Source organism: Amphibalanus amphitrite, unplaced genomic scaffold (assembly GCF_019059575.1).
Source record: "Amphibalanus amphitrite isolate SeventyFive unplaced genomic scaffold, NRLGWU_Aamphi_draft 000000F_arrow, whole genome shotgun sequence".
NCBI classification, from domain to species: domain Eukaryota; kingdom Metazoa; phylum Arthropoda; class Thecostraca; order Balanomorpha; family Balanidae; genus Amphibalanus; species Amphibalanus amphitrite.
Window position 1 is genome coordinate 3,473,996 of NW_024881498.1, and position 144,179 is coordinate 3,618,174.

Sequence of the window (144,179 nt, forward strand, 5' to 3'; positions counted from 1 at the left end):
GTGAAGTCATCAGTCGGGGGATTGCCGGAATCGGCGACTGTCGGCCGCGCCGCCGGCAGACAGTAATCCCGCATTGATCAGCTTACACCGGCCGACAAAATAGAAGCCACACGCGCGTGTTTTGAGTGCGTTGATTTATATGCCGCCGGTAATCGGATGATACGGAGTCGGCGTGCCGATCGGGGCCGGACGCCGGTGCGGCACACGCGGCGGCGCGGCGCTGTGGATCGCGGCCGGACTGCAGCCGGGCCCGCGCCGGCGCTGTTCACACCGATCGTACATTAGCGCGGGCCGCGCCGGTGGACGGCTCTGACGAGCCGCCGCAGCCGCGTGCATGTTCACACGGCGGCAAAGGAGGCACCGCCGCCGGCCGGCGCGCTCCCAAAGATGGCCGCGGAGGGTTCTGTCCGGTGTCGGCCGTGTTTGGGTTATCGGAGCTCTGTCCGCCGCCGCCGAGACACACAGAGAGCGGTCAGCCGACACACAGACAGCGGGCCGACACACAGAGCGGGCCGACACAGACCGCGCCGACACAGAGAGCGGGCCGACACAGACCGCGCCGACACACAGACCGACACAGACAGAGCGGGCCGGCACACAGAACGGCCCGCCGACACTGGCACAGAGGCCGGTACGGAAAGAGAGCCGGCGGTACCAGACAGTCGCCAGACAGACCAAAGCAACCGAACCGCGCCGAATCGGTGGTTGAGCGCACTGCGCCCGATATGTGCTTCTGTGCGAGGTAATGCCGCTTAGGTGGTGAAGTGGCTGCCTGTTACGGGATGAACAGCCGAGACCTGTTTAGGGCCGATTTGCATAGACTGCGCGACGCCTTCAACACTCTAAGTATGTAGATTTATATGTATAGGGAGACAAATGTCAAATTTCAGGGAGCACACGACACCACGCCACGCCATGACAAGACTCTGGATGCTGACTTAAAGTCACATCCAGGAGCCTAGCAGGTGATACAAAGAAAAAAAAAAACCCTCCGCAACTATTTTTCAGTTACCTTTGTTAGAATATGTATCTGCCTACTTTGGGTATGAAGGCAAAAAAGCAGTGTTCGAAGTGACATTCGAACATCAAATTCGAAATCTATGGCCTAAATGGACCATAAAACATGGACCGACGCATGATACAATATTTCCGTGACCTGTGATGACCTGACCCTGACCTGAAAATCAAAGTACAAGTTTGGTACCCTCAGGGTATCTAAAGCATCTGTTCACGAGTGTGTAAAAAAAAAATGAGCCTGATCTGACTTGTAAGACGGCGGGCAGAGCCCAAAATGTGAACAAGCCAGAATGCTAATAATTTTTACCTTGACCTGACCTGTGACATCATTGGTGAGGTCAATGAAATTAGGTTTCGTTCAACAGTTTTTCCGAGGCTAGCAGACGCCGTTTCAATTTTGACGATCGGCCCAGTAGTTTCGGAGTTAGAAGGGGGGCTATGAAGAGCCCTCCCCCAGTAGGGCGCGTTATACGCAGACCCCAGTGGGGCGCAGGTTAAGAGTACCTACTTAGGTGCCTATTTTTAAAAGCATAGGTGGCGGAACGAGGAGGGCATCGGGGCACCGTGTCCCCCGACCCCCTTTGATTTGGGAATTTTAACATTAGCCTTATGGGCGTTGCATGGAAAGAATGGGACCAAAAGTCGGCAGTGCCCCCCCCCTTAATTGAAGGTGTTGTGCTCCGCCGCTACTGTTTAAAAGGATTTTCACTTTTTAATCTTTTCGTCTGTTAGGAATTAAGATTTTTAGAGATGACAGGCACCTTTCTTATGAAATATTTTTTTTTTGCTGTACTTTCAAAATTGTAGGCATGACACCTCTTCTTGCAACACCTTTTTCGAATATGGCAAAGCATGACGTTAATTTGACGTCATTTGTGGCTTGTGGCGAACTTTTCATAACCTCTAGAAAATTGTCTCAAAGTGTAAAATTAATACCCGAAAAGGCCCTGAAAATTTGGTCAAGATATGTGCAATATACTTCAAGAGATATCGACAGGAAACAGAGGGCCGCTACGGGCGCAGGTTAAAAGCTGTAGTGTACATGTACAGCCCTCTGCAAACTGCGTGGTAGGTATTCTTTTTTCGACAAAAACGAGAATAATGCGAATACTATGCTATCGGTCATTTGCAAATCGTAACAGGAAGACACGCGAGACTCCGCACCTTAGATTGGCATCATCACCGCATTCATTTTCCTTCTAGCTCAGCAACAAGATCCAAAAGTTTATATTTGCCCCCAAAACAAACTTCTGCATTTTGTTGCCACACAAGGCGTGTACTTTGTTTAGTGATACACCTAATCGAAGGAGTGGAGCATGGGGCATCTATTTGCAGTGAGTTCTGACCGACTGATAGCATAGCCTCTGAGTTATTACCGGTTTTGTCGAAAAAAGAATACCTACCACGCAGTCTGCTGAGGGCTGTACATGGTACCAGCTGAATGTGTTTGGTGTGACGATATCGGTCACAGGTCAGCCTGCAGAGTCCAGACACAGCCGGGACGTGTGGTGTCGCGTGTTAGCGCCGGTGGCCGCGCCTCATGTTCGACCCATGTTTAAATTGTGAGTGGGTGTGCTGGCTCGAAAAATGATCTCGCCCGCATGCAAGCCTAAATCTATTTTCTAGCCGACAACATGTTTTCGCTCTTCAGTCAAGCCGGCGGCTGTTGCATAAATAGGCCGCATCCGGCGGCAAGTCTCATATTTCGCCGTCGGCTGATGCGCGCTAAATTTGGCGGTACCGAGGGCCGCCTTTCACCATCGCTCTCAACAGCCAATTGGCCGGAAGATATCCTAAATTCGTCCTTATCGGCGGCTCAGCCGCGCCCGGCCGCCAGCTCAGCCGTGAGCGGCGCCGTGCTACGGCCTATCCGGCGCCGCGACGCCGCGTCCAACAAGTTTGTGGCCTCTTTATGCTGCCTCTGTCGCTGTTATGGTAACTAAGTCATTTTTATCTGAATGGCAACGCTGGGCGCGCTACAGAATTGCATATTCGCCGCCGCCGGGGCCGAGCGCCGCCCCTGGATGATCCGGAAAAATAAGTGCCTGTGATGCCGGGCCATCGCCATGGTAACGCCCGATAAGACAAGATGGCGGAGATTGAGGCTGCGGGCGGCGGCGGGTGGCGCGGCGGTGCGCGCCGCTCTCGTCTCGGATCGATACGGAGCTGCGCCACAATAACAGCTCTCACAAAGAGCGCGGCGCTTCAGAGCGCGCCGGGCCGGCCGAGGCGGCTTCTCAGCTCCATAGCTGCCGCGGGCACGGGTGCCGCTCAGACGGGCTCAGACGGCCTCAATAGTCGACTGCCTCGGCGGCGCATTGTTGACGCAGCCATAGGACGCGGCTCGGTGCTCGAAAAATGCCGCCTGGAGATGGTTTGGGCTGCAGTTGCTGAGAACGGAACTTGGCCCAAGGAGCGGATCATTCCGTACCTATTTCATGCCTACGGCAAAGGGAGCGATCCGAAACTGAAGCTGGAACTTGACACATGTTTCCCAGTGAGCCTCTAGTCCATAATTCGGCTCAATCTTCGATGAACATACTTCAGTCAGATGAGTCGCCGTAATTTAATCCATCCAAGGTGGTGTCTTTACAGAACTTTTGTTTATAATCCACAATATATCAGATTTAATTGTAGGTATGCTAGCTCAAAATACACAGGTAGCTTATTCCTTGCCCGTATTGGTATTTTGCCACTGTCTAGGTGCTGTCTAGTGTCTATCATACCTACATATAGGGGGAGGGGGTCCGTTAGACACTTCTTTCCCGACTGCCGTTTAGATCTTGATCGAGCTAGGTACAGTTTCGCGGAAAAACGAGCTTGTTGCCCCGTGACGAGAATACGCCGATGATTACCAATCTTAAGGTCCAAGGTCATTGGATGACCTTTCAGGTCAGGTCAGCGACCCACAAGTCGGGAAACTTTGACCTGCTAGAACTTTGTAAGGTGAAGGAATGTTTTTTTTTCGTGGTGCTGATCACGAGTTTCATGTTATTTTGAGTACAGATGATGTCTTAATACATTTAAGGAAGGTCGGGGCAGGCCAGGTCAACCAGTAGGCGTCCTGCAGGCTATCCATGTGATAGCTTCGTACCATGTTACGAAGGCACCAAAACTACTTCGTAAATGTTCAAACGAGTGCTAAATTTAAGATCAGTTCCAAATACTACCCTGGAAAATGTAAAAATCGAAACATCGTACCAATGTCATCAAAGATCAATGACCCTGACCTGACCCTCACCTAACTTCGACACTAGTGGTGTCAATTTCAGAAAACCTTTGTCCAAAGTCCGTCCAATGTCCAATGCTTACGTCGACTGTCCGTCCAAAAATGTCCAAGCCAGCCATTTGTCCAAAGATGTCCGACACCTACGCAATAGTTAACACTCAACACTGTTATTTGATTTGCTTTTCATGTACCGTTACCAGCTCAAAAGTGCTAATCATATGGAAAGCTGAGCTTTCTTATAGCCAATCAATGTTAAACACGATTACTTTTCAAAAATGTTGAGGTGTAGCAAGCGATTGTCCAAAGTTGTCCAAAGTCTGCTGCCACTGTCCAACCGAATTCCGAATTGGACATTGGACAAAATCGGAATTCCGAAGATTCAAGTTCCGATTGACACCACTATTCGACACCCTCCATAATACATGGGACCAACACCATTTCACACTTGTTTGAACGTTTACAATCACAAAAAGACTGCAAACGCGCGGCTAATGCGAGCCGACATACGCCGAATCGCGATTCCGTCCAAGCATGGTCTCGATAAATATGCCACAGGTCAAAGGTTATTTGGTTCAGGGTCATGAAATTTTCAGGATAGGTGTAGAATTGCTCAAATTGAGGGTACTGAGACTTTCGACACGATCGACGGCTTTTTGCGCAGCCGACCTGCCCTATAAGTGCCAGGCTTACACCTGTACTCTTATTAGACCTCAACTCAGCTTTAGCCTCTACTCCACCTCTATTTATATTTGACACCACTGGCGGATCCAGGGGGGGGGGGCACCGGGGCCATGGCCCCCCCAAAAGCCTGTAAGGGGGGGGCCAACATATCTTTTGGCCCCCCCCCAAAACGCTTGGAGAAAAATTAATGTGAGAAGGTTGCGTAGTAGATACCTACTAGAATCAGCAGCGTGATTCAATAGCGTAGAGAAAGTCAAGGGCGAGGGAACTACTTTCAGACTGGGGGAGCACACCATAATAGAGATCAAGCTAGGGTCCCCCAAATCTAGTTTTCCCACCGGTTTTAGGCCACTTATTTTTCATCCCTTGGCTTTTTCAACAAAAAAAAAAGAAGAAAACAGTTGCAAAAAAGGACGGTATTCCGTCTGAAAGTTGTGGGGGCACCACCCCCACTGGCGGATCCAGGGGGGCCACCGGGGCCATGGCCCCCCAAAAGCCTGAAAGAGGGGGCCAACATATCTTTTGGCCCCCCAAAACGCTTGAAGAAAAATTAATGTGAGAAGGTTGCGTAGTAGATACCTACTAGAATCCGCAGCGTGATTCAATAGCTTAGAGAAAGTCAGGGGCGCGGAAACTACTTTCAGACTGGGGGAGCACACCATAATAGAGATCAACCTATAGGGTCCCCCCAAAGCTAGTTTTCTCACCGGTTTTCGGCCACTTATTTTTCATCCCTTGGCTTTTTCAACAAAAAAAGAAAACAGTTGCAAAAAAGGACGGTATTCCGTCTGAAAGTTGTGGGGGCACCGCCCCCACTGGCGGATCTGCAGGGGGGCCACCGGGGCCATGGCCCCCCAAAAGCCTGAACGAGGGGGCCAACATATCTTTTGGCCCCCAAAACGCTTGAAGAAAAATTAATGTGAGAAGGTTGCGTAGTAGATACTTGCTAGATCAGCAGGGTGATTCAACAGCGTAGAGAAACTCAGGGGCGCGGGAACTACTTTTAGAGGGGGGGGGGGGCACACCATAGAGATCAACCTAGGATCCCCCAAATATAGTTTTTTCATCGGTTTTAGGCCACTTATCTTTAATCTCTTGGCTTTTTCAACAAAAAAGAAAACATTTGCAAAAAAAGAGCGGTATTCCGTCTGAAAGTTGTGGGGGGCACCGCCCCCACGGCCCCAGAGTTGGGGGGGGGGGGGGCATGCTGCCACCACTGCCCCCTCCCCCAGGTTCCCGCGCCTATGGAGAAACTACCGGGTTTACTAGCTTCCTTCATAAAGTGTCGTCATGTCTTATCGTCACCCGAGAAGGTCTTATTGCATAAATACCGATTGAGCTGACAAGTTACCAAACTTGCTGTGGCAGCCTGACCTGACATGACCCGGCAATTTTTCATTCACGGAATATGCGCAATAAATTTTTTAGGAACACTCACTGAGTTTTCGTTGAAAAAAAAAACTTGTTTTGTTTCGTAATTGTACAAGAAGCATATGAGGGACCTTTTTGTCCCTTCATGCGAAACGGTATAAGACTTATTTCGGTCACAGCTCAGGGCAATCTCTAAGGGGTCAGTCGGGTCACTTATTTCTTAAAAGGGTCCTTACGGCATCCAAGGACCAATTCCGGCTTTTGAGTGCACCACATCAGCATTTGATGCTACGAGTTACGACAGATGTCGAAATCTGAATATATGTTACAGGCCGTATGAAAATTCGGTCCGTTTGCAAACGGCCTGGCCCAGTCAGACCATATGAAACAGCCTGAAAACACCGGCCGTTTGCAAACCATGACCTGAAATATCAGACCGTTTGAAAACGGCCTAGTTAGTTTCGGCCTAGCGGATCCAGGGGGGCCACGGGGTCATGCCCCCCAAGCCTGGAAGAGGGGCAACATATATTTTGGTCCCCAAAAACACTTAAGAAAAATGAATGTGAGAAGGTAGCGTAGTAGGTAGAGAGAAAATACCGTATCATTAAAAATCTGTGAGCTTGGCTTGATAAAAGTGTTGGTCTTGTCTTCACCCAAGAAGTTCTTATTGCATACTTTAACTCTCGATCGACGAGTGAAGTTATCGTGTAAGTTATCATGAAGCCGATCGCGACGAAACTTTAGTACCCTCATGTTGACAAAGTCTGAAAATTTCATGACCCTGACCCAAGTGAACTTTGACTTGTGGCCTATATCTCGAGACTATCCGTGCGTTCGGAGAGCATGGAATATTTCACCGTCCCCGGGAATATTCCCCGTGCCGCGTTCGGAGGCGTATCTCTCTGAACGGCCAATCTCCGGGAATATTCCGCGCGCATGGAATATTCAACGGATTCCACGTGGAATGTGCCTCTCCGAACGCACCATATGTTTGGCCATGTTGGAGGCCATGTTTGGCCGGAATCGCGATTCGGCGTATGTCGGCTCACATTATCCGCGCTTTTACAGGATGTGATGTTGCTCCCATGCATTAGGGTGGATGCCAATGTCACCTTACGGTCAAGTCAGGTCATTGACCTTTGATGACCTCGGTGCACTTTTCCGAGTTTAGCATGTTTCTAGGATAGTTTCGTTTAGCCGATTTTGAATTTAGCATTTTGCAACCATTTGAATATTTACGAAGTAGTTTTGATGCCTTCGTATCATGTAACGTAGCTGCCAGTGGTAGTGGACACCTGCTATACGGACGCCCATAAGTACCCCTACTGGTTGACCTGACCTTACCTGCCCCGACATGGCCTAAACGCATGAAGACATAATCTATGATCCAAACTATCATGAAATTTGTGATCAGCACCAAAACAAATCTATTACAGCCTTACTTTAGGAGGTTCTGACAGGTCCTGATTTTCCCGTCTTTTGGGTCTGTGACCTGACCTGGGCGGTGTTTCACGGCACGCTGCCAGCCGCTGCCAGCGCTGATGGCACTTTTGGTTTCAATGGAGACATCAACAAGCCTATACTATACCCACAACACCACCGAAGGTTGACCTTAGCTCGCGGAATGCGCTGGCAGCGGCTGTCGGCACGACCGTGAAACACCGCCCTGGAAGGTCAACCAATGACCAAGGACCTTAAAATCGGGTATCATCGGCTTCGTCTCGTCACTCACGGGCAACACGCCTGTTTTTTCCGCGAGCTCTAGCTTAATCAGGGGTCGAACGGCAGGGGGTCCAACCGACACCTCCCAGCCCGCGAAAGCTGCGCCAAGCACCGACCCGGAGCGGGCTAACTGGTCGACAAAAGCAATTTGAAGTGTTTTCAAAGTAATATTTAGGCTCGGGTTGGGTGGGCTACCATTTCTATATTTTTTATTTTTAGTTTAAAAAATTATCGTTTCAGGGCTGTGACGAAAAAATAAGTGGCCTAAATCCGATGAGAAAACAGGATTTGGGGGTACCCTAGGTTTGGTTACTTGCAGGAGTTGGCCCCCCCCCAAAACGCAAGTCTGGATCCGCCAGTGTTTGACACACATCCTAAGTTCTAAGGAAAATCGTATTCTATTAGAGAATCCACCTAATATGTAGTTATGTCAATTACTGATAATTTGGATACCGATACCGATAATTAGTTTTTCTTAAAAGAAATGCAACATTTCTTGGAGCGGAAATCAGGGCAAACGAACACGCTATCGTTTGGCATATATAAATATCAAATACGTTTTTAGTTGCCCATAGTGTGACGTCAGAATCGCAAACAAAGACAATATGGCTCAAATCACCTCATTTTCCCCTTTTATGTACATAATGCTCCTCCGATTTGACGGATGACAGCCATAGCAATGTCCAAGTCTTCCAAAAACACTGGATTTATATTGTAATAAGGTGCCTATAGGTCATCCCCAGCTTATTTACTTGTTTATTTATGTATTAACCAGTAGGTAGGTATCGTCGACGGCTGATGAAATTTTCATGGAGAGACGAAGCCAAAGCATAACATCAGCTTCATTCTTGAGCCATCAGTTATCAATGCGATTGTTATCTATGTCCTCAGTCTTTGATTTACGTAGCTGTGGTCTGCCGTGTATGAGGTTAGTGTTAACTAACTGTTAAGCGATATACCTATAGGTAGCCTCGAGATGCGCCCTGTCACACCAAATCACCAAAAACTGTTAAATTGAGGCCTTAATACCTAGAGATTATGCTAACACTGGTTTAAATGCATGGTTGAGAATAGATGCCAATCGGCGATGGACATTGGCCGCCAGGCAGCAGCTCCCGGCACCAGCTGTGCCGGAGCCGGCCGGCCGGCACTCCCCTCCTCTCGCGGGAATGTCTCGCGCTATCAGTGGCCGGCCGGCGACCGAAGACCGATGGTCAATCGGCCACCCTTCCCGCCCGAGAAGAATCGAACACAAGCGCTCGGCTCATCATATCTGACCCGGCATCCGCTCCGGACGGCCGTCGCTGACGGCGGCCCGACGATCCATCTGGGATCGACCGACGCGCGCCCGGCTGACCGCCGCCGCCGCCGACGGCGAGGGGGCCGGCCGGCCGCGTCCCCGCGCTCTGATGACGCCGATGACGGGCGCCGCACGCTCCGGCGCGCGCCGGCAGACGGGCCACATCGCCGGCCGCCGATGAGGTGCACTGACGCCGAACTAAGCGGCATTAACACGTCGCCGGCGGGGCGGCGGCAGTCGGGGCCGGCCCCTGTTGTGTCGCACGCCGAGGGGCCGTGCGCGCCGCGCCGCTCCTAATGGTGGGGTGCCGACCGGCCCGGCCCGAGTCGAACACCACCGGTCGAAGATGAGCCGCGAGTCGTGTACTGCGGCCGCTGATTAGCTCTCCTTTGATCACATCCGCCGTGCAGCGCCAAACCGAGGCGGGTCGCCTGAGCAAGAGCTTTACGATCTCGGCGTTTCCGACAGCCTATTTGGCATGATCGTGCATGCGCTGATTTTTATGGCTGAAAAGTATGCTAGACGACAAGCAGATCTGTACGATAAACTTAACAGAAGCGAGCTAATTAAAAATTGTTAGACATTTGGGGATCACGGTGCCTGTTTTTCATACTCAAGTCATGAACCGGAGCATCTGCAAAGTTTCTCTCCTGTACATAAGTTTACAACGGCAGTGCCAAAGACAGACGGGCTTATAGCGCATCAGTCTTGCAGACACACTTGATAACGATTGTTCTTTTTTCAACAAATAAGCCGCGCTGTCAGCATATGAGCGAATCAGGTTCGTCGGTTTCTTTCAGAGTTGACGCTCATCGGCCGGCTGAGGGATTAGGAAACTTGCAGAGCCTGAAGAAGAATACGCTAGGACGTGGCAGATTTGCGATAAGGAGAAATACAGGGAGCTCCACACTTCATTACTGCCCGGCCAGCTCTCTGGCCAGACGGCCCTGCGCCGGCCGTCGCCCTTATCTGCCGCACAGAATAGGTATATCTAATGGGCTGCGCGTCGCTGTTCGGAACTGGTGCACACAATTGAATGTCGGCGGCCACTGTCGGCGCTGATGAGTGGCCTGGCCCGGACGGCCGCGCAATGCGGCCCGTCTAATTGGACAGAGGGCACGCGACACGTTCAGAGCCGGTCCAAGTGGCTCCAGATTGCGAGCGAGCGGAGGCCGACACGACGGCGGCACGCCGCTCCGGCGACAGACCAGCTCAGAGTAGCTCGAGATGGGCCGCTCAAAGCAGACATGCCTGGATCAGTTCATTTGGTTCTTGCGTGGTCAGTGAGGACTGGGAATGTAGCACAATTATGATCACTTAACGACCATGATATCGTAAAAATGACGTCATTCCTATAAATACATAGTATGTCTTTCCAGTATATTTCTCTTCGCGATTTTGAATTTTATTCTTTAATAGGAAAAGTTTATCTATTTTGATAGATTAGTTATACAGCGCATTGAGCCGATTTCGCTGCCATTGTAATGGTGGGATTGCATTGTGCGACTCATCCGCCCAATGCAATTTGATTCCGTTATCTATAATTCGCCTGGTTCCGTTGACAATTATTCCAATCTATGCTTGTAGAATTGGCCCCCAACAAACCGGCCTCGATGCATCAGCCGCGCGCGTTTGATGGCCCATTTTGGGATAGCTATCTCTCAGCACGTGTGTTGGCCCTCTGTTGTAGCCCTGCGGGATGTCGCATCTCTCCGTGGCCCGATTCGCTCTGCCCCCTGGTCCCGGCCCCCTCCCCGGGGCCGTATCCATCTCCATAGGCGCCTCTCGCCGGCCGCGTGCCGCCGCTGCCCATTAATAGCGCCCTAACTGGCCGGATCCCCAGCTAATATTCCCCGGTGGCAATTCTAATTTCCCCAAACGCCGGCCGGTCTGGCATTTTATCGGCTGGCTGTTTGGGGCCGATTTCTGGCCGGCGGCCGGGGCCGCTCCCGGCGCGCCGCTCCGATAGGGCGGCCGCCGCGCGGCGCCGTGTTGACGCCAGATAAAGAGCGGCCATTCACGGCGGATTAGCTGCGATTGTGCGGCACGCGGCCGGCGCTCTGCGCGCGTGCCGCCGCCAGTTATCGTTTTCGACGCGCCGCCGGCGCTGCCGAGGAGGCCGGAAGGCAGCTTCGGCGGCGCTGCGGTCGGCGCGCCTGCAAATTGAAATGGTAATACTCGCCGCCAGAAATCCATTTTAAAACGGAACGCCGGGGGAAATTTGATGAAATTTCCGCTTGTGGGCGGGTCGACTGGGGAGCGGAACACTGCGGAATTACTGCACATCGCCACCCATTTCCGGCGTCGGATCATGGCCTTATGGAAGGTTCCGCAGCGTGTCAAATGTCGTTGTGGGTGATAGTTATGCGCTGTCACCGAATATGACTCGGAAATTAGGACGACCTTATAAAATTTCTGTAACCATCTGTTTCATCCCGTTGATAACAAGAGAGCGGCTAAATCAGTGTATCTTGTTTGAAAATACGTCTCGAAAAGAACCGACAACCCAACCTGAAAGGGCCGGGATGAAATAACTGATAAGTTCGTAGCAGCAGATTCCAATATGTCCCAAGTTGCAATGTCGATGTAATTATTCTTTCGGGTGGGTACCTTGCAATACTTTTATGTACCGCATAGCGCATAACATAGCGTTTTACCTTAGACAAGATTCTGTGCTTAATGCTGCCTTTACTTATGTCATTCATGAAAAATGAGAATGGCTAACCTGAACTGCTATTCACTGAAATGAGGGCTTGCCCCGAGCGTTAGCACGCTGACCAAAGGTCTTGTTATTAGTCATTGTTCGTGTATCGGTCCACCTGTGTGGCTACCATCAGCAGGTATACACTATACAGTTTCACTGATCCTTATCTGGAGATGAGCCAAAAACATGCCCGCCGTATTTGGAGTTGACAGTGCACGATTCAATTGCTCACTGTCAGCACGATTGTCTGATAGGTGTCATGCAAGAACGGCGAGCTTGCATATTTGTTTAGCTGCAGTGCGGTGTAAATTGTTCATTTTTCGCCATCTGGCTGAAAATGCGCCGACAACAGCTCGGCGATGCGGCGGAACACGGGTCGCGCTGTCACTTTATCGCTATTTCGGCCCGCTATCGGCCGATGGTGCACATGTCTCGCCTGTACTGGTGCCAGAACAAACGCCACTTGACACGCTCGCGCGCTGATCGTTATTTAGCGAAACGGTCCAACCGGTGTGTTTCAGTAAACACGAAGAATGAAGATGGAGTCGATTGTGGCCACTGTTCGGCTTGCGCACATATCCAGTGCCGTGTCCGGGATGGGATTTTTCCCCTGTAAATGATTACAGGGGTAAACCTTGACATATTGAAAGGATTTTCAAACGCTCGTTACGTGCTACATTTGAACAGGAAACCAAGCTTTCCGCGTATTGGGATTTTAGCCCTGTCTCGATACATCAGGGATTTTATCACATGATATAGTAACATGGCTACTGACGGGCTTTAATGTTATCCCACGACACAAAGAACATAAGTCATCGTACTTTAACGCATATCTAGGTAGCTGATACCTAAGCCTCCAATTATTTTAATAACATTGCGTGTCAGTGGAGTGCGAAGGCTGGCACACGCGCCCTTCACCGACCGACACGGCACCTAAGTGTGCTCTTTCACTCCGGCTATTGAAGGCAGTGACGGACGCAGATTGCATCCAATGCACGTGCCGCTCATCGCACGTGCGTCGGCGCCGTCGGTTTGAGCTGCGGGTGTTGAGTGGTGAGGGCCGCAGACGGAGGTTCTGAGGATATCGGACAGCGGACGGAGCCGTATGGATGGCGCGCGACGGCGGACGGAACCGTGTGGATGGCGCTCGACAGTAGAAGGAGCCGTGTGGACGGGACATGGAGACGGAGGCCGCTAGAACGAGTCGTGGGGTCCGGCGGCTGCGTGGGTCGTGGGGTGTGCGGTTCTGGAACCGATGTCTAAGGAGTTTGTAAGTACGTTTGTTTAACAAACGCAAGGCATATTTATTCGGGGTTTTGTCAACTTCCAATGCAAAGACGTGAATGATTTCTGCTTCATGTTAAAAAAATTTGCCACCACCAGTGATGACTGAGATCCCACGTGCAGCAGAGTAAGACGCACGCCGTTCGGACGCGGCCAGGTGCCGCTCCAGCGTGCCGCCCGACCATCTGCCGTCGGGCGGTGGCTTTATGCCCCAGCAGCTCCGCCGCCTGATTTGCATTTAATTCGCCCGGCGCGAGTCCGGTCTGGGAGTGACCATGAGGCAGTCCGCGGCAACATGGCTGCTGCCTGCTCAGAGCTCAGAGCTCGGGCTGCCGCCCGCCCGTCCGTCCGTCCGCCCGGCTGTCCAGCGGCGGGCGGGCGGACCCGGCCGGCGGGCGGGGGTCCGCCGTCAGGCCAAGCGCTGATCTGCGATGGGCGCGATACAGTGCCGGCCTGGTCACGCGCTGTTGGCCAGTTTGGCACTCTGCAGTCGGCGATGGTGCCAGATACGCCAACTTCAGAGCAGCAGCTGGCGGGGCGGCGCGCCGCGCTTCCATGAACCACGGCCGAGTTACGGCGCTCGGCCGGCCGGCCGGCCGGTGATGACCGACCGGCACAGTGAGGCTGCTCCCGAGCGGGCGGCAGGCTTATCGCAGCGTAATGTAATCAGCCGCTGCAGCCCGGCACACCCGGGACAGAGACGGGACACACCCGGGACAGAGACGAGGCACCGCAGGACACGGGTCACTGCAGATCATAGGGCACTGCGGGACATGGTAGAGTCATTGCAGGTCAAGGGATCAATGCAGGCTACCCTGAGACTGCAAGTGAGGGAGATCACATTTTGGATGCTATATAGTGTAATGTTATTTCGCCCATAGAACACCTTATGCACGACGTGTTTATCAAGACACTAATCTAGGGGCTACGGTAGCCGTTTAGGCCGAAATAGCCTCCTTCCCTCTAAATTTTATGGCACCTATGAAACTTTTCTTACCAGTTACGAGTAGGACTCTTGAATAGTTAACAAATTCATGCATCCTTCTGTAATCGGGCCACGATGGCGATCCCTTACTCATCTTGGGGACCCCTTACTCATCCCGGCGGCTGGCAGCCCCCTGTGCTCATCCGGTCGGCGGCGGGGCGGCTCCATTATAGAGCTCGGAGATCGCGCGGTAAGCGTCCCCTCGGGACACACCTTATCGGCGCCATCGCGCCAGTCGCTCAGAAATTCGATTACGGCGCGCAGGGAGCGCGGGCCGACTGAATCTGACTGGGAGTCCTCAGACTGAGACTGCGGCAGCCGACGAGCCGAGGAGCGACCGTTAGGAGCGCTCCCGATACCAACACAGCACAGGCACTGCAGGTTTTACGTGCTTATTTCACTTTGTTCTTAGTTTTGTTTCCTTTGCATCGTTTCTAATTTGCTAATGGCGTCAGCGTCCTATGTTTGCTTTGTGTCCTAACTTCTAGTTCAAACAGGCAGGGATAAATACGGTCACTGGGCATCACTGAAGCAATGATATGTTGTAAATTGTGACCTTGTCCTAATTTGTAAAGCATCAATGCTTATGCTTTTACCTGTGAGTGCTTTATTGATGCTAGTTTGTGAATACCCATTTGTGTGTTTTTCACTGCAAACATTTCATTGTGGGAAAATCGAAAGCGTATTAAAAAGGCCGGGGCCAAAGATCGACAGTCAACACCTATCACCAGTAACGCATAATTGGCAGGCAAGATAGCTTTTTCATCGATTCCTCTAGCCGTTTTCACGACAGGCTATCCGGCGAATGCACCTAATTTGACCAAATCTGCACCTAATCTTTTTTACAGCAAATATCTTCATTTTATTTATTTATTTCAGTGTTTTAATCGATGATGCTCTCTGATAATATGACAAAGGAGGCAAATAAGAAATTAGTGCAACCCTAGCTGATAGCTTCTAAGAGAAACAAGCCGTTTTCACGATGGACTATTCGGCGAATGCACCCGATTTGACCAAATCTGCACCTAATTTCTTTTACAGCAAATATCTTCATTTCATGAATTTGTTTCAGTGTTTTAATAGATGATGCTCTCTGATAATATGACAAAGCAGGCATATAAGCAATTAGTGCAACCCTAGCTGATAGCTGCTAAAAGACACACTGAACCTGATTTGACCAAATTTGCACCTGATCTGTACCAGATGTGCACCAAATGTGTACCAGATGGCCGTCGTGAAAACGGCTACACTGAACCTAATTTGACCAAAGCTGCACCTAATCTGCACCAAATGTGCACCAAATGTGTACCAGATGGCCGTCGTGAAAACGGCTTCTGTCACCACGAGGCGGCCATCACATGGTTCACAGAATGTTTGTCCGTGCTACTGTCGTATGCTGAGCCGCAGTCTCCGGGCCGATCGGTGCTAGGCGGCACAGCCTACCAGTCCAGGTACTGACGCCGGGTCTCCCCGATAATTCTGCGGGGAACTGTGAACTCAACAGTGTTCGTTCCCGTTCCAATGCACAACATACATCGAGTGGTCCGCTGCAACCCTTGAGGTTTCAAAAATCACTTTTGCATGAAATTAATGAAACTATGTAATGAGCAAACCCCCTCCCAACACCGGGATTGCGCTGCTTACAACACTGATTACAGCCATTCATCCATCCCGTGTTCCTCTTCGTCGCTCTTTTTTCATGTGCATGCAAGAAACCAACAAAATGTTTGCAAGTGCTGCTCATTTCCTTGGTGAATTATATCATTTCAAATGTAAAGCTGTTGTCAATTCACAATGAACAAACAGCTCTTGGACAACGCGAACTTGAATTATCGGCCTTCACTTTATTTGTCGGAATGCAAAATAATAAGCCATGCTTTCCATATATCCAATCTCTTCATTCCTAATATTGCCCTGTATAATATCTATATTTATGATATAATAAATAGTTATATAATAAAATATTGCCTTTTCCACTGTGCAGCCTCAGAGCTAGGAAAGATATCTGACATCAGGATTATGCGACCATTGTACTTAGCTCTTTGCGACGAAAAAGGTCTTACAATTTTTAGCGTCATGTAGATGCAGAGCAATGACGCAAATCCGGCCTTCCAGTTGCCTTGGGCTGGCCGCGTGATTCTTTGGTCGTGATCTTGACAAAGCCGCACATTCTAAGTCCGTCCATCTATGACCTTCTGTCTGTCTGTCTGTCTGTCTGTCTGTCTGTCTGTCTGTCTGTCTGTCTGTCTGTCTGTCTGTCTGTCTGTCTGTCTGTTTGTGAATGTACGTGTGCAGGAGGCGAGTTGAGGTTGCAGCGTTTTACCAAACTCCCAGCATCAATAACTTCTATACACATACATATTGCTCTCATCATAACAGCTATCAACTACTGCATGTATGCCACCAGCCAGCCACCATGCGTGCTATCATCTGGACTCCATCCGTGCAGCTACCAGTTACCACTCATCACAGTCCACCCGTCACAGCTCACCTGTCACAATTTGTGTGGCTACCATCCGTCACAGTCCACCCGTCACAGTCTGTGTGGCTAGTTGGCTACCACCTGTCACAGTATGTGTGGCTACCAACCGTCACAGTCCACCCGTCACAGTCCGTCCGTCTCAGTCCATCCGTCACAGTCTGTGTGGCTACCAACCGTCACAGTCTGTACGCCCCCATCCGTCACAGTCCATCCGTCTCAGTCCGTCACAGTTTGTGCGCTGGCCGCTCCGCCGCGCCGGTGTCCGTCGCGTGACCCCGGCGGAGCTGATGGTCCCAGATCTCACGGAGACGGCGCGCCCGAGTCGCGTGCACCCGCACCGGGCCGATAGTGTCCCGGTGGCGACTCATCGCGCCACTGCCTGCCGCCGCCCCGCACCGCCAATTAAGGCCACCGGGCACAGCGGCGCATTGTGGCGCGGCGGCGGCAGAGGCAGCGCGCCGAGACGGTGGCGCGCGCCGCGTGACTGATGCCCCGGGGCGATAGGACAGGCGCCGGCGGTGACACCACAGCTGGGCCGGGCTCGGGTGGCCGCGCCTCTGATGGCCACGGGATACGCGCGGCTCCTCTGTCTGCCCGTGACCCGTGTCAACGGGTCTGCGGGGGGGCACGAGGGTCTTCTGTCTGTCCGTGGCCTGTGTCACCCGGTCTGAGGGTGCGGGGGGGGGGGGGGCGGAGATAATTGAGGTAAGGTGCAATGTTGTTCATGTGGCTAACACTAGCTGTCTCAGCCGCGCACCGACCTATACATCTCAGTCAAATCTGTGATTATACTAAGCGTTATGAGGAACATCATGACACACAGTTTCATTACTTGGCCTTGTCCTCAAAATAAGTGTACAAAGTTTTTATCGGAAGTCTTTTAAATTTTAAAATTAACAAGAATAACACTGTGTTTTAATGTCATTGTTTGACCCAGGTAAGTACATTAAATGATGTTTTCATGGCTTTCAACAGGGTAATATATAAAAATTGCTATTCTGTATATTTCGGCATATTTTGCTATACCTTTTACAACAGGAAAGAGTTACATTTCAAAAACTCTTTCCTGTAAAAAAAAACTCTTGAAATGTAACTCTTTCCTGTAGTAAAAGGCACCTATAGCAGAATATGCCGAAATATACAGAATATAGCAATTTTTATATATTACCCAGTTGAAAGCCGCGAAAACATCATTTAAGAATAACACTGATATATTTCGAGCACTGCTCTTCGTCAGTCTTACAAGGTAAAAATTTGAGGATAAGGTCAAGTAATGAAACAGTCAAATCTGCGGGAATCTCACTATGATAAACATTCAACGTTCATTAACCATGATAAGGAGATGCCTATTTAGTCATCTTTTTTTGTTACAACGAAAGACAGCACGACTCAATAGAAAATTATTTCAGCTGCACATGTATGCAGTCGTTGGCTATGTGTGCTATGACTTGCGACCGTGACTGCCTTAACTATCCGTAAATGCATTTGCATTAGTTCATTCATACCGAGAAGACGCGCGCTTTGCGTCACGCTGCTCGTTGCGTCACACTGATCCGTCCCGCTCGCTGGATGGTATGTCATGCATAACTGGCAGATGTCATTATCCCTAAAATTACTCGGTATTTGTTCTTATGATAGAATAATCCCATCTCTACCGTGTAATTCCACAAAACTGTCTTAGTATCTTGTGTGACATTGTCGTACGAAATACAGCTATAACTACCATAATAAGGCGGGCTACCGTTTTTATAACGACTTAAAATGGTAGTCTTTTACTTGGGATGGACATTTTAGGTCTATTGCGCCTCATACTGCTCAGCGTGCAGCCTATTGTCAATAATCGAGGTCATTAACTATCTGATGTGTTCCAGGTATTTCTGTTCCCTGAGAAATGCTGCTGAACTGCAGATGATACGATTAATTACACCTACACCCGGGTAAAGGAGCGCCCAACATGATCCACGTGTCAGTTCGGAGTCGGACAAAGCTGCCAGCCACGTGAGGGCTGAGATTCCATCCACTGGGGAGCCGCCGGGTCTGCGTCACGGATGCCGGATCCACAGTGGGGTCAGACGCCGCTTCACACCGTGAAGCCAGTCTCAGCTCTCGATAGATCCGGGACGCTCCTCGCCGCAGTTCTCATGTTTAAAACCATCATTCATAGTGAGATGATTTCCACTTAAGTCGCGGTATTTATAAATCCATACCAGCAGTAGCCGCGCGGAGCATATAATCTAGTTAAAAGTACTGACGGTCATCACGTACTTCGTGAGCATAGTTTCAGACAACGAAATACAGCACAAAAGCCACAACTGAAGCTATTTTCACGGTTTGAAACCGACCTAGGATATCATCAAAAGTCAATGTTATCTCGCAAAAATAAGATTTTACGGTAGGTATAGGGAACAATTCAAGAAAGATTGATTCTGAAAAAGCTAAGATTCATAAAAGCGATTATAAAACAGCAATTTTCGTCTTCTGATAACTGATAAAAGTCACCAAAATTGTGTCGATTTTTTATCGTTAATCTAAACAATTTGTCTTCGATTGACATCGTTCTCACCACATGCATGACACATTTATCAGACCAGACAGATGTTAAACAGGCAGACAGACATGCAGAGAAAGAGGGAGAGAGGGAGAGAGAGAGAGGGGAGAGATAGAAACAGACAGACAGACAGACAGACAGACAGACAGACAGACAGACAGACAGACAGACAGACAGACAGACAGACAGACGGACGGACGGACGGACGGACGGACAGCCGGACAGACAGACGGTAGCACAGACACAGACTGAACCAAACCATGTAGCGGGCCGGAGGCAGGCCGGCAGCTGAGCCGTCTAGTGGCGCCTGCCGCGAGCAGAGACGGACAGATCGGGGCGATACGGCAGCGCGGGACCACGGCGGCAGCGCGGGGAGCCGGGTCGGTCGGCAGCACGGAGTCAGCCGGGTCGGGCGGCAGCACGAATAAAACCGAGACCAGCCGCTGCCACACGGCTGACCCGCGCAGGGAACATGGCCCAGTTCATATAGAAAAGCCTGTTGGCTAGTGTCACTTTGCCAAAATGCCACTTACTCAAAGAGACACTTTTGGGAACGTTGGTGCAGGTGTATAAGGGTGGCTATAGTGAACCCATCTGTCGGGTCCCCCTTTCCAGTAAATGTCCCTTAGCAGCAAAGGGGCTCTTGTCTTTATGAGCTGGACCCTGGGTCTGACTGAGCCGCTGATATGTTCAGAGAAAACAATGGGCAATCACAAATGGAACATGGTAAATTTGGTGTTTAGTGAGATGGGTTGGAGGGAAGCTTATGTGATAAAATGAAAAATGTGGAGGTAAAACAGCGTCGTGAGTGATAAATAATGACGGTTACCTTCCAATAAATGTGAGGCACCGATCAATTAATCGACGAGGATCCATAACTTTAAAAATAAATATCTAGAGGACTTCTTTCAGTTTTGTCAGAACAAATATCAGTCATATCGAATTAGCATTCTGGAGGCGCGCTTTGAATGATGATTTTTTTTTTGTTGGTGCTGCCTTTTTCAGATGAGGTCTCGCTAATGAGACAGAAGCGGTAGTGGATCGGCATTCGGGGCCGATTTGGGAGCAGTGTCGGATCTCTCTGATAAAGGGACACTGCTGACCGGCCGCTGACGGTGGACAAATGGCCAGCGTTAGTCAACACGGCCCATGCACATAATGAGGGGCAAAACGAACGGGAAAATAGGGAAATAAGGGAACCGTGCTGAAATAAGCGACAAAGACTGAAGTCAGGTAGGTGTGAAATTCATGTCTATTGCCTTATTTCATCCTTCGCTTAGATATAACTTTTCAGCTTTTTAAAAAATTTGTTCGCTGCATTGCTGTGCTATGTAGGTATCAGCAAGTATAATTCAATTTAAAAATACCTACATGCATTTCTTTAGAGGTGAAGCTCATTTGCATGGTAAAAGTAAAGGATGCTTCCCTAGTAGATAGTCAGTGTTTATTTGTGTCACCTTTCTACAGGAAATGAGATGCGGTATTCTAAGTCATAACTCACAGCTGTATAGCCTACAGACTCTGATTTCTATAGGGACCTAATCTAATATCATGCATGGAAACAGCTAAAACATCAAAATTATCGAAAGAAAATGTTCGTTATATCAAAATATGAGAATTACTTCACCGCGGCTGCCGTCGGAGCGGGCGGCCGAATGGGCCGAATATGTTTGCCGTACCCCGCTCCAGTGCGGCCTTTGTCCGCTGACAGTTCTCGAGTGGCCGCGCTACCGCCGAACGCAAATATTTTCATTGGGAAGCTCCTCGGCCTAATAACCCCACTTAGGTGGCGCGGCGAGCTGACGGGCGGCCGTTTTATTTGTCGGCGCCGCAGGAATTTCTCCGGTCATTTCCCCGGGTGTTGTCCCGGAGGATGCACGCTTTTATCGTAATGGCGCGATAGGGCTGATAGTGTCAGTCAGCAGCGGCGCTCGGGGCCTCTGCGCTCGGCCGGCCGGCGACCATCGGCACTGCCTGCTCAGCGCTCACCTTCTCACATCGAGCACCTCCCGCTCACAGACGGCACTGGCGCTCTCACCTCCCCGGCACTGACGGCACTGGCGCTCTCACCTCCAATATAAAATAATGTCATAATGGTTCCCTGTGCAGTGTCGAATGCTCGTTGTGTAATGCGTATGATACTGAGGTGTTTAAAAGCTGGGAAATGGTGGGAACCTGAGAAACGCTATTCTTTGGTTTAAACATCTGCCTTCTAAGCGTTCTTATTCGCTTTGAGCCAAACTACTTTACATACATTTGGGAGAAACTATCGCATGTGCAATGCACGCTAGTTACTTTCAGGGCTCAGCAATGCGCTCAACTATTGAAAGCAGATGCCTGCACCTAGCCGTAAAGGCCGCGGTGAATGAAGATAGGCATGCTGCGACGAACCGCCGTATGGGCAATGGGTGTTGAGTAGCAAACGACTCCTGTTGATTCACTCGCTGATGAAGCCCACGGAGTCCGAGCCTGTCACGCCTGGCAGTGCCTGTCGTATATCGGTGTCTGATCAGGTGGTGTCTTCGGTCCCGGTCCGTCTTCCTGAGCCTCCGTCCTGTACGGGCGCCGCCGCGGGGAAAAATATCCCCACCCCCGGCAGCGCGCCACCGCGGGGGAAAAATACCCCCACGCCCGGCAGGGCGCCGCCGCGGGGAAAATACCCCCACCCCCCGTAGCGCGCCGCCGCGGGGAAAAGTACCCCCACCCTTGGCAGCGCGCCGCCGCGGGGGAAAAGTACCCCCACTCCCGGCAGCGCGCCGCCGCGGGGGAAACTACCCCCACCGCCGGCAGCGCGTCCTCCCGGGCTATTTTACCGCGGCACTGAGCCGGCACGGGAGGAGTGACCAACGTGCTGGGGCGTGACACTGAGACCGTCACGGAAAGAGAGAAAAGACAATGATATAGAACACATACCCATGAAAGCCCTCGGAAGCCAATTTAATGTTATCTGTATCAATATTTAATATTGTAAATATTGTACAACTATGATGATAATAATTCATCACAGCAAAATGCGATCTAGCTTCGTAGTTTTATAAGATATAAAGATGCATGGTCGTCATGGGTTTACCTTTCCAGATTACCTTTCCAATTCAAGACTTTCACCCTTCGAAATGTTGTAGAACTTAAGGAAAACATGTACATGTATTAGCACAAAGCATGCACAAAACGTGTCTGCTACTAAATTTTGAAAACATGGGTCAGCGCGATATGTTACAATGCTGCTGATGATTAATCTAAGCGTGTTTAGCTTCCTACCATGTGAGTTTCAACTTTGTTCGGTCTTATCGTTACCTGGTAGCCCGGCTGCTACTATTGTGTCCTATACCTTTTGGTATTTTCCCATGAGTGCAGCGCAATTAACCATGTTCTACCGACAGGCCAATCTGGGAGAGACAGAACAGCGAGAACTGCCTTTCTTCGCAGACGAATGTTTCTGTTTCGTGTACTGGGAAGTGTGCAGTGTGACAATGACGTTATCTGCCATCCGAGGCGGAGGAAACATGAAATAGTGGCGTAACTACCGTGCGAGCTACTTGTGCTGCGGCGCCAGCCACTAATTGTGCTCGTATCACGTTCCATCGCACCACGCTCGGGGAAGTGCACCGACAAGGAAGCAGCGCTAGATATCTCGGCCGGTGTGTGATTAATGATGTTTGAGCTGCCTGCAATTTCAGCGACATCATGTTTTCCCGATAAAGATGTATCTGTACATTCATCAAATACTCAAATGTTACTGCTGTCTGTTCACCACTAAGAACGCTATACTTATTGCTCATATAGCCATTTTTCAATTTTCTCTTACAATAAAAATGCGTTCGGGTATTAGTTTCGCGAAAGGGATCAGCAGGTGTTGCCCGTTGAGAGTTTTTGCATTGCTACTCACGACACCTCACCCTATCGATTACCGAAGCATTCAAAGTCTACATAGTCCGGTCAAAGAGCGGAGGTATATGCATACTGATAATCAATCTATTTTAACCAACGACTCTGTCCAATGGACCAGTGCTAGATAATCCAGTAAGTCAATGAATAAGCTAAACCTCTGTTTTATGATGCGTGTTTCTGACTTCTGCAGTGCGCGTTTTCTGCAATTGGTTATGTCTGTTTTTGATATGTGAGCGTGAGCGGTCACATATCAAGTGAGCGGGTCCGCAGCCTACTACCAGAGACCGTTGCTATGTTATCTGTGATATTTTTGCCCGCCGGTGCCCATTTTCACGAATCACGAGTAGAGCCGTGATTGCAGCTGAATGCTGCCCGGCGGACCCGTGAAGTCACAGCCGTGCTGTGACAGCCCCCTGTCACAGCCGTCCTGTCACAGCCGTGCTGTGCTGTCACAGCCGTGCTGTCACAGCCAGCAGCAGCCTTGTGTTTTCACAGCTGCTGTCACAGCCTTGTCGTGTTTTCACAGCCATGCAGTCACAGTTGAACTGTCACAGTCGTACTCAATTATAGCCGTATTGTCACAGGTCCGTGCAGTCACAGTCACAGCCATAGTACTGTCACAGTCACAGCCCGCAGCCGTGCACTCGGGCGCGCCGCTGGACACCGGTCGGCTGACCGCAGCTCAGCGTCACCGGTGTGATTTATCGTCCGAGGCTCCGGCCTCGTCATGAACGAGTGTTTACAAAAACCACCACTCGAGTGGTCGGAAGAAGGATGCTTTCCCACAGCCGTTGCTAAGTCGACATGGAGACTACAATTTCTGCAGAAACGTATCTTTAGGCTTTCCAAGTGTTAACAGAGAACATACTATATCTTCTGTTCTCCATCTGGATCCAGTTGCCAAAAGTCTCCACCTGAGAACCCTGAGAACGGGACGGGTTCTCGTCTGACCACGACTCGAACAGTTCTATTCTGGTACTTAACGCCACTCTGTGGGTTGGATGCGTATCTGCGGTCGAGTTAGCCCTGTGCCATGTTCCGCCTACCACATGGGGCAGCAAGTTCACTTTCATGCTCTGTCACTCGGTCGCAGTTTTTTTGTGGCTGTCACTAGTTTGTCACGTAGCCATGCTAGCAATATGAGCATTGATCAAGCCTGCCTGCTGCGGACAATACTGCCAAGCGACTTCAGAGACGCTACCTGCACAGGCGACTTCAGAGAAGCTACCGGGCGATTGTAGACGCTAATCGGAGAAATGAGACTGTAACGGACGATTGACGCCACCGGACCAAGCCAAGTCCCATGCCCAAACCAAGTCAAATTCTATCCTAAACCATTTTAAAAAGTGATGAAAAAGGTAAAAATAGTGGGGAAATCGACTTTATACCGAATTTAGAACATTTGAAGACGTTAAATCGTAAAGACATTGAAGACATTGAAGCTTGTAAGCATGAAACCAGTAAAATATAACCCTCGCCGGACCTATTGGTTTTCTACATACGCGCCGGCCGAGGGGGGGGGGGGGGCGGGTACGACCCCCCCTCGCCGTTTCGCCCCTGGTGGAGCTAGCGCGTCGCGGAAAAAACGAGCGTGTGCGCCGTTACGAGACGCAGAGATTGGTACCCGATTTTAAGGTCCTAGGTCAACCGGTGACCTCTGAGGTCAGGTCAAGTGCCCCAGGGTACGGTTCAGTTTTTGGTGAATAACTTCGCAAAAAACGGCCGCAGAGCGCCGATTTTGGCAGCATCGTGTTCGTCTCGCTCAGGCGCGTCGAATGATATACTTTTTGTCCGGGTCAGGTCAACTTGGGGTGTTGACCTCAGGTCAAGGTCAGGTCAGCACCCCCAGGTCACGAAGTTGGTCGAAAGGGGTCATGTCGCATATCATTCGATTCGGCAGGTCTTCCTGAGTCCATTGGTGGCTTTCTCGACTCGCTAGCTCAATTTGATCGGGAGTTATTGACAAGAAACTAATATGACCTTGATGACGTCATAAATGACGTCACGCAAGGTCAACATTGCAAAAGTGACGCATCTAACCTTGCAAGGAGTGCATCAAATCACGATTCTGTGTGCTTGAGATAGTTGGAGACCGTTCCCGGCGCCAGAATAGCAGTTTGAATTTTTCCCCATTGACTTATAATGGTGAGGTCACGAAAATGACCTGACCTCATATGACCTTTAGGAAAAATCCGAGATATACAAGTTGTGAGACTCATAATGGATACTAGATCCTGCAAGTTTCATTTCCCTGTGACATCTCCTCTGGCAGTGAGGGCGTTGCGAAGTTGCGACATCTGAAGACCGTGCAGAGGTTCACTTATGACGTCATAGGTCAGTGACCTGACCTGACCCAAAAATGCGGTTGGTGTCAAAAGATGCGGCTTGGATCAAAGGTCAGGTATGCCAAGTTTCAGCTCTCTATCGCCAGCGTGTTCGGAGCTATCGCGAAAAAACCCTATGGGGGGGGGGGGGCGGCACCCGCCCCCCCCCCCTCGGCAGGCGAGGGATAAATGTTTGATTTGAATACAATATGCCACATAAGATGTAGACCCCTTGCACTAAGATACCGACCTGAGTAGATTAATACTTTACCTAAGTTTGTACTAAGTAACTATAGAGGGGTACTGCTGAGAACTTATTATTCAGAGCAGGTTTGTTCTCATGAATGTGCAAAGATTCCAGCAGCCGTAGGTCAGCCTCTATACTACTTCTGGCAATGATAGTAAAATCTTTGCCAGAAGTAGCCGTTCTGCCGCTCTGGTGTTGTCTACAAATATTGTTGCTCCTCGTGTGGGGAGGCGTACATCGGTTCCACCCATGTCCGACTTAAAACCAGAGTAGCGCAACACCTTGGGGTTTCTGACCGAACTGGAGAAATGGCTTTAACTCCCAGACAGTCTTCTATACGCGATCACAAACAGACCTGTGATTCACCTGTAACCATCGCTGATTTTACCTAAGTTGTGTTACACCTGATATGCCCTCGGAAATGATTTTTTTCTGCCATAACTATCTACCGAGCAACAATAGGATGCGGTAAAAAGATGATCCAAGATAGTTAACCGCGATAGTGCCTATGTAAGCCTTCTACCTAGGCAATATGCCTTGACGTGGGACATACGACTTCCTAAGTAGGCTTCAGTTTGGCAAATATTTTGAAATACAGATCAATAGGCTTCTGTGTTGCTTTGATAGGTACGGGGACCCGCAGTTGCTACTGTACACTGTACAGCGACCCTGAGTAAATTGTCCCAGCACGCTCACAGGGAACAGCGATAAGCTGTCAGAGGGCACGCACAGAAAACCTCAGCTGCTCTTGTACAGGGACCGGGAATCGATATCAATGTTATCGGTTGTTACTGGACAGGGCAGACGGCTAGAGTTTGGGTTCGTGTACAGTAGCAACTGCGGTTCACCGTACCTATTCATAAATTGAAACTACGATACCGATTGATATTTTTGCTCCGCATTCCTCACGTGGACTCTTCATCTACCAATTGATTCATATTCAGATTCAGTATATTTTGAAAGGATCCACGACCCACGTAAAACGAGGCTTTTCGCTTTTACGTCTATCGACATGGGCGCGGGAACTACTTTCAGGCTGGGGGGGGGGGGGGGCGGGGGGCACACCTGATACTTCCCGGAACCTAGTTTACCCCGAAATGTAGTTCTATCACCGGTTTTAGGCCGCTTATTTTTCACCCCTTGTTTTTTCAACGAAAATAGCGAAACGAAAACAGTTGCAAAGAAGTGAGATATTCCGTCTCACCTGAGTCAATGAACTATCCTTTCGGTAACCTGAAATAAAGGCTTACCTAACTCTTCCACAAGAGCTGTCAAGCCAGGTAAGGAGGCAGATTTGATTTTATTAAAATGTTTTCTTCAATTCAGTTTTCCTTTGTGACCCACAATCAGTAATCTTATAGGGAGGACAAGCTGCCCCGACGGTTCCTCACCCTATAAAAAGTTGTGGGGGTGTCGCCCCCACGGCCCCAGGCCCCACTGCCCCCCTCCCCCTATCGATAAAACAATATGACTAAAATTACACAAATGATCACCTCACGCGCCACACATTAGCACACACAATCTCGCTGTGTGTCTTCTCATGTTCTACGTGATCTCGTCTCCCCGTGTCTCTCCGTGCCTCCTCGTGTCTCCCGTGTCTCCCGTGTCTCCTCGTGTCTCCCTTGTCTCCCGTGTCTCCTCGTCTCTCCGTGTCTCCTCGTGTCTCCCCATGATGTCTCCTCCAATGCCTGGCGCTCCCGCGACTGGGGAGAGGAGCCATCCGTCCACTGATCGACCTCCTCTCAGACCGCCGCCGCCGCCGCCAGCCTGCTTTACATATCGAGCTGCGCATCTTGATTCCGCGTCATAGTTTCGCTATCTCAATAAAATGGTCCGATCGCCAGCCGGCGGAGGGGTTGGGGGAGGGGTGGGGTGGGGGGTTAGAGCGGCCGGGGAGGGAGGGCTCTGGACGGACGGGCCGGCGCGGCCGACGGACGGCCGGTGCTCGGTGCTCGCAGAGGGCGGCACCGGCGCCCTCCGCCACACCCCACCCGTAAATACAGCCTCCCCCATCAGCCATATTCCTCTTGCTGCGCGCATTAGTACACCGGACCTGATCCCGTGCTCCGTATTGACTGGCCAGATAAACGCCACATGATTGGCGCATTTATAAAATACCAGCCAATCAAGTTGGCTTATCGCGCGATTGCCGCGCTGTGATTGGCTGGCGGCCGGCCGGCGGCGCCGGGCCCAGTCGGGATGGTGTGATAAGGCTGATAGTTGCAGTCAGCCGGCTTCGCTGGCCGATATCGCGCTTCTGTCGGGGCGATAAGGAGCGACAAAAAGAGGACGGACGGCGCACATCGCCCGGCGGCCCTCCAGATTCGCAGCCAAAAGGTGAGATTTGGTGGCCGTGAATCAGCCGGCGGGGCGGAGGGGTGACCGCGGCCACTCGGCGGCCGTCCTGGGCCACCGGCTCGCCACGCTGGATCGGAGTTCAGCTCGGCGTCGGCCGCGGTCCGTGTGTGTGTTAGGGGGTCCGGCGCCCGTCGGGATCTGTTATCGACGCTGCGTTAACGTGTGACGAAGGAATGGCTGACCTTCCGATGGCCCGCCACTGGTTTTCGATATCGGACGCTGGACTGGCTTTTTGTGAGTGTGTCATCCAGTCGATAGGATCGGCATCCGCCCAGCTGTGGCTCGTTTGGCTGCCGGCACGCTGTTCGGGCGCTCAGGGCTCCGAGCTCCGATGAGACCGTGTGATTCGGTGGTCAAAAGGCTGGATCTATGAGTAGCACATCGTCGCGGCGACTGACGGGTATCCAAGGGCTGGTACCGCAATGTGTGAAGGCTGGACACCACAGTCGAAAGGCTGGACACCGCAGTGTCCAAAGGCTATAGGGCTGTTAAGTGATGACGTCACGGTTCCAACAGCTGACTGCGCTAATGTTGTAGAGATAGGCCAAACGATTCATAACTAAAATGCAAGAATTTGGGGACGTTTACCGATGTTATGTCATGTTTCATTAATGGAAATGGTATTAAGTTGTCATTTTGGTCGACTTGAATGCATTTATATTCATTGATTTGCACAAAAAACATGATTTTTTTGCAAGGCTGCTAAATTAAAAAAACTTGTGCGATTTTGGCGCAGAATAGACATTGCGCCATTACGTTTATAACACGGGCACCAATGGGCAAATGTACTAGCTGTGAATAGGTAGTGAATTGGAGTGGGTTATTAATTAGATGTACTTTGTTTCTCAGACCTCAGGTCAGCTATCGCAAGACGCACGCTTGTTTTAAGCTTTGAGCATCGAGATGGTGAATTGCTGTGTCCCAGGCTGTACGAACCGGTCAGGGGACAAAAACAAATATGCGTTCTACAGGTTTCCCAGCAACAAACTGATCCGTCAACGCTACATTCGTGCGATAAGGTTAGTAAGAATTTTGAGAATCAGCATATTTTACACCTCAAGCTTTCATAAATCCCATCATATATCTTTTCCATAAATCATGCAAGGGAAATATGGCATCTTACCTTTTAATAAAAACATCAAATTATTGTTAGCTATTACTATAAAAGCTATAAAAGTGTATATAATGTCAGATAATGATAAATATTTATTTTTGGCATCATTACGGAATGATTCACAAGGTTAACTGGGAGCCTTGATCGTCAATCACTTGTGCATGGTGCGTACTCCATAAATAGCAGTAACAGTAGTCATAGCACAAATATATTTACCAAGTCTGTTGTATGTTTTGGATATGAACATTGAAACATTTACATTTTGTAACATTCAAATTGAAAATTATTTATAAACTGGCAAGCTTCATTTCAGAAACAATCGCACGAACCCGTTTTTGTGGATATTTTCTACTTGAAGGGCTTGTAACTTGCGTCATCCTAATCATGCATGCCTAATCTAAATCATCATGTAATCCCTTTTTTCTGTTGCAGGAGGGAGAACTTCACCCCTACCGAACACACAAGGATCTGTTCGTGGCACTTCCCTAATGGCAAAAAAGCAGGTCCAGTGAGGTTTCCATGGAATGAAGGGAAGCGGATCAACTTGCCTGATGATACCAGACCCCATCACTCTTCTCCTGGAAACAGAAGACAAGATGCAGCTGTGGAAATGGAAGATGCTGTCCTTGGACCACCTGTGCATAGTGAGGCCATGTTGTCTGCCGAGAACGAGCTTCTCAAACAGCATATCAAACGACTTGAAACTGCAGCAGCTTATCAGCAGCAGAGGTTCTGCTACAACCAGATTAGCCATAGCGAACAGCTAGTAACTTACTATACTAGTTTGAGCAGAGCAATGTTTGAAACCCTAGTCACATATGTGAGCATGTGTGATTTTACATACCACACCTTCAAGGTCACAACGATGACATTAGAGGACCAAATTCTCCTGGTGTTGATGAAGCTGCGACACAACTTTGGGCACACAGATCTAAGCGTGAGATTTAACAAGAGTGTAGCCACCGTTACAAATGTCTTCAGGACATTTGTGTCCATCTTCGCTGAGGCTCTGTTCAAGCCTATTTTTGGGAAGGGTATGCCTAGTAGAGAAAAGAATTCTCAATCTATGCCAGCATCGTTCAGGAAGTTCAGGCACTGCAGGACGACACTTGATTGCACAGAAATTAGGATTCAGCGACCTGATAGCTGTGAGGGCCGCTCAAGCACCTACAGTGCTTACAAAGCTGCCAACACCTTCAAGGTCATGGTTGGGGTGGCACCCAATGGCACTGTGAACTTTGTCAGTGACGTTTACGGCGGCAATGCCTCTGACAAGCACATCGTGGAGACTAGCGGCCTGTTGGAGCAGCTAACCACAGGCGACCTCATCCTGGCCGACAAAGGTTTTCCTATCAAGGACATTGTACCTGATGGCGTCACCGTCAACACACCTGCGTATCTATTTCAGCCTCAGTTCACCAAGCAAGAGGTGATGCACAACAGGGAAGTTGCCGAAGCCCGCGTGCACGTTGAGCGCGCGATTCAGCGGCTGAAGTATTACACCATTTTAGATGGCATACCCCACCAGTATAGGAATATGATAGACAATATAGTTCGTGTCTGTGCCTTCCTCACCACCGCCCAGAGCCCTATCATAAGCCACGAGAAACTTAGCAACATGTCCTCTTAAGCCGGGTAGCAAACTGCGCGTTATTAGTGGTGTCACCCTGTTAGATCAAACGTTTGCGTAGTTATCAATTGAAGTAAGTCAATAGCATTGTCTGTGTTTTTCTCACCAACGCCCGGAGTACTATCGCGGGAAACTGTGCATTTTGTCCTAAACTGGTTTGCGAACTGTTTGATATGTTAATGTCTTCACTGTCTGGTGAAACACTTCTTGAGTTATAGCTGTCATGGAAGTATGATAATCTGGAAATTGTTTCAGCTGTGCGCTGTGGTACGCGACATTTACTTATCAATAAAACTGTCCACAAACATGTATGTTTATTATTTGCATTATTTACACACAGTTTGACGTTTGAAAGTGAAACACGACAACCAGCCTGGCGCGCACCTGTACAGTGACACACATTTACTTACGCACCTGTACATTACACACAGTTTGACGTTTGAAAGTGAAACACGACAACCAGCCTGGCGCGCACCTGTACAGTGACACACATTACATCACAGTGGCAAATCTCATATCGCCCAGCAGGCATGAGCCCTGCGGGTTAAGCGGACCCGATGATGCTCGGCACCATGTGGACCCTATAGAACTGTTTTAGGAGTTCTAGGTTTACAGTCCATGAAACGCTTCTGGTGATGGTAACGATGTGTAAGTCACGAGTCGTCCAGACAACAAAGTCACACTTGGTGAAGCCACTTAACCACATCTGGCCCTGTACCTGGTGGAAGTAATCGTGATCTTCTTTAAGATTCAGGTTTTCGTCCAAGAAAAACTTTCCATCTGCTTGCACGGCTTCCTGGATCGTTCGACACCTGTGTGTCCACGGACACTTCACCTCTAGGAGTGTATCCCCCACTACACCATCTGGAGAGGCCCCAAGCATACCATCTTCAGTGAGAAAAATCCCATTCTCTTCCACCTTTTTTCCAGTGCGATTTTCATACGCTCGCTTTGCAGCTGCTTCGTGGGTTCGTCCCCATTTTACAGCTGCACTGCCGGATGGGTCATAGCCACCAAGGAGCCTTTTGAATAGTGACTTTGGGTATCTTCCTCTGGCAATTGCCTTCAAGACGAGGCCGAAGTTGCTCGATGTCAGCCTTCCCTTTCTAGCAACAAACCACTTGGGGTTTTTGACCTGACCACTGGTCACCCTCTGCACCTCTGCAATCTCTTCCTTTGAAAGAGACAGCATTGCTAAAAGGAAATGGGACTTGTCAGCTGATGCATGAAACTCAGCACTAGTTACGATGCTGTCGATGTTTGGTACCTTCTCTTCTGGGGAAGGCTGAGACTCTGGAGCCAACAGCCATGCCAGCCCACATGGCTGCTCCCTCACCTGATCATACAGCCATGCCAGTTGGTCCTCTTTGACAGAGCTCACCAGCAAAGAACTGTCTTCCTGGGGGAACATCTCCTTTGCTTTCAACATTGTCGCGTTGCTGGATCCTCGGTTCAATTGACACTGCCGATCAGTCTGCGACCAGTTCTTCTGTGCATACAGAAGGATGGCAGCCATGTGGGAGCACCGATGCTGACCATTTGGGCATGTGCAGCTTCCATCCACTGGCTTCTTGTTCTCGACAGTGACCTGAAACACAGAATAACAACAATTTACACCTTTGCAGCAGGTAATCAGCAAGCCTTATTCAGATTTTTATTAAATACCTGCATGATATTTTTCTAACACATTAGTTCAAACCATATTCAATTAATATCAAAGTGGACGTTTCACTCAAGTGAAATGTTTATCATGAAAATAAGTTCACAAAAATGAGCACAATTGATTGCAGCTGTTTATATTCATAGAACCTTCCAAATATGCATTATAATCATAGTTGATATTACAAAACATGAATGTTTTGGACAATGACTTGATGTTAGATTTTAGAAAAAAGGGATTGCTTTTTTAAAGTATATGCTGTATATCTGGGGATGCTTTAATAAAAGTAAACAAAAATAACTGAATTGAAAGCAAATTTCTTTGAGTGATCTTGAATGAAGTGAGACTGAAGATTAGATACATCGCCTAAACCAAATTGCCATCTCCATTTCAACTTATAAACCCTCCTATCCATTTAATTCCACTAAATGTCCATGGTTGCACAGGATGCCACACAAGTCTGCCGCACACTTGCTAAGTAGATCAATTGATCTATCATTTTACTATACACTTAAATTTAAAACCAAGCTAACATCAACTACACTCCGGGCTGGAGGAGGTCAGGTCCTCCACAAACAATACCAAGTGGCCTCGGTACTGGTAGGGCAGACATAGCACGAGCTGCCATGTGAGATATCATAGGTTGAAGGTGGTAGGTTCAAGGTTGTAGGTTGTAGGAAGTAGATTGTAGGTCAGGTTACGTATCTTTGGTTAGGTGTTTTGATTTGGTTAGCAAAATGCATTCTGGGGCATATGGCAGCTCGTGCTACGTCTGCTACCGTGGCATCTCAATTTTCCTATTCAGCTTTTGCTAAGGTAAAATAATGCAAGATGCCTGTCACATGGGGATAATATAAAGAACTATGGAGTATGTAGTCTCGAACGAAAATATATAATGAAATGTTTCTTTTATTACCTCTGGTCATGTTCACTCAATACTTTTGCCACATTCACCTCATTCTCAATTGCAATTGCAATTTTGTTCCCACATTCATGCCACGATTTCATGAAGGCAGATTTCATAAAGTACTTGAAATGCCTATCACAAGCATGAAGAAATACTCACTTGAACATCATAGGTCCTTTTCTTCATGCTGGCCTCAACAGAAGCCACAATGTATTTGCCATCCTGCAGGGCAATGGATCGGATTTTGCCACCATCCAATGCTCTTTCACCCTTCTCAATCACACTGGACATAGTTTGAAAAAAATCACCTATGGCTGCAACACTAACGAAGGCCATGATAGCTCATACCATGCCCAAACACGTCAAACGCAGCCTGCAGCCCAGAAACGTGCAAATGTCCGTAACGTAATATTGTTTTCACGTGGTTTTCACCAAATGTCACATATGCGCCACAAATGCTAACACTATTGTGAATTTAGTAGCCTCACATTTCTTTGGGCTTTTTCAGCCAAATTTCGATGAAACTTGAAGCAAATCAATTTCAGAAATGTTAATCATCCATCTAAGTTTCCAAAGAAATTCCAAATCAGGGTCGGACAATTTTTGAATCGCCACAATACACCTTTCTAGATAATCCCCTATCTCTACAGCATTAGCGCAGTCAGCTGTTGGAACCGTGACGTCACACTTAACAGCCCTATAGATAGGACAGAGCCGCGGCGACTGGCCAATGAGCGGCTCGGCTCATATCTCCGGATACGACTAACTGGCAGATGGTGCGAATATTTATCAGATATTTTCATGGACAGCCATTGCCCACTAGTAATGTCAGTTTCAACGTCATTGATACCATAATCAGACCGATTACTAAGTAAGGATATGCAGGCACTATGTAGAAATCCCAAAATCATTTTTGAAACTGGCTAGAATGGAAAATTTATTTCATACAAAAAAGTTTTTATTACACTTAATCAAGAAAGTATCGAAAATGTTTTATTTGAAATGCCTACCAAAATATATAGAAAAGTTGATTTTGGTTCAGTATTGGTTTCAGTATGTCAAAATGTGGGCATTCTATTGGCATCTCTAATGTCGTCTGTGATGTAATCTCTCTAATGTCGTCTCTAATTTGACAATGATGGTCGATGTTATAGCTACTTGAACTGATAAAAGTTTCATCATGATTGACGGTTAGGTATGGATCTGATGTGCATTTTGCATTATAGCGAAACTGAAACAAGAAACCAGAACTGTGAATTTCACCTGATCCGGCGTGAAAAATATATCCTTGATCTACGAGCTCATAAGTATAGATTCTGACGATAGGTACACCAAACATATGGATCAATGATCCGAGTGGATCCCACATGCACAACATTTGAAACCATGTTTCCATGTGCTTCTACGTCAGATAAGTGCCACAAAACTATGGCTTTTGACGTGCAATCACACAAAATTACTGCACAGAACTTTTGTGAGTTGTAACGAGTTGATCTTTACGATTTCTGTGTTAACAAAAAATAAAAGAGGATCTGTGCTCTCACTGGATCTCAAGTAAAAAATAAGACTAAGATACATAATGCCAATTCATCTCTCGATAAATTAGCAATCTGGATCTATGATCCCGTTAGATCTGAGATCAAGACCCTTGGGATCAGATCTCAGCTCCATTTTCTTGGATCCATGCACATGTCTGGTAATGACACAATGCTGTTCGATACGATACCGTATTTTCACCCTTGCCCTCTAGGTTTCAGCCATGCTGTTGTGACCATTGACCACTGCAGGGCCGATGTTTCGGACTCGGATTCGCTCGCTGCTGACGGCATATGGTTTTCACCGTTCAATGTATCGCGTATCCCCGACAGCTGTATATGATGTTCCACATATGTAGCCTCCGCATTTGCAAGTAACCTGATCGGATTTTGATGGATCATATGGGATTATGTGCGGACTGACGGTACAAATGACAGGTTCGCAGATATCGGTATAGCGCTGAGCATATTGTGACATTCATTTACTGATACGCAGATCGCAGATATTACAGTACACACAGACAATCAGGTAACAAACAGAAAGTGAAAATGTGATAGTTGAGGGAATTTTATTAATTCTATCTTTCACATTCACCAGTGCATGTACTGCTCAACGCTCAGCAACATTTGCATACGTATTTAGCTGTGATCTCAGGAATGCGTGCAGAACGACAACCATCCGCCTTTCAGAAAGATGCATACAGATTACAGCTGTCAAAATTCATATCAAACATTTTTAGTCGGGAGAAACTGAGGTGAAAAATAAAAGAATCTGGCTTTACTGAGTTACCTTGTTCACTGGTTTAGTAAACAAGGCATGCTTCAATAAAGCCGAAATATTTTGCTTTTGATAATGTTTCACCTCCGTGTAGCCCGATGCTAAACAAGAAACATTACTCTTTACCTGATGAAAATATTAATAGTTACGCTTAGTCGATATCTGATAATCCTTGTCATAAAACGTAATTTTCCCTCCGAAAAGGTTAGTTTGGTGTTCATCGGATATGTAAAATGAGCCTTTTAGGTATAAATTTTGTAAAACGTGTTGGTTCTGCATTGTTCTGCGTCTGTGCATTGACTCGGTTCGGTTGTCATATTGTCTTTGTTATAAAAAAAGTCAGTCAACACCTTAGCTGGTCGACGCCATTGATGCTCCATTTGCGCCATTAAAAGTAACATCAAAACATTGTTTGATTTTGTTTTAGTTTTTATTGTCCACATGTTGATGTTCTGCTAAAAAGTAAATAATTTTGCATCATGATACGAAAACGATACGGGCAATAAGAAAGCTACCCAATAAGAAAGCAGCAAATATGCGAGAAGCCTACAAAAGTGGTTCTACCACCGCGTTGAACTCGGTGAAATGTGGAATATGTTCCTAAGCAAAGCTAACAGAAGACCTTTCTAATACTGTGAACCTAAATAGATGCGCTGCCATGGGTGTCCGAATGCAGCGCCCCTAGCGGCGTCTGAAAAATATTTTAGTGCCCCATTTTTGTCAGTTTTTAACCTCCTTTTCCTTGACGAAATGTTCAGTCAACACTGAAGTGACCTTTTTGCGGACAAGAAGGGAAATGTTCCGAGTATTTGCATGGGTCACCATGGGTGTCCCACATGTATGCATGTAACTAGACCCATCTGACATTAAAGAGCATGCTTCTAAGTCCGTGGCTAGAAATATTGCTTGTGGTCGCCCTGCCGTGCTTGTCGTATGCTTATGTGAAGACTGAGGGTGAAGAAAGGGCCTACCTATATCTTGCTTAGTTATGTAGGTTGATCACCATCAGCTAAAATTTCAATAGTCGATTAGAATGAAGCATTTCTGCTGGTTTTATTAAAAAAAACGACGGTTTCTACGATTCATGAAGCTGCATTTGCTCGGAGTGATATTTTTTTTTTTGTTCTTATATTATATACTGTCAAACTCAAATTTACTGCACTTCCAGAGAGTAAATTTGACGAGGATAAGTTTAGACTGCGCCCAGTATCTACTGACGTCCTGCCACTATTCATTGACGCAATCCATGTGTCAGCTTTATAAATATACATTTCCGAAGACGCAATGGCTTGCCGTAAAAGCGGAGCATTGTTCCAATGATCTCAGTCATGTATCGAATTGGTACAATCACGCAACAGTTGCACCAAGCTGCCAGACTCAAATTAGTTATGCACTTTTTTGTATCAAGCATACTGCTTTGCAATATCATTTTTGCGCGTAAATGTCACTGTTAAAAGTGAACCGACCTTACCAGTTTGCTTGCTAGTGTGCACAAACACATTGTAGGTACTTGAAATTCAGTGGCCTGCGTCACGTCTCATGTAACTCAATGGAGCACATTTATAGGTGACGTGGACTCATGAAAGAGGAAATAAACACACCTGCGAGTTAAACTTGGATGAAAATGGAACCGTACGTATAAAACGTCTCTTACCAACGCTGCATAACACGACCCATCATCGGGTTTACCGTCGAGGACAGCTGTGTCTGAGAGCTCACCTGCTCAGCAGGTCAGTGCTCCCAAGTCCATCTCCTAACCACTATATCAGTAGAAATGTCGACTTAATTCACCGTTTGTGCTGACACACCTTTGCCGGTTAGATGCATTCATGCATTCATCTATCTCGATGACCGGACATCAGTAGATGCTGGGTACAGCGGCCGGCAGATGGTTAACACGGGCTTCTGTGCTACGCCCGGCCGGGTGCGGCGGGCGAGACTCAGCTGTTCCGGACGGGGACAGCGTCTCCTCAGTCGGCCGCAATCAGGTGCGCTGTCGGCAGGCACTCACCACACCTGGACCCAATCTTATAACTGCCGTGGAATGGATATAGCAGCAACGGCCTGAAGTTCAGCCGCAGAAAATGGCTGGTAAATACAAAATGTCTTTTAATGCATTTCAGTACATTGTACACCCACTGACCTCAGGGATCACCTCGTTGACTCGGATACGCTTTTACCAACACTGGTATCACAGTAAATGCTACCAAATGCTGTGGACAGAATAGCTATAGCATGTCCACGATTGGGCTCTGTCTTATATTTTTGCCGGACACTTAAAAGGAATATACTTCTTTTCTAGAATTAGTTGTTGCTGCAGTTTTATAAGTCTTTATGAATTGATCAGAAAAGAAAGCCTAATGCATCTTTATGAGATTAATTTTTCAAAATACTTTTTATAGGAAAAACTAAGCTCCATCTTTGGCAAAGGCGTGTTTGCAGTGGAAGCTGCAATAGCGCCTTGGCAAATCATATTACTTAGCTCCGACCAACTGCATGCTGATTGGCTGAAAACTGGCCGCTGCCACAGGTGGCTGCATTCCTGGCATTCTTACGTAAAGGAAATATTTCTACGTAAAGGCCGTCCCACACTGGATCTCGCATACGGGTTGCGAGGCTGCGGGTTACGCGTTTGCGTGTATCATACTTTTTCATGGAGTGAGAACACCATTCTCTTATAGGTAGGTAGGTACTCACTCCATGAACGCTGCAAAGCCGATACACCTTCAGAAAATTACGTATTATCTCATTCGAACCAACAACCGACACCAACAAAACACATCAAGCTCACAGCCCTTGCAGCGAGGAAAACCGAAAGTTGACTTAGTCAACTTTTGGAATGTGACGCGAGGAAGCTCTCAAGTCAAAACTAGCAGACTCGCTCGCTAGATGGCAGTGCGAGTCACTCAACGTAGAGAGTAGGGTAGGGTGGGGTAATTTGAACATGTGCAGTGGGGCAATTTGAACATAGTGTGAATAACAGAAAATTACGGAAAATCCATAAGTGGCATGACAATAAGACCAATGAGAGAAATTATCGTAACTAAAAGGGCTATCATATGAACGGGGTTTTAAGTTTCAGGGAATGAAGATGTTGACGCACAGTGTAAAAAATCAATTTCGCAAGGAAAAACGCCTAACAACACGTCATTGCAACTTCATTGCAGCGCAAAATCTTGCATTGCTAGCGCCTAATACGCAACGGCTTTTGTTATATAATGACCTAATCAGCGCCGTCAATCCAAGAAATTTGCTTTTGAACCCTGTTTTTTAAAATGGCAAAATAACTTTTAGCGTGGGGTAATTTGAACATAGTGTGAGAATTTGAATGAAGACAGGGATAGCTCCGAAAAAAACAACGCTCCCAGTTTTTTTTTGCCAATATTTTCGACCCAAGGCAGTAGCAGATAAGTGATGCCAGTTTTAGAAAATTTACGTCTAATATCCGTCTAATGTCCGGTATTTTTGTTGATTTTCCGTCCAAAAATGTTAAAGTCAACTATTTGTCCAAATATGTCCGAAAATTATGCAGCTATCAACACTCAAAACCGTCATTTATATTGCTTATCATGTAATTTTACCAGCCGAAAAGTGTTCATTATATTGAGATCTTAACCCGCGCCCCGTTGGGCTCTGCCGAGCAACGCGCCCGGTTGGGGGGGGCATTTTGGCCCCCCCCCCCCTAAGATCTCGAGAACCACGCAACATAGCGACAAGCGGTAAACGGCGTTGGATAGCCCCAACGGGGAACTACCTTGTGACCCAATTTTATTGACCTAGGTCAAACCGATGACGTCACAGGTCAGGTCAAAGGTCTAATTTTCACCGTTTACAGGCACTTCAAGAAATGCGTTGTAAAATCGAGTAAAATGCATTTCATTGAAAATCATCGATGGGGAAATGTTCTTCAAACACATATTTTGCTATTTGAGGTCACTGATACCAGGTCAGGTCACAGAGGGGGCATTCCACGATAGATCGTACCAGGCCCGTCACCCTCATCTCTCAGATTTGAATGAAAATTGGTACAAGGGGTAATCATAGGCTCCAAAAACACCTGCCAAAATATCAGACTTCTCAGATGAAAACTTTTTGAGTTACATTGCATAATATTTTCTAAACTTCAGATTGTAAGGGTGAGTTTGATGAGCAAAAAAACAAAAAAAAACAGCTTTGAACTAGCGATGAATCAAAGATTAATTCAGTATTTTTAAAATTGGAAAGAAAAGCTTTACATATTGAAAAAATTCGTAGTATTTTTTTGAATTGTCTATAATGGCCCTTGGGACCAAAATTTTTGCCATTTTTATTTCTTCAAAATAAACCTCAGGTCCTTTAAAATCGACATGCAAAAAATTAGAAAGGTGTTCTTTCTATAAGTTCCTCATTTTAATGCATACAAAATGGGTTTCCGGGGGGTTGGTACGACCCCAGCTCGCCGTTTCGCCTCTAATGGAGCTAGAACCTTGCGGAAAAAACGAGCATGTGCACCGTTACAAGATGCATCGAATGATACCACATTTTAAGGTCTCGGGTTCATTGGTGACCCCTGAGGTCATTTCAAGTGACCCAAATTACGGGTCCGGTTTTTGATAGATAACTTCGCAACAAATGGTCGCAGAGCCGCGATTTTAGCATCTTTGTGTTTGCCTAGCTCCGGCGCGTCGAATAGTATACTGTTTGTTCTGGTGAGGTCAGCTTAAGTCCCTGACCTCTGGTCAGCACACTGCCGTGTATTTGGCTCCGCGCCCCGACCGGGCGGCCCAGCCGGCAGCCAGCCCCCGGGCATCACGTGATCGGCCGAGTCCGCGGCAAAGCCAACCAGCGCGGCGCTGGACAAACAGCGCCGCTACAGAGATGGTTAACAGTCGGGTCAGGCCACGAAGCTGGGTGAATGAGATCATATTGCACATCATTCGATTCGCAAGGTCTTCCCGAGTCCATTGGTAGCTTTCCCGTCTCTCTAGCTCAATTTGATCGGGAGTTATTGATGAAAAACTCTTATGACCCTAGTGACGTACGAATGACGTCACGCAAGGTCAACAATGCAAAAGTGAGGCAAAAATAACTTCAATTGAACTTTCAGTAACCAGTGATGTCACTAGGCAGCTTTACCACACCATTTGTAAGCTCTCTTCCGAAATCACAATTCGAGACCATTACGGTGACGCAAAATAAGTACATTTATAGAAAGAACACCTTCCTAATTTTTTGCATACTACTCAAAAATGATTCAAAAATGTTTTTAAGTAAATAAAAATTCAAAAAAATTTGGTCCCAAAGGCATAAAAATGCAAATGAAAGGAAACTCGAGGTGTTATACATCAAAAATAGTATATATTTCAAAATTTTAAAAATGCATATTATTCTTTGTTTCAATGCAAGTTCAACGCCGTATAGCATTTGGCATTTGGATTATCCGTCTTAGAGTTACAGCCCGCCAAACTTGGGGCTGCAACGCAAGATCCAAAACATGTTATACACTATAACTCAAAAACCACTCATCTGATAAGCCTGAAATTGTTACAGGAGGATTCAGAGCCCCTGATTACCCCTTAGACCAATTATCGTTAAAATCCGAGAGATGAGGGTGTCAAATTGGAAAAAAGTGGTACGATCTATCGTGGAATGCCCCAGAGGTCAGGTCACGGGGGGTCACAATATGAAAGTGTCGTGTGATACATGTTTTATGGTCCATTTTACATGACAAATGCGATTATATGGGTCAGGCAGCCTTTGGGGCCAGCTTAGATCACGTTTTGGTCAAGGTCAGGTCAAGGTCAGGTCAAGGTCAGGTCAAATTAGGTCCAATTTCAAAGTTAATATTTTTGCATAAGATGGGTATCGAATCGATGCAGCTCGTCACGGGGAGTTCAATGGTGGTCTTTGTTTTGCCGTACGTGGTCTAGAATTGCTAAAAATTGAGTTCAGAAATTTGACGTCATCATTTTTGAACAGTTTTTTTCGCTATAACTTGGCCAAAAAACGAGATATCGATCTGAAATTTGGTATGTGTATAGAAGAGCGCTAGGACTACCACATATATTCCGGTTTTTTCGAAATTCGGAAAATTTTTGGATTTTTTTCAAAGTTTTTCTAAAAAATCAATTTTTTGATTTTTTTTTGGTCAAAAACCAAAAATTTTGAAAATCCGAGATAGCAGTTTTGTAGCGCCGCTTTTTGTCTACTAGACTACATAAAGAACTTTGAAATTGCTTGATAACTGTAGATTTGGTGAGCGTTTCAAGATTGCATGTTTTTTGCTCATTTTTGCTCGAACATGACCTCAGTTTGACCTCAATAACTCCTGACCTAAGGTGACCTAAGACTTGAAATTTGGTGTGAAGGTGTCAAATTGATGCCCGGGAAGGTACTGAAAATTTGGCGGCGCTGCGCGCCGCCGTTTTCTTGCTATTCAGGAAAAACCACAAGGGGGGCCAAAATGGCCCCCCCCCAACGGGGCGAGGGTTAACAAGCTTCCCATTCGCCAATCAATGCTAGATTACTTTATAAAAAGCGCTGAAGTGTAGCAAGCCATCGTCCAATATTGTCCAGTCTGCTACGTCTTTGTCCAAACAATTCCGAATCGGACATTGGACAAAATCAGAACTCCAAATGTCCAGGTTTCGATTGGCACCACTTTAACAGATGTAGTACGGTTGGGAGAGTTTTTATCGAGCAAAAAAGATAGACGTTCTGTTAATTGAAGAGGGGCGAATTCTGTCAACTGACCGGTGTGCAGCGTGCAATTGATACTCTGCAACTGTTATTTTTGCTGTTGTGTTGATTTTTCAAGTGAAGGTATGTTTAGAATTGTTCTGCCTATTTGTTTATGGGTCAAACAACATCGGTGCTGGCGAGACTATCGTTTTTATGACAGGTAAAGGCAGTATGTTCAAATTACCCCACGGTTGGGCAATTTGAACACACCGTGACTTGGTGGAGAAGTGAGGCTATGCTATTCAAGGTATGCTCGGCTCGTCCAAAAATGAGGCTTGCATGGTGAAAGCAAGTGACACTTGCGCTACTGAAGCAGTTTTTCTTCATCCAGGGTTGAACTGGAATTTGGTACAACGGAGAAGACGTAAAAATATGTTCAAATTACCCCACACTACCCTATTCTTTAACCAGCGCGCCGCTGGGGGAGGGGCTATTCATTGCCCCCTCTCGTTTCTCTGCAATAACTTCTAAGCTGCAAGACATATCGACGCAAAACTTTCAGTACCTTCGGCTGCATCAATTCGACACCTTGTGTCAAAATATGATCTTTTTAGCTACCATAAATCTGCCGGAAATAACGTCAGATAGACGTCATGTTCGGCCGATTTCGACGCAAAACATTGAACTGTGGCAATCGCTCTCAAGCGCTGAGTTTTAAGCTAGATCCGATTTCTTTACATTAGAAGACTTAGAATACACTGTGCTATCAAACTGCTATCTCGATTTTTTTTTGATTTTTTAAATATTTGAAAATTTTGAAAACTCTGTAGGTAGGGTAGACCGGGGCAAGTCGCCCCGCCGAGGTAAAACGCCTCGCCGATGTTTCTCGGAACTGGCAAGGTTCTGGAGAAACATCATCTCTTCTATAAAACGTGCACTATATGATCATTATATGAGCAGACTGGAAAGAAATTGTGATGACTCTTTAGGGAGATATAGCAAAAAATATGTTTTGGGAGTGATTTTTATGTTTTGTCGTCAGCTTATGCATCATGGCGTTCTTTTATGGTCCACATCAAGTTAACGACTTTTATGTATTTTGAACAACTTTATCTAACGCTTATAATGCCGGGTTGGTTCGTGTTAAATTATGCCTTGCTGGAGTGCAAGGCGTTGTTCTCTGACCGAACTACGTGATGGGGTAAAACACCCCAGTAGGTCGCGGGGCAAAACGCCCCATGGGGCGTTTTACCTCATGTGTTGTTCGGACTACCCACTTCCTAATGCTCGGTAGCTGGCTAACAGTAAGTTTCTATGCATTGATATGTACTTTTCTCAGCAACTGGATGGCAACGGATGTATTTTGTTAACATTTCCATTGCAATAATTTATTATTTGGCCTTATGAGGCAGGTGAAAAACCTGCTCATACAATAGTGTCATAGCTGAACACCTGATAGGATGGAAGGAGCTAACTTCAGTGCCGTGCTTCCCAAGGTCTAATAGACCTCTCATATAAGATTTAAGTCAACTAGCATGTTTAATCTTTAAACTAGAGTACGGGCTTCTTGCCCCAGGCCGTGGGGCGTTTTGCCCTGGGGTTGGGGCAAAATGCCCCATTTGCAGTTGCTTCACAAAGCACTTCCTAGCTAGGAGTCCGATCATAAGTGAATGAATTTGAGAGGTGGAATTTAAAGTAAAATGTCCAAAGCACGCATTGAGCACAAATTTGGCCTTCCAGGTGATGTGGGACAAAAGTTATGTAGCAAAATAAAGCCCCAGGCTACCCTATATTACATTTTAAAAATTAGGTATATACTTATTTTTTTCCAAACGTTTTTGACAAAAAAAAAACGGAATATATGTGAAGAACACATGCTCATGATATATTGTAGCAAGTTTAGCTCGGATATCTTCAAAAATGGCCAAGTTACACGCATTATAGTAAAAATTTCACAGTTATAAATTTTTCAAATCAATTTTTCAGTACTTATTTGACATCGTACACCAATTTAGATTTGCCTATGGTGATTGTCGGGCCGTAAAAGCTCCTGATTTTGCTAGTTTTACCAGAAGCTACATACACCTTTTTATTTAGCTCGAATGTTTGAACGGACGTATTTACAGAGCCGGAGCCCACGCTAAGTGCAGAGCAAATTGCGTATACCCCGACCCTTACCGTCCGATCGCGGCATTCCAGATAACGAGAGAATTTAGATGCCAAAGTTTAACCCTCGCCTGCACAGGCCATTTTGAGTCCTTCGACGGCACAGGGGGGGGGGGGTTGGTACGACCCTCCTTGCGTTTGGCCCCTGATGGAGCTAGAGCTTCGCGAAAAAAAAACGAGCGTGCTGCCCGTCACAAGAGGGAGCCAATAATACCCAATTTTAACCCTATTCCTGGCGGGGGGCCTCAGGAGCCCCCCCTGAGGTTTTTTGGTTATTTCTCCCAAACGCGTTGAGCTAGGAAGCTCAAATTTTCTGACTTTTCCTAAAAGGCTTCTACGCAACATGTCTGAAAATTTTGAGTTGATCTGACCTCAGGTCAGGTCACCAGAGGCGGTTTGGTGACCCTACCTCAGAAAAGTTTGCAATCACGCCAGAGCTAGAGTTTTTGACCGATCAATTTCTTCTCTTCAGGCTTTAGTTAGGGTACCAGTATGTGCAATTTGTATATCTCGGAATTTTGATATCGGTGACCTAAGGTCAGGTCAGTTTCGCGACCTCCCCATTATAAGTCAATGGGGGAAAAATCAACTCCCTGTTTTTACCACTAAAACGGGTCGGAATGGCCCCATATACCATACATGACTTCATATACGATCAACCTTCACTACCTTGAGGTCTGTTTTGCTGTTGGGCAGCTGTGAGGTCATGTGACGTCATCAAAGGTCACCAAAGGTTTTTGGCCAATAACTCCGTACAGGAACAAGATACAGACGCGTGGATGGTCTCATTGTGTTCAGCTCGTCAAGACGCATCGAATGATATACATGATGACCTCGAGGTCACGTGACCTGAGGTCAACCTTTGACCTTGACCTTTCGAGGTCAACATATATATCATTCGATGCGGATTGACGAGAGGATCACGATGATGCCCTTAGTTTGTTCCTATCTTGACTAATTCGAAAGTTATTCGAGAAAAACTCTCTCCATATCTAGCGCCGCCATTTTGACTTTTTCGACCCCTGTGACGTCATCTTTGACCTGACCTGAAAATGACCTTAGTAAAAATTGTAGACCTTGTCCATGCGTATCCGATGCCGTTTACCGCTTGTCGCTATCTTGCTTCGTTCTCGAGATCTCAGGGGGGGGCCGAATCGGCCCCCCCCGCCAGTTTCTTGTCCCGGCGGAGCCCGCCAGGAATAGGGTTAAGGTCCTAGGTCATCGGTTGACCTTCCAGGTCAGGTCAATGACCGAAAAATCGGGAATATCGGGACCTGTTGGAAAGTCGTAAAACGTGGCTGCTATGGGATTTTCCGGGGTGCTGATCACGAATATCGTGTTAGTTTTGATCACAGATGATGTCGTTAAGCGTTTAGACCAGGTCGGGTCAGGTCAGGTCAGGTCAGGTCAACCGGTAGGGGTCGTGACGGGTATTCGTAATACCTGTCATCCGCCTCTGAGAGCTTCGTAACATGTTACGAAGGCACCAAAACTACTTCGTAAATATTCAAATGGTTGCTAAATTCGATTTCAGCTAAAAAACGAGCCTGAAAACATATAAAACTCGAAAAAGTGAACCGAGGTCACCAAAGGTCAATGACCTGACCTGACCTTCAGGTGACCTTGACACCCACCCTAATGCATGGGAGCAACATCAAATCACATGTTTGAACGTTTGAAACCACGAAAAGCTTGCAAACGCGCGGCTAATGCAAGCCGACATACACCGATTCACGATTCCGGCCAAACATGGTCCCGGAAAAGAGGTCACAGGTCAAAGGTCATTTGGGTCAGGGTCATGACATTTTCAGGGTAGGTGTAAAATTGATCAATGCGAGAGTACTGAAAGTTTCGTTGCAATCGGTCGCGCGAGTTATTCGCGAAAAACCTTAGGGGGCGGGGTGCATCAACCCCCCCCCCCCTGTGCCGGCGAGGGTTAACGTGCCCTTCAAAGCCGGACACGGTCTGTCCCACTCAACTGACTTCAAATGGCTGCGGCTGCTCCCACCAACCGTAGACCATACCCGTCAACAGTCTCAAATATCGAGCGCCGGAGTGACTCGAACCCGGGCTCTCACTACGCTCTACCAACTGAGCCACGGGGCAGGCAAAAAACTGCTGATTCAGTTCAAAATCACATGTTAAAGTGACCATCCCACCTCGCCATTAGTTTTGAGTTGAGATAGCCAAAGAGGGGTCCCTGGCTTGCACTTACCGGTTGGAGCACTCAACATCGAGAAATGCCTCAAATCGAAAATATCTAATTTCAAAGTTGCAGCACTTGGATTCAGAGGGGCTAATGCATTTGAATGCCCCCTTTGAATGTGTGACGTCAGCGTAGATCTAACGATTTTAAATCTTTTACTAAAACGTTTGTTAGCACGCGGTGGTATATGCTGCTTTGCGCGCAACAAGTGCTGCACTTTCATCCGCCAAACTATGGCTTCCAAATAGCGTGCTAGGAACAGCGGAGATCCCAAGAAGTAAACAAAAGTAAAAGTCTAATATCTTAAAAATCGGTAAAGTATTTTTCAGTGAAATTTGGTAGAAATTCATTTTCGCTCTTTCTGAACCGAGCGACATCACTTTCGCCCCAGTTCATTTACTTTTTTGAAAGTAGTAGAGTCCCTTTAATTGTTACATTTTATTTGATACAGCACAGAACCCTCAAATCATGTTAATAATTAGATTCCCAATGGTAGCCAATGGCTTGTTGATCCTCGTCTTGTCCGCCACTATGACATTTTGTTCACAATATTGGTACAAAAATCAGGTTAATACGTGTGCCCTATTGTTATAGACATATTTTGGCGTCTTTACTCGTATAAATGTTTTCACTAAATGCCTTCAGGTCCTCGGCTAACATGTTAACTTCTGGGGCAAATGCCCCAGTAGAGTCGAGGAATGCCCCAGTAGTGGTCAGGCTTTGCCCAACCTCCACAAAATGAGAATATATCCGTATTAACGTACATTCCTTCATTCGGGAGCGGTTGAATACGTTTGTGGCAAGAAATCAGGGGCGGTGGAAGAGGGAGTGCACAGTGTGCAGCTGCCCCCTTAATTTCCATCCAAATACATAGGCGTGCATTGGCAAACATATCTTTTTGCACCCCATAATCCATCTTCGTTCGAAAGAGCGTAAAAAATAATGACGAAATTACTTCGGCAACTTGTTTGGTCAGGTCAAAGGTCAGGTCGTGGTGATGGCCAAATTTCGCCGATTTTCAGGTCGAATATCGACAGTTTACAAGATGCCGACGCATAACTCGGGAACCAATTAGAGCTACAGCACCGCGAAAAAGCGCATTTGATAGCCATATTAGCATGCTTTCTGGTTATTTCTCTTGGATTTGACCTAACGTCAACGGTTTTGCCTGCAAGGGGCAAAAACTACCAAAATAGACGATTTTTTTCGGGAACAGTTCTTCTGCAATAACTTTTGACTCATGCCTTGCCTTGCATGAGCTTTCTTTTACTGACATCGTGTTCCTCTCGTCAAGACGCATCAAATTAACTACAATTTGACCTTGAAGGTCAACTTGAAAATTCGACCACAGGTCAAGGTCATGATCTGACCGGAAATTGTCATGTTGCATATTAGTCGATCTGCATCGTCGAGCTAAACAAAAACTAAGGCATTTTCATCGCTCTAGCATGCCTCTTTCAAAAGTTATTCGCGAAAAACTGTTAGATACCATTCGTGAACTGAGATGACCTGAGATGAGATGGGGCATAAACAAGGGTCACGGGTGCTATTTTCATGTTCAGTGTGTCAAAGTCACGTACAGTGCTTAGAATGACTATCGTCCAAAAGAGGTGGTTTTGAATTTTCTCCCATTGACTTATAATAGAGGTCGCAAAATTGAGCTGACCTTAGGGCACCGATATGAAAATTCCGAGATAAAAATTGTGTACATGCTGTTGCCCTTATCTTATCAATCGCTGAAAGTTTCAAAGCGATCGGTCACTCGGTGTAGCTACGGCATACATTGAAACATTTTATGAGGTGAGGTCACTTGAAGTGACCTGGTGACCTGATCTTGAATGACCTTGGTCTGAAATTTTTGCAACACGTGTAGAATTGATGGATGATGGAGCGCCGCCGTTTTTTGAGATATCCGCGAAAACTGCAGGAAAAACCGCTGGTGTTCAACCCCCCCCCCCAGCAGGGCGCTAACACACTTTGACGATTTGCCCCAGTAGTCAAAATTCCTTAGCCGAGGCCCTGCCTTACACACTACACACCAGGTTTGCATTTTCTTTTAAGATAATTATACAAAAGGTATGAAATCCTGCCGTGGCTCCGTGGGCACAGCAGCAGCAAAGTTTCCACTTAATAAACACCAGCCGGCTTTTGTGATCAGCGGCATAAGACTGGAGATAATCCGCAGCGATAGCTCTGACCACCTCGCGGATTGTAAATGGCAGCGATTCGCTGCAGGTGGCGCCGCCGGCACACGTATTATCCCCGCTTAGCTGGAAACCGTCCCAAAGCATCTTGTCGTTTGTCTAGGTATATTTTTATTTACTTAAAGTCGACCACATGCAGAAGACAAACCGATCATCTGGCTAGGACAAGGCAGGCCACCGAGTAAGACGCGGCAAAACGGATGTATGAAATACCTTTGCTTACTAAGAAATTCACTGGAGAGCGTTTCTGCCAAGTGTCAAGTCTAGACATAAGTGCTTGCAGATCCAATTTATAATACCAACGCTACATTGTACCTACTGGTGAATATAATATGTAATTGAAATATGAAGGCGTCGTCAAGGCTAGCAAAGCCGTTATCTAGCCAGCGCCGCGGCGCGGGCTGATCGTAACAGGTAATGGAGACTGGGGAGGTTTGGGCTCCTTTTTGCCCTAACTCTTACCTGAAGCTATTAACGGCTTACGAGTGGTGGCCACATTTTATAATTGGAGTGCTTTAGTCATTTTTCGAAAAGTTACGTCACAAGTCGGCCCAGCGAAGGTTATCAGCATCGCCCAATAATATGAGCACCTGTTCCATGATTTAACACTCACCTTATCTATTAGTTTTCTACATATACGAGTACATCCCGCCCGAGGCGGGCGGAGAGGGGGAGGGGTACGAATGCCCTCGCCATTTCGCCCCTAATTGAGCTAGAGCCATGCGGAGCGCCGCTACGAGACACGCGACTGGTACCTACCTGATTTTAGGGTCTCAGGTCAGCCGGTGACCTCTGAGGTCAGGTCAAGCACCCAACGTACGGATTCAGTTGTTGGCGGTGAATGATTTAATCAAAAATGGACGCAGAGCCGGGATTTCGGTATCACCATGCTCTACATGATCAGGGCGCAGGACAATAAACTTTTGGTTTCGGTTACGTCAACTTACGGTGTTGAACTCGGGTCAAGATCAGGTCAGAGCCACTCAGGTCACAAAGCTGGTCGAAGGATAACATATTGCATAGCATTCGATTCGGCAGGCTTTCATGAGCCATATTTCCCCACTGACTTATAATGGTGAGGCCACGTGACCAGCCTGACCTCAGGTGACCCTTAGGAGTAATTTGAAATTTTCAAGTTGGTAGACCTCTGGAGGATACTAAGTTTCTGGAGATCCTGTAAGTTTCATCTTCCTGGTCATCTCCCATCTTATTTCTCCCATCATGGTCATCAAGTTTCATCTCCCAAGGTCAGTGTCAGGACAGGTCAGGTCAGGTCACTAAAGGCCATCATAAGCGAAATATTGTATGGGCATATGTAAAACATGTTTTATCCGGCTCATTCTACTCGTACATACGATGAGGATACTTTATTAGTGGCCTGGAGTAGAGTTCGACGAATTTTAGCCGAGGTCAGGTCATTTTCAGATCCATCAAAAACGAATTTCTGGTCCATGGGAATAAAGAGGCGTGTAGCTCGTGCACTTTTTGATCGCAAATTAACCCTCGCTGACCGAGGAGGGAGGGAGTGCCACCCTATAACGGGTTGTCCTGATTGCTCGGAACCCGCCGGTGATAGGGAGCTGAAAGTTGGCACAGTTACCTAATCTTTAATTCAAGACGAATGTTTTGACAAAAACCTCATCCTCAGGTCAGGTTAGGTCAGGAGAAGCTTGCTCAGAGAGATAAAACTGACAGGACTTAGTGACCGCCTAGGCCTCATTTGTATATCTCAGATTTTTCTAAGGGTCATCTGAGGTCAGATCGGTATCGTGAATCCACCCTTCTAAGTCAATTGGGGAACATGCCTGCAGTAGCGGCGGAACACCTTCAATTAAGGGGGGGGGGCACTGCCGACTTTTGGTCCCATTCTTTCCATGCGACGCCCATAGGGCTAATGTTAAGATGCCAAAATCAAAGGACAGCGCGGTGCCCCGGTGCCCTCCCCGTTCCGCCCCGCCTATGGTATGCATGCCTGCAATGGTCTAAGACTACTTCGAGCAGCAATCGTAATTTCCGACACTCTCTGCAAGATCCGATGTTTAACTTTTGCATTGTTGACCTTACTTGAGAACAGGTGTATAACTCCGAGGGTTATGATAGGTATAAAGCTCCGAAGGTAAGCCAACAAGGCACCAACGGACTTGGGTCGACCTGTCAATTCGAATGATATGCGATATGACCTTTTCCGACAAACTTTGTGACATAAGAGGCTGACCTTGACCTGACCTGACCTTGACCTGAGGCACGCTAAGCTGCTAGCACTTAAACAAAAAACATTCGACGCTCCTAAGCTTGGTGAACACGACGATGCCTGACTCGCAGCTCTGAAACCACCTTTGGCGAAGTTATTCAGCGAAAACCAAATCCCTATTTTTGGGTACAAGACCGCACATCAGAGGTCACCGGTTGACTTCTGGATTTAATATCGGTCCCTGTGTCTCATAACGGCGTAAACGCTCGGTTTTCTGCGAGTCTCTAGCTCAACTGGGGTGAGAAGACAAGATGAGAGGGGGGGAGGTGATGTCACCAGCTGGGCGTATGTAGAAAGGCGATAGGTCTGGCGATGTTGGATGGCGATCAGGAGTGCTCGTGTTTAATACCTAAACACGAGCATACCTGATCGTCTTATTCGTTAGCGCTGTTTTAATGCCTAAATGTTTTTGAAAGAACACATGCATATGAAAATAACTCCCGGTTTCTGATGAAATTGTCGTTCCTCGTGGTATGAAACGAAGCGACGGAACTGATGAGGCAGCGCGCAGCAAACATTGGATGGCTCCACTTTTATGGCGAGCACCAGCACATGCAAGGCTGCCGCTTACCCAGCCACAAATCAACATTCCTGCCAAACTCAGCAGGGACAAACCGAGTTGTCTTTTTGCTCCTCAGCATGCAACCAAACGTGTTTGAAATGAAGAGATAGATGCCAGAACCTCGTTATGACATGGCATTGCATGTTTCAATTCACGTTTGTATGCGACGCTCATGCAATTGCTCTTTTTTGATTTATGTATAACGTCTGGCAATGGCTGCCTGTACTAAATCCAGCACATATGGATGTTTCAGCACTGCTTAATTATTTAGTTGCATTAACTATGAGCCGAATTCTTGCCACACATAGCGATCCTTTTGCACACATCCCTGCCAGAGAAGGTGAGGGGTAGTGCAATCTCCCTTACTGGTCGGTCATTATTACGAGCGAGCGAGCGCAGCGAGCGAAGCGAAGTCTTTTCAATATAACGAAAAAATCTCAGTATGAGCGGCCCGGCCTGGCCCAACGCTTTTGAGAGGCTTATATCTCAGCAACCGCTGGACCGATTGGCCTGCGGTCTTTTTTTTTGCTGGGAGTGGGTAGCTCCATCCCTTTTACCCCGTAATTGACTACTTTTGATACACCTCAGTGACCGTCGTGGCACGTGCCACGTGAAAAGTTAAGAGTGTTCAAGCTGTTTTGCAAAAGTAGTGATTTTGAGAGGCTCATATCTCAGCAGCCGCTTGGGCGATTGTCTTGCGGTAATTTTTTTTTGGACGCCATTTAATTGCGTCCCAGAAAAGCTATTTCTGGCACCTAAAAGCTGACTCGCCCCAAAATTGGTCCTCAGCACCTATTTGGTGGATACCAGCACCAATCATGGAAAATGACCTTAATTAGCTGTTTCTGGCACCTATTCATCGGTACGCCTTACTCTTTTTTCTGAATCTGGCACCTAAATGCTGAGCGTAGCACCAATCTAGTAGAAAAATGAACTACTGGCTGGTAGAATCATGTTGTTCTGGTATAATGACCCCTGGAGTCTAGCCTAAAGGTTGCCAGTGCAGCTACACTCTAAGACAGCCCGGTAGTGATCTCAGCATTGTAGGTATATGACGTTTAAGTAAGCAAATAATATTGATTTGTTTAAAAACACAATGTCATTTAAATATTTAAAAGTATTTATTTGTAATGCTTAAAGGGAAACATTTGTGTGTGTAATTGTCTCCATTTTGACCATTAAAACGGGTATTGTATTTTTTTTACGTCATCAAATAGCTCCAAAAAAGAAATGTAATGTTTTCATTCCGTTCAAGGCCGCTGAAGAAACGCGGGATCTTGCGTGGGACATTATCCGTTGTTTGCCGCGCAGAGTTCAAGTTGTGCCGTGGTTGTGCCTTTTTCATCCGTTTCTTACTTATGTCATATGTGTGCATGAAGCTTTGATTTTGTTTTTGGTTATTGTGTGGCCGGTCAGTCAAACGCCCCTGTAGAAACCGGATGCTGCGTTTGATCGAGATGGAGTCAGACGATGATTGCAGAAAGCTAATAATATTGAAAAGAGGGCCGGTTGCGTGGCATGTCTGTTCAGAGTTGAGATTTTGCTTTACTCCAGTTTATGACCTGAGAGCCTGGCTGGAAGTGACGGATCCAAACTTTTCACGTTAATGGCTGAGGGTGCAATAATCTCTAGTCTCTACATAGCGGGCTGGTATAGGAGCGTCTTGCTATGCTGCACCATAGCTGGCTAGTGATTCTCTTTTGGCTAGAAATGGCATTAGCCATTAACCATTATCTCCACTGGCGAAAATGGCACTTGACATCACCGAATGCAACGTTCATGTTGTTAGGATACATAAAATCAGGAAGATTACGCGAATTAGGTAGGCAAACGTGGAATAAAATAGGTGCTGGATGTTTTGGTTTTGGTGCTGAATCAGCAAACAGCAAATACGGAGTTCAACTAGACGATCTGGCAGCTTTAGGCTGTGTGGAAGCAATTAGGTGCCAGATTCAGATATTAGGGTCGAATAAGCATTTGGGGGCTGATCGGCAATTAGGTGCCAGAAACAGCTTTTTAGGGACCAGAAACAAATATTCCCCATTTTTTTTAGGGTAGCTGCATCCCTTCCAGCTAAAGTCGGATACTCTTGATCTATGTGAGTGACCCCCACTGCACGTGCAAAATGCAAAAAGAAGAGGTGCCAAATTTGTTCCCATTTCAATAACTCGGTAATTACTGGGGCGATTTCGCTGAAACTTGGCATACAGCTAGGCACCCACCAGGCAATGCATTCCCATGTGTAGCGGTTAGGGTACTACTGCACGTGCTCAAGTCCCAAAAGTGCAAATAGGTGGCAAAATCTGCAAATTTTAGCTATTTTTTCAACTGCTCCACGGCCCTGTTTTTCAACCACTTTTGACGCAACAACTGCCGATTGATGCAGGATGAATCAGAAAGGGATATACATCACAAAAATGAGCATTTCGATAAATCATAGGCGGATACAGGTGATCGAATTTGGGAGGCACAAGAAATACATAATTAATCGGGTGTTTTGCTGGTGCTGTCACCGAAACGGGTTGGCAATGTTTTATTATGTTACAAAAAATGTGTGATAGAATGACTAAAATTAGATTGGATATTCATAGGCGGCGTCAGGACACCGAAGTTGGGAGGTGAGATCCACCTCCCTTTCTTTTTCCTGGAACCGCGTATGATCCATCCCTTGTTCACTTGTGAACTTATAATACCTACCTACAAATAATGTTGATATGCCTACAGAATGAATTTTTTTTTTTTATAAATTTAGCTCGAATGTTTGAATGGACGGATTGACAGAGCCGGAGCCCACACTAAGCAGAGCTTGTTGCGTGGACCCCGACCCCTACCGTCCGATCGCGCAATTCCGGGTAACGGGAGAATTTAGATGCCAAAGTTTAACGTGCCCTTCAAAGCCAGACACGGCCTGTCCCACTCAACTGACTTCAACTGGCTGCGGCTGCTCCCACCAACCGCAGACCATCCCCGTCAGGAGTCTCAAATATCGAGCGCCGGAGCGTCTCGAACCCGGGCTCTCATTACCGGGAGTCCGATGCTCTACCAACTGAGCTACGGGACAGGCTAAATGAATAACTACAGTCATAAATCATAATGCATCAGCATCGTGATCTTCACCCAAATGAATCGCTTCACGAATAGGACCTCCCAATTTCCCATGCCATGGAAGCGCCCCTGATAAAGGTATCAGTTTGAAATTTTTAGGGAATATGCTCCCAGTTTAGATATAAGAAAAGTCAGAAAATGTCAGCTTCCTAGCTCCAGCCGTTTTGAAGATATTCCTGGAAAAACCTGAGGAGTGGATGAAAACAACCCCCTGCCACTAAGGGTTCATAAGCTATTTTTCAGGAAGGAGTCTTGGTAAGTATAGGCCATGCATTAGCGCTGAGCTAACATGCATTCATGCCAAACGACAATCAATACACAATCTTTAAGCTTTTAGTTGCACTTCCACCACATAGGAGTACAGAATAAGAGTTATTTTCTTATTTTGCCACCCTGGTTACTTCTACTTACAAGAACAAACAATAGAAGTGTAACAAAAATGGACAGCAGGAACTGCTAGGTGGTCCGTCTTGACCCCTCGTTATTTCCTGTCGGTGATTTTGACTTGTCCCATTTTAGGACCAACCACCGCCTACATTTCTTGAATTTAAAATCCATTCTCTGCACACATCAAAAGAGAAAGGAACAATCATTCAGAAAACTATAAACAATGGAGATTCGAGAGCTGTGTGGCAAGATATGCGACTTCAAAACCTTAGCTGGTCCGTCGTACCCCACCTTCCCCTATAGGTGTTACCCCACCTTCCCACTAGACATGCCTATTGTTAAAAGTTGTTGTCACGTCACTCGTTCTTGCATATTTGTGCATACATATCGCCTGTTCAATTATCAGTCAATCGAAATCGCTATCTGCTGAAAGAGTGATGAAGTTGATGCACCATTATGCCCGTAATGCCGTACCCCTAATCTGCTTTTATGTCGACCTTTGCTATCTCAATGAGCCAAACTGCTTCAGCCGCCGTCTTTGCTGGCTAAACCTGCTTTATAATTTTGTCTGCTCACCTGGGACTCTATCACACAAACATTTTACGCAATCACTATCGGAGAAAAACCAATAATTGTTATCGTCTCCGATGGAGCTTCTGCCGTGCCCCGGGCGGCGGCCGGCCACCTAGTTCAGGCGTCGGCCGATAGATGGCAGCGGCGGTCCGTGCAGGCTCCGCCCGCCGGCCGGTCGGTCGCGCTCCGCCGATGGTAGTCGTTGGCTCAGCCTTGCAGTGGCCGCCGGCTGTCGGGCGGATTTTCTGCTCTCGGTGCGAGGTGCAGCGCGGTCGGACTGTGCTTTTTGCGGTGTTCTCGTGTGATACGACTCGCGCTCGATGTGCCCTCGTCAATCGCGTGTCCGTGCTCTGGCGTTCTAGTTCAGCGCGCGCACCGATCAACCAGGTATGCATGGAGAGCACACATTACACATAAACCCATACCGACCGGTCTGCATCCACCCTAGCCTCTCGGCCACCCTCTGGTGACCTGCTGAGCTCGTCTCCCACCCCCCGTACCCCGGCAGTAGGACGGGGCTGGCCGGCACCCGCGGCGCCCGGCGCCGGCGGTGGGCCGCCGGTGGCCGGTTTTGCCGACCGGCGGCGCTCGGCTGCGCGCTGACGGCAGCTCCACCGCCCTGTGTTGCAGCCGCCAGCAGCGCGCCCCTGTGAGCAGCAGCGATGGCCAGCGAGTCTGTGGGCCTGGCGCCGGTGGGCGGCGAGGGCTCTCAGCCGCTGCCGGCGCACCGCGCCTGGTACGACTCGCAGCGCGCCGCCGGCATGGCGGCCATGGACGGCGGCGCCGGCACCATCCCGCCGGAGGACATGGAGATGTTCTTCCCGTCCATCGACGGCTCGGGCGGCCGCGGCCGCTACTACGGCGCGTCGCACTCGACGGCCGCCTACCCGGCGCACACGGCCGACTGGAGCTGTGAGTACCGACGGCGGGAACACGGGTACCGAGGGACACGGGACAGGGGACACGAGACACGGGACAGGGGTACCTGGCGCACACGGCCGACTGGAGCTGTGAGTACCGGACTGGGGAACACGGGTACCGAGGGACACGGGACAGGGGTACCTGGCGCGCACGGCCGACTCGAGCTGTTAGTACCCGAAGGATACGGGAAACTGGTACCGAGGGATACGGGATACGGGATACCGCGGTACAAGGAACACGGGGTACGTGGAAGCAAAACACATGTCCCATGTCCCGTGTCCCGCGGGTCACGGGACATGGCTATCTCGCTTGTACTTTATTGGTGTGTCCGGTTGTGGCTGTGTGCCCAGTGCTTCTCATCTGTCACACCATGACATTTTCATAGTGAGTGTGGCAGACATCTCACTGTGCGTCTCACTGTGAGCGTGACAGATACAGACTACGCCAACCGTTATCAAATTGGTAACCAATCTGCCGCTCAATTGCGACAATGGCTTATGGTTAGGATTGATTAATTTAGCAGAGGAAATATCAACTGTTACGTACTATGACGAGTGACCTGCTTGTGGTAGTGCAGACAGAAGTAAAAAAGAATGGACAATATTTCCTGAACCGTCAGACCTGAATGCTGTCGGCATTGGTTCATACGGAAATAAAACTGCTTTTAATAATCCTGTCCGGTAGAACTTTGCCTCATCATCTCCATCTCTTAATTATCAATTTTTAGGGAGAGTGCCGTAAAGAACCTCAGGATTTGCCATCTGTGTCAGTCAGATTTCCCACGTACCCAACTACCCACAACTGTTTTGTGTCCATTATTGTCAGGTCGACTGTAACATGTATGGTGTGACCCGGCCAGGTCGGCTACAGGTGTGACCCGGTCAGATTGGCTGTACCTATGTGACGTATATATGACTTTATTATGACGTGTGGCCCCGTCAGGTCGACTGTAAAATGTATGATGTGACCCGGCCAGGTCGGCTGTGGAATGTATGATGTGACCCGGCCAGGTCGGCTGTGACCTGCGTGGTGTGACCCGGCCAGACTGGCTGTGTATGTATGATGTGACCCGGTCAGACTGGCTGTATATGACGTGTATGACTGTATGATGTGACCCGGTCGGGTCGGCTGTGAGTTGTGACCTTTATGAAGTGACCATGTCAAATCGATTGTGACCTGTACACTGTACAGTATACGGTGTAACCCGGTCGGCGGTCAGGTCAGCTCCTCTACTGTGTTACGTCCCGCTCAGCTCCGTTCGTTGGGTTTCACGTTGTCACTCTGGGGCCGCTTATATGACCCGTCAGACCTGTGCCTCTGGTATGACCTGTCAGATCAACCCTTGGCTATGATTCCTAGGTCACCTGATGACCGTCCATTATAGGATTGTGTTTCGATATGTTGTGGGCGGTGCAGCTGTCTTCTGTCCGATTCTGACCCGGCATATTCGGCTGTCCTCTGTCTGGTTTATCCGGCGCGGTACACTGTCCCTGTCCGGCTCTGACCTGGTATTTTCGGCTGTCCCCTGTCCGATTCTGGCCCGGTGTCTTCGCCTATTCCCTGTCCGATTCCGTCCCGTTGCGGTTCGGCTGTCTACCGTCCGATTCTGGTCCGGCTGGCGTCTCTTCCGAGTCGGTCCCGACTCCCGACACATTGTCTGCGGGAGACGCACAGCACAGAGTATATGACCTAATGGCCAGATTGGGTTTACCCGAACACATAATCAGTCCGGTGTGCTCGGGCGGTACTGCCGAGACGGTGCGAGCCGCGGCTCAATGGCGCTATCCATGGATCTCCAATCTCGCTGTCTGACCACTGCGGCCAAAGGGAATGCGGACTGAGGAGCCGCACCCCCGCCCACGGCCGGTCGGCGCAGAATGGGTGCGGAATGGGGCGGCGGGGTGTGTAGGTGCGCGCATTTCTCCAGTAATCGACTGCAATGAAATACCTAATCATCGTCGTTTGATTCTGCGTCGATTATGCGCACTCTTCCTCAGTCTGATTAACAGTGCCACCGAATGTGGACCGTCGATGGTATCTGTCACTCGATACCATCAGCAGATAGCGCGGCGCCACATACACGATTACGTGTCGCTTTATCACAGATCAATTTGACTGGAATGTGCCGTATGACGGACAGGTTTGGAGTTATGACGATCAGCCGGGCACGTAACGATAAATCGCTCGCGCCTGGCTCCAATACTTTGCCTTATTTCTGTATGATTGCGGACAGATGCCAATGATATGTGTGTTGCGCTGAGGTGGATGTTTGAAGCAAGTAACATCACTACACGCTGCTTCATTTGAAACGAGGTGTTTTGCACCGTTATGCTAAACGCGTCATTTTAGGGGCCTGAAATGAAAAGGTTTTCAATCAAGCCTTCACGGCAAATAGATATCTTTCTTAGATATTATTCAACAGAATAGTTTAAATGCCTACAGGTTCAATGTTCATAATAGCTGAAACAATGTTTACACAAGGCAAGGCAGAGTATGAACGACAAGAAAGATAAAGAGCAACCATAACTGAAAACAAATAATCTCGGTTACTGGCTGCCCCCAAGGTAACTTGTGGATGATAGGTATTCATTATTGAAGCACTTCTTAGTTCCAATGTTGTTTACTGATCAAACGACAAACATCTTGTTCATACTAGCTGCTCATTCTATTATCCTAATTCCTATCCCATTTCATTTCAATAAAATACTGCTTTCATGTTAACAGCAAGTGGCGGCTCAAGAAAAACGTGAAAAGCATACACCAAAAAAGTCGAAATAAATTTCACACATAATTATTTAGATTCCGATTTACTCTATTGAACGGCGCATCACTAATGCCGGGTTCCCACTACGACCGTTCAACATCGTAAAGTGAAATAACGGGAGAAAACCGGCAAGATCGGCAAAATCACACCATGCATTTTTACGATCTCTGCCGGTGGTGGTGGGAACCGGGTATTTGACACGTGTTTTCGGATGGAGACATTTGTAAGGTTTTGAAAGTTTGCTCCCCATGTTGGTTGGTTGGTGAGGTCGCCAAAAAGTTGAACAGTGTTCAACTTTTTGAACGTTCTTGAAGGTTTGTGCAGATATTAAATGACACTAATAAGCATTTTTAGGCAGTGCATAGAGCAGGAAGCCCTTTTTGGGAAGTTTCTTGATATTCAAAGTGAGAAGACAAGCAGCAAGGCATGAAAGGTGGTGCATTTTTGCGGATAAAGGCTATATAACTCTAATTATATACATATGTAGATGTAGGCGAGCGCTAAGTGGCGATGAATAACAACTTTTCGGCAGGTTTACCGTAGGTCTAGTGCAATTTATTCATTTACCTACCATCAGCGCCTGGAAAATAAGAATATTACAAATAATGTCATGCCACTGCAAATGCGGCGCAAATAACAAACGTTTATTTACATCATCTAACAGTGATACATAGCTGTAGCAGTACTTGCTCTTGTGAAACTAAAGGCAGAGTTTCCGACAATCGTGGCCACCGGCGTCGTCGCTCACTTATGACCTCAAACGGGCGGCCACTCCTCGTTCAACACACGCAGCTTCCGCCGTCGGATCGTCACTGAGGGCCTCATTCGAGGCGCAAACAATCACAGTGTCTTCTGGATCAAGGCCATCTGGACCGCGCCATGTGATTGGGACGACCAGACCACATGCGAAGCATGTGATTGTCATTGGGCTGTCTGGTCCTTGTTATGCACATCGCATGCGATTCTTGAGCGAATGATCCTCGCTATGTCAGAACAGGTGCGACTTGCACTTTATCTCCCTGTTTTCGTAGCACCGCTCCGGAACTCAGAATCTATAGATGAAGTAGCCACCCGGTTGCGCGCCAGCTACCAAGAGTTGCATCGTAGATTCAGGTAGACAGGCTTGGAACCTCAAACGCTTAGGCCAAGCTCTCCTCTGGAAGACCGCTGCATTGTAATGCCACGCCACACTGCAGAGTCAGACAAACGTCGACAGTTGCCACCATCTGCTGTGAACCGTTGTGCTCGAATACACTCGTTTATCTTCATTGAGCACACGGCGTCAGTTTCCTTGCTGAACTCATAAGTGTTTCTCGTCTGTTCAGTTGATATTAGTATAATTGCCTTTACACAATTCTAGCATCGCCTGACGAGATGGCGTAGTCACATGATGATGGTGACATGAGCTGTGACACTGCTGTAAGTTGGAATGCCGGCTCCATATACTTGTACTCGTATACCTAAATCGCTGAACCTGTGTCGGCAAATTCAGTTGCATTACAGCCTGCTTCAACTTGCTAGATGTTTTATCGAGGATTGCCACAATAAACTGTTAAGAAATCATCGGAATTTGCAATTTATCGGTTACAGCTTCCCGAAGGTATTCACAGCAAAACCACAATGAGTTATATCAACTGCACACATTTTCGCTTCAAAAGTCAATAGATTGTCGTTATCACAGCTGTGAATGCTTTTCGCTGGCATTGTTGATATATTTTCTAATGCTCGCGTACTTTTAACACGCCAATAAATTTAAAAGGTTTCCTTATTTTATCATTCATTCAGTTGCACGGGATCTTTTACCACGTCAACTACCTATATTCTGAACTTTTTTTACAATAGCTTATTGTGCCGATCCCTCCTTCATCATCGCTCCTCTCAACCGGCTTTGTCCAAGCCGTTTGCCGATGTCTCACGATGTTTCCCCATCTTGCCCCGTATACCAGATCTAGGGAAGTGTTCAACTTTTTTAGAAAAGTCTCTAGATCAACGATCTCGTCCGTTTTATCCCGTTCTTGCAATTTACGATGTTGAACGGTCGTAGTGGGAACGCGGCCTAACCCAATAATTTTGGATCCATACCGTAAGGCCCAACATGACTTGACCGCAAGCAGCACATACGCATTTTGACATTTGAACAAACACCATAACACGAAAATGCGTATGAAGCTCTCACATTAAATAATGATTTTCATTAGTTGCGAACAAAACTTTCTAGAATTGCCTTTTCTAGACTGGTGCCCTGCTACTAGACTGGTACCTTTTGAATAAAGTAAGATTAGGTTGATTTCATCACGTCTTGCGTTGGGTGTCTTAGGATGAAGTTATTACGGTGTAATGCATAACGATGTAAAAGAATCCAGCATTAATTTGAGAGCAGCATCGGATCACTTTTATAATAAGAAAGCGAAGGCGGCGAACAACACCAAAAGTTTTTTTTGAGGAGTTTATGAATCACCGCCAAACAGAACCATTTCGTGGGCGCTGGATGCCCACGCCCATGAAGTGACTGGTAGCTTATCGTTCCTGCTCCTAGATGGCGGGAGCTGTACCGCCTGAAGGTATGCTGTTCCGCAGGGCTCTCAGCACGCATGAAGAAATGGCAGTGTCCGTGATGTGATAAAACAGTATGAAACATGAAAAGCTAAATTAAATAAAATGAATACCGAACCTTATCACATATTTAACTGATGTGCGCCTTCTCGGTGAATCTGTCGAATTCTGTAAGAAAAGTGAATGTTTCTCAATTTTATGTCAAGTGAGCAAAGCATTTGAACACGTGATGTTAACACGTTAAATGTGACGCGCATAATGGTTGACATCTTCATCACCCAGGCTAATATAAGCTCAAGGTGGACAACGATGCCACTTTATTATGGTGCAAGAAACCACCGGATTTCTGAGACGCATCGCTTAATTGAGAAGGACCTTCTCAACGGTGAATGAACCAAACATATAGTTGATAGTTCAGATTTGTTCATTACAGCCACAGCAGATGGTACCTACATGGGCAAGTAAATGCCCATTGCAAGGGAATGTCATGTCGAGCATTTGCTACAAATTCGTCTAAAATGCGTATTTACTTTCTTTAATGTTCATGTTATTCCGGTAGATGCTATCAGACGTTTTCTTTCTGTTAGAGGTTACACAGCGCGCTCATAGTTCACATATTACCGAAATAACTAATTTGGATTTCAATACTAGTGGCGTCATGATAGTTTTAATTTTAAGTCGATTGTGACGACTATGCCCTGATGCACAACAATATTTACAATTGGTACCTGTCATTGGAGTTGGTCAATGCTTTATCAGTAATCAAGGCTGTAAGTGGACGGGTAAAATGTTGTATAAGAATTTACCGTGCGGGAGTTGAAATCAAGAGCAATAGCCAAAACGGAAGCTAAGCTGGTTCAATTTAGGCTTTAGCGGCTATGACTGGCTGAACACCGTGGCAAGTGTTCCCCGCGGGCTCGTAACTTTGCACAATGCACAGTGCGTTGTTTAATTAAGGCACTGGCTTGTACGTTTGTCCATACCATGCAGCTCGCGGACTCATTGCACCTTCTTTTTCTCCACAATCACATATTTTGCTATACTTGGAAAAGTGTTACGGCCTTGATATTCCCCATGTTCAGGTTGGGGTCATTTCTCTAAAAATTATGTGCCAGAGCTTCTCAATATTTAAATCATAATTTTGTTTGATGTCCTGCTGTGAGCTACCTAAAATTACCAGCTGACAGTAATTACAACACACTTCGATTCTTACCTCAATCAAATAACTTGCCATGACCAATCGAGGGGTTACTGGAGGAGCTAAAATTCACCTCGCGGCTTATGTTGCCACCGTTGACCGTATATTTTATATAATAGGTATTGCTACATGTAACTGCGGGGACTATTCCGTCATTTTATGCCGTAGACTCATGATTATGTGATGTGTTTTATGTTATGTTACATTTATCCACTGTAAACACCAATTTTCATCATCTTCTAATGACCATGTACATATTTAAAGATACATATGCTCGGGGATATTATGCTAATAGCGACACCGTATCCCATACGCCATTCTTCCTCGCCGCGGCATATTACACGACAAGCATAAAGAACACGGATACTGAATTCCCGGAAACTAATGTGTTTAACAATTTTATAGTGTCAACTGGAGGAGAACAACAGGCAAAACGTGAAAGTTGTGTGGCGAACCTCGACGGTTCCGTTTTAGTTCAGTTCACTTCCTTTTTGATACCGTTATCCTCCGCTTTTCCCCATGGGACTTACCATGCATCATAATTACATCATTACCGTTTTAGCCCTTTGTTGGACCCATAGCCTCGGTAGGAGAAGGCCATAAATAGTGCCATCGCTCATGTGTTTGAAGCCACCCAGTGCAGTGTGTATTTTTAGCGCCGTGTAACAACACAGCTAATCGCCTCCAAATAGCTCATGTGGCCGCCGAGCTAATATCGGAGCCGCAAATCAAACAGGGCCTGTGCGCCGAGCCGTTTTATGAGTGTGTTCGCGGTGGTGCGACACGAGTGTTATCTGCGCTGACCGGTGTCGGCACTGCCGGCTGCCGCGGCCGGTCCGACCGACCGACCGACGGCCCGGCTCGGCACGGCCGCGGCGGTAGGTCGCTGCCGCCGCCGTCGCCGATGGTTTTGTTCGTGGCTGTTCCAGCTAAACTTAAATCTTATTACGCACCGCATCTTTATTGATATTTGTAATCCAATTGTCAGAAGTGATTTTACGGATGCGATCAGTTTTGGACACATGTAATCGCCGGCGTCGCTGTATTGATCGCCACAGCGAGGTGGTGGTCCTCGCATTAGCGTTCAGCACACGGCTCCAGCCACCCCTGTTGGTGTTCTGCTGTATCGGTAACGCGTTACTTTCCTGGCTATCTGAGTATCACGGGCCGAGATGGCTGTATCTGTGACTGCTGCAGGTGGCTGACTGAAGGAGTGACCGGAGGTCAGGCAGGAGGGGCGGTGTGGGGTCAGGCAGAGGGGCGGGCGGGGAGAGAGCGGGAGGGTGTGGCGGCGCCGTCACCTGCTCGGCTCGACGGGGCCCACAATGGAACCGGACCGGGCCGCGACACCCGCCATCGATTGCCGCCGCGCCGGCAGGGGAGCCGCCGTCGGTCGGTCAGAGCTGAGGCCGGGGGCGGTTAGAGTTGCAGCCAAGGGTGGTTAGAGCTGTGACTGGTGAGGGTCGGAGCTGTGACTGGTGAGGGTCGGAGCTGTGACTGTTGGATGTGGACGGTTGCAGTTATAGCTCTGGCCGGCAAGGTCAGAGCCATAGCCACAGCTGGGGACGGTCTCTGAGATCTCGGTCGATCTCTGAGACAGTGTTAAGTCCCCCGTCCGGTCTCTTGAGTCCTGATGCGTTCTCCAGTCGACGGGCCGGTCTCTGACGCGGTCTCCAGTGACTAGTCGATTGCTCGGTCCCCGGGACGGTCCATCCGTCCGTGCAGGGCGGACGGGCGGCTGGCGGCCGGCCCACGGCGCCCGCGGCTCCACGGCAGCGCGCCATCTTATCGGGGCCAACATCGGCGCGCGCTCGGCCGTCGCCAGCTGCCTCCGTGCGCTCTCTGTCCGCTCTCTGTCCGCTCTCTGTCCGCTCTGTTCGCTCTGTCCGCTATCCGTCCGCTATCCGCCACTCTATCTGCGGCCTCCTCCCCGTCCTGTCGTCTGCCTCTCCCTCTCCAGGCGCTCCCGCTGCCCTGGTTCTCTGGAAGGCCCTGTGTGTGGGAGGAGTCTGCGGCCAGACAACAATTACCGGGGCGTACATTTTTGATTTTACGCGTAATTGGAATTGCTGGTCGGCACGGGCGGCCGGCTGACAATGATGAATTGATACGTGTGAGCAATGGTTTCCGAATTCCGCCGGGCGCGGCGCGCGACGCCGGAGAATGCGCGCTGATTGACGGGGCGCTAACGGGACGGCGATACAGCGGCAGCTCGTTCAGCAACCGCACAAATTACGCTGCGCTGAAATTTGGCGCAGCTCCCCTGCAATTACCCGGGCGCGGCGCGGCGCCGCCTGATCCTATCGCGCTAATGTACGATAAACGCACGGTAATAGGTCGCGCTAGCCAAGTTGAAATATAACTAACCGCTGATTAAGTTAGATTTCAGGCTTGTGTTGGCCGGGCGCGCGGCGAGGGCGGGGTCGTGCCGGCCGGGTGCGTTATCCGTCTGAAGGCACCAGTGGCCGCCGACACGGCGCGAGCAGCACACGGCAGAGAGTGACATGTTGGTCTGTCGGGCGCGGCGGGCGGCGCTCGACCAAAGCGGCTCCACCGGCGCTGCGGTGCGCCAATCCTCGTCTCCGCTGCCGCTTATGCGCGCCGCACAAACCGGCGCGGCAAGCGGAGAGAAAAACGTCGCGGCGGCGGCCCACAGTAATTAGCGACTGCGATAAGGCCTCAATAAAAGGCAGCCGGGAGAGGATAAACGTGACGGTGTCGGCGCTAAGTGGACGCGGCCGGCGCGCGGCCCGAGCCCGCTCTCCCACCGCCGCGCGGCGCGGTGACGCCAGCAAGTAATTGGCTAGGTTCCCAGCCGCTCGTCAATCGGACGATGATTTTTCCCCGGCGATCGACTCAAAAGGCCGCCGACTCAGCGTCACCAAGGATGCAGTTATGGAAATCAAGAGAAACGCTCACCGCCGTAACTTTTATAAGCGCGTTTTCTTTCCCAGCGGAAGCGGAGAACACAAAACATTGAACAGGTCACACTGAATCAGGTAACTTGATTTGCGGCAGGTGTGACTTTCAGCAGCTTCAACGGTTCTCCTTCCCACGTCTTCTTGTATGCGTATCCCGTATGGCGTGTGACTCTGCTTCAGTTTAAAAGGCAGGCAACAACCAGCCTCTAAATCTGGTGACGCGCGAACTGGCGTGCCGGACACTACTGAACACGACCAGGTCGGCGGAAACGGCGCGCTGCTGCGCCGTCCGCTGTCGTCGCGCCATATTTGCGCGTGTGTCGCGCTGTTCGCCCCAGTGCGGTACACGCACTGCGTGCCGGAGCGCCGGGCACGTGCCCCGTGCTGCCGGCCGTAGAGCGCCGCTCGTGCGTCGTGTCCGCGCCGCCGTGACGTGACTGACCGCGCCGCTCCGGCGGGACGCTCCAGTTTTACGTGTTCTGGGCTGGGTGCCGAGCTGAGCCGGAGTTGTCGGACATTCTGTGACAGCTGGGTGGTGTGACAGTCCCTCCCGCCCCGTGCTTTTGTGCACTTGTTTCTTTGTGTGTCCGTGTGTCCGCTTCTCGGTGTGTGTCTTTGTGCCTGTTGTCCAGTGTGAAGACAATGCCTGGCCATTTCTGACCATTTCTGACCGTCCACGCTCCGCCCCGTTTCTGCCGGCAGCGCGGATGTCGGCGGCTGGAGGACAGATGTACCGCTCCCACCTGCCCACCTACCCGTGGATCGGTGACAAGGCCATGATGGCGCCCTCCGCCTCCGCCTGGTGCTCGCCCTTCTCCAAGGCGCAGAGTCCCGGCATCCCCACCTCCATCGCCCACTCGAGCCCGCACCTGTTCCACTTTCCGCCGACGCCGCCCAAGGACGGCACGCCAGAGACCTCCGCGGCGCAGACGGCGGCCTCCTCCAGCATGGCCTCCGCCACCGCCTCGGCCTCGGCCTCGGCCTCGGCGGCGGCGGCGGCGGCAGCGGCGGCCGCCGCCGTGGCCGGCATGTCGGGCGAGTACGGCCAGCACTGCGGCCAGCTGCTCGGCGCCCCCGACGGACTCGACATCAAGCCCTCCATCATCCACGGCCTCGCCAAGCAGCGCGAAGGTAGCGGTGCGCCGCCGGCCGAGCTGGCCGCCGCCGACGCGTACCAATACCCGGGGGCGGCGGCGGCCGGCGCCGAGTACCCGCCCGCCTCCGCCGCCGCCGGGTACGGCTTCTATCCCAGCGCGTTCGCCGCCAAAAGTGTGTCGCCGCGCCCCAAGGCGAAGGCGCGCTCGTCGGCCGGTAAGCGAGTGATCCGCTCTTATCTTCCGGTGGAGGTGCAGTGCACGAACTGGTGACGGAGCCCGGCGCGACTAACAGCCTGCCTGCTGTACAGACGCACTAACACGTTCCGAGGGAGCGCTGCCGGTGACCCAGCGGCGCGCCCTCCTCGGTATACACCATCCTGTCTTTTTGCGTTTTGCGCGGTGGTAAGTTGGTCGTGCCGAACCCACTTTGAGCCCTTGACACCGCTGATGAGCAGGCCTTCATGGGCCAGCCTCTGTAAGTACCGAGTGCCCCTCACAGCGACAGCATCTGTATGTACCGGGGCCGGTGAGTGCCCCTCACGGCCTCTGAAGGTACCGGAGCCCCTCGCGGCCTCTGAAGGTACCGGAGCCTCTCGCGGCGTCAGCCTCTGAAGGTACCGGAGCCCCTCGCGGCGTCAGCCTCTGAAGGTTCCGGCGCCGGCGCGGCTGCCGTGCGCCCTGCACGGAGGAGCGCCACGAAAGGCCGACACCCACCGGGGATCGGCGGCGCCACCTCTGGCGCACGGCAGCGGCGCTAACTGGCCCCCATTTGCCGATCGGCTCGGTGGTCAGCCTCAGAGGGGGGCCGCGCCACGCGATCGGCCGCCGTCCGTGAGCCGGGCCCGACCGGTCACCGAGAGGCCCCGTCGGCAGCCCGGCGCGGACGGCGGCGGAGCGACGGGACCGTCCGCCTCCCCGGTGGTCCAGCTGGGGCGTGTATCATGACCGCGGCGCCGCGGCAGCCGCCGCCAATGTTTGCCTTGTGTGTGCCGCGAGTGCCGTCCCGCGGCGGAACACCACGTGACAAAAATACACCCCGCGGCGGTCCGGAACGCACCGGAACAACCGGAACGACGCGCGCCCGGCGGCGGCGAACAAAGCGCGGCGCTCGCCGGTGTGTCCCCCGGCCGACCTCTCCATCTGCCGTGTGTCGCCCGGCCTCTGACCCGGCGCGGCGGCACCGCCTTTGATGCAGCCTCAGTGGCCCTCCTCCAATGATCCGCACTCATGGCTCGAGTGTTGCGTGCGGCGCCCGGCCGGCCTAATCCGCGGGCCGCCGGTCGACGCGCCGCTCTCCACACGAACGAGAGCCGGTGGCCACTCAGCGCCGGGGCTACCGCGGCCGACTGGCACCTGTGTCGGACGGTCGGCGCGGGCCGCCGGGGCCCTGACAGACCCTCTCGGCCCACCACACCAGGGTGGACCCACGTGCCGACTGGACCTCCCAGGGCACACCGCGCCCCAGTCACTGCAGGGAGGCACCGGTTCTGACGTCACACGAAAATATCAGTCGGCTGGTTGTGGCACTGCCCCCTGCCGGTGCGACTGTGCTGCCACCTAGCTAAGCCTAGTCAGCCTAGGACGGGACGGTTTTACTTTTTCTCGTCGAGTGGGGCAGCTTGCGACGACACTCGGTCGACATAGCTGTGCTGCAACATACCCTGCAGGTTCGGAGTCTCTCGGACGGCCAATCCTGTTCCATAACCACAGCTAAGTCCCCGCTGACCTTAACCAGGATTGGCCGGACGACGTTGAATCTTCGTAGTTCTAGAGACACCGAACCCGCGGATAGTCTGTCGAAGCCTTGGCGGCTGAAGAAAGGCTAGACATATCTCACTTGATTTTGGCGTGGCCAGCCTCACTTCTGTAGTTTTGCTTCACAGCATTCCACGTCCTATTGAGTTTCCGGTTGCGTAGTACACGACCACGTTCAGAAACTTGATGTCTTTTAGATACATCACACAATGACAAACTTTTGGCAGCATTTACATTTGTTGCCTGCATATTTTGGTGAGGAAAAATGACTATCGCAGTAGTACAATCAAGACATACCACAAAGGATCAGAGCTAAAGCAGCATTATTAAGCAAAGGTGTATTGCATTGATCATCAGCATGTTCGTAAAATAAAATACATCACGAATAAAGATGACAACCAAGCCGGACCAGGACACTTATAACAAACATGAACGTTAAAGTGGCAACACAAATGAAAGAGAGAAGATGAATTTGCCCTTCGCAATCGTCAACCTAAAACAAAACTTCAAATATACAACAGACTTCTGTGCATTAAAAGAACATGAATATACTCGCTAGTCGCTTTGTCGTCGACACATAATGGGAACATCCTGCCGGCCCAGCCAAACAGCGCGCCCGCCTTCGAGTAGGAAATAGCAGCGGCCGCAGAAGTGGCCAACATATACATTGTTCGTCACGCCACCTGCACTGAAACGTACCAGCTATTTAATCGTGAAATGTAGCTAGCCATCCAAAAATGTTGCACTACACCAGCACTACCGCACAGTTAGCAGATAGGTACGGACCGCAGGCCCTGGTCTCTGTCTCTTCCGAGTACGGTCTCCGGACCAGTCACCAGCGCCACCATCTCCGCGCGGTAGCTATAGCACAGCTCTCCGGCCGGGGCCCGCAGTTCCTCGACCTCTTCGTCCAGCCAGACCAGACCAGCACGGCTCCCGCCCAGCGCCTGAAGACTCCGCCCTCCACAGATCCGTCCGTCCAAAGCCGGACAGCACACAGGGGCAGGAACGCGAGGTGCAGCGTAGCCACGCTTTCCCTTTCCGCCGCCGTGGCCCCAGCCCGGATCGGGCACACGTCCATCCGGAAGGTGACGCCAGCCGTCTGTTGCCACGGTGGGATTCTCGCTCTCGCCCAGGCCTGGCGGCCTCGCAATCTCCAGCCTCGGACCAAAGGCAGGCGCGCCGGTGCCGAGGCCTCGGCGGTCGCGCGCAGGGGGTCCCCTGATGGTAGACCCAGCGCCCTCCCCAGCAGCCTGGCAGCCAGCGTCCAGCTCCTCTCCTCCATCGGAGAAAGTCGGGCTCCGCCATTAGTGCGAAGCACGGTGTTGAGCGCGGACACAGGTGATGATGCGGCCGCCTCCCGCAGTCCTCGCTCCAGGAGATTCACGTGCGAGGGGGCGGCCGCCGGCAGCCACGCGACAGCAGCGTGTTCGAGCGCCCCTCGGACGTAACCGATTGACCACCGTACTAAGGGCACCCTCGTCCAGGCCCCAGCTATTCAACCAGGTCGACGGCGCCGTAGCCGTCAGACCCTGGTGATCACTCGAGCCACGCCACAGAGCTCACGCCTCAAAGCGGTTGGCTCTCCGGTCCTCGGCATCCGGCATCCGCAGTGATTTGGCGTAGCCAGGACACGTGAGATGCTGGCCTCAGTCATAACCGGAAAGCCTGTAAAAAAAAAACAATATGTGATTGACAAATGGAAATATATTGTATGCATAGAGTTGAGAAATCATGACGCACACTGCATTGTGACAGTAGATAGTTTAGTGTGATTGGCAAAGGAGGGACTTTTGTAATAAATCAATAAACAATTGAGGCATTGATTTGATTTTGTAGGTAGCTACCTACCCTTCTCATATGAATCTGGATGATTTGTACCATTAAGAAAAAAACATAGGCCTAGGATCGGGGGGGGGGGGGCATGTCCCCACTTTTCAGCTATGCTAATTTTTAAAGTAAAATATTTATTTTTCATTTAAATTCAAAACTAAGAGAAAGAAATTGTTCGGCAAGGTGAGAACTGAGATGAGCACGAAACTGCAAAGAATTTGTTCATAGGGGCATTGGGGTTCCCACAAAGTGACATTGAAGTTCTCTGCCCCCCCCCCCCCACACTTTACGTGAGGTTCCTGCGCCCATGGAAAAAAAAACACATTGCATTATGTGCATCAACACTTAACCCTTGCACTTAGGGAGGGCCACAAAGCCCACTATAAAGCCCACAAGACACCACCTGAAATCAAAGCATGACAAATGATAGCATGTAGGCACCTGACCTACTATAACCTACTGAACCAAACATACTCCATATATCAATATGTATGTGTAGGTAAAGTATGAATGGTAGGTTGATACCAAGGCTGTTTAGTAGGTTGTAGGCATGCTGAAAGGATGAAAGATGGGTATTTGTTCAAAAAATATCTGATCTACAGTTCATATAAATATGCAACATGGGGTCCAGACTGGAAAAAATACACGTTATGCCGAATATGTCCGGCGTAGTGGCGGGATTGCGCCGAAAATTTAAGCGCACGTCCGGCGTAACTTCGCATGCGCCGAATTCAGCGCATGGCGGCGGACGAATCTTTCGGTGCAGGGCGGTCGCATAATTTTTTGGCGAAAGACAGTCACCGAATTTATGTGGTACGCTGGTCAATCTAGCAGCAGATTCGCCCCGTGGGCAGCTCTGGAGAGGTTGCGGGACGAGACGTCCCCGCCCCGGTCGTCGCGTGCTCGAACTGGCGAGCCGCCCTGAGTCTACTCAGCGGAGGAACGGCCGCCCAGGTGACGCCTCAACCTTCGGCGTAGAGACAGACATGGAAAACCTTGTTGAACGTCGCCAAGCGTCGTTAAGCAATAGCAGTGGGTTCCTGCCCACTGCAGTATCGAGGGGAATGAGAGCGTGGACGATCTGGCAAAACTGGCGGCTGCCCTGCCCTCAAACGCCCGATCGCTGACCAGGGCGGTTCATTGTGCGGCCTCGCATCAGTGGCGCGACAACTGCTCAGAATCCCTATTCAAGCCACTCCTCGGGAGCACGCCGCCGCTCCCTCTCCCCGGAGAGGACCGAGAGGATGCCATTTCGGTGCACCAGATGAGGGCGGGCCACCGGGGCCGCTCGCTCCAATACGGCACCGAATCGGCTGCCTCCACTCCGCCACGTGCCATCAGTGCCCAGACAAGCGGTGCCCAGCGGCGCTCTGCACCGTGAGCCGAGAAGAGGCTGATGTGCCGGAGCACGTGCTGCTCCGCTGCCGGGCCCTCGCTGGCTCCCGCCGAGGTATTTGGTTTACGTGGAAATAAAAACTAATTCGGACGCTCAAACATGGGATAGCGTACAAAGCCCCGAAACACTCTGCCTGGTTGATATAGCCTTGATCAGTATATGTGCACATGTGCTTTATATGAAAAGGGCTTAATTTTCGCACAAATAGGCACCTAATTTTTGGCGCAAATCACTCAGAAATTTTAGCGCAAAATCGCTTGCGCCGAATTTCGGCGCAAGATGGTCTCACGGGCATCCGGGACCGGCGTAGTGTATGGATGTTTTCCAGTCTGGCATGGGGTTAGGTAAGGTTTGATTTTTGTTTTGTATTTGTATCACATGTAAATATCATATCTGGATTCAGGAAATCAAATAGTGCAAGAATGTACAAAATGTATGCCTGAAAAGTGAATCACTCTTTCTGAACATTTACCAAAAGTGGTAGTTTAGTACGCAAAGGTTAGGCTAGGGTAGATGATATTTTTTATCTTCACCATAGTTTACCTACACAGTAACCAAGAAATCCTCATCCAGACATAGGTAGGCATGGCAAATCGTCAAAAAGTTAATATTTTTCTGCTCATCAGCATTTGACCAAAATAAGGGTTATAGCATGTCTGGTTATTTCAGGTTATGTTAGGTTATATGTAGGTGAGGTTAAAACTTTAACAAGCTCTAAGACATAGGTATATACGGGCTTCATCTGAGATTAATATTGAGCTAGGGGTCTGGGTACCCACCTTCCTGTCAGGCCATGATACTTGACACACCATCCTGCTATCTGAGGTGGCCCAGGAACCAGCTCAAGCAATTACAATGAAAGTCAACAGTCGTGCTGGCATTAAACCATTCCCCATTAAAATATATCAAGTAATTTTAATGACGATAATTCCGCCACCACAAATCTTATGAAACACATGAGGGCTGTTCACGACGTCGGTTTATCCCGTTTAATAAACCGTAAACATGTTTATTTTTTGAAGGACCAATCAGCGTCGACCTGATCCTGACGTCACATCTCGTCAATGACGTCAGACCTCCGCCGTAAACCGTTTATGCGGTTGATGCCTCAGAGCATCAACATGGCGCGTAAACGCGTTTATGTGACAATGATGGCGATGTGCGGCAAACTCGTGAGGAGAGTTGTGAGTTAGGAAAATTGAATTCGGACAGTTCAGGGGCTGGTAGGTGGGTAAATGAGTTTCAAAATAACCCTGTACGGATTGCAGAGGACTGGAATGGGAGGTTTTATTATTTCATTGTAATTAAGACCTATTTTGAGCATCGTTCTCTGCTAACCAGCGTCTAGCGTCGTGGGTATTTTATGATGAAAACTGTCCTTATTCTTGCAATATGTCATGATATGGGACATATTTCCATCAGATTATCTTTTCTTTGCACCTTTTACAGTATCTTCTCAACTGCTTATTAGTTGTCACTGTTTAAGTAAACACTCGTGTTTCGTAAACGTAAACGCCGTGTGACGTCACAGCCGGGAACGTGCCCCGAGGGCAGTTTATATAAACCACATAAACCGACGTCGTGAACAGCCCTATGACCTTTGATATTCCGAAAAGAAATATCCAAAATGATTTAAAGCGAACGTGTTCTTACGCAGCTGTGACATAAGCTGCGCATACGAAAAACACCCGCTAGACCAATCGATGGCGAATAAACCTGTTGATGAAGAAATACTTGTCTCCCATTGGTCTGTGAACACAATCAGCAGGAAACGCAGCTTAAACTACAGTAAAATTTTGTAGGAAAATCAGCAGAAAGTAAGAAAAATGCAATTTAAACATATTTAGCCAATGAGTCTGGCCAATCTGTTGATATATTCCGATAGATATTGAGCACGATCAGTCATTTTGAAAGAATTACGGTCCGACTCTCTTTATTTTTAAAGCAATGACGCATAATATGATTATTGAAAAATTGACAAATATATTTTCTTGGAGGGAAAAGTGGGACTAGCGTTAAATTAAAGATCAAAATTAATATACTGATCGAGACCTCGCTTCCCAAGGTATTTATCAGTGCATTTTCGCATCGAATCTCTCTCAATCATGAACAAACTTGGGCAAAAACAGCAAGATTGCCTGTTTTGTCAATTCACACATTTTCATTTTTGGGGGCAATTTTAAAGTTGATGGCCAATGTTTTCAAAGTCAACATTTCCACAGGAAAAAAATGCAGCTATTTTTCTTCCAAATTCATTCATTTGTAGAGTCCGACTCTCTCTTGTTTTCTCGCAGTTTCCGTTGTGCTGTGAGAGAAACGATCATATGTATCATAAGCGTTTGGCTCACTTCAAGACGGCATAATTTTCACTTGCATTTTCTGCCGTGTGGAAGATCAGAGGGAGTCAGCTAATTTATGACAGAATGTGCTTAAAAAATGACTGGTGAATAATATCTTTTGTCAGTGTCCGACAAATATTTATATTTTAAATCACGCTCTTCAGCTGTCAAGTGAGCTCCAAATGGCCTAAATTGTCAGCTGTTTATCATCCTAGGTCAGCTCAAGGTCACAGACGTCAGCTGAAGAAAGTGGTGACCATTGGCCCTGTGTTGAGCGGACAAACCGGTGTTACCTAGTATTCTATGTACCGTGAGTCACTGGGGAGGGCTGTTCCCAGGGAGGTGGTTTGGCAGTGCGAACAGAATGTGCTCCGCCGGGCGCAGAGGGCTCCGTCCCGCCCACCAGTTACAGACAGCGCGCGCCGCCCCGTACAAGGTGTAATTATCGCTGGCTGCTCCCCGCGGCCTGTCGTTAGGGTTTGCGGCTAACGAGCCAGCGAGGATCCAGATGATTGATGACCCGGCCCTTTAAGAAGCACACCGAGGAAATGTTTCCCTTAGTGCTGATGTCACCGAAACGCTATGCGGATTATTGGCTTAAGAGGCGTGGGGGTGAAGAAATTAATTGCTTTTCCCTCAGCGGTAGCCAGTGACGACTAGCAGACTTATGGAAACGTGTTTTCTGGGAAGGCTCGACTGTACATAAGAGTGAAGGATTACCGCACACCGGTCCCGTTTTCCGCACGAGCGTAATTAGTTAGCATGGGGAGGGCACTCGCGTAACTCGCGTAACCGGCATACCGTTTATAAATACGGCGTTCATTATCCTCGTAATTACCAATAACACATTCGTTACTAACAGCCGCCTGCTATTACTTCTTCCATTTTATGCTGTCAGGAATTCGCCTACTCGCTCGTGTTTTCGTGTAGAATGTATCATCAAGTAAAGTCGATAATTGAGCTCTTGGATGCCAATCAAAGAAATCGACAGTTTTATTTTTCACCTGTTGAGTAATGCATTATGCTCTATTTGTGCAGGAACTGTGAATGTCGCCGTCTGCTTTTTTGTGTGTTCATCTAGTCACTTTCCCCCTGTTCCACCGCCATCGCAGAGGGTCGCGAGTGCGTCAACTGCGGGGCCACTTCGACCCCACTCTGGCGACGGGACGGCAACGGTCACTACCTCTGTAACGCCTGCGGCCTCTACTACAAAATGAACGGCCAGAACCGACCGCTCATCAAGCCCAAACAGCGCATGGTGAGTTGCGACCTAGCGGCGAGCTTGACCTGACCTGGTATTGCAGAGGCGCGCGAGTGCGTCAACTGCGGGGCCACCTCGACGCCGCTGTGGCGCAGGGACGGCACTGGACACTACCTGTGTAACGCCTGCGGCCTCTATCACAAAATGAACGGCCAGAACCGGCCACTAATAAAGCCGCGGCGCCGACTGGTGAGTGTCTGGGCCGTCCCTGGGCCGCCGCAGCTCTGTCCCTGGGCCGCCGCAGCTCTGTCCCTGCGCTGTCGCAGCTCGCTGCCACAGCTCTGTCCCTGCCGTCCCTGCGCTGCCGCAGCTCTCTGCCACAGCTCTGGCTTCCTGCGAGCTTTGGCCGCTCCCGAGCACTATTCACCCAGCTCGGCTACTGTGTTGTGGAGAACTGCTCGGGTGTGGTCCGTGTGCCTTACTGGGCTCGCTCAGCACGCCTTACTGCATGGTGCATGACAATGTTACGCTAGCCAGATCGATGAGAGTGTGCTGGCTAGTTAGTCACTGCTTGATACATTTCGGATACCATTTCATTGTGACCTGAATTTATTTACCAGGCTTGTGAGCCAAAAGTATTCGAGCAATCGTGCAAAACTTGTGGAGATTTCAATGCTACATCAAAGCGAGTGTGCAATAAAAAGTTAAGCTGGGATCACGTAGGGAGTGGCATTTCAAATCGGTGATTGGGTCAGCGTTTTTCACACCTCACGAAACGATCGCACTCGCGACCATCATAGCCCGCTTAGTGGCTCCATTCTGCCTCACCGGAATGATTTGGCCAGTATTGAGTGTGGGTCAGTGGAAGCATGACAACAAGACGGGTTCAGCCGTCATCTGCAGACTAGCTGCGCCCGGAACGTGTCTGGTTCAGCGACCTTCTCGCAGGAAGGTCGCTCCGACAGTCATCGGGTCATGGTCTCTCTGACCAGGGCGGCGACATGTCACTCAGACGTCTGATGTCAGTCTCCGCGACCACAGGACTTCCAGTTGACGTCGGCTCGGTTTGTTCAGAGGCGCATTTCAGCGTTTCATTTCCATAGTCCCAGCAGTTAATCCGACTGCTCTCCAGCCTGGCATGTGGTGGCCGGTGTGTCCCGTGGCGCACGTGACACGCGGTACGTGGGCGCACGTGGCACTGACTGGTCAGAGGAGCTCGTGTACCCGTGCCCGCTGCCAATTCCTCCGTGACATGTGTCAGCTAGGCTGAGGATAAATCATTGCGGAGACAGCCACCGGCCCTAACGACTCTCAACTATTCCAGAAATCTGAACTTTATTGTGGCCATTTGGGTTTTTGTGCGCGGTGCGGGGCGCGCCGGGGGCCGGTCCAGTGCGTCCTTTCATGCCCGCACTCATATGGTCGGTCTTTAAAATGGCATAAAGCGGCGCGCCCGGGCCCGGCCGGTCGGCGGCTAGTTTACGAGGGCGACTGCAGCGCGCGCCTGGCGGCCTTTCACGTTTATGTTGATCAGGCGGCGGCAGCCTCTCTCTGGGCTGTGTGTGATTAATGGTGGCTGTGGGAGCGGCTCCGGCCTCCGTCCGCGAGCCAGGGTGGAGTCCGGCTACCGGGGACGCAGTGGACGCAGTTAGGCACGGGGGCACGTGGTCACGGGGGACGTGCAGTGGACGCAGTTAGGCACGGGGGCACGTGGTCAAGGGGTGAGATGGTGGACACGTTAGGCACGGAGGAGACGCGGTCAAGAGGGGACGCGTTGGCCGATGGTTGATTATGTGGGCGGCAGATGCTTATAGGTACAAACACGCTAGCAGCAGTCTACGACCACCTGGATACGTTTGCCTTGTATTTCAATCGAAAGTCCTTACACAAATTACACCTTGGCTCTCATTTATGGCAGCATAGTTACACTTTGTATCGTTTTATTTGTTTCATTTTTAACCCGCGCCCCGTTGGGCTCTGCCGAGCAACGCGCCCGGTTGGGGGGGGGCCATTTTGGCCCCCCCTAAGATCTCGAGAACCACGCAACATAGCGACAAGCGGTAAACGGCGTTGGATAGCCCCAACGGGGAACTACCTTGTGACCCAATTTTATTGACCTAGGTCAAACCGATGACGTCACAGGTCAGGTCAAAGGTCCAATTTTCACCGTTTACAGGCACTTCAAGAAATGCGTTGTAAAATCGAGTAAAATGCATTTCTTTGAAAATCATCGATGGGGAAATGTTCTTCAAACACATATTTTGCTATTTGAGGTCACTGATACCAGGTCAGGTCACAGAGGTCAGGTCACGGGGGGGTCACAATATGAAAGTGTCGTGTGATACATGTTTTATGGTCCATTTTACATGACAAATGCGATTATATGGGTCAGGCAGCCTTTGGGGCCAGCTTAGATCACGTTTTGGTCAAGGTCAGGTCAAGGTCAGGTCAAGGTCAGGTCAAATTAGGTCAAATTTCAAAGTTAATATTTTTGCATAAAATGGGTATCGAGTCGATGCAGCTCGTCACGGGGAGTTCAATGGTGGTCTTTGTTTTGCCGTACGTGGTCTAAAATTGCTAAAAATTGAGTTCAAAAATTTGACGTCATCATTTTTGAACAGTTTTTTCGCTATAACTTGGCCAAAAAACGAGATATCGATCTGAAATTTGCTATGTATATAGAAGAGCGCTGGGACTATCACATATATTCCGGTTTTTTTTCGAAATTCGGGAAATTTTTGGATTTTTTCAAAGTTTTTCTAAAAAAATCAATTTTTTGAATTTTTTTTGGTCAAAAACCAAAAATTTTGAAAATCCGAGATAGCAGTTTTGTAGCGCCACTTTTTGTCTACAATACCATATAAAGAACTTTGAAATTGCTTGATAACTGTAGATTTGGTGAGCGTTTCAAGATTGCATGTTTTTTGCTCATTTTTGCTCGAACATGACCTCAGTTTGACCTCAATAACTCCTGACCTAAGGTGACCTAAGACTTGAAATTTGGTGTGAAGGTGTCAAATTGATGCCCGGGAAGGTACTGAAAATTTGGCGGCGCTGCGCGCCGCCGTTTTCTTGCTATTCAGGAAAAACCACAGGGGGGGGGCCAAAATGGCCCCCCCCCCCAACGGGGCGAGGGTTAAGGCAGCACCATTTCACCTAGCGATTGTTTCAATAATTAACATTGGGTCAGACTTAGAAACTACCTGTGATTTTGCAACGTTGATCGTCATTTGCACCTTCGTTTTTTCGCAATTCCCTACTGTGGCCCCGCCCGTGGCGTAGGGTCCTCGTACTTTCATCCGTTGCGAAATCGGACGGTCAGGGGGATGTTGACAGTTCACCCGAACTGCACCCGATCCTGGAGGGTGGCCCCCGGCCGACTATGTGCCGTGCTCGATCGATTGCAATCTGCTGTGTTATTTATGATTTAGAATCATGTGGCGCACGAGTGTTCCAAGGCATGTCGTGTTCCAATAGGTTTGGACGCAGCTAGAAAGAAATGACAATGATGTATTTATAAATGTTATCGCCGCATGCATACATGCATGTGGCCTGCAACATGAGCCGACCACGTCCCAGGCGGCTGTGGTCTGAGGTCTGAGCGGAGAACTTATCGAGCGGCCGAGACGCTAACTTTTACCGAATGTGCTGGCTCTCGTTCAAGTTGTATTCATTAGACGGCGTACTTCATTCATAATGTTCACAGGACATGTTTTATTTGAACAGCACAAATGCCCCATTTCTAAAGTGAGATCGTGTTTCCAAGAGGCGGGCTGGCAGACGTGGCGCGTCGCCCCGGAGTGAAATAATAATTTACAGGTGTCGGCCCGTGGACGGTCGTACAGCGCCGCCCACCCGGGGGGCGCCCGTAACCGAGACGGCCGCGCCGCCCGACCACCTTCTACGGCGGTAAATGGATCCGTAAACGTACCCGAGAGCTGTGGGGCGGTCACTCAGTCCGACCGGCGCGCCGGAATTGGCCTGGGCGACATTGGCCGGCGCGATACTCGGCCTCAATTCAAACTGTATTATACTAAGCCATACGGCACCGTGCCGTACCGTACCGTGGCAAACCCCTGACAATCGCTGAGCACCGTGTGTGCAACGCCGCGCCGTTACCTGCTCCTCTGCGTCATCCTGCCTCTCCTTCACGGCAGTTGAATCCCCGTGCCGTCGCGTCCCAGCCTGGCCTCCTGATTAACCGGCCGGGCGCGGCAGCCCCGGGTGGGCCCACGACCCCCGCGGGGACCTGCCGCCGCCCGCGCCCCACGCTCTCTGTTTCCCGCAAACCGGCGATTAAACGACTCGTATTTCTCACCAATTAATTACCCGGGTGAGGGCGCAGGGATGATTTATCCGAGTCTTGTCCGGCTATGATGCGCTGGTATGCAGCGATCCATCTTGTCCGGCGATACGGGCGTTCCGACGGACCCTGAGCGTCCCTGGGCGTCCCGACGGACCCTGGGCGTCCCCTGGGCGTCCCCCGGGCGTCCCTGAGCGTCCCCTAATGTCGATGATGTGAGGGATGGTGTCCCAATCCGTACACGGCGACTTTATGCGCCTCAAGACTGCTTCTTAATATGAAGAGTTGCTTGATACTGAGTGGCTGGAGCAAAATACATTTCATCTTGAACCATATGCACGTTTATGCATTTTTGGATTTTAAACTTATTTGTTTGCAAGTCGGTGTGGTTTTTTGACTTATGAGCCGCAAAGAGCTGGACCATCGGAGTATCACTAGCTTGTAAAAATGCTCAAGAGAACGATAAAGGGATGACTGATCGATACATTTTGAATCAGAAGTATTGACAGCCAATGGTCTAGTGCATGATGCTGATGTAAACCAAAATTAATGACTCCTGTGATACAGACCCCTGTATGGCGACTGTATCAATATTGCTTCACAAAAATTGTCAGATCGTGCTCACTTCCACAATAGCGTATGGAGTATCCTCGCCGCATGCATCACACTGCATCCAGCGAGGCGCGACTATTACAAGTCGCTGTATGTGACGTCACAGCTCGGCTATATGACGTCACGGCCCAGTCACGTCAGCGCCGTCACATTATGGCTCCCAGTGCGCCGCTCGTCACGTGTAGGCATGGCGGCCGCGCGTCGTCATGCGCCGTTTTTGTCTCAATGCGCCAGTTTTTACCCGGCGCCACTGGACGCTGCGCCACTGTCGCCGCTGGTGACATCGGTGGCGCGGCGGTGTCGACCAGACCCGTTCCGGTCAGTGAGGGGTGGCTCAGGGGTGACTGTGTCCCAGGCGGGGCCGGGTCGTGTCGACCTCGCTGTGCCCATTAGACCGGGGGCGGACGCCGCTGTTCGAGCCCTCCCCCGATCCTATCTGCTCGGTCAGATATGTCAGCCGAAATCGGCACTGTGCTCGCACATCCAGCCTCAGCAGCTCGGTACGGCTGGCGCCGATGTGTTCGCAGATGCACCCAGCTTGTGGCGGCCGCAACACGGTGTTCCAGTAAGGCTAATTATCCTCGGCCACATTCATACTGTGATTAATGCCAGCTGAGGGTCAACGTCCCTGAAGAGCTTCATATTTTACGACCTGTAACTGCAAAACGTTTTACCTTCTTGAATTACAGGCGCGCTTTTTATTCGTTTCATTCTCTCTGACAGTCAGCACCTTGAGCATCTCACGAGCAGGTCTATTGAGGCCGCCCCCGCCCCGCCGCCGCCCCGTGTCTGTGCGCCGTTCCTCAGCGCGGCCCGGCGGCGCAGTCGCGCGGTGCGTAGCCGGGTAGCCGGCTGCAGGGCCGGCTGCAGCAGCGCAGGTGGCTGCTAGTTAGTGGAGACTACATTCCTGCCGGAGATCTGTGCCGGGGAGGGTGCCGCCGCCCACGGGTTCACCGGAGATGAAACACGGGTCAATTATGTGGCCGCGCCGCGCGCAGAGCAAACCTCCTCCTCTCCGAGACCTCAGCACCGAGCACTGCGCCAGTCAGTCGGCAGGCAGTGGATGAAACACGGGCCCATTACGGCCGATAGCCCGCGGCGGCGAACAGTTCGTTTTGCCGGCCAAGGTGCCACTGTCGCCCGCGGACTCGCCTCGCAAACACACCGCTCATTTAAACGGTAGCTCTCGGCAGAGCGCCGGCCCAATTTGCAATTAATAACCGGCGACGGCGCGCGCTTCTAGCATAACATCGGTAAATGGAACGGGCCGCCGGGCTGCGGCGCGTCTAATGACGGCTGCCGGGCGGCGGTGGGCGGCGAGCCGTCCTCTCCGCGCCGGCCGGCAGCAGTCCGGCGCGGCGCCGTGTCAGTTTTAACATTTATTGGCCATTTACCATGCGGACAGTGGCGGCCGAGCGGCCGGGCGCCGGTTACGGCCCCGGTAAACAGCGCCGTTCCCAGCCACCGGAGCTGCTGGTCAGCGGTCGGGGGGGGGGGGGTGGGGGGGGGGGGTGACTGGGCTACTGGTCAGTGGGGACATGGAGCTTCTGGTCATAGTTCAGTGACGACACGAAGCCGCGGCATTTCTACAGGACAGTGTCCGGGGAGGGGTTATAGAGCGGGCGGCTCTTTGGACGGCCACTTGACGCTGGGACGGTTGTCAGGATTTACCCCAGTGCGTACCCCTCTCGTCAGGGCCGACCATAGCGCCTGGCCTCCCGCCGGCGCCAGTCAGCCCTTTGATCCAGTGATTGCGAATGGCGTTGTTTGGGTGCGTATCATGAGGTGGCCTGTGCGAGTTGCCGGCGCGCGGCGGGGCGCCCCTCATTGACAGCGCGCCGGAGCCTGTGTCCCGGCGCTGTCCAGGTCTGCGCGCCATTGTGGCCGGCCCGGTTCACACACTTGTCGAGCCCGGTGCCGGCGGCACGCCATTGTCGGACGGTGATCAGTGCCGGACAGGTGAGCGGCGCACGGACTGTTTGTGCCGCAATGTGCGCCAACCGGAGAAAGATGGAGTGGCCGCCGGCTGCGCGTCCGTCGCCGGCGCCCGTTCACGCAGCGCACTGGTAGCCGTGTGCGCCCACTTAGCCTGGTTTATTGGGCAGTCAGCCGACCCTCCCCGCCGTGCAGACAATGTCACTCTGCAATTTATATCAATGTGCTCTCCATGGGGGAGCGCGCCCATTGGCACTAAAGTGGCATTATTCGTGAGCGGTTCATACCGCGCGACATTAGCATACAAACACTGCTGTCTCAAGTACCATATCTTTCGTTATGGCGATCTGGCCTGTCAATTAGGTGTATATATTGGTATTGCACTGCGGACCGGCGCGCCGAGTCGACTGCTAATCATGCGGCCGGGCCGGCCGGCGCGCTCGTTTGAGCCACCGTCGCGTCGGCCGCGGCGCCGAGCTCGTTTTGACGTCGGCCAACATACGAGAGCGGCGCGGCCGGCGGCTGAGTTACGGCCCACGACCGGTCGGCCGCGGCGCAAATACTGCACACGGCCACTCGGTAATGTTTAATTATGCACAGTCCGTGTCAGGGAGGACGGGCTCCGACCTCTGGCGGAATTTATCTACGCACCGACCGCGATTGTTAGAGCTGCAGGACGCCATGCTGACGTGTTAACTCCGCGCCGCTCCTATCGACTTCATAAGGGCAGCTCTGATATTGGCAGACTGTATATTGACGGAGGGGCGGCAATCTGCTGACCTAGGCTAACACCCCATATAACCCGATCTCTATTTAACCTTTGCTGAGTGGTGTATCCCTACATAATAACCTGTGCTGACGCCAGTCGATCTGCGTTCCCAGTCGGCCGCGAGACGAGCCGGCACGTCCTGCTCCAACTGCAAGACGTCGACGACGACTCTGTGGCGGCGGAACGGCCAGGGCGAGCCGGTCTGCAACGCCTGTGGCCTCTACTACAAACTGCACAACGTGAGTACCCACGCCTCCTCGCAGTCTGCCGGACTCTCCTCCTAATCACAGCCCAGTGGCTCCTCACCTCTCCCTTCCCTGCAGCCGTCCACTTCGTGAGCGCCAATCGACTATCGTCTCGTCGCCTCCCCTTTCCGACGACCCGCGTCGACTCCGACACTCGGCCGAACGGCCGGCGACGCTTCCTGTCTTCCTTCCGTCGGGGACGCGTGCTGGCGGGAACTCGGAAACAGTCCGGAAACGGACCGGAAACGGGCCGCGGCGCCCGCGCGAACGATGGGTTAATGATGTTGGCGACGATTGGTCCCGTGTCCGGGGAGGATATCCGTGACGACTGGTTCCGTGTCCGGGGAGGATATCCGTGACGACTGTTTCCGTGTCGAAGGATGTCCGTGACGACTGGTTCCGTGTCCGAAGGATTTCCGTGATGACTGTGTCCGTGTCGAAGGATTTCCGTGACAACTGGTCCCGTGATGATTGGTCTCGTTTTGACGGACGCTCGTCCAGCGCCATTGAATGCGGTGCAGTCCATGACAATACAGGATCCGTAGTCTGAGCTGAGGTCAGGGCAATGTTGAAGGCCCCGTGCGACCTTCAGTCAGACTGCCTAATAGAAAAAGTTCCTGAGTTCCTTTTGGGCTGGTGATTGGCTAACTCATTACAGAAACAAAGTAAGGAATGTGTTGACGTGTTGGTTGCATGATTACATGTTTATGCTGCTGGATGTCATTTGCCTGTTGAATTTTGGTACCAATTAGACGCTGCAAACTGCATTATTGTGGTCGTCTTACTCATCTCGGCAAGGAATAGCTTAAACGCATATTTCCTTTTTGGCATTCCTCTACGGTGATGTACTCTTCTTGCTATTTTAAGCCGTGTTAATCAGCATAAATATTAGTTTGTTGCATCAAGCATTATAATCCCTCTAAAGAGCGGCAGGTTGCATGTCTCATCAATAATGCCACGTGTACTTTACACAAACAAATTTTATACTCCTCAGACTCCAAACTTGTGGTTATGATGCCGTTTTAGCTTACATTTAGACGGATTATGCAGTGACTCATTTCTCTTCAAAGCATGCCTCTCGTTATTTTTCTCGTCGCTCGGCAAATCACACCGGAGTGCACTGGAGTGTGTTGGCGATCAGAGAGGCCGGCCGGTCGTTGTGTGAGCTCACGGCTCGTGCTCGTCAGGTCACGAACGGTGTGCGCCAGCCGCCGCGCGCTGCCCTGCACACACTAATGGCGCGTGGGCCCCGAAAACGCCGCATCACGGCCGCGCCGTAACAAGCCTCTATCTGTCTGAATTCATCGATCACTGTGCGGCGGCGGCGGCGTTCGTGGCGCGGCGCGCAGCGTCCGGCCGGGTCGGCGGCGCCGCTCTCAGACACGCACCGGTCGCCCTCCGGTGCGCCATCAGATACCGCTCACCTGGCTCGGGTGCTCTGAATATTATCAGATCCGTTAATTTGTGGCCATTGATAGGGGCTCCGATGCCGGTCGGATAGACCGAGGTTCAGAGCGGAGGAGTGCTCTGGGCCCGGGGATGGATCCCAGACCGGTGACCCCGCCGCGCCGGTTACCCTGTGTGACCTCAGCTGACCTTCAATGCTTGCGGTGGCATGGGGTCAGACCCACCTGGCCCGCCTTTGGAATAAATTCATGTCGTTATTCAGATTTAGTAAAGCATGGATATTGGATATGGAATTTGTCAAAGCCTCGAAGCGTATTCCATATTCCTAGCTAAATACCTATTGTTGTTACATTCTTTGAACATGAGTGTTAATTTTTTGTACGTCTCGTTTTGAATTTAAAACGACGACTGCATGATTGGAGGCCAGTTGTGATCCGAGTAGGCGCCTGAGGAGGGTCTGTCGTCTGTTGTACTCCGAACTAACCCTCCCCCCCCCCAGCCGACACCAAATCAGAGCAGCCTCGTGTGGCGCCGGCCCGACTCAAAATGGCCGCCGCTGCCATATATGGTGTCCGTCCGTGTGTGTCGGCCACCGTCGGTCAGTTCCGGCCCCCCCCTCCCCCCGACATCCCCCTCCAGCTGCTGACCCGCCCCGCATGACCGACATGAATCGCTAATGCCGTCTGGCCGCCTGTCCATCCGTCACTCGGCTCCTGCCCGTCACACTCGGACACAAACACGGACACAGAAAGGGGCAGGTGAGATTTCACTTTTTAGGCTTTGTCTTTATTCTCGGGCCACTGTGACAGAATCAGTTCGTTCGTGACCAGACGATGCCGGGTTTCACCGCGATTGCTGGAGGACTGCCCGGCACCCGCACCTGGCGGCCGACAGCACGCGCCGAGCGCTCTCTCTCCCTCCCTCCTCCCTCTGCCGCAGTTGGGGAGGGCTCTGCTCGTGGCGGCGCGCCCGATTCGGCCTCAGATAAAGTTCCAGCGCATCTGCGTGCTGCGCCGCCCCTAATGACTTTCACTTCCAATAAGGCGGAACTTCTGGGCGCCGGTCGCCGCCCGCGGCGCCACACGCGACCCTCCTGAATGATTCTCGGTCGATCCTTCTGCTGGTTTGTGACCGCCTAATAAATCCTCGCAATTACACAAACCCTCAGCATCAACAATCCGGTGTCATCCTTACTGGCTGAACCTTAAGACGGTAAAGGCATGTCTGAAACGGTCACAATTCTTGGCCCCAGCCAGCTGCCTGTCACAGAGCTTCATACACCAAGCGATTTGGCTGTGGTAGACTGACAGCGTGACAGCCCGTCCGTCTGACAGCGTGACAGCGTGACAGCGCACCTATTCCACCGACGGGTAATGTCTGGTGACTGGCCTCTGAGGCCCAGCCGCTCCTGTTCGGACAGGACAGCCGCTGTGTCACAGCCGCGCTCCCAGCGGACAGCGGACAGCTCTGCGGCATGTCCGCGTGTCCCGGCGAGACGGCGCCGGACACGAGACGTCACACCGGACAGCCGGACAGGCTCGGGACACGCGCAGTACAGGGATGTCTCCGCTCAGAACACATGTGCAGTGCAGGGTCGTGCATATGAACGCACGCGGCGAGGACAAACGTCGTGCGGTTCAAATGATTGGTGGAAAGAAAAGAGTGCTTGTCATGGGAGATCTTCACGACTGGACCATATGGCATCGCACCATGCAGCTGATAGTTTGGCCCTGCGGAGTGTTCCAAGGCGTGACATATCAGTTTTCTGTTCCTCATTTCTCCCTCCGATGTCGATGTCATGTCGTGAGCTCGGATACCGTCCCCACCTGGCCAGTTGTCGGGTGGCGCGGCTCCGTGCCGTCGTGTCAAACAGAGGTGGCGGGACGGCCGGCGCCGGCGCGCGCCCCGCCGCTGTTGTCTTAGTCACGGGAGAAGGTGACGGCGACGACCGCTCCCTGTCGGCGACGACGGCCGTCGGCGGCGACGTGTTGTCGTTGTTGGTGGCGCCGGCGGCGGCGGCGAGTGCTCTTAGCGCGTCTGTGAGCAAACAAACTGACTGTCGTCCGTCTCTGTTACGGCTCGGACGAGCGCCGGGCGTCACCGGCGGCTGGCCGACCGACCGCGCCCGGCCGCCGTGAGCCGCTTTGGGAAGTCGTGGTCCGGGTGACCAGCACTGCCCTCCGCCCAGACGTTCAGCGCCGACCCCTGCCGGCCGGGGCTCTCAGTAGGTACAGCTCATTGCATAATTATGTTTTATTTCTCGCAGTAACCAGTGACCAGGAATGGTAGGCTGTGCCGTATCACACATACTGCTGTCGCTGTGACCCTTCGCTTATCATGGGCAGCAGACACGATTAATTACGTGATAAGCTGCACCGGCTAGCGTTCAGTAAGCTGTAAGGTTGGGAGGAGTGGAGCATCATTTTGTAGTGCACTGTTCTGCGGCAGCCGGTCAGCCGGCCGGCTCGTGCCCGGTCAGAGGGCTACAGACGGTCCAGGTGCGCGCTGTCTGACGTCCCTAAGCCGCGGCATTTTTACCAGGAACGGGCAGATTTGGACGGCTAAACGGTGCTCTAGATCAGGGGTCGGCAAATGGTGGGGCATGGGGGTAATGGAGCCCTTTCGGTGTGGGTAATGAGGGATTCTGAGAAAGCCTATCTTTTTAGAGTTTGTAGCTCCAGTGATGGAGCCATCGTGACTGTTGCATCCCAGGGTTCAAAGATTAGCCCAGGCCAAAGGCACAGCACACATTGATTAGATACCAATTTTCACGTACCTGCTCGCCTCACCATCTCACCCCTCCGTACAGTCGTACAAAAGCAGCTGCAACTTTTAACCGTCGCCCGTCTGTTGGCGTTTCAACAGCCGCTAACGTAAGGGGGAGGAGTCGATCGGACCCCCGCGGCCTCTCGGACTCTGATATGGAGCTGTGCATAAAAAAGACGAGCGTGCTACCCGTGACAATAGGAAGCCGCTGCTGCCCATTTTTAAGGTCCTTGGTCATTCCGTCTCATTCAAGAGAGCAATGACAAGTGTCGAGAAAATCGGGACCCGCTATAACTTCTTGAAGTGAGATTTTATGGCTCAAGATGATCTCCAGAAAAAGTTCATAAGCCAACGGTCATTATGGGTCCAGAGGTCAGTTTTACCAACAGAAAAATAGCCGCCTGCCGGAATTTTTGCCTAAAGATCGTTTCGCATATGGAGCGTAAACGGTAAAGCCCTATCCGCTTACGAGCCCATCGCGTTTACACTCCGTATGTGAAGCGGTCTTGAGGCAAAAATTCCGGCAGGCGGTTATTTTTCTGTTGGTATAACTGGTCTCAGGTCATGATATTTTCCAGGCTGGTAAAAAAAAAATGATGGGCTCGAGGGTACAATTTGGTCGTGATCCAATGCCTTTTATGTGAGATTTTAACGAAAAACCACCCGCCGCCCCTATACGTACAAGGGTTAAATGGGATATAACATAGGCGGCGGAACGGGGAGGGCACCGGGGCGCCGTGCACCCTTTAATTTTTGCATTTTAACATTAGCCCTATGGGCATTGCATGGAAAGAATGGGATCAAAAGTCGGCAGTGGCCCCCCCCCTCCCCCTTAATTGAAGGTGTTCCGCCGCTACTGGGATATAGGTAATAAATGTTTTGTGGAGGAAGTGTCATCTTTTAAATTTGATGCATTGGAAATGCACAAATACCCAAAGAGTTCCAGGACGGTATGGAATTTCAGAAAACTTGGTTGTGTCAGCAATGGGGTCTGGTAGGTGGGGGTAATGGCCCTGCCTGGCGCCCAAAAAGGGGGCACGACCCCGAATGACCTGCCGACCACTGCTCTAGATGCTACCGGTGCAGCTGGGCTCACGCGGAATCTCTGCAGATGACACTGCTCCGGCCGGTCCGGCTCGCGCTCATTGCGCGGAACGGATCACAGCTAAGCCTATACCTAACGCAGGCCACGTGGGGTGCCGTATGAGCCGACCTTGGCCCGACACCCTGTCTCGCCGCTGCAGACTAGGGCACAGTTCATCCTCATGTAACAACTCAGTGGAGCTTAAGAAACATAAGCTCGCGACACTGTGCGGCTGGCTGATTAATCGAACATGATACCCGATGATATCGTATTTTTCACGTGTAGAATTGCTGCAAATTCTGATCATCCGGCGTCGCGCGGCTGCGACTCGCTATCGAGAGGGCTCTGACAGCGCGGTCTGGCGTGTTACACATGTAAATATGACGGTCGGCGGTGGGGACACGTGCGACAGGTGTATCTGACACCTCGGAGACTGGCACGTCTCGGCCGTCAGCGGGCCGCTGTCCGCTGCCGCTCGGGTTCCGCTCCCCGCTGACAGGCGCCCGCTGCCGCTGACGGTTGGACCGGTGTCGCTGCTGTGTTCCTCACCCGTCCGAGCTCCACTCTGACGGGTGGACGTGTTACGGCTCTGTGAGTCAGACGGCGGGCAGTAAGGAATTTGTGATAGGGGAGCTGCCTCCACTCTTCTGTCGCGCTTTATCCTATAAGTATAAATACCTATTCGCTTTGCTTTAGCGTCCAATTCAAACTTTAATCCTGGGAGCCATCAACTGGTGCAGACGGTACGCGGTCTCCGTAATCCATGGTCACTAGTTCGTTGTCCTGACGTGCATGAGTTTGGCGTATATTTGTAGACACATTGGTACATTTGAGCAATGTGGAGCGTGCATTATTTTCGAACTGTTGGCGAACACTTTCAGTAGCTTCTCTGCATACCTACAGCAACGTAACAACTGCCTTTGATTCGCATGCTCTATTTGAGTATTGCCGTAGCATGTATGATAAATGCCTCGTACTGGCCTTAGACCATAAAGAAGATTGCTGAGTTAAACATTCAGCAGTTTGCACGTTCAGGGTAAAGTCTGTAAATTTTATTCAACAGCTTTAAGTGCTCTGTATCCAACACGCTAAAGTTAGGGTACCTACTTAACTTTCGGCGTTGAATGTTTTGGTTATCACATAGTTTCAGGAATAGTGGCTGTTTAGGTCGCCATGCCTTCCGCATTCCGTTGCCAATGAGCTGTTTCACTTCCAGATCGCAGGTAGCCCTCTCCCACGCTACCCTTTTGTTACCCAGCTGAATGACTAGGTAGCCCGATATTGACGTCTCGAAGTTGGCAAAGTTACGATGCCGTAAAGCGGCCATTAAACCGACTGCCGTTCTTTGTATACGGCTGAGTTCATTGCCATGCAGCTCACAACAACGGCCGCCCAGCATCATAGCGCTACTGGGGACTACCTACACGATTCTTACGAGGGCTCGTCGAACTGCCCGGTTGGATGTCGGAATGACAGCCCCTCGCCGTTTCCGTCAATCTATGGAAACTGACGGCCGAGCCGGCTCCCCGCGGCGCCGCCGTCAGCCCGTCAAGTGGTCAGACTCTTCAGTCGCCAGTCCCCCTGTCTCACTAACGCCACATGTAACACAAACCCGGCGCTCTGTTGACGCAGCAGTGCGGCCGTCTCGCTACTGAACGCGCTAATAGTCGGCACGCTGCAGGCGGCGCCCAGTCATCCCTCGGCCTCTCCCCCGCTTCCCACTGGAGCCGCTAATTTGCCGTTTAACCCTTCCTGGCCTGCCCGGAAGGCTGGCGCGGGCCGAGTCGGGGCCGCTGTGAGACCGAGTCGCCCCGGCCGTCGGCAGCCGCTCGCACAGCCCCATGGTAATGGTTGGCGGCGAGTGAAGCGCGCCGGAAGTTTGCCGAGCGCGCGGCGTTTTTGGGCGCGCGGCGCCGGCTCACCGCGTCTCGACTCGCGTGCGCGGTGCCGCTGCTCATCGGGTGCCAGCAATCCGACGCAGAGACAATCGAGCCGCCGTTTTTGCCGCGGGGGCCGACGGAAGCCCGGGGGCGGCCTGCCGACGCGCTCCTAATGGCTGTGCGGTCGTGGTGCGGCGGCCGCCCCGCCGCCGGCGCCAGCGCGGTCGGCCTGCTCTCGGCGCCACTGCCGGCGGAACTAGGCGCGCTGGTTCTCAATGGCCATAAGTGGGATCATCGCGGAACGCGCACAAAAAGCGCTTTCTTGAGCGAGAACTGATCCTCCATTTACATAGCGGGCCTCTGTTTATTTCTGCTTTTGCTGTTTGTCCGCCTCCACTCTACTTTTGTCCGACAGGAGGAGAGGGGAAATTCCAGCTCGCTTGTCTCCAAAAGCGTGTTGTCTGCGGCGGCGGGCGTCTCCCGTTGAGCCGGGGTCACTCGAGCCGTCCCTTTGTGGCCGACGGGCGCCGGCGCCAGCCCGTCGGCGCCGTCGGTCAGAGGTTACACAAGCGGCCCGGCGGCGCCGGCTCGACTGGCGGCCGGCGGCCGGCGCGCGGCGCGCGCGCCTGCGTCGCCGCCGACGGGCGGGGCCGCCGGCTGGTCCCTCCCCGCCGCGCATCGATCGACGCCGCCGCGCCGCTCTCAAGATGGCCCCGGCGCGGCGCCGTGACCGGTCCGGCGGCCGTGATCGCCGCCAGGCCTCCGTCCCCGTGACTGTCCCACCGTCGCTCCGACCGCGCCCCGCTGAGACGGACTCCAACAGACGCCACAGGAGCGACGCTCACGAGCGGCGCCGCCCGCCGCGCGCGCAGCCGACGCGCAGCGCGCCCCGCTTTTGTGTCGCGCCGCGCCGGTCTGTCTCCATTTGTTCCCCGACCGTCATCCATTACGGCGCCGTATTCACCCAAAACATTTTGACATTTATACAAACGGGAATAAAGGCGGATAAACAGAATTAAAATATCGGGCGCCCCTCGCTGGGGCATTCATCATGGGCCCACTCAGTGCACAAAAGATGCACTTATAAAGCGGGCCGTCATTCAGAAAGGAGACTGTAACATAGTTTTAACCGCTGCTGGTGACAATGGTAGGAATGCCGGTGAAAGAATTGTCCCAATGCGGACTCTATAGCGAGTGGGTGCCCACAACGAAAGCTGGAGACAAATGCGTTTCAAATCCGGTCGCCGGCGCGGCGGCGGCTCGCTCAGATGGCCTGATAAGTCTCCGCAGGGCCGTTGGCAGTTTTTGCACGGGTCTTCGCGTTTTACGCGCCCTTGTTTTACGGCCTTTTGAGGAGGGGCGTAGCCGGTGTGGTCTGTTGGCCAGCAAAACGGGTACATGGCTGTGCGCAGCGGCGCTCGTCCAAAGTGGGAGAAAAAGTCGGGCTCACATCTCGCTATCTGGACCCATATCGCGCCAGATTCCGATGGCGCTAGTCTCCTCGGAGACAGAGCCGCGGCTGCCGCGCTAACGGTGAGCCTCTGCGCCGCTGGCCGGCGGTGGCGGCCCCCCGCGGCGTGTCGCCGCCGGTACAAAGCGGCCCACCTCGTTAATCAGCCATCACGGGCAGATGGCTGATCGGTTAATCCGCTATATCGCCGCGCATCGCTTTATTTCGCGCCTCGATCGGCGGCCGCCTTTTTCATGGGGCACTTCACGCTCGGTGGCCGGGAACAAGCAGCGCCGGCTGCCGTCAGGCCGCCGGCCGCGCCGCCACCGCCGCCGACGCGCCGCCGTTGTCGACCGGCTGAATCGCGCCACGATTGTCGGCTGGCGGCGGGCGCGCGGCGCTATTGTCGGTCCATAAATCGCGTTGCGGCCGGCGCAGTAGCGGACCGCGAGGAGCGACGCGCGCGCCGACCCCAGGCCCCGCGGTCCGGTCACGGACAGAGCCAATTCGGCCCCACCGACCCATGGGAGTAGCGTGAGCCGGGTGCTCCCAAAAGCCCGCAGTAAACGCACTTGATTGCTATTTGATGAGCCCTTATCAGCGGTGGGCTCTATTTTTCTTCTTTCGCTTCATTACGTACATCAGGTTTTTAATTTCTGATTCCGCATTTAATTACGACTTTGACGCTGTTAAAACGTTAATTATGTAGAAGCTGCTGGAAATTAAATTGCATGGAGATTTGCGCGATAATGATACGGTACTGGAGCGTGTTAAATTAAACTCGGCTACTAGTTAAACGCGCGGCATTGTTTCCACAACATTTATCACGTCTTAGTTTCAGCCTCATAAAGCCCCAGCTCCCACACATTCTTCGTGCCGCGCGGCAGTCCCGCCGGCCATCCCTTAAACTGCTTATAGCCGCGGGCACTCTCGACAGGATTCTGCGCTCTGGAAAACGCTCTGTTCCGAAAACAAGCAGGTTTGTGAGTAGCTAATGGTGTGCTAAAAGTGTTATATACATTTGCCACGAAGGTCATGACATCGCTGATTCGCAGCACATTCCCCTGCTTCAAAAATGAAATGCCATTTCATTTTCCGTCAAGGGATAACACCAATGTAATCGTATGATAACTACGCCTTGCCGTTCATTCTTGTGTAACTCATCACAACACAATGAACCTGGCTGGAGTTCGACAGTGCACTATCTCGACATCTGCACGTCCATTGATTGATTGATTAGCAATCACCGGGTACCTAGATTGTGTGATTGGCACGTGGATCGTCCACGAGAAAAACTCGCCCGTCGGCTGCCGCCCAAATATGAGCACCATCCGGCCGTCGTGCTCAAGGCCGTATAGTCGTGCTCCACTGAGGCACAGGGACTGTCACAGCAAGGCCGCCCATGGCAGCTTCGAGCCCGTCTGTAGCATATCTGATGGCTACAACGCGTCCAAAACGGTAATTGGGCCAGACGGTCCGTTTTCGACGGGTGATCCGAGACTGTGCTGTAAATAGACTGAAGACCTGAGCGCGACATGTCAGACCTCCGTCATCAAAGCCCAACAAGGCACCACATTGCGTAGACAACTGTTTCATGATTGCATTGCTTCACAAAAACTGTAGTTTACACGTTTACAAGAGTGTGCAAGTGGTGGTCCCATTCGAAACTTAAGGACATTGTCGTGTCGATAGCATGGCTCCGCCTTGCTATTAGCATTATAGTGGGCGGCTGTAGCGCTGCAGTCGGCTGGCTGGTAAAAACGCTGCCGCCGCCCGGCCAGTACCGCCGGGGACGTGTCGTGCCGCGGCAATTTTACCGCCGTCGGCCACGCTCCGTATCGAATCACGCACTCCATCCTCCGTCGAGCTATTTATTATATTTGTTTGGATATATAGTTGTCGTCACTGACCGAGAGAGAACGGCACAGGTGGTCGGAAAAGCGTGCTATATGTAAGCATTCAAAAAAAGTAACTCAGAAATTATAGGTACCTACTCACAAAGCATAACTTGCCTCGCCAACTTCGAAGTGGGCTTAGCTTCTTCAATTTCTCCATTCGTCCATTCCTCCTTTGTTTCCAGGGCGACCTTTCCCCTGGGCCACCCTCCACTTACCAGGAGGCGTCACCCCTCCCACGCAGGCGCCGCGCCGGCGCCGCCGACGCGCCGCTTTTAGCGCGTAATGCGCCGTTTTGCGGCGCGTTTGTCGCACGGCGCCGTATTAGCCATGTTCGGGAGCGCGCCGTGCGGCATTACCGCCGATGACGCGTCACATTTTGCCGCAAACACATTATGATTGTTCGTCGTCTCGGCGTCGACTTTCTCGCTGATTGGCTACCGGCCGTCGGCGGGTCGTTTCATGTGCTCTGTGGCCGGATGGAGGTCCGGAAAACAGCGGCGGTAGCAGCCGGCGCCCCGTCTCCGCCGCACCCGAGTGGACGGCCCGCGAGCCGGACTGAATTGGATCGAATCGGACCGCATCAGATACGATCTGATCGGAGATTTTGGCACAAACCTATCAGATGGGGACTTATCTGGACCGGGAGAGATTTTACCGAGATGGTACTGGCCGCTCGGGGCCCGGGGACCGTTCAGACTCAGAGGAGGGCGGCTCACTGGAGTGGTCAGTGTCCGTTATTTCCGCTCAACTGCCCCGGGCGGTGGCGTGATCGCTAATGTCTGTCCAGCCTGTGGTGTTGGTGTTCGTTTGCGTTTTGTTCTGCCGTGTGGCCTACCCCGGACAGACCTTCTATCGGTAGCTTTGGCCTGCGACACCATCGAATGCTGCCGATCTCCGGGGGCAGCGTCTTTGTGGCTGGAATGGGACAGGACTGGTCAGAGAGCGATAGAACCTGCAGCTCAGCGTCTTTGTGGCTGGAACGGGACAGGACTGGTCAGAGAGCGGCAGGACAGCGTGAGAAAACCACATCGGAACTCTCAGTGACCTCATCCCCCAACCCATCGATGCAACCGACCAACTATGGGAGGTGGGCTCGGAGCAGACGGGTACATAGTTGTGCTGTGCTGTCCTGACCGGAGCAGACGAAACGCTGTGCTGTGCTGTGTGGCCTTGATCGGAGCAGACGACGGCCTAACCCGTCGCCCAAGTGCCACTCGCCGCTGGGTGCCGCCGCCGCTGTCCCATCCGCCACAGGCCACAGCGTCTCTGGATTGTCCGCAGCCATCACGGCACTACGCCTCTCTGACTTCGACTGCACAGTGAGACGGACACCCTGCACTGCGCCCCGGGCTAATCGAGTCGCCCCAGCTCGGCCGATCGCCGTGGGAGGCCCGGTTTATGGACGCCACCAGACGAAACTGGCCCGCGGGATTCTGCTTTCTGTGTTAATGATGCCGTAGCCGCGGGCCGATCCGGCCCGACCATTCACTTGAGCTGCACGAGCCGAGACGCCCCCTGCGAGGCGTTTCCTCAACTGCGCCTCGGTGTTGAGTTCGACGGTGGGCGGAGAAGCAGCGCAGGAGCTTGTCGGGACATGGTATTAGAAGTGCATAAACTTCGCTGTTTGCCGCGTTGGCTGCGCCTGACGCGCGGTAGCCACATCCAACATGCAGTAGCCGTATTCAACAGCGCCGCGGACGGACCGCGCGCATCTCGCATTCACGCCGACAATGAACGAGACGTCCGGCACCCGATGACAATTGACGTAAGCCATTGTCGTCTGGCCAAATAATGCGTCCCGTGTCTGCCTTTATTGTCGGTTTTTGTCCGTCTTTTTCTCGGGTCCGACTGCCGGCGACCAAAATAATGGCCAAGGAAAACTACGATAGCCATCGGTACGCCGGAAGCGGGGGGCAATAATTAATGAATCGGCCGGGGGTGTCGGGCGGCCGCGATCGTATCGACGCATCAGCTGTCGGCCGCGCTCGGCGTCGGTCGCGACGTGTTGACTTCTGGGCTGGGCGCGATCGCTCCGTCTTGGAGCCGATGGCAGACGATAGAGCGTTGATGGCGCGGATCTGCAGCTGTCGATACTCTGAACTTGCAGCGGAGAGCAACCGAGGCGTCCGTCCACCCCAGGCCGGCGACTGGAGATAAGACACATTTGTTATCAGCGGTGGCGAGCCGCATCTGTGCTGCCGTGATTGATACGCTGGCTTACGCTCTTCGCCTTCAGGGAAACTCAAACACTTCATTTAATGTTAATGACTGTTGGGCGGTAGCGTGTCTGGGCCGGCACCAAATCAGTATCTCCCTGGGACCGGATGAGGGGCGGGCACAGTCATAAAGCGACGAGGGCCGCTAATGACAGGTGGCGAGAGCCGGCCGCTGCACAATTTATCACGCACATAATTAGGCCAGGCGACGCCGGAGAGTGACGTGGGAAGTTTCCTCCGGCCCCCGATATTCGTCATTCCATGATCGGTGCGGCGAACGACGGGTGACGGGCGCCGGGCGTCGGCCGAGGGGAGGGGGCCGGGGGCGCACCGCGGCACGGCCGGACGCCGGGCCGATTCCGACTCGGGTCGTTCCAGCCGACCATCAGCGCACGATTCCGGACACGTAGCCCGCGCTGCCATAGATCTGGTCCGTTCGGACAGCGGCGCGGCCAAATCCGGCCCCCGATTTCCCGGCCGCCTGCTACAAAAACAACCCTCCGGCCAATCTGGCCTATCGCCGCTAGATCGCCGGGGGTCATCGCGCCGCCAAATCCCCGCGCGACTTCTGGCCAAATCGTTTAAGCCGTTTGTTTTCCGCTGCTCTCATTTCCATTGGGTTCTGGCGGCGGTCGGGCGCCGGAGCGCCACGGGTGAGCGAACTGCTCACGGCTGAGTGGCTGTGACGCGCGCCCGATCGCCGGCCCGTCCCGGGTCGGAGCGGGGGTGCGCGCCTCATCTCACACAGACTGACCCTCTCTGAGTCCGACGAGCGAGGGTACCCTCACTGAGCCGAGCCATCAGCTGGAGCATCGGGTTGAAAGAAAGCGGCGCCAGCGAACTCAGCAGCAGTCACCCCCTAACTCGGCGGCGGGTGCGCTTTGTTGTGGCCGGGCGTTATTGGCTTTCGATTGGAATGCCCATAAGAATGCAGATCAGTACAACTCTCTTATGAGTGTTTGTTCTGATACCGCACGAGGTTACACTGCTAGCCTTCTCAGAACGTTTCTTCTTAGCGTTATTCAATCCGTTTTGCTACAGCCACACCACAGGCTCCGGCATTGTTTTCTCATCTGATTCTGGGCTGAATGAGGCGCGGCTCAGCTGACGCTAATTCGACCGGCCGGCTAATACGGTCGGCTCGGGCCGCTACCGGAGCTCGCTGATCTCGTGGCCCCAGGGGCTCCCGGCTCCCGCCGACACCAGGCCCTCCCTGTGACACGGTTATCCCTCCTGGTGACACGGATGTGACACCAATGACCCGCTGGGGGAGGCGGGAGCAGCGCCCGGCGACACCGCGTCATAACCCTGCACATTCATCAACGATTTGATTACCGCCGCTGATGACTGATGGTGAAATAACGCCGCGGCAATTAATAATGGATTTCATTAAGGCCATCATTGTCTCGTTACTAGCGCGCCGCCACTGGATGCGCCTGAATGGCTCACGGCTGAGGTACGATAACTCCCCGTCTAAATGTCTGAATTCTGTCGGCCTAAACTCCCCTACTTGCCGTCGCAACTTTTCGCTTCCCTCGCCAATCACGGTTCGTCGGAAGGTCATCTCAGGCTCAAAAGAAACGGTATATACCATTCGAAAGCTGACGGAGAGCTGAATCCAAAAATGTAATTTTTATCAACATCGATCGATGGCCTTTTTTGAAAATTGCGTTTTTGTAAAAACTTAATAACCTTTTATTCAACGGGCTGTCCCGGACATTCTTGAAAACATAAACATGTATTATTGAGTTCCAGTGAAAGCTGAACGCCAAAAGAACAATATTTAGCGAAGCAATATTTCCTAACATTAATATGCGTCTCCCACAGCCGAAAATAAGGTGCAATCACACATCTCAGTGTCACGATGGACCACAGTCAGCCACACAGAAGCGTGAAATGACCCTTATCGACTCGCAGACCCGGCGCTCTCGGCCCGCCTGACCGGCCAAGGAAAGAACGTTCGGCTCTCGTTCTACTAAACAAATGTCATATTTGTCACTTAAACTGTCCACATCGCTATTAAAGTTATTCAGGATACCTGGGAAGAAAATTCATTGTTCTGCTTGATTTACAACATGCTTTAATTTACATTTTTCTTATACATGTTTTGTTCCATCCAGCTGCGATCAGTGCCCGCGCAGGGGAAGTGAGCGGGATTTCACTGTCAGAGGCTGTACTGGTGACAGCTGCTCGGCCGTGCGACCGGTCAAAGGTTACCCTGCCCCGCCGGGCGCTACCCCCACTCCACCCGAGCTGAGGCCGGTGCAACCTCTGACATTTCAGCGCGGTCAATTTTCCTTATATGGGCATGATACCAAGCTCAATTGAGCAAAGTAGACATGAACAAATGCAAATTAATGCATGATGTGAAGAAGACAGAACAATGAATTTTCTTCACAGGTATCCTGAATAACTTTAACAGCGATGTGGACAGTTAAACTGACAAATTTGACATTTGTTTAGTAGAACGAGAGCCGAACGTTCTTTCCGTGGCCGGTCAGGCGGGCCGAGAGCGCCGGGTCTGCGAGTCGATAAGGGTCATTCCACGCTTCTGTGTGGCTGACTTTGGTTCATCGTGACACTGAGCTGTGTGATTGCGCCTTATTGTCGGCTGTGGGAGACGCATATTAATGTTTGGAAATATTGCTTCGCTAAATATTGTTCTTTTGGCGTTCAGCTTTCAGTGGAACTCAAAAATACATGTTTATGTTTTCAAGAATGTCCGGGACAGCCCGTTGAATAAAAGATTATTAAGTTTTTACAAAAACGCAATTTTCAAAAAAGGCCATCGATCGATTTTGATAAAAATTACATTTATGGATTCAGCTCACCGTCAGCTTTCGAATGGTATATATCGTTTCTTTTGAGCCTGAGATGACCTTCCGACGAACCGTGCAATGAGTGCAGCTGAGGCCCCACACCCGGTAGCTGCGTGTATTCCAAGTGCCTGGCACTAACAGCAGCCTCTGTCGGTCCGACGGACCTCCGCTGGGTCTGCCGCGGTCGATCTGTGGTCTGTCCGTGGTCTGTCCGTGGTCCGTCCATGGTCCGTCTGTGGTCCATCCGTGGTCCGTGGTCGGTCCGCGGGTCCGTAGTACCATTAGCCGGAGTCGGCGGGCGGCCGGGCGCGATGCTATCTGCCGGGTCGGCCGCCGCCGCCGCCGCCGCCGCATGGGGCGCGGTCAGCCGCCGCAGCTCGTTACCCGCTGATTTACGGTGTCGCACGTGCACGGCGGCAGCGGCACGGCGCGTGCTCTCTCCGTCCGACCGCCGTGCGCAGCGCCGGGAGACGCCAGACGTGCGGTGGACCAGGCCAGGTCCATCCGGGCCAGCCGCTAATCCTAACATTGTCTCAGAGTGCTTTCGTGAATGTCTCGCTTTAAGCAAACGCGTCGTTGGAATAAGTAATCGCTGTTTTGACATGATATGGCAACAGCAATAACTAGCGGTCCGGGTCGTCTCGACCATTGTCGTTATTCTGTCGCCCTGATATGGTTACATCGCAAAGGTCAGCAGGTTTACACTCTCGGGTCACCAGTCGCGCTCTCCCACCCGTCACGTCTCCGTCCGTTCAAAGACGGTACACGACAGTGCGATTGACGCCAATCACGGCGCCGATTTGTGTGGCCGTGGGGCTCTGTCGTCGGCCGGTCGGACACCGATAAAAACGGCCGGCCCTGCGCAGCGTCCCGGCTCCCCGGCAGCTCGCACCTCGACGGCCCGGCTTTGTGTCGCGGTTATGTCACATGTGCGGCCGGTGAGTCGCGCGGAGATGCTTTTTACCCGGCTTCTTGCGGGCGGCGGCCGAGCTGAGAGCTGCGCCGGTGCCGTCACCCGGCGGTCGGCGCGACACTGTCGGCGCCGTCCTTTGTCGGCGGGCGTGTCGCGCGATTTTTCGCCGCCGTCGCACGCTGGGCCGGCGGGCCGGAAAAGCGCTAGAAATACCCCCAAGAGTGACTTTCCACAATATGAACAAAATATGTATCATTCAATCCCAAATTGATCAAAGCATACGATTCTGATGCCATTTTTGCCCTAAGGTCGAAATTGAGGTGGTCAGTTGTCACCAAACACAACACTATTTAGACTCGCTAGTGGCCACCACATTTGCCGATTTTAATGCCAATCTTTAGTTGATATTTATTAGTTGACCAGTTGTCGTTTTGAACGCAATTTTCTGTCAGACTAGTTCAGGGCACTGTTGTTCACTGTACCAACAACATTCTTACATATTGCATCGCTTTTCTGCAAGATAAGCTAGCTTTTTGCAAGCAGCTGCAAGACCTAAATAAAAATCATATCTAAATTTTTAAATAGACTTTTATAAAAACGTTATTTTGAGCGGCTAAAAATGAACATCTTATACTAGCCTCTGATTACTAATCTTTCGTTCCATATAGATGCTTTGCTGCTTTTCCCTGCTACTTTTCGAGATATGCGCCAGTAAACCACATGATGTAGGGGCAATTGTCACCTCGCCGCTCTACTGACGGCCCGGCGCTCTTTAACCCGGCAGTTGCTGGGGTATTTCGCCACCCACCGTTTGCTGGGGGGGGGGGGCGTTAAACGCCCCCAGCCGATAACTCGAGAACCAATAGGCGCAGCGAAACGCACGAGGCGGCAAACGAAAGAACGCGACGAGACGCTTCAGATGAGCACTTTAAAGTTGAATTTTGAGGTCACAGGTCGGGTCAAGGTCAGGTCAAACACCTGAAATCGGGCTTTCAGTAACATGGACTTCAGGACTTCGCAATGGGCGCCTCTCGTCATAAACTCTTGTCAAAACGGTGCACAATCCATCATATAAGGCCTACAAGAGTGTCAGCTCCATGTAGGGGTCACTCAAGCATAGGTCAGGGTCAAGGTCAGGTCAACCGGGTAGGCACATATCCCCGAAAATCAAAACTGATATTCGCAGCGTGCGACACATGTTTTATAGGTAATCTGGGGCGTAGAACACGATGGTGACATTCATTTTATCGTGTGTGTACGTGTTTGGCTCAAAAAGTTCAATTTAAGAAATTCATGTATCATGGTCGTGAAGTAGTCCCGAGAAATTGCCAAGATTCAGTTCAAGATTTTGGAAAATGCGGAACGATAATCAATAATCGAAGATAGCCATTTGATTGTTCATGGTATTGGCAGTCTAATGGCGTTAACCGCATGTCTGTATGTCTATTCTGTGATTTTATATGATTTTTTGAATATATGCAGTTTTTGGTCGAAAACTCAGAAATCATGACGTCACTAAAACCTCGATATCTCAAAAATTTTCCGACCGATTTTTTTGAAACTTTGTCACAATAAAGTTCAATCAATTCTCTACAGGTACCCAAAATTTGGCGCGCCTGCCGCGCGCCGTTTTTATACTATGGCCCGGCGAAAAAAGTGGGGGCGTTTAACGCCCCCCCCCCCCCCAGCAACTCGCGGGTTAAAGCGCTGAAATTTATGAAAAACGAATGCTTATCATCTGAATAAAATATATGTCCCTGAGCTCAGAATTGATCAACGCACACAATGCTGTCAAAATTTTTGGGCCAAAGTCAATAATTAAGTCATTATGAACCCCCAAACACAAGTCAGTGATAATCAATAACAGCTTGCTCTTTAGTTAGACTTTTTGGGAAATGTTATTTCGAGCCGCTAAAGATGAGCATGTCATGTAAACAACTAGTCAATTGTCTGCCATGCCCTATTGACGATTATTGCCTATTACTGCTACTTTTCGAGATATCGTCTGCTAAGTAACCTGATATAGCTGCTATGCCACCCTACCGCTCAGGATCGGACGGCGCCTGCTGTGACCTGACCGGGCAGCAAAGCATTCCCAACTTACGTAACGATACAGGTACTTACTGGAAGGTAGCGCTCAGTTCATGCTATGTTAAGGTGCCGTCCTGTAACAGATAAACATTATGTACATGTATAGTGATCTCACGGTGAGATAACTTTGTCCAAATATTTAACATGAAAATATTTGAACATGAAGATGTTAAATATTTGGACAAAGTTATCTCACCGTGAGATCACTATACATGTACATAATGTTTATCTGTTACAGGACGGCACCTTAACATAGCATGAACTGAGCGCTACCTTCCAGTAAGTACCTGTATCGTTACGTAAGTTGGGAATGCTTTGCTGCCCGGTCAGGTCACAGCAGGCGCCGTCCGATCCTGAGCGGTAGGGTGGCATAGCTAGCAGCTATATCAGGTGACTTAGCAGACGATATCTCGAAAAGTAGCAGTAATAGGCAATAATCGTCAATAGGGCATGGCAGACAATTGACTAGTTGTTTACATGACATGCTCATCTTTAGCGGCTCGAAATAACATTTCCCAAAAAGTCTAACTAAAGAGCAAGCTGTTATTGATTATCACTGACTTGTGTTTGGGGGTTCATAATGACTTAATTATTGACTTTGGCCCAAAAATTTTGACAGCATTGTGTGCGTTGATCAATTCTGAGCTCAGGGACATATATTTTATTCAGATGATAAGCATTCGTTTTTCATAAATTTCAGCGCTTTAACCCGCGCCCTGCTGGGGGGGTGTTTGAACACCCCCCCTTGTGGTTTTTCGCGAATATCTCAAAAACGGCGGCGCGGAGCGCCGCCGTTTTTGGTACACCTTATCATACATCAATTCTACACATGTTGTGAAAATTTCAGACCAAGGTCATTCAAGGTCAGGTCACCAGGTCACTTGAAGTGACCTCACCTCATAAAAACTTTCAATGTCTGTCATAGCTACACCGAGTGACCGATCGCTTTGAAACTTTCAGCGATTGCTAAGGGCAATAGCATGTACAAAATGTATATCTCAGAATTTTGATATCGATGACCTAAGGTCAGGTCAATTTTGCGACCTCCCCATTATAAGTCAATGGGAGAAAATTGAAATGAGCCTCTTTTGGATGAAAGACATTATAAACACTCCCAAACACCGAATTACAAGTGTTTTAGACACACTGAACTTGAAAATGGTGTCCGTGACCCTTGTTTATGCCCTGAGGTCATCTCAGGTCACGAATGGTATCTAACAGTTTTTCGCAAATAACTTTTGATAGAGGCATTCTAGAGCGATGAAAACGCCTTAGATGTGTTCAGCTCGACGATACGGATCGACTGATATGCAACATGACCCTTTCCGGTCAGGTCATGACCTTGACCTGAGGTCAAATTTTCAAGTTGACCCTTCAAGGTCAAGTTATAGTTCATTCGATGCGTCTTGACGAGAGGAACACGATGGCGGTAAAAGTAAGCTCGTACAAGGCTTGGGTCAAAAGTTATTGCAGAAAAACTGTTTTCGAAAAAATCGGCTATTTTTGCAGTTTTTGCCCCCTGCAGGCAAAACCGTTGACGTTAGGTCAAATCTGAGAGGATTATTCAGAAAGGGCGTTAATAGGGCTATCGAATGCGCTTTTCCGCGGCGCTGTAGCTCTATTGGTTCCCGAGTTATGCGTTGGCTTCTTGGAAATTTTCGACATTCGACCTGGAAATCGGCGAAATTTTGCCTTCAATGACCTCTGGTGACCTGACCTTTGCCCTGACCAAAAAATTGACCGAAGTGATTTCGTCATTATTTTTGACGCTCTTTCGAACGCCGCCTTCCGCGTATCGCTACGTGGCCCAGGAGCCGAGTTAGAAGGGGGGGTGTTCAAACACCCCCCCCCCAGCAGGGCGTGGAAATCCAGGACCCCCAGCAGGGCGCGGGTTAAAGAGCGCCGGGCCGTCAGTAGAGCGGCGAGGTGACAATTGCCCCTACATCATGTGGTTTACTGGCGCATATCTCGAAAAGTAGCAGGGAAAAGCAGCAAAGCACCTATATGGAACGAAAGATCAGTAATCAGAGGCTAGTATAAGATGTTCATTTTTAGCCGCTCGAAATAACGTTTTTATAAAAGTCTATTTAAAAATTTAGATATGATTCTTATTTAGGTCTTGCAGCTGCTTGCAAAAAGCTAGCTTATCTTGCAGAAAAGCGATGCAATATGTAAGAATGTTGTTGGTACAGTGAACAACAGTGCCCTGAACAAGTCTGACAGAAAATTGCGTTCAAAACGACAACTGGTCAACTAATAAATATCAACTAAAGATTGGCATTAAAATCGGCAAATGTGGTGGCCACTAGCGAGTCTAAATAGTGTTGTGTTTGGTGACAACTGACCACCTCAATTTCAACCTTAGGGCAAAAATGGCATCAGAATCGTATGCTTTGATCAATTTGGGATTGAATGATACATATTTTGTTCATATTGTGGAAAGTCACTCTTGGGGGTATTTCTAGCGCTTTTCCGGCCCGCCGGCCCAGCGTGCGTCGGGCCGCTGCCGTGCAGTCGGGGTCGGTCCCGTCAGCCAGGGTTTGTGCCGGGGCGCTGTCGGCGGCCGCGGAACATGAGCTCCCGGCCGCCGATGGCGCCTATCAGATGGGCGGCGATCACACACCTGGAGTTCCACTCAGTCCGCTGCATTGTAAGGCGGCCGGGTTTTTACGCCACCAGTCGATCGTCCCCTGTAGACAGCGAGCTCAGAATGCGGACAACTGCGACAATTAGCAACCGCATTGTGAGCCGTCGCCGACATCGGCGTGGTCATCTAGCCATCATCGGTGTGGTCATCTAGCCATTTTGCGTCGGGCCGGTACTTTTTTCATGCCACCTACTAGGAGTAATGGTGGGAACCGTCCTGGTATCGCTGATACTAACCGACACCGTCTTCCTCCACAGGTCAACCGGCCCATCACTATGAAAAAGGACGGCATCCAGACCCGAAATAGGAAGCTCTCGTCCAAGTCCAAGAAGAAGAAGGGCTTCACCGGCTTCGAGGGCATGATGCGTCCTCTGGACAAGGCCGGTTTCGGCTTCCCCGGCTCGAATTTCGGCGCCGGCATGTCTCCCTACATGGCCTATCCGAACAACATGCAGTCGATGGCCGCGCCGGGCTTCGTCTCTCCGCAGATGAGCATGAGCGGCATGAGCGCGCTGGGCATGGGCAACCTGGCCATCTCCTCGGCGGCCGCTCCGGGCGCCATGGTGAGTGTCGGAGGGTGGAGGGACAGGGCAGAGGAGCAGGGGACAGGGGGACAGAGCAGGGGACAGCTGGGGCAGAGGGCAGCCTGGCCATCTCCTCGGCGACCTATCGGGGGGCTGCAGATTGGGTGGCAGAGATGGGGTCATTTGGGCACTGGCTCGTAAATTGGTTGCAATAGTTTCATATCTGTCCTCAGTGGAGAATTCCGATTGTGTCGGACACGGTATAATTAATAAGACGCCTTTCATCATCGTGCGGGCGGAAAATGAAAATCTGTCACCTGAACTGTCAATAGAACTTTTCCAATGTAATTGACATTGAATTGGAGCCGTGGTGACATTTCGTACATATCATGATAATCTCTAGCCAAAGTCCATTTTCTGAGATTCTCGTTGAGATCTTGTTCTGCGCAAAGGTCCATCTGCTGAGGTGTTAGGAAGATTGACGACCGAGACAACGCTGCTCCTGTTTCAAACATAACTGATTTTCCATGTTTTCACCTTGTAGCCATTTTGCGTCAAGTGGCGCAGGCGTGTATGGGAGCTGTGATTGTCCCGGCACCTAATGGACGAGGGTGTAAAACTCTGGCGCGATATCGATGTTATAGATAAAAACCGACCACAATCTCACCATCCCAAAAATGTTATCGCACGCCGACTTTTCTGGCTGCTGAGTGATTGATGAACTGGCGTCAGCCGCGGCCGGCTGGCCGGCCATTAAACCGACCCATTCATTGCATTATCTGGTAAAAATGCCGCGCAATTGCAGCCGGGCTCCACACGGCGGCGGCCGGGCGGCATTTTTGACCGTGTCGCCGCCAGAACCGGTCCGAGGCGCGACGACTGACGGGGCTGGGTGCCGTCTGTTCCAGGGCTGGAGGACCGATTACAGTTGATAGTGCGGCGCGGCCACGGACGCCAGTGTACAAACTGACGACCTGACGGCCCGAGCCGCTCCCGGCCGGGGGCGCCGCCGGCTACCGCCCGGCGCCCCGGGCGCTGCTGGGCGCCGGGAGGCGACCCGTGCTAACTCAATGCTACCCAGCGCCGGGGTTCAAGTTCAAGTTCAAGTTCGGTGTATTGAGGACATTTCCACATAGTGGCTTAATATTTAGTCCGAGTCAGAAGTACATAGATAAAACATGACACAGTCAATATCACAGTAAATCACAATCAAGAGATGGGTATATAAAAACACGGTCCAAAGTCGGACAAACCAGACCCTCGACTAGTTCGATAGCCGGCGCAGAAACTCGGCGCGGGTTACAGAGCCGGTGACAGCCGGCGACAGGCGGTTCCACGCCGCGGCCGCTCGGTAAGAAAACGCGCGGCGCGACGCGGACAGGCGGTATGGAGGCAGCTCGAGAGCGCCCGCCTCAGTCGACCGGGTGCTGCGCCGGGAAACCGCTGTACGAGGGACGAACAGGGAGCGGATCGCCGCGGGAGCGTGCGGGTCCCTCAGCGCCCTGTAGACGCCGAGGCAGTCACGGCGCTCAACCAGCTCGCGCACGTCACACCAGCCCAGCGCAGCTAGGATCGGCGATATATGGTGATGCCTGGGCACGCCAGAGACAACCCTCGCACCAAAATTCATCGCCTTCTGCACACGGTGAAGGTGGCATGCAGCGGCGCCACCCCAGACAGAGAGGCAGTACAGGATGTGAGGAAAGGTATGACACTGGATAAGGAGCTTAAGGATGTCGGGACTGAGATGATGGCGAATTTTATACAGACATATAAGGATGGAATTGCACTTTTTGACAACGTTGGAGATGTGCTTTTCCCAGGATAAGGTGGGGTCTAGGGTCACTCCCAGCATCTTCACAAATGGCGAGGGTGTTAGTAAGTAGCCTGGCAGGTTAAGGTGGAAGGATGAGGTTTTCTTAAGGTTTTGGGCAGTGCCGACAAGGAGCAGAGTGGTCTTGGATGGGTTCATTTTTAAGGAGTTGGATGTGAAGTAGGAGAGGACAGCACGGAGGGTATCCTCCTGTCGGGATTTAAGGATGGATAGATCTTTAGGACGGGCCGAGTCAAGTAATTGGGTGTCGTCGGCGTAGGAGATGAGGCGACCGTGAGGAAGATAGGATGGAAGGTCATTTGTGAAGATGCTGAAGAGGATGGGACCGACTAGGGAACCTTGCGGAACCCCATGGGAAAGAGGCAAGGACAAGGAACCACCTCTCACCACCTGCCGTCGACCAGTCAGGTAGCCACGAAACCATCTAGGATCAATACCATACCAGCACAGCTTTCTAAGCAGAACGTCATGGTCAACACTGTCAAACGCCCGGCTCAAGTCAATGGACGTGACGGCGACAACATCGCCATCGTCGACACGCCGCGTCATCCACTCCACCGCGTCGATCAGCGCGTCCTCCGTTGAGTGTCTAGATCGGTAAGCATACTGTGACGGAGCTAAAAGGTGACAGCGAGCGAGATAAGATGACAGCTGAGTACAAACAATTTTTTCACACACTTTTGATAACACAGGTAAAATAGAGATTGGCCTAAAATTCCCTGGTAGATCTTTGGCACCGGACTTGTGCAAAGGCACGACTGTAGCGAGCTTCCATGTGTCGGGAAAAGTACAAGAAATGATGGACGCGTTCACAATGTGTAAAATATGAGAGCCTATGACAGTAAAACACGATCTTATAGCCTGCAGCGGTACACCATCATGCCCGACTGCGCGGGACGAAGACAACCGGCTCAGAGCCAGCGACAGCTCCGGCAGCGTGGCAGGCTGCAGACGCAGCCCCGCCGACGTAACACACGGCGGCCGCGGCGGGAGTGGGGAGGGGTCACTGGCGGACAGCTCAGCAGCGATTCGAGGCCCAACAGCTGCGAAATGGGCGTTAAAAGTGTCCTCTTGACCCGGTGGTACCCCCTCGCCAGCACCAGCTCCACCACGGGAAGGACGGAAAGCGAAATCCCTGATGTTGCGCCAAAAGGCTCGGCGATCGGAAAGCATGTCACTGGCTAAAAAGTCGCGCTTGCACTTGATCAGTCCACTTTTCACACAGTTCCTCAGTCTCCGATACTCGTCCCTGTCCGTGTCCGTGCGAGAGCGGCGCCACACGCGGTACGCTGCGTCTCGCCTACTCATTAACTCCCGCAGCTCCGGGCAGTCCTCCAGCCACGGGCAGTGGGGCCGGCGAGGTGTGACACGCTTCACAGGACAGTGCACGTCAAGTACGCTCCACCAGATGGCCAGAAAAGCACTCACTTTGTCGTCAATCGAGACTGAGTCATAGACAGCATTCCAGTCGGCCCGCAGAAGGTCCAGACACACCGCGTCCCAATTTACCTTGCGCCACAGGCGCGCGGTGAACGGGGCCGGTCGGCGACCCCGCAGGCCCACGGGCGCCCGGACGATGACGGTGAGATGATCCGCGATGACGTCAGGTGGTGGGACTACCGTCGCGGTGAGGTCCGGGACGTCGGTGATGATGTGGTCGGAGCGTGCCGGCCGGCTCCAAGTGTGTCGGCTCGGTAACCAGCTGGACAAGGTCCAGCTCGTGTAGAGCAGCCTTGTACTGGCGCACACCTGGGCCGTCTGGTCGCAAGATGTTGATGTTCGTGTCGCCGAGACAGAACACCGGTCTCCCGTACCCCCGCGCCGCCCGCAGCTGGTCGTGCAAGTCGTCCACTGCGCCAGCGACAGGGCTGGACGGGGGACGGTACACCACCCCCACCGTGGCTGAACGGCGTCCTCCGCCGCTGATACTCAGCCACAGCGACTCGCACGGGCCGCCAGAGGGGATGGGCAGGACAGCGGCTGACAACCCTTCACGGTAGATCACCGCTACCCCGCCCCCACGGCCGGTGGATCGTCTCCCTCCTCCGGGAGGGGGAGGGCGGTCTCTCCTCTCGATACGGTAACCGGGGAAAACCAGTATCCTGTCCTGCGCCGGGTCTGTCAGCCAGGTCTCCGTCGCACAAAAAACGTCCAAATCGTGTTGTCGGAGTAGCCGGTTAATGTCGTCCATCTTGGGCACGATCGAGCGCACGTTCGAGTGGCCGATGCTGAGCGCACGTCTCATTGTGCGCTCGTTTCGGCTCGGCTCCCAGCACGCCGTCTGTCGAAGCGTCAGGCGAGCGGGCGAGACCAGACAGCGCGCACGGCAGCCCGCGGAGCCGTCAGTCCGGTCGGGGTCACGGCTCCCCCTGCTCCGCCGCTCCTGCACCCGGCGGCCCGCACGGGCTCCGCGGCGGCGGCGGCCGGCACGCCGCCCACCGGCGGCCCCAGCACGGCGGCAAGCAGCGGCCGCTCTCCCCGGCCCGGCCGCACCCCAGGCCCACGGCCTGGCATCGCCCCTGATCGGGCGCTGCGGCCCCAGCCAGAGCGGCAGGTGGCCTTGACAGCAGACCAGGTCCGGTAGAACGCGGTGGAGAGTGGTGTGGCTCGCTGATTGGCGGACAGTCTCTCCTCCTCTTCCCAGACCGGTAGAATGCGGCGCGGCCGGCCAGGGGGTGGTGCTACATTAGCGCTACTGGTGGCCACCTCGCGGTGCTAACCGGCGCTGCTCGGCCGGCGGTCCGCGGAGAGCCGCACGCTACACAGGGTCTGCGGCACGTCCGCCGCGCGCGCACAGATAGGGGGCCTGACCTCAGCGCCATTAACGAGTCTCAGTCTTTCAGCGTGGACTCCATAAGGCGCGCCGGGTCGGGCCGGCCGCCGGCACAGGTCCGAGGCTAGGTCACACCGGGTCACCGAGGCCCAGAGGTCACGGTCGGCCGCTGGACGGCGCTTATTCGATGTGATATCATGTACTTTGCCAACCTTCGTGTAAATACTTATTGATCTCTTGTAGACGTACATACACATAAAGAGATACACTCGCGCGCTGAATACTTACCGCCACGCCTAACACCCTGCAAGCATGACCCCACATGAGGTCAGTATGGCTAATATTGTCGTAGTCTAAGTGTTGGCGCGGGCGGATGACCACGCCGTTTGCGGCTTGGAGTGAACAAATCGTATTTTGTGACCTTATGTTGGATGTTGATATGGCGATTGAGGCGCGTCGGGCCTCGGCGCCGGTCCCCGCTGGGTCCCGGTGAGTCTGCCGACCTGAAGGCGGTCTGCCGGTCTCGGCGGAGCTGGATGGCCCCCTCTGTTCGCGTCAGGCGCCGTGTAATGCGTGGACAGCCGGTAATGACTCTATGTTTTGTTATGTTTGTTTTATCCCAGTGCCGTCCTTTGTTGAGCGCAGCCGAGCTGTTACCGGCAGCAGCCCGTCGCGGCCCGGGGCTTGTTCGGCGTGTCGCCCGATGGCCGCTCACTCGCCCGCACACACTCCCCACTCCGGCTCCCCCACTCCCCAGTCCCCACACTCCCCAGTCGTTCGGCACTAGTGCGAGGCGCGAGCAGGCACCATATGCTAGTTTTGTAACGAGCTGGCGGCGCCGCCCGGCATACTGTCCGGCATACTGTCCGGTACGCTGTCCGGTATACTGTCCGGTATACTGTCCGGTACACTGTTATACTGTCCGGTATACTGTCCGGTATACTGTCCGGTATACTGTCCGGTATACTGTCCGGCACACTGTCCGGTATACTATCCAGCGCCGTCTGGTATACTGTCCGGTACACTGTTCGGCGCCGTCTGGTATACCATTCAGTATACTGTCCGATATACTGTCCGGTATGCTGTTATACTGTCCGGTACACTGTCCGGTATACTGTTATGCTGTCCGGTATAGTGTTCGGCGCTGCTGGGCCTCGCCAGGCGGGCGGCAGTTAGCGCGGACGGCGCCCGAACCAGAGTCCTGAGCTTGTGCCCCAGCTGTCCAGCAGCTGACGTCATATGTTCTCTGACGTCACAAGGAACCGTGCAATCATGTACATAAGTGTTCGCCATTGCCTGTCGTCCGATGCCAAATAAATGGAAAATCGCCCTCCCGACTGTTGACGTGTAGCTCTCGCTGTGCTGTTCCGTAGATGTTACTCTCTTACCCATCTGTCAATATGGGAGACTATTTTCATTATTTTCACTATTCTATCTGATGGCTTTAATGATACATTAGTATAAACGATGGAACCTTTCATTATCCAGTCATCAACCATCAGTTAACGATCGGCAGACGCATGCATTGTGGAATCAGCGTACGCATCGATAATGAAATATTAACATAGATTTAGGTAAGATTGAGCGAAGGTTTATACAAAACCTTTTTCTACCACAAAATATAGCTCAATGGAAAGAAGAAACAAGTTACAAAGAGCTAAAACAGCAGTACCATTTTATATCTCATGGCATAGTTTCAACTTGAAGAATGATCCCAGCCAGCAAAATTGATCTGGGGCTGGGCCGTACCTGGTTTTACTCTGGCTAGCTCCGGCACCTTACTCCGGCCGAAGTACGGGCAAGGTCTGGAGCTCTACTGGAGCTTACACACGATCCCAGAGCTTGTCCGCACCAGAGCCGTACATACTTATGCCGCATCAGCCGCGCCGTACCTCAACCGTACTTCAGCCACAGTAAGCCAGAGCAGCTAAGAGACAGCCGGACCTAGCCGTAGTAACGCCGTGGCAGGGAGCCGTACTTGAGCCGGATTTGAGGGTTCGAAACCATACCAACTCTGGAACGCTACGACAAAGACTGGCTAGCCGGAATAGAGCCATATCGACCCAGCCCCTGTTCCGACGGCGTTCCGTTTACACCGGCCCAAATCTGGCATGTCGGAGTTGCCGGGGCAAAACGGACTTGAGCCAAACCAAATTGTTGATGGTATGACATTTTTTTTACAAACTACATGTAGCTGCGTGAGAATGTAACTATATGGCGAAGCCTCGAATCTTGGAATGAAAATGGGTAGTTTTAGCTCCTTTAGGAATCCAGCCCTATAGTGCATGGATCCGAGCGATGGATCTATGATCTCAGTGGATCTCGAAGAAAACTGCAGGCTAGGATTTATGATCCCATCGGATCCGGCCTGAACAAATTATCTTGGATCAATGATCACATATGATCTGACGAGAAAGCAAGGACATGGATCTATGATCTGAGTGGATCCCACCATGCAGAACATTTGAAACCATGTTTTAAAGGGTTTCTATGTCAAAAAGTGCCACAAAACTATGACTTATGACGTTCAGTCACGTAAAATCACTAGAACAGAATGTTTGTGAGTTGCAACAAACGTTTTTTTTTTGGGTGAATTTCTGTGTTGACAAAAAAGTAAAAATTTATGGTCTCACTGGATCTCAAACGAAAATGAGACTCGGATCTAAAATGAGACTCGGAACTGTGATCCTTACGGATCTCTCGATAAATTAGAGAGCTGGATCTCTTATCCCGTTGGATCTGAGATCAGGATCCGTGCAGGGCGTATTACAACGGATTTTCACTGGGTCGGCAATAACGATCAGGGGCGGCATTTCGCATCTGATGGGGGCGGCACTTGCATCTGATAGGGGCGGCATACCGATCTTTGATGATCAAAAAAAGGCGCATTCTATAGCTCTTTTATAACTCTTTCTGAGTGATGACTCAGCTCTATCCTAAGATCAACGGTATTACGTTTATTTTACCGCGATAGTAGTTCTCTGGCCACAATGCGTCAAACGAACTATAATTTGAATTTAAAAAGTAGAGTTGCAAATTTGACTTGAGGTCAAGTTCATGACCTGACCGGAAAAGACATGTTGCATACTTACTAATCGGTCCGCATCGTCAAGCTAAAAACATCCAGCGTTTTTTTTTTTTTTTGCTCTAGAACAGTGGTCGGGCAGGTCCCACCAGTCCCACGGGGTGGTGCCCACTTTTTGAGCGCTGGACGGGGTCATTACCCCCACTTATCATATCCCATTGCTTACACAGCAAGGGTCATGATATTTCATATCTTTTGGTGCTTCTATTTTTCTGCGTTAAGTTCGATCAGGTACCGTTTTCCCGACACTTGGATCATCGATCTGACCCGGAAGGTCAACGTAGGTCCTTAACCTGTGCCGTGCTGGGGGCGTTTTAACGCCCACTCCCCCACCCTCAGTTTTTTTTTTGCGAATATCTCAAATGCAGCGGCTTTGGCAAATCTTATCATGCATCTTTTCTGCAATACCTAGGTCGTTCAAGGTCAGTTCACTAGGCCACGTCAAGTGAATTTGCCTCAGAAAAGTTCAAATTCTCGCTCGATTTAAAGTCAGTGGGAGAAAATTGAAAGGAGCATCTTTTGAAGGATTGTCAAACTAAACACTCAAAAATCCAATAACAGGTAAAAATGACACATTAAATCGGAAAATTGCCACCCATGACCCCTCATAACGTCCTTGAAATCATCTCAGGTCATGGAAGGGCTCCAGCACTTTTCTGGCAATAACTTTTGATATAGACATGCTAGAGCGATTAAAACACCTTAGTTCAATGACCTTGACCTGAGGTCAAATTTTCAAAATGACCTTTGAAAGTCAAATTGTAGTTAATTCGACGAATCCCTACGAGAGGTGCACGGTGCTGGCAAAAGCAATGTCGTGGCTTTTTTATGTCAAAAGTTTAAGTCTATTAGAGAAAAACATTCTTCATTTAAACGGCTTAATAGCGGTGGGTGTTTAAACACCCCCCTCCCCGTCCCGGCGCCGGTTAGGAGTTCCTGCCTAATGGAGGCTAGGCCGTTGATCTTAGGCCAAAGCAGCTGAGTATAGTCTACAAAAGGAACGTTGAAAGAGCTATCGAATGAGCTCTTCCGCGGCGCTGCAGCTCTATTTGTCCCCGAGTTATGCGTCGGTTTGTAAATAAATGTTGAAAACAAGCAAAAATTGACCTTTGATGACCTTTGGTGACCTGACATTTGGCCTGACCTTCAACTGACCATGCCACCTACACTGTAAGGAGCGCAATCATCACTTTGAGGGGCTGTGGCGGCACCATCACATTGAGGGGCGCCATGGGCATCTTGAAGGGCGGCAACATGACAATGATGAGCGCCTCCGACACTCAGAGACGCGTCAACATTACTCTGACGAGCGGGACCATCACTTTTGCTTTTGACGACACCACCGACACTCTAAACGGCGGCACCATTACTTTAAGGAGCGTCACACTCACGGATACTTTGAGGGGCGGCACCATCATATGGAGGGGCGTTACGCATTGTTAGGGGGCGGCAACATGATATTGATGGTTTCCTCCGATACTTCGAAGCATAGGCGTAGGAACAGGGGGGGCCAGGTGGGCAAGTGCCCACCCACTTTTCGAGGTGGGGAGGCCAACCATGTGTTTTGGCCCACCCACTTTTTACTCGAGGCCCCTCGTCTCGATTTGAGATGACGTCGTCACCTTCCAGAATAAACAAACTCGGTAAAAATAAGTTACACGAATCCCCACGCACGGACTCCAAGGGGCCGTGATGGATCCAAGGAGGCCCTCTGTTCATACTTGTCAGTCGAAGCCCCTGAGACTGATGGCCTGAGAGGCCCTAGTGGATCTGAGGAGGCCCCAATATCCACACTGGTCTGGGGAGGCCCCTGACACTGGCGGTCTGGGAGGCCCCTCCATCCACACTAGTCAGAATAGGCCCCTGACACTGGCGGTCTAGCCGAGGCCCCCTACCCTCACTAGTCAGAGGAGGCCCCTCTATCCTCAATAGTCAGAAGAGGCCCCTGAGACTGATGGTCTGGGAGGCCTATCCATCTACACTGTAGTCAGAGGAGGCCCCTGAGACTGATACCTGAGAGGCCCTTATAATCACACCAGGCAGAAGAGGCCCATGAGACTGATGGACTGAGAGGCCCTTCTATTCATACTGGCCACAGGAGACCCCCAAAACTTTCGGTCTGGGAGGTCTCTCAATCCGGCACCAGTCAGAAGAGTCCCCTGAGACTGACGGCCTGGGAGGTCCTTATATTCACACTAGGAATAGGAGGCCCCTGAGACTGATGGTATGAGAGGCCCTCATATTCACACCAGTCAGTAGAGGCCCCCGAGGCTGATGGCTGTGAGGCCCTTCTGTTCATATAACTGGCCACTGGAGGCCCCTGAAACCGGTGGTCTGGGAGGGCCCTCTCTCTATCCACACTAGTCAGAAGAGGCCCCTGAGACCGATGGTCTGAGAGGCTCATTTATTCATACTGGCCACAAGAGGCCCCTGAGACTGATAGTCAGAGAGGTCCACTCCTAATGAATCTGAGGGGGCCCTCTATCCACATTTACACTTCTCTAGGGAGGCCCCCGAGACTGATGGTCTGAGAGGCCCTTTTATTTATACTGTCCACAGGAGCCCCCTGAGATTAATGGTCTGAGAGGCTCTTCTATTTATACTAACCAGAGGAGGTCCTAGGATTGATGGCCTAATAGGCCCTTCTATTTATACTAGCCAGAGGAGGCCCATGAGACTGATGGTCTGAGAGGCCCTTTTATTCAAACTAGGCAGATGAGGCCCCTGAGAATGATAGTCCGAAGAGCCATGCGGCGGCAACTGGCCGTGGCCATATTTCGGCTCGGTAGGGCCCCACAGAGCTCATGAGAGCACCTCAAGGGCTCCTAAGTAGACACGCTTATCCTCACAAGGGTGCCACGCCGGCTTCTGAAGGCTCATTGTAGCCATCTTTACGGCCTCTAACGGCTCCAACCGCCTGTGATGGCTCCACACCAGTGTTTATGAGCGCCACACAGCGGCGCCTTTGAGGGCCATACTATGTAGTGTCTCTTAGCGCCCTATATCGGTGGCTCTGGGGCCCCCACACCGGCGCCTCTGTGGGCCACCACACCTGTGCATCTCAAGGCTCTATAGGTATGTATAGTCCACAGCAGAAGTAATGTGCGGTTTCAGTCATGGGTATGTTCTGCTTCTGAAGCTTAGGAACGATTAGCCAGACTACAATGAAACTTTGAATGTAGCTTATATGTATCGTCACCCTTGCAGCTGCAATTTTAGCTATTGACATCTTCTTTTCGATCACTCCGCATTAAACAATCGCCGGTCAAAGCCAATCGTTGAGATTGGTGAAACCCTACATTACTTTAGCGGTGGGCTGTACATCTGAAGGACCCACACAGACACCTCTGAGGGCCCCACACCAGTATCTCGGAGCTCTGAAGGCCCTACACCGGTGACTTTGAGGACTCACTGGCTCCTGAGAGCACCATGTTGATGTCTAACGGCTCCACAAGGCCACTGAAGGCACTACACAAGCTCTCACTGAGCTTAAATGTCCATGCACCAGCCTCTGAGGGATTTAAGCCAGCGCATTCATAGCTCCACACCAGCAATTGTAAGGATCTGAGGGTTCCACACCGGTGTCTCTAAGGGCCACATACCGGCACCTCTGAGGGCCCCATACCGGCGTCTCCGAGGGTCCACATCTGGCGGGCACCCATCAGCGACTGAAGGTCCCATACTGTCGGCTTCGAGAGCCCCATCTGCGTCTGGGAGCACCATGCCGTCTCTAAGAACCACAGCGGCTCCTCCGTACGAAAGATGGGCGTCTGCATGTCAAAGGGGAGCGGTGCTGAGACAGTAGGGCACCTACGTGCAATAGAGGGGCGCCTATGAAACCCATAGGGGCGCCTCAATGCGAAAGAGGGGCGCCTCTGAGGCCTACATATATGGGCGTCCACATGCAATAGAGGTCTGCAAATTGCAATTGATCAATGCCATGGGGGTGCATTCATAAGAAACAGGGGCGCCGGCATGGCAAAGAGAGGCGCCTTCAAGTGTCCATAAAAGAGAGACGCCTATGATAAGCGCACATTGTATGCGACAACGGGGCGACTGTGGGACATATAGGGATGTCTCTGATGACTATACATAGGGCGCTTATATGCCAAAGAGGGCGCCTATGAACCTAATGGGGGCACCTGGGAAACGAGGAAGACATTTGTGTAAGGGTTTTCAGGGGTCATGCGCCGTTTGCGGCAAATAGATTCTAATAAAAATCGGAGGGGGAATAAGTTTAAAAATGGTGCGGACTTTTCGCACTGTTTGCTTAAGCGGTTACGCCCCTAGGTACATCTGCCCGATCTCAGAAGCTAGATTTGGAGGTCATACTTGAAAGCAGCCAGCAGGACGAGGCAAAAGTTGGAGGCCCCTGAAAATACGAGGCCCCTGGAAAAGGAGGCCCCTTGACAGGGTGGCCCACCCACTTTTCATGACGTTCCTACGCCCGTGCTTCGAAGGGCGCCACCGTTTCTTTGAGGGGCGACACGATCACTTTGAGGGGCGCCGCCCACACTGTAAGGGGCGCCACCAACATTGTAAGGGGCGCCACCAACACTATAAGGGGCCCCACCACACTGCAAGGGGCACCACCGACACTGCCAGGAGCGCACCATCACTTTCAGTGGTGACGCCATCAAATTAAGGGGCGCCATGGACAGCTTAAGGGGCGCACCATGACACGGAGGGGTGCACCATGGCACGGAGGGGCGCTACGGAAGGTTTGAGGGGCGGCAACATGACATTGAGGAGCGCCTCCGACACTTCGAGGGGCGCCATCATTACTTTGAGGGGCGGCACCATCACCTTGACATTTGAGGCCAGACACCACAGACACTATGAGGGGCGGCACAATCATTTGGAGGGGCGCCACGGATACTTTGAGGGGCGGCACCATCATATGGAGGGGCGCTTCAGAAAGTTAGAGGGCGGCAACATTAAATTGAGGAGTTCTTCAGACACTTCAAAGGGCGCCACTGTTTCTTTGAGGGGCGCCACCGACACTGTAAGGGGCGGCACCATCACTTGAAGGGGCGGCAGCATCATTTTGAGGGGCGCCACCGACTGGTTGGCGGGCGACACCATCGCATTCAGGGGCGCCACTGGCACTTTAGAGGGCGGCACCATCCCATTGAGGGGCGCCACCGATACTGAAAGGGGCGGCACCATCTTCTTGAGGGGGCGGCTCCATCACATTCAGGGGCTCAACGGATGCTTAGAGGGGCGGCACCATTACATTGAGTGGGGTTACTAACAGATTTAGGGGCGGCACTATGACATTGATTTGCGGTATCATCACTTTCTATGGACGGCTGCTTCCCTTTAAGGAGCGGCATTATTATTTTGAAGGGCAGCAGCCTCACTATGAAGGACAGCGCCTAGCCTGCATGTGCTTGCTGCATCTTAGAGGGGGGCGGCAACTGGGTCGGCAAACGGCTGTCACTGGGTCGGCATTCTCCGTGACTGGGTCGGCAATTGCCGACCCAGTTAACATGTTAAAATACGCCCTGGATCCGTGGGATCAGATCCAAGATCCATTTTCTCGGATCCATGCACATGTCTGACTATTCACGTGGATGCTGAGCGGGTTGCAAAACGACTGTCATGGCTGCAGGAAGCCAGGGGGCCACTCGGCACTCAGGCCGTCTAAAGTCGAGCGGCCAAGGGAAAGACAGAAAAGCTATCGGCCAGATAACACCTCATCCGCAGCCACGTTTAGTTGACACGGTAATTGAGCTACTTGGTATACCTGGAGAGGCATCGTGAAATTATTTGTAAGACATTTGGATAGAATTATTCCCCATGATCTCACTAACATGTAAGTTTCACATCAGCTTGCATTGGCAGCTTGCATTCTCATATTATTCAGCTTGCATTCTTTCATGTCTTGCTTTCATGCTCGTCCTGTTCCTTGCGGTATTCAAAAATGGAATACCTAATAAGCACCACGTTCTAAATCCGGGAGGAGGTAGAGCCTTTGATGTTCTATCCGCGTCACGCATTCAGAAATAAGGCATTATTTACTTAATAACTGCCCATTTCTAACCAGACGATCTATTTTTGCTTAGCAGTCACGACACCGGAGTGTCGGTTCTCAGAAAATGATGTTCCTAATATTTGTAAGTACCGCAGCCTCTTCCCTCTCCCTGAATTGCCCTCACACTCTGCCCTTCCGGATTTCCCGTTGTTGGGCGGAACCTTCTCTCTTCGACGAACTTGTCGGCTAGGCTTTTCCAGACGACAAAACCGACCACTTTTCCAGCACTCCGTGTCGTTGCCCAGCCTGGCCACTTGATATGAAAATACTTAGACGTCAAAAGACTGCTTTGGACATACAGCTTGCATGTTGAATAAGACGGCTTTCACCGCAGTTCGCTTTTACTATGCCCATCATTATAACAATTATAATGCATCAAATCAAAGTTGCAAAGTTGCAAAACGCCAAACAATTCTTGACTGGTACGTAGGTGCCGATCAAGTTTTGCGCGCTCGGCTTGGTCCGATGCCTATAATCATATGCAACTGCAAGATAGTATTCATATTTCAAAAACACTACGTAACTAGTAATACATATGTAGCAAGACTACGTCCGGGAAACACAAAGATAAATTAAAAAATTAAAATTGCAACTAACTGGTAATTGGGTGCAGTGCTTCTGTTCTAGAGAAGGAACCATTATAATAGGTACTGTTAAAACGGAGATAGAATCCCAGTTAAGGTGCCATACGTACTGATTTTAAAGCCGTTCCGAGCCCCCGCCGTCATATCTTAATTTGGATTTTGGTTACCTTTACCACTAACTACTCCGGAATACGTCTGTCGCGGAAATGAAAACATCAAAATGTGGCGTGCCTGTCTTGTAATTCTAGCCCATTATTGGATGAAAACACGCAAGGTGTGGTGTGCAATGGGATTTAACTTTTAAGCAATGCTACTGTGGAAAACGTTTTGAAGATATACTCTGGAAAATTTGGGATCCTGGTTGGCACCTGTTGGGAATATTACTTGTTTCAAATCTCGCGAATCGCACAACCGAGGGACGCATTATCTTAGCCTAGCAGGCTCTACTCCCGCGCCTACCAGAACGACGCGGAAGTACAACGACTTAACGACTATCAACTTTCTATTAACGATTTTATCACGACCTTACCACACCTGTAATCTTAGTCCTGTAAACCACCACTGATGCAGCTTCGTAATATGTTGCATACGCACAACAAACTAGGCAGGTATGTTAGCTGAACACAACACAGGTGTGGGTGTAAAAGGCGGCATCGTATGTTTGACAAAGATCATTAAGTTATTAATAATTCATTGTCCGAAAGCTCACGACTTCAAAGTCATAATAAGTTTGAAAATACATGATAAACGCAGAAAAAACGGCCAACAAATGCCTGACCTACCACTAAGCTGGTGGCAGTTGGTTAGCCCAATCATCTGCAAATGTGGGAAGCGGTGGCTTACTGGCCGTCTGTGTCGACCGGTCCTGATCATACAAAGGTAATGGCTGTGAAACAAAGCTTACAGGCCACACACAATCCATTCACGGCTTGCAGCGCGAGCGCTCGTCTATTCCCAGGGTGGCTGGCAGGCACTGATTTACGGTGACGCTTAAAGTATGAGACAACCAGCTTCTGAACGTCCAATCTATTTGGACTTTCTCATGGGTGGTACAAGTTAACCATAAATGAGCTTTTATCCTTCTCTTGGAAAGCGCACATCAACACATCAGCAAGTCAGCAAGTGACTTCCATTATTATTACCGACAGTGATAATTGTGGAGGCTCATATGGACGACAGCCGGGCGTTTCCTGAAGTGATTGGGGCGCTGTTAGCCCTTTGACACGCTGAAGGACAGCCACTGGCGGATCCAGGCTTGCGTTTTTTTTTTTTGGGGGGGGGGGGGGCAACTCATGCAGGAGCCAAACCTAGGGTACACCCAAATCCTGTTTTCTCATCGGATTTAGACCACTTATTTTTCGTCACAGCCCTGACACTATGAATGTTTTTTTTTAACTAAAAAGAAAAATATATAAATGGTAGCCCACCCGACCCATGCCTTTATATTACTTTGTAAACACTTACCATTGCTTTTGTCGACCAGTTAACCCGCTTCGAGTCAGTGCTTGGCTCCATTTGCGGGCCGGAAGGTGGTAAAACACCCCCTGTCTAACTCGGCTCCTGGGCCACGCACTGATTGAACTATGTTTCATTATCGTTTGGTGGAGGGGGCAAACGGGACACTTAAGGCCTCTGGGAAGGGGGCATGGTCCTAAATGCCCCCTCCCTGGATCCGCCAGTGTAAGAGACCATTGGAGCAGCAGTTGGGTACCTCAGACGTCAGGGTACGCCCTCAGATGTATAGGACTCGCATGGAGACCTCTTATGCTATAGTGGACTGAAAATGCTATGCCTGTCTAGGGCTCCCGGAGATAGACGTGGGCCCTCGGGAGTCCGCCAGAGCCCCCAATGAGGGATAAAAGAGGGATACCAAGTGCCTGCAATTGCATATTGCATAAGCCATAACGCCTTTACAAATCAATATACATTATGTATCAGTGGCAGATCCAAGGGGGGCCACATGGGTCATGACCCCCCTTGGTACGCCCGGGGGAACCACAGGCCTGTCAGGGGCATCACCAGCCCGCCAGGGGCACCACAGGCCTAGCAAGGGCACCACGGGCCTGTGAGGGGCCCCACAGGCTTGTCAGGGGCACCCCAGGTCTGTCAGAGACACCAGAGACCTGCCAGGGGCGCCGCCGGCCTCGCAGGGGAACCATGGGCCAGTCAGGGGCACCAGAGGCCTAGCAGGGGCACCACCGGCCTTGCAGGGGCACCTTGGGCCTGTCAGGGGCACCACAGTCCTGTCAGAGCCCAGGGGCACCAGCGGCCTAGCAGGGGCACCACAGGCCTGCCAGGGGCACCACCGGCCTCGCAGGGGCACCATGGGCCTGTCAGGGGCCCCACCGGCCTCGCAGGGGCACCACCGGCCTGGCCTCGCAGGCATCACGGCATCACGCAGAGGCACCTTGGGCCTGTTGGGGGCAGCACGGGCCTGTTGGGGGCACTTTAGGCTTGTCAGGGGCACCACAGTCCTGTCAGGTCCCAGGGGCATCAGCAGCCTAGCAGGGGCACCCTAGGCCCGCCAGAGGCACCACAGGTCTGCCAGGGTCCAGGGGCACCACAGGCCTAGCAAGGGCACCACGGGCCTGTTAGGGGCACCTCAGGCTCCCGTGCCCCCCCCCCCCCGGATCCGCCAGTGATGCCACACCACGCGAAACACCGCCAACTACCAGCTGCCGCGCCATAAACACGTGCCAAAAACAGTCTTTTTTTGAAGGTCGACTCCGCTCGCGCAACTTTTGACTGACCCTCACTGCTACCATATTGCTTCCATATTATGCTGTGGAAAGCTTTACTTCACCAAGTGGCTAAAAACCTCTATCAAGGTATATTTTCTTAGCAATTTTTCTGACGTTTTTGGGGGGGCCAAACAGGCCACTTTAGGCCTTTGGGGGGGGGGCCATGGCCCCCGTGGCCCCCCCTGGATCCGCCAGTGAGGACAGCGAGGTGTGAGCGCTGCGTGCGCTGCCCACCCTGCACCACCCAGACGAGCCGCTCTGAGGGCCAGCGTCAATCCGCGCCTGCCGGCCCAGCTCGGCTAATTCCCCATGCAACCGTCAAAAGAATTCAAGGTGTGAAGTGCTAAGAAGATTGTCCGACTCGTGCTGCGGCGCACGCGGGACAAGGTTGGGGCGGCCGAGGCTGCAGGGCGGACAGCGAGGCGGGGCGGACTGGAAGGCAGGCTCAGCAAGGCCGGCTGTCGGTCCCTATGATACGGGGACAGACATTGGGCCCATCTGATACTGGGGCCGACTGTGGTCCCTTATGATACCGGTACAGTCCAACGTCCGACGCAGCTCAAATTCAGTCCACCAGGGTCGTCCAGCACTCTACCCAACAGTCGTCCAACAGTACGCGTCAAAAGTCGTACAATATACCGCCCAGGAAGTCGGCCAACAGTCGCCCAACAGTCGCCCGACAGTCGACCAACAGTCGTCCCAAGAGCGTCCAACAGTCGCCCAAACAGCCGCTCAGAATCCAGATGGTCACCGAAACAGTCGTTCAGCTATATAACTATCTGGACAACTATATTATAGTTGTCCAGACATTCATTCGTCCAACAGTCGTCCACCAGCCGCCAAGACGGCCGTCCAGCCGGCGCTGATCCGGCGCGGGGGAGGTCAAATCCCAGCTGCCCCTGCTCTGCCGACCCTGAACCCGGCCGAAGTGGGTCTCCTCGGCGGATCAGCTCTGAGGCGCGGAGCCGCCACAGCGCCGGCTCGCGTGATGAGGAGATTTTTCACAACTTGAGGAGCTTCCCCGGGTGGCACCGCGGCGCCGCATCCCCAGAAAACGTAAATCGCCGAGAAAATGCCAGACATGTTCATCCTGTTGACCTGCGCTGGCTACCAGTCTTGGATATTTTTGAGCCGGAAAGCTTTGGAGATTACATATATTGATGATGCTGCTTTTATAATCTTAATCATTTCCGTGAATGACATAGAAAGGATGAAGTGAATAATTAAACAGGCGAGATTATCCTCTACCAGTTGCGTCACAGAACATGAGATAGGGGTAATTAACCAGCAGCCAGCCGGTCTTTAAGCAGCGCCTTATTCCCGCTGCTCGTAATGACCGTCTTACAAGTGGCAGCATCAACATTATCGCGTCTCTTTAGCTTCAGCCGACGGCATCAGCTTTCAAAAAGACGCCTTTTTCTGCCAACAGCTTAGCTCCATGTAATATGGTTTGATGTAATGTTCTACAAATGCGGCGCAAAAAAAAACTGAAGTCCTTGAGAACCATGTGACATTGGATACCGTTTCGTCGCACTCTGTATTACATATAACCATTAACAAAAGCGCATTTAAATGATACCTAATTATGGTTTTGCTTTTGCTGACCCCTTGCAGCTTAAATTCACTCGTTCATTAATTCAGTAATTCATTTCAATGCCACAACAAATTTCTGAAAATATTAGCAATGAAGACCCAGTTTTTGGTGATATGTATCCGTCCATGTTTGTATGGGACGCTCTACTGCCCGACAAATGACACTGTCTCCCACCTGTCTGTGTGTACGTGAATGAGGACATAGCTACACCCCGGGGGCGGCCGCCACCCACCCGCCCGCCCGCGCCGCGTGCGATCCATAACTGGCTTCGGGAGCGCCGCCGCCCGCCACCCGCATAATCGCTGTTTTCAAACGGACAAGACGCCACAATACGCGGCGTGCCACAGCTCCTTGGCCGAGGACAATGGCCGGGCGCGCCCCCCGCCGAGGCCTATTAAAAGTGGTGGGCACAACAATTGATTTGTAACAATGATGCCTACCTGTGCCGGGGGTGTCGCGCCATTCAGGGCGGCTGTCAGTTTTGTTTTCCTTCTTTTTCCGTCTATTACTCGCCGGGCGGGTCCCGGCGGTGGTCCGCGGTGGGACGGTGGGTGGGACGGGCCCGGGAGACAGGGGAGGGACGGGAGGGAGAGGAGGGCAAACACCTCTCCGGGGCAGCCACCGTGCCGGCCTCCTTTGACACAGGTCAACTGGAGCGTTCGGAGACTGAATCGTAACGTCCATCCGCGAGTATTGTATGCGGGATTCACATATCAGCGAATGATGTAAGCAATGCTGTTATATCGTTAACTTCTTGTATGAACTATGAAGCTCCATATGATATCTACGAAAAGGAGCGAGGCTACGATTATATTTATGGGCTAGGGGGGGGGGGTCAGAAATGTGATTAAATTTTAATATTGAGCGAAGGGACTTCGTATTTTAGTATTATAAACTTGTGTATGGGAACTCGGTGACAAAACACAGCTGGACAAGCCCAGGAACCTTAAACCTACCCATCAAAACACTTGTACACAAACAGCTCGCGTAAAATTGGCTGATCATATTTACGGTTGGACGTAACACAATCATTTGAGATGCCGCAGCGATAGGAGACCAGGAATTCCTCCAATAAAAAGTGAGGCTAAAGAAATGCGCCAGCTATTCGGCAACCAAATACAGACATTTGTATGAGCACACAGCGAACTCTGCTATGTCCTTGAAGTGGCGGACATTGTCCCCCAATAAGCCTGACGTGGCAAGTTGGTCGAGTTCAATGGGGGCGCCCATCAAACCGCCGGGACCGGGCGGGTCATATGTCTACAACTGAGCACCAATGGAGGAATCTGTCCACCAGAGCAGTGTCATTTGTCAGAGAATGATGCGGAGTTTCCTTTCTGTCCAATGGATGCACAGTTAATGCTCCCACGGCATGCTTTATTCAATGTAGCTAATTAGTTTGCAAGGCTCAAATCATGTTCGTTTCACGCTTAGATATTTTTGTTTTACGATTAAATCGTTTAACTGCTGGCTCCAAGCCATGATACCCCTAAGCCGCACATTCCAGAGATAGTTTTCGGGTGTGACCGGGCGCCTGCCGTGCGCTCCCGCGTGTCACGCTGATCTCTGTGCGAGTCTGGTGCTAACAGCGGGCGGGTCACTTTTCCGTCCCATGGCGCCGAGAGCGGTCCGACATTCCACAGCCGGGGCACCGATCACCCGAGACGCGATCAATCGATCAGCGCCCGATCAAATCGGCCATCGACCGGCGGCGACAAAAGAGTCGGCTGGCAGCGGTCCGGCTCCACAGCGGCCGGCCGGCCGGGACACTCAGCTCGGAGCCGACTTTTGCCCGGAAGGTCGGCGACGGTGCACTTCGTCTACCGGCGCCGGGCTGATGTCATCTGAGAGCCAGCCCCGCACCGCCGCTCGCAGAGTTTTTGTCACTCAAGTATTGGACGCCGTCAAAGTCTTTTACGGTGGTGACACTTCGCGCTTCTTTAGTATTGATTGGCTCATAAACATTTTACCAATAAATACCGGTAATGATTCCCACGGATGTCTGGAGCTGTGTAGAACCACCGAAACGTACACCGTTTGTCATTTCGGTCGTTAGTGGCTGAAAAATTCGGTAAAGATTCGGCGACAGGTCAGCATTCGGCCGCGCGTCCATATGTCACAGCATCGGAGCTGCAAGCTTTGCCGGCAACGAGAGCCCGGCAAAGAGCAGGTGCGGTGCGGCGCTGCGCCTCTTCGTCAGTAAATGCAGGCGCAGGCTGGGCAGGTGTGTGTCACTGCTGTTTGAACACGACCTTTACAAGCGCATGAAGTTTGTGCGTGGACGTCAGAGACGGATGGTAGCCGTGCCATCGTCCATGTTACCACCCCTTGCTCAGGACATTCCTTCCAAGGTTAGGCAGCGGCGGATGGTGTTCCTGACACATGCGGCAGTGATGGGACTGATGGTGGCGGGGATGGGTGAATCGATTGTGGCCGGGTTGGTGGCGGTGATGGCTGAGCTGGTGATGGTGGTGATGACTGAACTGGTGATGGGGACGGTGATGGTGCTGGTGATGGCGCTGTCGGTGATGAAATGGTTTCAATGGTGTGGGTAATAATAGCCGTTTTCACGACGGGCTGTCCGTCGAGTGCACCTAATTTGACTAACTCTGCACCTAATCTCTTTAACAGCAAATATCTTCATTTTATAATTTTATTTCAGGGTTTTAATCGATGACACTCTCTGATAATATGACAAAGCAGGGATATAAGCAATTAGTGCAGCTCTAGATGATAGCTACTAAGAGACACACTGAACCTAATTTGACCAAATATGCACCTAATCTGCACCTAATCTGCACCAAATGTGCACTAAATGTGTACCAGATGGCCGTCGTGAAAACAGCTAATAGATCCGTGGGTGTGATGTCATTGATATTGAATGTGGTGTCCGCGACTGTAAAAGTCGACGGGGTCCAGCTATAACATGGGCTGACAGAGAACACCTTCCCTTGCCCAAGGCCTGCACGACCGTCGTCCACCTCCAGAGGGGCGCGGCGGTGGGCGGGTGGTCCATGCCTCCCCTCCCCCTCACGAGGGGGGGGGGGTGGCCGGACAATATCGGTCCCGACACCCCTCGGCGCGTACGGTGATCAATGGGTGCGCTGGTGGTCCACACTCGGCTGGCGGCGGGGAGGAGGAGGGGTAGGAGGAGGAGCGACTGGTGACACATAGAGAATGGTGACATAAGGAGGTCACGGGACACCAGAGGAGCTGGAATTGGACAAACATCTTTTGTCTGAGCTCCAAATTTTAGCATCAATTAGAGCAAGTGATTTTACATAGATTATCCCGATGCAAATGCAAAGAAGCTGGTGGAGCTTTATTATCGCACTTGTGCATTGTTATTTACTTTGGCAGGGAGGGGTCGCTTAGGACCATTTTTGCAACAAATAAAACCGGTGCAGATATTTACATGTTAATTAGCTACTCTGAGCTTATTTAGCGTTCAGCTGCTGCTCGAAGAGGCCCTTGTGTTGAAACCAACATTACCTACCATTCGAGTACCTACTCAGTACCTACTCGCCGTCAAATGTGGTACACTCGGGGGCAGATTAATGTTCCACCACTCCCTACCCATCAGGCGATCCCATGGCTCAGCACTGGCTACTGCCAGTGTTCCCTGCCCTCAGCACTGCTCAGCACTGCCTGCCAGTGCCAGTGCTGCCAGTGCTGCCACTGGCAGCAGCCAGTGATGAGCCACGAGAGCCCGATAGGTAGGGAGTGGTGGAACATCAAACTGCCCCCGAGTGTACCTAATTAACAAGCCCTACGCCAGTGATGGCGTGACATCGCGCACAGCAGGAATGAATCTACCCATCTTTCTGGTTTTCTTTGAAGGCCACTTGACCATTCCTGGAGCCAGACACCACCGACTGCGGTTTCGAGGTTCGACGCCCGGTCAAGTGCTTCTACTTAGAAAGTAGACTGAACTCGTGGGCTTTCATGCAAATCAGAGCTGCGCCACTCTCAAAGGCTCCATCACAGCCAGGCACCGCAGCCCACCAGGCTGGCTGTGCGGACCACTCAGAGTGCCAGGTATTGGGGATTCTGAGCCTGGGAGAGCACCAACTACCAAGCAGCCGGCATTTTGCCTGGGGTGGATATTGGAGAAGCTTGGTTATTTGCTGTTCTTTTTTGCATTTTCGCTTCAGAGGCTGATATTGTTCTTGCTATGGTTTGTTTAAATATTTTCTTTTTGCTGGTTACGCTTCCATTGTATGATGAATGTATTGGTTGTGAACCGATTTAATGCAAGTTTGCACTGTTTATATGGATATCGGCATAGTTAACTTATAGTATACTTCATTCATCAATAAGTGTCAGCACGAGAGGTGTTGTCTATATCTCAATGACGCAATGTTACCAGCTGTTGTAAAGCCCCAAATAAACACATCACATTACAGATTCAAAGCCGTCAGCCCCCCCCCCCCCCCCGTTTCCCAGTTCCCCTCTCCTCCCAGCCGGTGGCTTACTCCCCGGTGGCCGGGTGGTGGCGCGGCTCCACTCCTTCCGCGCCCGGCCGGCACCCCGCGGCACCCGGCGGCACCCGGCGGCACCCTGCCGAGATACAATGAATGAAATTGGCGGGCTGTTACTGTTTCGGGCCGCGCTGAGGGCCGCGCCGTGAGCGAGGATGTGTCGCCGGGGACGGCGGACGGCGCAGAGTGGGGCGGCGCCGATCACACAATGAACTCGAGTGGAAACGGTCACAGACAGAGTTGTCAGAGCGGGGGACCGGGCTTTGTTTTTCACAGATCCCTGCTGCTGTAGGGGGAAAGAGTGCTTCTGTGAGGTCCGTAAGGGTTCTCCACTGTTATATTGTTAACAAGTTACATTTCAAGCTATGTGAAAACCTGTGAAGTGAACACTTATTTCAAAATATCCCACACGAATGCATTCAGGTTCTCAGGAGATTATGAGAGTGGGGAGGGAGCTGCTTTATTTTACACTATTTTATTTTACAGCATTGTGAACTAACTACGTTATATAACTATTCTATTTTAATACCTATATGGGCCAGCTGTATCGAATGGTGAGGCGTTGTTGGCACCAACGCTAAAACTATCCTCTTTTTCTGTATCGTGTATTTAGCATTAACTCCAGTTCAGCTTTGGGATGCTCATAAGGTCAACTTATATTTCACCCGACGCGTCTTGACGAGCGAAGCAGCCAGGTGGCAAGATACAATATACATACATGCACCAGAAAATTTATGACAACAAAGTTATTGCAGCAGCATTGTTCCGGCCAAATCCATCTATTTTTTAGTGTTTCTTTTTCACACTCAGTGGGCCAAACCAGTAAAATCAGAGGGCATGCTATCGAAAGACGTTTAAAGTAGAGCTATTGAATGCGCCTTTCTGGGACCCTTTAGCACTTTTGGTTCCGACGTTATACGTCAATTCGTGAAATCCTGTCGAGGTCGGGAAAATATTCGCGATAATTTCTACCATTGGTGTCTTCCAGTGACCCAACGAGGACCTGATCCAGAATTACCCTAATTTTTTTTTTGTATAGAGATCTATCGTCGGATCTATTGATTTTTTCTGCGTCTTTTCAACTTTCCTATTTCTTTTTCTTATAGAAAATCAGTTGTGGCCTTATGGTGCCGCCCCCCGACCATGGTGAAGTTGGCTGGGACCCCCACCAAGGTGAGGTATAACAAACCAAAAATGTTATTCACGTAAGTACGAGGCACATGCGCAATTAGGTATATTTACAAACTCACAATCCAAGAAGTTCCAAATGTTCGGAAAGTGCAAAAAGACGGTAACGTCGCCTTATAATCATTGTCAACAACTCAACAGCGAAACAATATTACCAAGACAAGACAAAGTATGAACATAATGTAAATGATATATAACAAGTGTTATTTATTACACTAAAGTATGAATAAGATAAGTATCCATTGACACCTTTGATGGAGCATCCATCCAACTTTTAGTAAGTTTGCTGTTCATAGACTGACAAATGGAAGTGAGAGTTGACCTCTGACACGTCGTCTCCGTTGGCGCAGCTACCCAAACACACCCTCAGGGTATGAAGACCGAGCTGGACTGAGCGCGTCCTGGGCCTGTCGGCGGCGGAAGGACCCGTCCCTCAGCACCGCCCGAGCACAGAGGGACAGTGTGCGCCCGCGTGGGAACTCGGCCCGACGCGGAGGGTCGCGTGCCGCCCCCGCCCCCGCCGCCGCCGCGACGGCAGGCTGTTGTTTCAGCTCGGTCCCCGGTGTCAGGGATGATTAATGCCAGTGCTGGAGGTCTGCTGGAGACCCGGCGGGCCCGGGGACACGGCCCGGGAGCCGCGGGGAGGCGCGGCTGACAGACAGGTAACACAGCTGCGCCAAAGGGAAACGGGCACACACAGGTAATCTGCAGCCATCCAAAGGGGCAGGGGCAGGACAGGCGCCAGGCCCTATTTCAGGAAACAGTCCCGACGTCGCCGACGCCAAGAAAAATTACGGTCTGCGCGCAAACACTCGGTGGCACTTGAACACTAAAAATATAAGTTTGCAGCTATTATTTGCGGGTGTCATTAATACCTGTCAGCAGTGTCGGGAACCGAGCTCCGAGGGCCGCGGGACAATGCACGGCGCTCAGCAGCCACCTGTCAATCAAGTGGAGCGGTCTTTTAAAACTGGGTAATGCGATAGCTTCATGGGTATATTTCTGCCAGCTTAGGCAGCGGCAAAATATGTGCGGTCGCTGCAATAAAGCCCGATATCCGGCCCGGCATCTACAATCTCAACAATTACCGAAGCACGGGGGTTTGAAACGCCACTTTGACGGATGGCTCGGCGGCGGTAAGTTATTGATGCCGTTCTCGATAGTGGCTGGAGCCGATGGTATCGATGCCACCCAGGGCTCGGGCTCGTCACCGTACGTCCGTAATACGGGCCGTCACCGAGGCCGGTCGGACGGACGGCCGCCGTCCACTGCACAGTCACCGACAGAATCACCGACATCTGCCGGCCCAGTCGGAGATTTCCACCCTGTGAAACCACTGTTGACGCATGTAAAGACTCGGAATATCAGCTGATTGACTTGGTAACTGCTGTAAATGCTGCAAGTTGCAACATCAGCAGATATTTTTGGTGAGATGACGATAGAGCTTGACTGTCATCGTCTGCGAGCGACAGCAAGGCAACAAGATGCAACAGTAACCAGTAGCGATGCATAATCTGCAGTCAAACGCTGTTGAGCACGCTGTTTGCTCCTCCAAGACAGCCTTTTTATTACGAACTAAAATTTGAAGTGCTGAATAAGAATAAGGAATTCATCTGCTGTAGCATGTCTTCGATCTTAGAAACAGAACTACGGAAAGACTCACGTAGACTTGCAGCTCGCGAATTGAAACCGAGCCCATTTATGGCACCATTATCGTGTCAACAAATGCAATCACTTGTAGACACCTGTACGCACGTATATCGGCAGATGTTAGAGGCCGGCTGCGATGGGTGCAGCGCTGAGCAGAGACCGGAGGCGGGGGCGCGGCTTACCTCAGTGACCAGCTGATGCCGGGCACCGAGTCAGTTATCTCATCTACCTAACAATAGGCATGACAACGACGCCGGATGTGAGAAAACAATAATGTCTTTTGACACATCTGCCTTCAATGTGCTGACTTCTGCGGTTCTTTTAGGCACAAAGTTACATACATCTGCGCTTACCACTACTTGGGTGGGACACTGGCGCATTGCCGCCATCCTTCCATGTAGACTGCAGAGCGAGAGCTTAGACGGAAATCGACAAAGATAACTCGAACATGCATATGCGTACGCCCCTGACTGCATCCTCAACCACCACTGGCCAAATATTGCCATCGTCTTGAGCTTCTCTTATAACCAGCAATACCCAAATATCAGAAAAATGTCAATGGAACACTGTTGACAAAAATGTCCGAGCTCTGGCAGCCTGGCGGGCGGCTTGGCTGCGCGCTGGCCGGCGGGTACGGCGGGCTGAGTTATCGGCGCGGCCCGCAGCACCGCCGGTTTCCCACAAATGGGACCACTGCACACACCACTCAGTCACCCAGGTGATCGATAGGACCGACTCTCCTTAAAGTCAGCTGAAACCAAACACCGTTTAAATCAGGATTTTTATGGGATTTCGAGGGGAAATCCGAGCTTTGCAAAAGTCGTCTCCGCCGTGATAAGATCGCTGCCGTTCCCGATTTCCTGCGCTGCGGTTATTGATCTGCGAGTGAACTGAAACATGCTCCACCTAAAATATAATACCTGCTTCTTTCGCGGAGCCTTTCAGGGTCAAGCTGTTATTTAGCATGAAAATTTGGTTACTTCCTGTTCGTGAAACCTAATCAGTCCTGCGTCTCCACTAATCAAGCACGGAACTCATTCAAAGTACCGAAACGCGTGCTGGCTTAATCTGATCAAGCTAGTGAGAACGGCCCCGCTAACAGCTCGGCTAATACACCAAACACGTGCTAAAAATTAGCCCGCCGCTGGCGTTAAAAATCACTGGGCAGGCGGAAACGCGTCTGGCGAGGAAAACTCGGCTAGCCGCTCAGCGGGGCAGCCGGAACGTTCTCAGCCGCTGTTTGGACATTATCCTGCGCGAGGTCAGCCGCGTTTGGGCGGAGTCGGTCCGGCTCCGTCGGGGCCGGCCGTCGCCACCGTCCGGGAGAGGTGGCGAGGCCGCGCGGAGACCGATCACCGGCCACCGGTCACTGAAGTACGAGTGTGCGCAGATAGGATCGGTGACACGGCCGAACCATTAGGGCTGCAGCGGGCTCATTGGCAGCGCCCAGCGACCTGCCAGCTCGGCCGTCCTCGCAGACCCGCCGGCACGAGGCGTACATCAGCCGGGCGCACATCTGTATGCAAATGGGTGCCGTCCGAGTGTCCCGGTCCGTGTGAGGTCCTGCTGTCCGCGCGCGGTGACGGCTGACGCACCGACTCCACCCCGGCCAGGGGCGGACAGCCGGACACCGCCCCGCCCCGCTGCTGGACGGGTCACTGCTGAACGGCCTGGCGCTGATATACGCTGCGTGCTCAGGTCGGGCGTAATTCGTGCTCCGCAGAGCCGTGAGCGGCGGCGCTGAGACCCCGACGTCTCCATCGTCCTCCGGCCGGGTGGCCGTGCGGACCCGGCGGTCGTCCGACAGTGCCCCTCCCCACAGCTCCGCGCCGCCCGGCGATATGCAGGGATTATGCGCCCCTAGCTGGATGTAGTCGCGTGTAATGGCCCTGCTGATGGCGCTCTTGGTGATGATAATCCCATGGTATCGGGGCCAGATCGCTACCAAGTTACGAGCGGGCCGCTCACCGCCGCCACTCTGCCTCCGTGCAGTATGTAATGAGACATTCAGACAACTTATTGTACTCTGAACACTTTCAGTCGTGTGCATTCATTATGGTTCCATCAGCCGAACAAGCGTATATGAGGCAATATATTCCCAGCTGCTGTTGTGCATAATATTCGCTGCCTGTTTTGATCCGTATATTCGCCGGCGTTCTACGTCCCAGGTGACGGGTCCCACGCTGGTGACACGTAAATACGTGTGCACAGTTTTTGGTGATTAACGTGACACCTTACTTTAATCCTTACTGGTGCCGACCATCTATAACTATATAAAGAAGTAGCGCCCTGAGCTTAACAGCTGACGAGAGGTGGGTCGAGAAAAAAAAGGGATAGAGTGAGAGTGAGAGAGCAGGCAGACAGACAGACAGACAGACAGACAGACAGACAGACAGACAGATGAGTAGAGCTTGTTTATTTTCACATTCATATCTATATGAGTTTGGTACTTTTATTTACAATAGTAAAAACTGTCCTGAAGTGAACACTTTTTGAGCAGCCGTTCTGTTCTGGTTGCCGTCTCCGTGCGGTTCCCACGGTGGTGCTCTGTTGTCGGCCGTGCTGTTATTTCGGCAGATTCTGCCGGTCATCTGTCGCTGTCTGTGGCGACCACCGGACACTATCTGCGCGGCCATCTTACCGAGCCGGCGACATGACACAGCAGAGCACCTGCACCTCACCTCGGCGCGGAGACAGCGCGCCGACCAATACCGGCCGCGGCACACGCGAAAAACGCCGGCTCACACTGCTCACCGCGCCGCACCGCGCCCCGGCAGTTCTCACAGAGATCATGGCCGGCTCACACTGCTCACCGCGCCGCACCGCGCCCCGGCAGTTCTCACAGAGACCAATGCCGGCTCACACTGCTCACCGCTCCGCGCCGCGCCCCGGCAGTTCTCACAGAGACCATGGCCCCATGACCGCCGAGAGAGTGCGTCCAGCTGTCCCTATTTCACCGTCAGCGTACGTGAACAGCGTGATGTTGATGATCACTCAGACATTGCATGAGAATTAAGTGCTAGCTAATCCATAGATTAGGTAACATTTTTGAAGGGAGAGCTATGAGTTTACTATTGATAAGAGGCTGTCTGATTATAAAGACAAGGATAATGCGCATACTTTTATTGTCTACCTGTTTTGATTGAATGAATGTATTTCGGTTGGAAATTTTTAACAATTGAATATAATACCAGATAATGATATCTGTAATTATTTACCGTGTCCGATACCTTTTTCCATATTATACTTGCATATATCTGCTTTGTTCATGTTCTATTTTCTATGTACCACACGAACTTGCACGCTCCGATTAGAGTGAGCCTTGATATCAGCGGCGCTGCCCTGATTTAGCCTCCTTCCCGTCTCTAAATGGAGTCGGCGCCGATTTGGAGCGGAAACAGCCCGTTACCGACCACCGGGGCCCGGGCGGCCACGTTTCCCGGTACCGGCCTGACAGAGGTGGCGATTTTCCCGATATTGGGCCGAGATCGCATGGTGCACTGAAAAAAGTTTTTACCATCAATTTACTAAGTTACTAGCTTTGGTAAATTTTACCATCAGCCTACCATCATATTACTACCAGCCTACTATGGTGCTGAATACTATCCTGCCTTGACATGTTGATATTACCATGGTTACGTTTATCAGGGGTGGTTTTGTACCCCAGTTTACAAGGTGGTAACCACCTGAGGCTAGTAGATACCCTCGTAAGCTAATATTCCCTACCATAGTAAAATCAACCTTTCCACGGGCGGATCCAGCAGGTGAATTCGGCGATCAAGTCTCCTCCTTTCCATAGAGGTGTTTGCCAATTTTTGATATGTTGGAAGGAGCGTCATCCAAGGACTAGCTGAGACCCTGAGCAATTAATAGTTTTATGGACGAAAGGCCAGAAATTTCTTGCAACAGTTCCCTGGGTGTGCTTCTGCTGCTATGGTAAGGTATACCATGGCAACACCATGACAACACTACACCCTTACTAACAATCCACGTGCGTCTGACTCTGCTGCAGCGGCGCCGCCATGTCAGTTCCGGCCGCGCGCCGGCGTTGTGAAGGTGCTCCGTGGTTTTAAATATTTGAACGGTGATTGTGTGGGTGGTTAGCGTAGCTGACGGTGGAGGATACTCGGAAATAACAAGTAAGTCGTTGTATCTTCAGCATAATAATACTTATCTCACGAGTGCCATTTCCAGCAAAGATCGCAGCCTTTGTTTCGGTTCATGTTGTTGAATTTCCTTGAGACCCTGTTGGACCGGGTAGGGGGAGGGTGGTGGGGTGGGTATCATTGCGGGCATTTCCCAGCGTCGGAAATCAACGTGTTTTTTTATTTGTTAACCCACGCCTCACTGGGGTATGTGCTCTAACGCGCCCCACAGCACGTTACAGCACGTTACAGTGGGGGGGGGGGGGGGGGGCTCCTAACTCCGAAACTACTGGGCCGATTGTCAAAATTCAAACGGCCCCTGGTAGCCCTGGAAATATTGTTGAGCGAAGCCTAATGTCATTGACCTCGAGGTCATCGATGACGTCACAGGTCAGGTCAAAGTAAAAATATCAGCGTCTTGGCACTCTGGGCGCCGGCCAACAAATCAGATCAGGCTCATTTTTTGTTTGCACACTCGTGAATATATGCGTAACATAACCTGAGGGTACCGAACTTGTACTTCGAATTTTTCAGGTCAAGGCCATCTCATCCCAGGTCACGAAAGCTTTATATCGTGCATCGGTGACGTGAGACATGTTTTATGGTTCATGTAGGCCATATATATCGAAATCAGTGTTGTATGTGTCAGTTTAGGCCATTTTAGCTGAATATAGCTGAGGTCAGGTCAGGTCACTTTAGGTCAAAAATGGTCAAATTTTGAAGTTGACATTTTTTAAACAAAAAAGGTGTTTGTCAGATGAAGTTCACATATATTCAACGCATATGTGTTCAAACACATATAGACCCCGTTTCCATGGGCATCACTGATCCGGATCAGCAAACTTAAATCGTATTATATTTCTCGAACTCTTCGTTACATGATGTAATTCCAAGTGGATTAGGCTTATATAATCAGTTAATCCCTTATTTTGATTTTCATATATTGTCTAACTATACTGGATTAGCTAATCCATTTTTACTGATCCGGATCAGTGATGCCCATGGAAACGTGGTCATATTCTGCTTTTTTTCATTCAGAAACGTATATGTAAAAAAATAAAAAATACAATTTCTGAGTTTTTATATTTATAATTTTCAAAATATTCAACATTTCGAAAGTCCGAAATCAGTTTGGTAGCCCTGTAGAGTCCACCCATGCAAAAAAAGGATCTAGCTTAACCCTCAAGGCGGTGGGGGGGGGGGGCATTTTTTGCATCCATCTTTAGTTTTTTTTCGATATATCTCCAGAACCGCTGCGCCGATCTTCACCAAACTTTCAGTACCCTTTTGCACATTGTGACCAAATTTTTTTTCCAAAGGCTATGATAAGTTGGCCGCTACGTCGGAGTGACGTCATTTCTGCCATTGTCGACCAAAAAAAAAGCTTCGCGGGAAGAGCTGTCAGGTCTATAAATTTGATTATGCATAAAAATGTTCAAGACATGAAATGTGTAGAATTACCAGGGCTACTATACTGTTCTCTCGATTTTGTTTTTGAAGTTGACCCCAAAAATAAAAAGAAATAGATATAATAGCCAAAAAATCCCAAAAGTTTTTCGATTTTCGAAACAAACGGAATATATGTAATAGCCACTATGGACTTCTATTCACATTCCAAGTATTAGATCGATAACTCCTTTTTGCCAAGTTATAACAAAAAAAAACTGTTCAAAATTAATGACGTCAAATTTTCAAACTCGATTTTGGCAATTCTAGACCACAAAGCGCAAAACAAAGACCACCATTAGACTCGCCGTGACGAGTGGCATCGAATCAATACCAATTTTATGCGAAACTATCAACTTTGACCTGAAATTTGACCTTTTTGACCTGACATTGACCTGACCTCCACCAGAAAGTGACCAAAAAACCGTCCCTGATGGTCTTATAACCAACACCATTGAGGCGAATATGAAAAATTGGCCATAAAACATGCATCGCACAACCCTACTTAGTAAAGATAGGTTCATGTGCTGACCCTTGGTGATCGGACCTGGTATTATCAGTGACCTCCAATAGCAAAACTGTTCAAAATTAATGACGTCAAATTTTCAAACTCGATTTTGGCAATTCTAGACCACAAAGCGCAAAACAAAGACCACCATTAGACTCGCCGTGACGAGTGGCATCGAATCAATACCAATTTTATGCGAAACTATCAACTTTGACCTGAAATTTGACCTTTTTGACCTGACATTGACCTGACCTCCACCAGAAAGTGACCAAAAAACCGTCCCTGATGGTCTTATAACCAACACCATTGAGGCGAACATGAAAAATTGGCCATAAAACATGCATCGCACAACCCTACTTAGTAAAGATAGGTTCATGTGCTGACCCTTGGTGATCGGACCTGGTATTATCAGTGACCTCCAATAGCAACATATGCTCGTATAATAGGCAACTCACGCCCTATCGCTGATTTTTGACAAAATGCCCTTTACTCGATGTTGCAGCGCATTCCTTAAAAGACCCGTGAACGGTGAAACATTTTATCTTTGACTTGGCCTGTGATGTCATCGGTGACCCCGAGGTCAATGAAATTGAAGTTCCCTCGACAAATTTAACAAGGCTATCGAACGCCATTTAAATTTTACCGATCCGTCATAGTAGCTTCGGAGATTCGGGGGGGGGGGTCAAAAATCCCCCCCTCCCACCGCGCGGAAGGTAGCCGGGAGGCCCACCGCTTGCCGGGTTAAAACTCAGATCTTGAGAGCGATTACCGTTGTTCAATGCTTTGCATCAAAATCGGCCGAACATGATGTCACTCTGGCGTCATTTCCGGCCGATCTATAGTAGCTACGAAAATTTTATTAGTGCACAAGGTGTCAAATAAATTGATGCAGCCGAAGGTCCTAAAAGCTTTGTTTTGATACGTCCAGCGGTTTTAAAGATATTGCGTAAACACGAGAGGGGCTATGAATAGCCCTCCCCACAGTAGGGTGGGGGTTAACCCTCGCCCGTATTGGTGTTTTTCCAGCCACGAACGTTTAAGGGGGGGTCCGTTGAACCCCCTCCTTGCCGTTTCGCCCCTGATTGAGCTAGAGCTTCGCGGAAAAAACGAGCGTGCTGCCCGTGACGAGAGAAAGCCGATGGTACCCAATTTTATCCTAGGTCGTCGGTCCTAGGTCATCGGTTGACCTTCCAGGTCAGGTCAATGACCCAAAAGTGGGGAAAACTGGGACCTGTTAGAACGTCGTAAAACGTGGCTGCTATTGGGTTTTTTAGGGAACTGATCACGAATATCATGTTAGCTATGATCATAGATGATGTCTTCATGCATTTAGGCCAGGTCGGGTCAGGTCAGGTCAGGTCAACCAGTAAGGGTTTTGCCGGGTATTCGTAGTAGGTGCACTAGGTGGCAACCGCCTCTGACAGCTTCGTAACATGTTACGAAGGCACCAAAACTACTTCGTAAATGTTCATATATGGTTGTTAAATTCGAAATCAGCTAAAAAAACTAGCCTAGAAAGATGCTGATAAAACTCGAAAAAGTAAACCGAGGTCATCAAAGGTCAATGAACTGACCTGACCTTCTGGTGACCTTGACATCCACCCTAATGCATGGGAGCAGCATCATATCCCATGTTTGAACGCTTGAAACCACGAAAGGACTGCAAACGCGCGGCAAATGCGAGCCGACATACGCCGAATCGCGATTCCGGCCAAACATGGTCTCGAAAAGTAGGTCACAGGTCAAAGGTCATTAGTCAGGGCCATTACATTTTTTAGGGTAGGTGTAAAATTGATTATAACTCGAGGGTACTGAAAGCTTCGTTGCGGTCGGCCGCTTTTTACGCGAGGTATTCGCGAAAAACCGAGGGGGAGTCCGTTCGACCCCCCCCCCTATACGGGGGAGGGTTAACAAGCCAAAACGTTGCTAATTTTTATTTTGATCTGACCTGTGACGTCAACGGTGATCTCGAGGTCAATAAAATTAGGTTTTGCTCGACAGTTTTTCCAGGGCTATCAGACGCCGTTTCAGTTTTGACAATCGGCCCAGTAGTTTCGGAGTTGGAGCGGGGGGGGGGTTCTATAAATAGCCCCCGCCTCCCCCAGTGGAGTGCGTTACAGAACATACCCCAGTGGGGCGCTGGTTAAGAGTAGAATTTTTGAATTATTGCCAACACTCAACACTGCACCTCATGGCAATTAATTCATTATAGGGCATTTTACCTGAACCAGCCTCTGGCCTAATGTCCCAAATTTGCTAAATTCCTCACCCTACAAATCCCCTGTTCTATTAGATGCTGCCATTTTTTTAAAACAACTTATCTTAAATCCTTGTTTCATCAAACTGGGAGCTAGGTCACGGGACACTGCGAGTCAAGGTGGGAGGGGTAGGAGATAGAGTGTCACTGCAGCACACACAATCAATCTTTCCATTGGTTTATCTTATATCAATGCCTGCTCTTTTCCAGAGCTGGCTTTCGAAGTTCGAACCTTCGGTATATGGCTACCAATGCCCTTGGAGAAGGTGTTGCGTGATAAATCGCTGGAAGGGCGACATTCAACGATTGTGTGAAAAGAGACCGATTGCATTGTGATGATAAAGTGAACTGTAATAATTGTTGTTCATGCGCGTTGTTTGGTTATGTGCAGACGTAACTTTGTTTGTGGCCAAATGCTTTTTATGTGTGAAATATTTCATGTAGGTTACTAGGTAGATGCTTTGGAAAAGTGAAGAGCTGCTTTGTCGACTGCTAGGTAGATACTGTCATGCATGCTGTTGTGCATCAGTAAGTGGCTGTCGTAATGATAAACAAATTTGGCATGGATAGGCTAAAGCACAGCATATGAAGCATGCTGGTTGATGACTAGTAAGATCCTGTTAACCGACTGGTAATATCACAATAAATGTCACATAGTAAACTATTGTTTTACGATGGTTGGCCAGCAAAGCAAAGCTGGTATCCAGATGACAAAAGGATGGTTTTACCATGATAAGTCATTAGTAAGCATTACCAGGGAGTAGCTAACGATAGTAAAGTCCTAGTTTCGTGCTAGTATCACGTGGGTTTTTGGGCATGGTATGACGACATATAGTTACCGTGTTAATACCATGGTAATTTTTACTGGCATTGGTATTCACATGGTTTTACATTCATATTAGGCCTAGTATTTGGGTCGTAAGTTAGTTTACCATAGGTAAGAGGCTGTTCAAAATATGACCACCACTCGAAAACTAACTAGGGTGGTATTTTTCTTAGTAGGCGGTACCAGGATAATACTAGCGTTAGTAGAGCTTTGGTTTCTTATTAGTTATGCTTTAGTTTCAAGGTAGTATGATGAAAAAATATTACCGTACTAAGACCATGGTATTTTGATGAGCATTGGTAGTTGCATAGTATTCCTTTGATATTGGGCCTAGTATTTGGATCGTAAACTGGTTTACCATAAGTAAAAGGCTGTTCAAAATATGACCACCACCCAAAAACTAACTAGGGTGGTATTTTTTTCTTTCAGTGTGGAGGGGGTGGGGGGGGGGTGGGGGTCGGCTCCTCTGATTGAGCTATGGTCGCAGGTGGCTACTCTGAGGAGCTGGGACCTCTGCGGCTTCTACAGAGTCCAGGGAAACCGGCAACTGATGGGAGCGAATGCCGGAAACACTCTAGGAAACGGTTCAGGAACATCCTGCTCTCGCCCGGAATAGGTACCAACTGGGAGGAAGTGTTCGTTTTCACCGTTCGCTGCGAGCCTAGCGGTAACCAAGCTAATGCGCCGGAAAGTCCACTGCAGTTTACGTCACACTTATTGAGGTACATACTGCTTGAAATTAATCGGCTGAAGTCAGTGACAAGTTACGTACGTGGATCAAATAACCACTTGTTATACAACAGTCTCAACCTTTGAATATAGATGGAATCCAAGGTAGCTATCAGCTCGAACAAGAAAAACTTGACGTCTTTCCTAATGTCATTTTTTAAAGCTTTCCAACGCCAACTACGGATAGCATGAATGATAGACGGATCAAACATAATGCGAGCATTCCTTATCACGAAAATGGCAGTCAAGGGCCCGCGTACACAATCTCTCGAAAACATGTGTTATTTCGGGTAACAACATGCGATCCGTATCTATTGCTATCGCAGTGTTGTCATTTGTTACTATCAATCACCCGAAAGAATGACGGCATTGTTCAACAGACATGATTCTGACATTACCTCAGATGTCTTATCGACATGAACTAATAGTCAGAGACCTCGTCCATTTCACTCAGAGAAACGACTTTTCCGCACACGCTACACGGTATTCATGCCGATATTGACATTGTATTGGCACAAATCTGTCGATGCCAGTTACTTATGTACGTATAAATGTTTATAAGCTCAACATGCTTTAATTCCTTTTGTTGACATATGTTATGCATAAAAAATGCAAATAATGTGCTTTGTTGAGAGATCGTTGCTTATATCTGCACTTATTCCGTCGTGAAGGAGAAGATTGCAATTTTTACTGCACAGCATTTATTGGCAAAACCAATGATCAAACAACGACAAACAACTACAGAGCAATTGACTTATAAGCTAATGGAGTGCCTTTATGACATGCTTTGTAAGTTGGTATCAAACATTTTTTTTTTTACCGGAAAGGAGAATAATAACCTACGTTCAAATTGTTCATTGACGAGCCTCTGTAACGACGATGCAACATTAATTTCGTTCACTAAAACGTTTCATTTGCTTCTGTTTTGTCGACCAGCCGTGTTTGCAGACACGCTGTTATTATTTTGGGACGGGTGCTGTCCCTGTCGTCGCTCGGGTCAAGTCGAGGTCACTGTGAGGTGGGTCGGCTCGGTCCGCGCCGCTGACCGCGCCGGGGCTGGCCGCTGGAATTGGCCGGAGAACAGGGACCGATCTCCGGCGAGAAGGGCCGCCAGCAGCAGCCAGTTCCCACGCCGACTGGCACTACTCAATGCTCATGCTCGCCGCAGCTTACACCTCCTTTTTACCCCGCCAACAGAAATGTCTGCCGCCCGAAACATGAACAATTGGGAGCTTTACACCTCGATGGTGGAGAAACCACAGGCACTGTGCAATTACGCCGTCGCCGGGCGGGATTTTTGTCCTGTTCTCGCGCCGGGAACACGCCCGGCTGACAGACGGTCTCGGTGCAGACTGGTCTGTCCTGCAGCGGCAGCGGGGACGCGGACAGTGTGGGTCCCTGAGACCCTCCGTCCGCGGCTGGCTGCCAGGGAGCCCGGTCAGTTTGGTGGAGGCTCGTGTCAGTTTCCGCGGCCGTTATCCTCCCGAGGTGCCAGTTGTGAGCAGTGAGGTGGAGCCGAGGAAGCCACTGGGCGCTATCAGGTGCTAATACACCGCTATATGACCGCCGTAAACCAGCCTTCAACCGTGAAGAAACTCATGTTGGCCGCGCGATTGTGATCGGGGCCGAGCGGGCTGTCCATCAGTCTTTGTTCGTGTTTTAATCAGGCACGGTGTTCGCGGCGCGGCGCCACCGGTTCCAGTAGCCGATGATCGTCCCGATGGGCTGTGCCCGATCAGGCATGCACGTGCGATCGCCTGCGTGCGGTCATAAGTTAGCCGGCGCCGCGCGGGCCCTCCGTAATGGGCTCTGTATCAAACGAGAGGCCGCCGACTGTCAATGGGCTGCATTACGAGCGGCGCGGCGGCGTGGCCGCCGGCTCCTCCCGGGAAGAGCGCGCCCCTATCGTGGCCATAATTCGCGGCGTAATCAGCTAACGCAGAGATGCATAGCCGCGCCATCCGTTACCGGGACGGACAGCGGCCTTCTGCACGGGTCAGCGGGCCCGGTACCGTGGTACGGCGCGGTACAGACCCGGGTACACAGCGGTGACCCATGGTAACACGCCGGTGAGCGGCCGCGCCGGCGACCGGTCAAGCTCCTGATGTACGGCTACCATCATGGAATCGACTCCCGACGGGCACCGGGTTATTTATTCAGCCATATTGAAGCCAGTAGCGCCGAGCGCTGAACGCGATTTATGAGCCGGCCAGCACAGAGTGCAAGCTTATTTATTTGTGTGTACCTATCGGGGGCGCTTCATGGCATATTCAACGACGGCTAGATTTGTGAGGGCAATAAAAACTGTTTGATTCAATATTGGACTCCGTCGTTTGCTCTTGGTGTTGTATGATTTTATTGGATGATAGACCGCTATGGCCTGCACAGAACAGTATGCTATTTTTCATTTTGTACCTATTGTTTATTGGATGCACTTTTCATCACATCGTGGTGAGCAACACCAACGCTCCATATACTCTTCGAAACTGAAAGAAAGCTTATGCTTTCTGTTACCTGCATGCATTTTGAGAGCTTGATCCCAAAACGAGAGAGACACATGATCTAGATAAATGGGTTTAACGTTGAATTGTAAGTTCTAGCAGTACGGAAAAAGCGTATAATGTATATCCTAAGGGGACGAGGAGCGGGGAGGGGCAAGGGCAGGGCGGCGCTACGCTCACCAGTCTGTGCGTGACTGCCGCACGCAGAGGAGCCAGGGTCGCGATAGCGGATCGGCATCTGGCGCGGCCGATTGCTGCGACGCGTCGCAGTAATTGCTCGCCCCCGCCGCGCCGGGGGGGGGGGGGGGCGGGCGCGTCGATTGGTATATGGTATTCGGATGCAACGTCTATTTAATGTGTTGATCTCGTGTCAAGGTCAGGTCAG

General features: G+C 50.8%; 1 protein-coding gene across 5 annotated transcripts; it reads left to right on the plus strand.

The window, feature by feature from the left end:
- The first annotated feature begins 28,011 nt into the window (after window positions 1-28,011).
- Window positions 28,012-106,499, plus strand: LOC122379257 (GATA-binding factor C-like). 5 transcript variants are annotated; one of them, XM_043361414.1, is made up of 7 exons: window positions 28,012-28,119; window positions 56,509-56,790; window positions 66,938-67,546; window positions 75,768-75,913; window positions 83,589-83,714; window positions 105,149-105,454; window positions 106,324-106,499. In XM_043361414.1, the coding sequence occupies exons 2-7, from the start codon at window positions 56,541-56,543 to the stop codon at window positions 106,345-106,347; spliced, it is 1,461 nt and encodes a 486-aa protein (XP_043217349.1). In that variant the 5' UTR covers window positions 28,012-28,119; window positions 56,509-56,540; the 3' UTR covers window positions 106,348-106,499. The 5 variants fall into 5 exon arrangements, with proteins under 5 accessions (XP_043217349.1, XP_043217434.1, XP_043217513.1 ...); XM_043361325.1 differs by lacking the exon at window positions 28,012-28,119 and adding an exon at window positions 56,084-56,265; XM_043361659.1 differs by lacking the exon at window positions 28,012-28,119 and adding an exon at window positions 56,084-56,265 and having other exon boundaries at window positions 66,938-67,366.
- The last annotated feature ends 37,680 nt before the right edge of the window (window positions 106,500-144,179 follow it).

What these genes read in the sequence shown, in the direction of transcription:
- LOC122379257 (XM_043361414.1), top strand. Translation starts at nt 56,541, where the DNA reads ATGGCCAGCGAGTCTGTGGGCCTGGCGCCGGTGGGCGGCGAGGGCTCT. An exon ending in TCAAGCCCAAACAGCGCATG is followed by an intron (nt 75,914 to 83,588) that starts GTGAGTTGCGAC and finishes CTGCGTTCCCAG; the next exon opens with TCGGCCGCGAGACGAGCCGG. An exon ending in CGGCCGCTCCGGGCGCCATG is followed by an intron (nt 105,455 to 106,323) that starts GTGAGTGTCGGA and finishes CGTCTGTTCCAG; the next exon opens with GGCTGGAGGACCGATTACAG.